General features: G+C 37.9%; 5 protein-coding genes and 6 long non-coding RNA genes across 12 annotated transcripts; 8 read left to right on the top strand and 3 right to left on the bottom strand.

Annotated features, from left to right (window-relative positions):
* The first annotated feature begins 3,715 nt into the window (after nucleotides 1–3,715).
* On the top strand, nucleotides 3,716–4,348 carry LOC129737808 (uncharacterized). The gene has a single exon (XM_055728971.1). The coding sequence runs from the start codon at nucleotides 3,716–3,718 to the stop codon at nucleotides 4,346–4,348; it is 633 nt and encodes a 210-aa protein (XP_055584946.1).
* A 42,593-nt stretch (nucleotides 4,349–46,941) lies between these two features.
* On the bottom strand, nucleotides 46,942–47,537 carry LOC129739394 (uncharacterized). Its single transcript, XR_008735848.1, has 3 exons — nucleotides 47,317–47,537; nucleotides 47,129–47,236; nucleotides 46,942–47,071 (listed from the first exon to the last, which is right to left on the bottom strand). It is a non-coding gene; the product is annotated as an uncharacterized LOC129739394 (long non-coding RNA).
* A 677-nt stretch (nucleotides 47,538–48,214) lies between these two features.
* LOC129739393 (nucleolar protein 58) lies at nucleotides 48,215–52,207 on the bottom strand. Its single transcript, XM_055730832.1, has 8 exons — nucleotides 52,019–52,207; nucleotides 51,706–51,782; nucleotides 50,908–51,345; nucleotides 50,285–50,685; nucleotides 49,604–50,100; nucleotides 49,063–49,539; nucleotides 48,798–48,876; nucleotides 48,215–48,326 (listed from the first exon to the last, which is right to left on the bottom strand). Exons 1-6 carry the CDS (start codon nucleotides 52,061–52,063, stop codon nucleotides 49,273–49,275), a joined length of 1,725 nt encoding a protein of 574 aa, XP_055586807.1. The 5' UTR covers nucleotides 52,064–52,207; the 3' UTR covers nucleotides 48,215–48,326; nucleotides 48,798–48,876; nucleotides 49,063–49,272.
* Nucleotides 52,208–52,834: 627 nt separating this feature from the next.
* LOC129739395 (uncharacterized) lies at nucleotides 52,835–54,319 on the top strand. Its single transcript, XR_008735849.1, has 3 exons — nucleotides 52,835–53,779; nucleotides 53,844–54,036; nucleotides 54,229–54,319. It is a non-coding gene; the product is annotated as an uncharacterized LOC129739395 (long non-coding RNA).
* A 516-nt stretch (nucleotides 54,320–54,835) lies between these two features.
* On the top strand, nucleotides 54,836–56,134 carry LOC129739841 (uncharacterized). Its single transcript, XR_008735988.1, has 4 exons — nucleotides 54,836–55,084; nucleotides 55,145–55,339; nucleotides 55,401–55,604; nucleotides 55,886–56,134. It is a non-coding gene; the product is annotated as an uncharacterized LOC129739841 (long non-coding RNA).
* Nucleotides 56,135–61,751: 5,617 nt separating this feature from the next.
* Nucleotides 61,752–62,685, top strand: LOC129738712 (uncharacterized). The gene is made up of 5 exons (XR_008735609.1): nucleotides 61,752–61,967; nucleotides 62,030–62,135; nucleotides 62,193–62,260; nucleotides 62,316–62,380; nucleotides 62,437–62,685. It is a non-coding gene; the product is annotated as an uncharacterized LOC129738712 (long non-coding RNA).
* A 2,226-nt stretch (nucleotides 62,686–64,911) lies between these two features.
* Nucleotides 64,912–65,806, top strand: LOC129738713 (uncharacterized). The gene is made up of 5 exons (XR_008735610.1): nucleotides 64,912–65,127; nucleotides 65,190–65,295; nucleotides 65,353–65,420; nucleotides 65,476–65,540; nucleotides 65,597–65,806. It is a non-coding gene; the product is annotated as an uncharacterized LOC129738713 (long non-coding RNA).
* A 17,500-nt stretch (nucleotides 65,807–83,306) lies between these two features.
* Nucleotides 83,307–129,013, top strand: LOC129738706 (NADH dehydrogenase [ubiquinone] flavoprotein 2, mitochondrial). Of its 2 annotated transcripts, none has more exons than XM_055729961.1 (4): nucleotides 83,307–83,443; nucleotides 83,591–83,707; nucleotides 83,770–84,045; nucleotides 128,661–129,013. In XM_055729961.1, exons 1-4 carry the CDS (start codon nucleotides 83,408–83,410, stop codon nucleotides 128,949–128,951), a joined length of 720 nt encoding a protein of 239 aa, XP_055585936.1. In that variant the 5' UTR covers nucleotides 83,307–83,407; the 3' UTR covers nucleotides 128,952–129,013. The 2 variants fall into 2 exon arrangements, with proteins under 2 accessions (XP_055585936.1, XP_055585935.1); XM_055729960.1 differs by having other exon boundaries at nucleotides 83,585–83,707.
* Nucleotides 99,892–100,657, top strand: LOC129738709 (uncharacterized). The gene is made up of 2 exons (XM_055729964.1): nucleotides 99,892–100,138; nucleotides 100,196–100,657. Exons 1-2 carry the CDS (start codon nucleotides 99,985–99,987, stop codon nucleotides 100,573–100,575), a joined length of 534 nt encoding a protein of 177 aa, XP_055585939.1. The 5' UTR covers nucleotides 99,892–99,984; the 3' UTR covers nucleotides 100,576–100,657.
* Nucleotides 101,451–102,216, top strand: LOC129738708 (uncharacterized). The gene is made up of 2 exons (XM_055729963.1): nucleotides 101,451–101,697; nucleotides 101,755–102,216. Exons 1-2 carry the CDS (start codon nucleotides 101,544–101,546, stop codon nucleotides 102,132–102,134), a joined length of 534 nt encoding a protein of 177 aa, XP_055585938.1. The 5' UTR covers nucleotides 101,451–101,543; the 3' UTR covers nucleotides 102,135–102,216.
* Nucleotides 127,165–127,710, bottom strand: LOC129738718 (uncharacterized). Its single transcript, XR_008735616.1, has 3 exons — nucleotides 127,556–127,710; nucleotides 127,381–127,464; nucleotides 127,165–127,197 (listed from the first exon to the last, which is right to left on the bottom strand). It is a non-coding gene; the product is annotated as an uncharacterized LOC129738718 (long non-coding RNA).
* Nucleotides 129,014–144,179: the final 15,166 nt, after the last annotated feature.

Below are 144,179 nucleotides of genomic sequence, written 5' to 3'. Positions count from 1 at the left end.
ATCATAGCACTGTTTTTTAAAAGCCTTATCAGTAAAACTGGATGCGATAGACAAAATCTGACCAAAAATTCGAGTTCAGGACGCCAAAATCATTTAAAAACAAGTTATAAACATTCCATCCTTGTAGCTCGCACAGTGCGGGCGTATTCTCGTTTACTGCAGTGCCGGGGTGTGTTTTTTTATCTCGCCAAGTTAAGTGAGTTTTTTTTCACACGGATTGATTTATCGTTGCTGGTTCGGTCGTCAATTTCCGGACACAAGGACAATTGGCAAGAGTTCAATCGAAAAGTTGAGAGCAGAATTTTGTCACCATCACCATCCTGGCCATAATCGTTAGTAAGTGCGTTTCAGTTCGCCCTACATATCCGGATTTACCACACCGTCAGGGCGGTAAGTCGCTTGTTTTTCGTCGTAGCCGAGTGAATTCAAGCGGCCAAGCATTAGTTTCGTTGGGCTCTCCGGTTGACGTCGCCATCTTGGAGGATCGACGGAGGACCACGTGGTTGGAGCAATCAATATACACTCGAGAAAACAAACCATTGAAGAAGTGCAAAAAAAAAAATGAGTTCTTTTTTTTTCAACAAGCTGCGCGTTGTTGTGGCTAACTGGAAAGCCGCAAATGAGATTGTGGCCAGCAAATTCGTAAACCTAGAGTATCACGTCTATATCCCGTCTCGAAACGTAGAGATCGAGGGCGTGATCACTGAGATGAGCCTAGAGGCGGAGTACGTTAAATCCAACGGCGTTGGTAAGTTTAGGAGCCTTGATTCAACTTCGGTCGATATCATGGATTGTAGCCAACTCCAAACTGCCACCGTCGTTAATGGAGTTAAAAAGTACTCCCCTTTGGCATCATTTCGTGTGACCTTTGCGGGTACCGACCTCCCTCACTACGTTTTGATTGACGGAGTTTTAAGGCTACCCGTGCGACTCTTTGTGCCTCGCCCAATGGATTGCAAAAGTTGCATTAAGTTGGGGCACACTGCGTCGCACTGCTGCAACAAGCGGCGGTGCCCCAAATGCGGGGAGAATCATGGGGATGGAGCGTGCTCAGCAATAGAACAGAAATGTGTCTATTGCGGGGGCTCACCTCATGAAATCTCCTCGTGCGAGGCATTCAAGAGTCGCTGGGATAATTAAAAGCGCTCTTTAAAGGAACGCTCAAAACGGTCCTATGCCGCCATATTAAAGAGCGCAGAGCCTCCGATCCAACCTCAAACAAGTAATATTTTTTCTGCGTTGCCAGTAGACAATGTAGACACGGACACAGCTGACGAAGAACAACCAGTGATATTCAAAGCTAACTCGCGTAAACGTCCAAAACCATCACCAGAATCCCAAACAAAATTCCAACATTCAGCCCTGCAGTCGCCGTTAGGCAAAAACCGCCAAGTGTACAGAAAGGAAAAACATCTCCTCCTGGATTCCAAATTAATTTTACATCACAGAATAAAATCGAAGTACCGGGAACTTCTAGTAGCTTCATCCCCAACCCAGAATCAAACTCCTAATCTGGACTTTTCAAGTTGTCGGATATTCTGAATGGAGTTTTTACGTTCTTCAACGTATCAGAATCAATAAGAGGCATTGTAATCCCAATGCTTCCTAAAGTGAAGAAATTTTTAAAGCAATTGATGCAAACTTGGCCCCTCATTTCAGTGTTTATCTCTCTCGATGGCTAATTTACGCCCAGAGGTCGGAGATATCACTGTTTTACAGTGGAATTGTCGTAGTCTCATTCCTAAACTGGATCCGTTCAAATTTCTTCTTCATGAAACTAGTTGCGATATTTTTGCCCTTTCTGAAACATGGCTTTCTTCTCAATCAAACATCTCCTTCCACGATTTTAATATTATCCGTTTGGATCGCAACGATTCTTATGGAGAATTGAAGCTGTTGCATGTCATACAACTATAAGAGGTAAGGACTTATGTGCTGTCAGTTTGTACTGGCTTCATAGAGTTGCAGTGGATCGAAGTAACCTAGAGGACCTGTGCTCAGTGCTCCCTGAGCCAAGGTTGATCCTGGGTGACTTCAATTCACATGGAACTGTCTGGGGAGAACAAATTGACGATAGTCGTTCTAGTCTTATTTATGACATTTGTGACAGTTTCAATTTAACAATTTTGAACACGGGTGAAAAAACACGAGTACCTAAACCTCCTGCAAGACCAAGTGCAATTGACCTCTCACTCTGCTCAAATTCACTTTCATTGGATTGCCAGTGGAAGGTAATCCGTTATCCCAATGGTAGTGACCACTTACCAATCAAAACGAAACCCATCCCAGATTCATCTGTACGTCGAAAGTCTCCTAATCCATGGTGGGACAACCAGTGTTCCAAGCTTTATAAGGACAAATCAAAAGCATTCAAAGATTTTCGAAAATATGGAACCCTCGATCATTTTCAAGCATATCTGTCCCTTGAAAATCAATTCAAAAAATTGATTAAAGGGAAAAAACTAGCACATTGGCGTACATTCGTGGAGGGTTTATCACGAGGAACGTCCTTGAATACCTTGTGGAAAGTGGCACAAAGCATGCGTAATCGATCTTCAATAAATGAAAGCGAGGAACATTCACATAGACGGATATTCAACTTTGCACGGAAAGTCTGTCCCGATTCCACACCGAACCAAAAAAATTGTCCGGAATGCGTCTCTAGACAGGTGCGATCTGGATTCCAGCTTTTCGATGGTCGAATTCTCAGTTGCTCTCCTCTCTTGCAACAATTCAGCTCCAGGAATTGATAAAATCAAGTGTTCAAGCCAATAGGCTTGAATAATCTCTGTTAAATTCTAGCGTAATAGAACTTATTAGAACGATCTAGAAGATTCTCAAATGATCCAGAAAATACGTTATTATTTTTGTTAGATCTCATTTGGTAGGTTCTAGAATTTTCTGCCGTTTATTCCATGCGCACACACGGAAGATTCCAGAACTATTCCGGCGCGCAAACCATCGTGTGTATGGAAATGTTCTAGAATTTTCTGATTAATTTAAATAGAAGCGCGCGTTGTGATGCGGATTAGTTTTAGTTTTGAATCGAATCCGCGTGTTTAAGCATCACTATCCGTCGCGAAGTAACCTGAATTGAACAGTAGAGAAAAAATTGAGAAGAATAAAGTGAATAATTGTAGTGTTAATTAAGCCAGTTTTTTATGTCGCCAAAAAATACAGTCCATTGCCAAAACATTGGTCCAATCGCACCGGATAGAATTGTAGTGTTGTCAATCCGGAAGTTCCGGAGCAGTGCAGTAAGACTGAAGTGATTGTTTGAAAAGACGTTAAAAGTGTAAAAAAAACAGTAGTGTGAACTGTTGTGAACAAACTGTAACTGAAAGTATAGTGAAAAGTTCTGTTGTTCCTTTGTTGCTTATCCGGAATGGCTAGTAACAGCGCTACCCCAAAAACAAGAGGACCAAAGAAAAAGCCAATGAAATTGGAAGAAGCCGCAACATAAATGGATCGAGCAGATGTTCTAAAAGTAAAACGCTGCAGAAATTTGGAGCAAGGAAAAGTGATTCGCCTGTTCAACGTTTTGTATCCGCAGGATGGTGGAATGGTGGAGTTGTCCCAAGGGCAGATAAAGGCTTACCAGTTAATGCTGGAAAGAGCCTACGCAGAGTACCAAAATCTCCACAGACAAGTATAAGAACTAGTCTCATCAGAAGCACGGGATGCCCATGACGAACATTTTGAGGAGTTCGACGTTATGTATGCCCAGGTGGTCGTTGCTCTGGAGGAACAATCCAACAGAATATCTGCTAGCGCAGTAGGTACCACTACAACTTCTACCACGCCGTCAACCATGATCGTCCATCAGCCCTTGCAAATGCCCATCCCTACTTTCGATGGTCGTTACGAAAGTTGGCCAAAATTCAAATCGATGTTCAAGGATTTAGTTGACAAATCTCCTGATTCTCCGGCTGTTAAACTTTACCATCTTGAGAAGGCACTGGTTGGGAGCGCAGCCGGTTTGATTGATGCAAGAACGATTCACGAGGGAAATTATGTTCACGCCTGGGAAATCCTAGAAGAAAGATTTGAAAACAAGCGACACACTGTAGATACCCACATCGTCGGCTTGTTTAACTTGAAGAAAATGGTGAAGGAGAACCATCTCGAATTACGGGCTCTTATTGATGAATGTACCAGACATGTGGAAGGACTTAAGTTCCTGGACCAGGAGTTCACTGGAGTTTCGGAATTGATGTTGATCCATCTATTGACATCAGCTTTGGATAAGGATACCCGCCGTCATTGGGAAGGTACGGTAAAGCATGGCAGCTTGCCAAGTTATTCCGATACACTGAAGTTCTTGAAGGAACAGTGTTTCATACTGTGAAACGTCTACAACAAAGGTCAGCCAACTACAACCGACTTCCTTTGGGTTGAAGTCAACCATGACGAAGGTCACATCAGCAGTTATTCTCAGCAACCCTGCATTAAAGTGCGATTTTTGTGCGAAGAGTCATAAGAATTTCACATGTCCCGAATTCAAAACTCTTTCCATCAAAAGTCGGTTGTCTAAAGTGAAGAAAAGACGAATGTGTTTTAATTGCTTGCGACGTGGTCATCAGAATAAGAATTGTCGTTCAGAGAAAAACTGCAAAAAATGTGGAAGACGTCACCACACCCTACTACATGCCCAAAAAGTATCTACCAAAATTGAATCACCCTTTTGCTCTAAGTCACACCAACTACCAAAGCAACCCAATAAGCCAATGGAGACCAAAGAACGAAAGAAAAGGATTACCGATACTCCACAATCAATCCTGGAGTATAAACCTCATCATCAAGTTTTACTTCCCACAGCTGTTGTGTATGTACTGGATGCAAATAATAATCCACGCCCCTGTCGTGTTTTATTGGATAGTGGTTCTCAAGTTAACTTGATGAGCGAGAAAATGGCTGATGATTCAGGATTGAAGAAGTTTCGATCACAATTAGAATTTACAGGAGTCAATGGCACCAAAACTAGTTCATCAAGCATGGTTGTGGTACAGCTTCGTTCTAGATACGGCAGCTTCTGTGCCGACATTCATTGTTTGCTGACAAATCAAGTAACCGATAATCTACCAGTAACGGATATGGACATAAGCTCTTTTGAAATTCCTCCAGACTTGGATTTGGCAGATCCTTACTTTCATAAGTCCAACAAGATCGATATGCTCATGGGAATTCAGTGGTTCATGAAGTTACTTATGCCATGAAACAATTTTTCTGCTGATCGTTTTCCAATATACAAAGAGACTCTGCTTGGATGGGTTGTGAGCGGTGAAAGTGAATCTGGTTTCTCGCCTGATTCAGCCGTCCAAGCCAATATCGCCATCACCAATGTAAATAAGGAGAACTGAAAACATTTATTTCCAACGGTCTTAATGCCAGACTTTCCACTCTAGGTGTCGTAAAAAATCTCTTTCTTGCGGGCGGGAGTATGTTCAAGCCAATAGGCTTGAATAATCTTTGTTAAATTCTAGCGTAATAGAACTTATTAGAACGATCTAGAAGATTCTCAAATGATCCAGAAAATACGTTATTATTTTTGTTAGATCTCATTTGGAAGGTTCTAGAATTTTCTGCCGTTTATTCCATGCGCACGCACGGAAGATTCCAGAACTATTCTGGCGCGCAAACCATCGTGTGTATGGAAATGTTCTAGAATTTTCTGATTAATTTAAATAGAAGCGCGCGTTTTGATGCGAGTTAGTTTTAGTTTTGAATCGAATCCGCGTGTTTAAGCATCACTATCCGTCGCGAAGTAACCTACCAAAGAGTGACCTTCCAAATTGAACAGTAGAGAAAAAATTGAGAAGAATAAAGTGAATAATTGTAGTGGTAATTAAACCAGTTTTTTAATTCGCCAAAAAATACAGTCCATTGCCAAAACATCAAGTTTAACTTGTTGAAAAACCTTCCGGATGCCGCAGAATTTCGCTTGTTAAATTTATTTAATCAATTCTTGGAGCACAACATTGTTCCCCAAGAGTGGAGACAAGTGAGAGTCATTGCTATCCAAAAGCCCGGAATACCAGCGTCTGATCCCAACTGTACCGTCCAATAGCGATGTTGTCTTGTGTACGAAAATTGATGGAGAAAATGATCTTCTTTCGTTTGGACAAATGGATGGAAACAAATGGTCTCCTTTCAGATACTCAATTTGGGTTTCGAAGGGGCAAAGAAACAAACGATTGTCTTGCTTTGCTGTCCTCAGAGATACAAATGGCGTACGCAAAACGTGAGCAAATGTCTTCAGCGTTTCTAGACATAAAGGGAGCTTTTGATGCAGTCTCAATAGAGGTTTTGTCAGACAAGTTGCACTCCCGGGGTATGCCTCCTTTATTGAACAACATGATCGACATCTGCTGATTGGATCCTCGGGGTGCACCGAATTTTGCTTTTTGGAAGCCCCTGAGCCTTTCGTCACAGTCGCGCAGATTCCAGCCAGCGTCAGCAGTCGCCCCGGCCCTGTGTTCGAAGAAGGCAAAGGGGCTTTCCAACCGCCGAAGTCAGGCAAGTATCCTTGTTTAGTTTTCGATTCGTGCAGTGACTGCCCATCATTTTGAAGACCTCATCATCACAATCTTCACCTGAAATGTACCGAAAAAGAGCCGAGTAATGCACGTGGATCAAAGCAACATGCTGAACGTATATCTATTGGATCACCGGGACGCACCGCACTTAGCACAAAGGACGCCCCGAGCCCTTCGTCACAGTCGCGCAGTTTCCCGCCAGCGTCAACAGCCGTCCCTGTCCTGTGTTCGAAGAAGGCAACGGGGCTGTCCAGCCTGTGCCGACTCAGTCACGTTGATTCCAGCCATCGCACAGTGGTCCGAAATGACTAAAAGTGGAACTTTTTTCCTAGCGTCTCTGTCTTTCATCTAATCTCTTAAGTGGCTTCAGAACATTTGCTTCTTCAAACATATTACATAATTTGAAAGTATCAAAAGTTAGTCAAAGTCCATTATAAAAAAATTGAAAATTCTTACTTTTTTATTTCAATAGATGGAGCTTTACTTTATACTACAAAGTTGTAGAATACGTTAAATTATGAAACTTTGTTGAATACATCAAAACTCTATCTCTTTTAAGAGCAGAGTTATAAAGGTTTTCCTTTAAAAGTTATTTAAAAGTTAGTTTTCTAAACTTAACTATAGTTAGATGAGGATTTAAATGAACGAGATCTTCTGAACATTTGTTGGGGCATTCAAATCATATGTTTTGCACAAGATTCCAACATTTCACGACGTTTCCTAGCCAACTTATTGCAACTTCAAGTTTTATTTTTACTCAACTTCACGAGCGTTTTTTGCGAAAACGTGCAATTGGATTTTTAAAACTAATAAACCACATTGAAGCTTGAACTAAGTGCAACAAATTGGTGTTGGCGCCATTTGTCTCCACGAGCTCATATTTGAACACAACAAGCATACGTTTGATGTGTTTTGCGTGTTTCCATACAAAAATTATTTTCAACTGCCTTCTGCCTTCGTTCTGCGTAGAATCTGCGTAGCCTGGAATTCAATCTTTCCATTTATTGTAAGTTTTGATGTATTCAACAATGTTTCATATTGTCACGTATTCTACAACTTTGTAGTATAAGGTATAGCTCCATCTATTGAAATAAAAAAGTTAGAATTTTCAATTTTTTTATAGTGGACTTTGACTAACTTTTGATACTTTCAAGTTATGAAGCATGTTTGAAGGAGTAAATGTTTTGAAGACACTTAAGACATAAGATGAAAGACAGAGGCGCTAGGAAAAAAGTTCCACTTTTAGCCATTTCGGACCACTGTGCATCGTCAGCAGTCGTCCCGGCCCTGAGATCGATAGCTGCGACGGGGTTCTCCAGCCTGCACCCGCAGGCAAGTACACAGCTCCAAATGGTTCTTCTCTTGCCCTTGGTGATGAAATTTTACCTTCTAGTGTGCAACTTCCCAGTTTGCTTTCTGGGCGTCGCGACGATATGAGCATTTTTTACCAGAACGTCGGAGGCATTAACTCTTGCGTAAACGAGTATCTGCTGGCCACCTCTTGCTGCTGCTACGATGTTATTGCCCTTACCGAAACATGGCTGAACGACAAGACTTTTACTAGTCAGGCTTTTAGCTCTGACTATGTTGTGTTTCGTTTCGCTGCGATCGTAGTCCCTGCAACAGTCGGAAGTCAACTGGAGGCGGTGTTTTACTGGCCGTGAAATCTACACTGCAAGCCGTGTCTATCGACGACAATTCCTGGGATGATTTGGAAATAGTGTGGGTCCGCATCGATATCGGTAACCGGAAGCTATTTGTGTGTGTGGTATATTTTACTCCAGATCGCACACGAGATGTGACTCACATCATGTGAGTATTGCCGATTCTTTCTCCAGGTGCCTGATCAAAGTTATGTCGCTTGCCTCACCTGAAGACGACATGTTAATCATCGGTGATTTCAATTTGCCGAATATCAAATGGTCTCCCGCCCAAGGCGTATTTTTATATCCTGACACAGCTCGTTCCTCGTTCTCGGTACCTTCCGAAATTATTCTTGATTCCTTGAGCACAGCTACTCTCCGGCAGATCAACAGCGTTGAAAATAAGAACGGTCGTATGCTCGATTTATGTTTTGTGAATGAAGGAATTAGTATGCCGACGATAGAACTAGTTCCTGCGCCGTTGGTCAAATTAGTTCGTCATCATCCTGCGTTACTTATCTCGATTGAGGTTTCCGGTTCGGTTTTTTCTTCCGAGAAACCAGCTGCATTCTTTCACGATTATAAAAACGCTGATTTTCACGCTATTTCTGTTGTATTAGACTCCATCGACTGGGAATCTGAGCTCGTACTTTCGGACCCCAACGCCGCTGCAGAAACTTTTTCTCACATCATCAATTACATTATTGATCGTCACGTTCCGAAACGTTTGATAACTGGAAACTTAAGAGCTCCATGGATTACCAAAGAATTACGCCAGATGAAAACTTTGAAAGGCAAAGCCTTTCGCAATTTTAATAGGAACAAATCACAAAGAACTAAAGACCACTACCGAATACTTAATTCAGCGTACAAAAAAGCTAGCTCTCGATGCTACAAGAACTATTTGACACGATTGCAACGGAGCTTCAAGAAAAATCCTAAATCATTTTGGAAACATGTCAAGAATCAACGAAGAGAATCGGGATTACCAACTCGCATGTTCTTGGACGACGAGATGGGAAATTCGGATGCAGACATATGTAATTTGACTGCAAACAAATTTTCTAGTGTTTTCACTTCTGGACCTATTTCTGCCGATCAAATAACTAACGCTGCACGGAACGTCCCTTCCCTGAACTCATCTCTAAACAACATTGCAATAGAAGAGGAAACCATTTTGAAGGCAACTGCTAAGATGAAAAACTCTCTTTCCTCTGGCCCGGACGGAATAAAAGCCACTTTTTTGAAACGCTTCATGATTCATTTATTGTTTCCTATCAATCGAATATTTCAAGCATCGCTGGACAGAGCTGTTTTCCCTTCGCTGTGGAAGGATGCTTATATGTTCCCCGTTCACAAAAAAGGGGACAAAAGGGACATAAATAACTACAGAGGAATTTCCGCCTTATGTGCTATTGCAAAATTGTTCGAACTGGTAATCCTGGATCCTATTTTTTATTTTTCCAAGCAATATTTTTCCAATGATCAACATGGTTTTATGCCCAAGCGCTCAACGAGTACGAACTTATTAACATTTACATCTTTTGTGCAAGACAGCTTTACAGCGGGTATCTAAACCGATGCAATCTATACAGACCTGTCCGCTGCCTTTGACGAGGTCATTCATGAAATTGCTATTGCAAAACTCGGACGTCTAGGTATCTGTGGTTCCTTATTAGATTGGTTCCGTAGTTACCTTACTGGAAGAAAGCTAACCGTTAAATCTGCGGATTCGTTATCCAGACAGTTCCCTGCCACATCCGGAGTTCCGCAAGGGAGCCACCTGGGACCGATTATTTTTCTCATTTATTTCAATGACACTCTCCTATTGCTTGATGGACCAAAACTCGCCTACGCCGATGATTTGAAATTGTTTAACGCAATCAAAGGTCCTGAAGACACTGTTTCTCTGCAAAGACAATTAAACCTTTTTGCTACCTGGTGCAATAACAACTGCCTGGCGTTGAACCGCAGTAAATGTTCTATCATAACATTTTCGCGCAAACGGCATCCCATCCTCGCCGATTATTTCCTTTCGGACCATTTAATCGCTCGTGTGGACCACATAAAAGATTCAGGTGTGGTTCTTGACCAGAAACTTGACTTCAAGACGCACACTAACTACATAGTTGATAAAGCTTCCCGATGTTTGGGCTTTATATTCCGCGTGACGAAGGATTTTAGAGACGTGTACTGCCTGAAAAGCCTCTACTGCAGCTCCATTCTGGAGTACGCGTCGGCTGTTTGGACCCCTTCTATTAGAATGGCGCTGATCGGATCGAAGCTTTGCAACGACGGTTTATGCGATATGCTCTACGCCATTTGAACTGGTCTGACCCGTTCCACCTTCCAAGCTACGAGAACCGCTGCAACCTCATTAGCCTAGACACGCTACAAGCCCGCCGAGCAGCTACACGGGCCTTACTTATCTCTGATATCCTGGCCTCGAGAATTGACTGTCCTTCGCTTTAGGAATCAGTTTCGACCCCAAGGACTACGAAACCGGAATCTACTGCTCTACACTCCTCTTCGCCAGAACAACTACGGCACTAATAGTGCACTGATCGCCGTTATCAGGACGTTCAACCGATTTTCTGAACACTTTGAATTCGATGCATCGAGGGATTTATTCAGAAGAAAAATTTTAATTACGTTTAGAACAGTGTAGTTTGTGTAGTGTTTTTATATTTAATTTTTTTTTTTTTTTTTTTTTGTCTTTATTTAAGAGGTTTTCAGCCGCAGGCTGGTTCGCCTCTGTAAAAGTTGTATTATATACTTAAGAATTACAGGTCATTATACAAACTTGATTCTTTGAGAAATTCTAGCAATTTTTCTTCATTCACTGGGTCATTGGAAAGTGCGTTGCGGATAGATTGGTCAATATCGTATGTTTCTCTGGTGCCATGGAAACCGGGACATTCTGTGATGATGTGTTCTACCGTAAGTCTCGTGCTGCACTGCTCGCAAATCGGTGTGGATCCTCCTTCTAAAGTGTGTCGATGAGTAAGCCTTGTGTGTCCAACGCGTAATCGTGATAATATTGTTTGGTCTTTTCTGTTTTTCTGATCAGTCCAGATGTTAGGGTTCCCCTTGATTTTAGCCAAAAAAAGATTTCTATTGGAAGACCAGATGTTCGTCCAAGCTCGCCAGATCGTGTTTTTGACCCACAAATGAAGGTCTGAGGCTGGGATATTCATAGGATTCGGTTGTTCATCTCTGCCAAGTGATGCAAGTCTATCTGCTTCCTCGTTGCCATGAATTCCGGTATGGCCTGGTATCCAGCAGAAGGTGATGTTTGGTGGTTGAAGTTTTTGTATCCTTTGAATCCAAGGGTGCCGATTTTTTGGGTTTTCCAAGGCACTCAAAGCGCTAGCGGAGTCTGTGAAAACGACGGTATTCCCAGAAGATGTATCTTGGTGACTGATTGCAAGTAATAGGGCCGCAACTTCAGCAGAGAAAACAGATACTTGTCCAGGTAAGTTATGTGCTATTGCCACAGAGGGGCCGTAAAGGCCTGCTCCTACTTTATCTGATGATTTTGAGCCATCGGTGAATAATTTGTCAAAAAAGAAAAAATTTTGCTCTACAATCGAATTGTAATGGGCAATTACTTTTCTGCAAGGGTCTCCAGCACGAACGTTTTTTTTAATTTCACAGTTAATCTTTATTTTGCTTGCATTCCACCTTAGATCTCCTAGCCGTTCTAGGCGTTCTGTGCTTGGCAGTTCTAAGTCCGTGTATTTTTGGAAAATTTCTTTGGCATGGTTGTAAAAAATTAGTTCATCTTGGCTCAATGACTTTTCGGATATACTTATGGCTTTTTTAACAGCATGAAGGGCCACAATCAAATAGAAAGGCAAAACCCCAGCTTCTGCACAAGCAGAAAGGATATTTAATTTTAATAGACTTGTTTTATACACTTTTAATCATTGGGATCAACATGTGATCCGTTGATTTGTTACCAAATAAATATTTCATGAGTGCTAAACATCTTATACAGCTTGCTTTGTGAGAAACATCTGAACTTTGCTCACGGAGATATTGCAGTTAGAAGAATCTCTTACATGGGCCTCCCGCAGGGTTCATGTTTGAGTCCACTTTTGTACAACTTTTACGTAAGTGACATCGACAGTTGTCTCTCTGAAGGCTGCACTCTAAGACAACTTGCAGATGACGGCGTAGTGTCTGTCACAGGATACTCCGAGTCTCATCTGCACAGACCATTACAAGATACTTTAGACAGATTCTTCCTGGGCTTTATGCCTTGGGATTGAGTTTTCCCCTCAGAAAACGGAGATGGTTGTTTTCTCTAAAAAACATAGACTTGCTCAACCTAAGCTTCAACTCCTAGGCAGACCGATCACTCAATCGAGGTGTTTTAAGTACCTTGGGGTTTGGTTTGATTCCAAGTGTACCTCGAGGGCCCATATTGAGTATCTGAAAGGATTCGTACGTCTCGGTGGTCGAGTGGTTAGCGTGGTAAGACGGTAATCGCTGGTCCACTGATGGCATGGGTTCGATTCCCATCTCGGTACTGGGTGTTTAATGTTAATCTTAAGTTGTCCATGTCATTTATTCAGTCTGTTAAGCCTAAATCGGCTAAGACGGTGTATGTCTTTTGAAAATGCCAACAAAGAATCAATTTTCTCCGATCCGACTGGCACCTGGTGGGGTGCCCATCCAGAAGATCTTCTAAAATTGTATCGAACAACCATTCTCTCAGTGATGGAATATGGTAGCTTCTGTTTCCAGTCAGCTGCCAAATCTCACCTCATCAAACTCGAGCGTATCCAATACCGTTGGCGCCGCATTTCTCAACGCATAACATGAGTCTCGAAGTTTTGGCAGGAATACTTCCTCTTGAAGATCGATTCAATTTACTATCACTCCGGTTCCTCATCAAGTGTGAGGTCATGAACCCACTGGTGATTGTGAATTTTGAAAGGTTACTTGAGCAAAATCTTCAAACTAGATTTATGTCTAAAAACCATGTCCTCATGTAAATGCAGGTAAACTCTTCTTCGTATTCTCCAACTCGTGTTTGTAGCCCAGACTACGATCATTCTTCTGTCCAGTTTGATTTATCTATGCAGCAGGAAATTCGTGGAATCCCGGTCTCGAATCGCCTTCTTCTGATTCCAAGAATTTTCGAAGCTAAATCACAGAGAACAGACGTACAAGCTAGCCCACGAAACTTGTGTAAAATTTCCAGCGGCATTAGTTTAATTATTAGTTCATATATACGATTACGCCTTTTCGAAAACTGTACACTTGAGAATTTGATTTGTAACTTTTGAACGGCGCAATAGGTGCCACTGTTTAAAGTCAATTTTCAACATATTTTTTGGATGTCTGCATTTGAAATTTTACACACTTTTTTGAAGATTTTTTGTTCGAGCTTGTACGTCTGTTCTCTGTGGCTAAATATAGACACGTCGATGCTGATAAAATGTACTTTATTGAGGGACTCGCAAAGGTGATATCTATCACTGGAATGCCAGACCGAACGTCAGTGATAGATATCACTTTTGCGAGCCCATCACTAAAAACTGACATGAATTGGAGAGTGTGTGACGATTATACGCACAGCGACCACCAGGCGCTACGTTATAGCGTAGAAGACCGAAATTCGGTGTCAGTAAGGCAACTGCCAGTCCATGAACGAAGATGGAAGACCAAAGTTTTCGATAAGGAAGTGTGCACCGAAGCTATTAACATGCAGGAAGCATCGCAGGTCCGTAATGCTGAGCAGCTAACGAAAATGATGGTAGCGGTGTGCGACATGACCATGCCCAGAAGGCTTACTGGTGGACCTCAGAAATAGCTGAGCTTCGTACTAGCTGTCTAAAAGCCAGGCGACGACTGCTACAGAGCGCTATGCCAGAGCGTAGATGATAACCCATGGGGCCAAGCCTATAGAGTTGCACTGGTGAGATTCGGTGGCCCAATGTCGCCGACCGAAAAGTGTCCGGAAAAACTGAGAGAGATCGTTGCACATCTTTTCCCGCAGCATGGCCCGACGCAGTGGCCACTTACCCCATACGACGAGGGTGCCCACGACATCGAGCCAGTAACGAACGAAGAACTTGTGGCTTTCGCTAAGAAACTTGCGGTGAATAAGGCCCCTGGTCCGGACGGAATCCCAAATGCAGTGCTGAAGGTGGCGGTACAGACCATTCCGGATACCTTCAGAGTGGTGCTAGAAAAGTGTCTCGACAAGGGATCTTTTCCCAATTCGTGGAAAACGGCGAAGTTGGTGCTATTACCGAAACCTGGGAAACCCCCAGGGCATCCATCATCATACAGACCCATTTGTCTGCTGCTAAGGCAGACCTGTCCGCTGCCCAATTACCGTTTCCAGACGGAATTCTGTATGGTTCTGATAAAAGTGACACATCACACATCTTTTCGCCTACCGTTTTCTCCAGCAGAAGCTGTGCAATCTCACTATGGTTGAGGTTTAGCTGGATTATTTCCAGTTTTACTGGCTTGCCTTTGCCTTTATGTATACCGGACAGTCCAAGCCACCAGTTTCGTGGACATTACCATCTGCCTGCTTGCATAGCATACATTTCGGCTGTTTTTTGCATTCTCGAGCAAAGTGTCCCTCTTCACCGCATTTTCGACAGCATCGTGACCGGTCAGGTCCGTTACAGCTTCGGGATAGATGACCAAAATCCCAGCAATTGAAGCAGTAGACTGAGTCGATTTGGGGTCATTTTTGAATCCAAAGATGGGTTTCGTCAGTTCCGTTTGCGTAATCCATTTCCGTAGCATGCGTCTTTATAAAAGGGTTTTCTATCAGTTCCGTTTGCATAATCCATTTCCGTTGTATATATTGTCGTTAGAAGGGGGATGGTTCCGATTTATTCCGAGTGCATAATCCGAGTTCGTTTTCGAGGGTCATTAATGGGGGGCGTTTTGCTGTATTTAGTCGTCTCTTACGACATGAGTCGACGACCCCGGAATATGGGAGAAAATGAGTATTCTCCTTTGTATGCACATTTAGCTCTCCTTTTATATGCCATGACAATTTGTTGTAATTTCATGCTCGAAAATCACTCGAAATCATATTGCTTAAAATTCCAGTAAAAAATAGGAAAAACCTTAATATTCTGAAAAATTTTAATACACCCACAATTCAGCCTCTGTGCCAATGGCGGCATCATTGGTACAAGGCATCATTGGTACAAGAAGATAACGCGACCGGTGCTGATTCGATTTGCTCCCACCGGCATTAACCTCCCAAGTTAACCGAATTGCGTATGTCTGAAAGAAACAAAATAAAAACGAATTCACGTCCCTCCCTATCGCATCACAAGACGAAGAAGGATAGAAATAAATACCGGCCAACACCAGGCAGCCAGCGAACCGAGTACTGTGCGTGTGTAGCAAAAGCAACAACAAAAATATTCCTTCAATCCAATCCACCAGCAAACAACCACGGCTAAGCTGTGCGTGTGTATGTAGCAAAAGCAACAACAAAAACATTACTTCAATTCACCGGCAAACAAACACCGGTCAAGCTGCCCGACTTTAGCAGCTGTGTATATGTAGCGTGTGTATGTAATAGCAGGCAGTAAGCGAAGCACAGTTCTCATTCAATGGGTTTCACTCCCGTTCCCTTTCCCTTTCCCGTTTCCATCACAAGACAAAAGAATACCTTGAAAGGAGGCCAAACTCCGGGAAGCCACCGTTGTGCGTTTTATTTTTGTGATTGATCGGTGGCAGAAAGCCTATGACAAATATCCCTCGTTCAGCATGAAGCTCAAATAGTACACTGGTTAATATGTCGGACTGACAAGACGATGTAATTTGATGACTTGAGTTCGATTCCCATACGGCGCCGTGGTTTTTTTTTATGTTCTTGTTTCTGGGATGAATTATCCAATAGGAAAGAAATGCCATAAAATGTTTTTCTGGTTTCGCTTGAATGTAGTGGTCATGCATTATTTTGGTTGGGAGCCGAGTGAGTCCTTATGCCAGTTACGTTTTTCCAAACATTACGTTTTCGGCCAGTGCACATTTCAGCGCATTATCGGCACAGAGATTTGCTCAATAGGCATTGGATTTTTGCAACCTCTTCTATCGGTGTACAAATGTCAACTTCTCTCTCAATTTTTTTTTCATATCAAATTAAAATAAATATTTTTTTTTCTCAAATGCTTGTCTCAACTGAACAATTGAAAACTCTGTTCAGCTGTTAAAGCTAAGTAGAAATCTTCAAATTCTACGAAGACTTTTGAAATGTTTGACGTCATTTTGAAGATGGGTAATAAAATAAAATAAAAAATTTAACATGTAGATTGCAAAGCGAAATTTCCTATACAAAAATTGAACATAAACAAAGTCAAATCTTTGAATAGAAATACTTAATTACATATTTTGCTGTATTACAAATACACGAACATGATTGTAAGAAAATCAAATTGATTTCTTCAATGATTTTATCGGTCTTATCGGTGAGAGTTAAGTGTTCTTTTATAAAAAAAAACATTCCCTCACCGTTATCGGTGAGGCCAATAAAACTGTGAACAAACGGTGACTAAACTTCAATCAAATTGGTTTCGTTTGTTTTTTTTTAAATTATATCTTTGGTTGATTTAAAAAGATAAATTTGCAAGGTTTTTGAATTATTGTTTCTAGCTTTCCAAAAAGCTTGATATTCAGTCCTGTATCTTGCATAAATACAGGATTTAAATTCTTGTTAAACATGTTTTAATATGTAAAAGTGTGAATTCAAAATAACATCGCCCCCTCCTCCTCCTCTTACCTGAGCCCTCTCAACGACCCCTACCCCTTAATTCCAAACAGCACACACCGCCTCCCTGGAAGCCCTCAACTCCCCCTGGGGGAGGTAGGAACCACTTTGAAAACTATTACTCAACCTTTGCATTTTCTTATCTTCCATTATGATTTTAGTCTCTGAGCTCTTTCTTAACATTAAAATAAAAATATACATTTATTTGTACTATTGAAATCACTACTAAAGGAAGAAAAAAACAGTTTAATTTATCCAACACCATTGATTCGTAGCTTTCTTACACCCCGCACGGGCCGTTTTCTTGGGAATGAAGAAAACAACACATATTTATGATACCATATTGGCGATAAATTAAAACTCCCCCATTCAAAATTTTATTTCCACATAGTTCCGCTTCGAGTAGGTATGAATGTTGCAAGAAATAATACCTTTGATTTACACTGGCCAACAAACCATTTCACTCGGATGAAGTACATTAGAATGAAATTTTAATACATTCTCCGATTGTTCGTTCGTAAGGATTTTTTTTTCGTTTATTTTTTTTTCTCCGAAGGCAACTCGAAGATTGTAGGTAGCCAGCGAAATCTTCACCTTCTGAGGCAGTAATCATTTATGGTTGGAGGGTTCCTTGGGTTTCGTTTTGGGCCGATACAGAAACAATAAATATTTTTTATTGATCACATAATTTACTAAAATGTACCATTCTGCGCTTCTCGTTCCAATCCGATCTACCGAATTCCTATTAGATGAAATTACAATTGTTTTTCGAATATGCCATTTCTTTTATATTCAATCTGATAAAAACGCATCGAGATATCATTTTACAAAAAAAAAAACTCAGCCAAGAAATTCCACTCTGTCCCTTTGAAATGTAGTAGGAAGTAGAAATCTGGCATCGTACGAAGAATTGAATTAAACCGTTAGAAGGTTTTTGCTCAACCTAAGATGAGTCATAACGGTCATAACCCGAAAAAACGATGAATTTTCAGAGGTTGCTTAAATATGTAAGTATGCATGTATGAGAACCCACATGCTGTTAAATTCCTTGAAAAAAATATGAGAACCCACCGGTAGCTGATAGGTCTTTCGACCCGAGCCGGTACGGGAAGTCTCGATCACATGTTCAAATATTGTCCACCCAAATAACAAAATATGGTTTTTTTTTACCTTTAAGTTGCCCGCCACACTCCCCCACACCAAAAAACTCATTTGAGTTCCCTGGAAATGGACGCTTCTGTTCCCAGCATGTCGACAGCACATAAACAATAACAAACGCGAACAAAACTCTACTCATGCTGGGAACCAATGATTTTTTTTAAACTAGTTGCGAGAGAATGGACGAGAATAAATACGATAATTACGTTACATGTGAATCTCAGTGGATGAAATATCCTTTTAAGAGATTCACTACAAAACAAATATTTACTAGATTAAAAAAGTTAAAAAAAGGTTATACTAAATTAAACTAAGGCTGTCTTAAAAATAGATAAAGGTAAAAACAAAAAAAAATTAAAAATAACAAAAACTAATATGATGGTTGATGGTTATCAAACTTGAGTTTCTTTGAGATAGAGTATTAATTTGGATTTGAAGGCAAGTCGATTGTTTATAATTTTTATATGGTTTGGCAATGTATTGTATTTAGTAGGTCCAATAAACGATATTCTACATTGACCTAGAGTTGTTGTTGAAATACTGCGTTGAAGGTGACGTGATTGACGAGTGTTATGCAATCGTTCTCCGATGGTAAAGCTAATATTTCTATTCGTTTCTGAATGTAAACTATCAAAAACAAATAATAGGGTTTGCAGATCACACATTTTATTTAGTGGTAGAATATTATGCGATAAATTAGAATAAAGCTGGTTTGTTGGAAATAGTAAAGGAAGACCAAAAATGATTTTCAAGCAACGATTTTGCAATGTTTGAAGGCGTGCAAGTAGAGAAATCGATGCTCGTCCCCATAAAGAAATAAGATAATTAAATATAGAATGAATGAAGGCGTAGTAAAATCTTAATAGAATATGACTCGGTACAAATTGTTTGATTCTCCAGAGGATTCCGCAAAGTGATGAGACCTTACTTTCTAAATACGTAATATGGTTTTTCCAAGATAAGGTTTCATCTATCAAAAGTCCAAGGTATTTGAAATTTGAGACTTTTTCGATTACATATCTATCGACTACTGGATCATCGTGAAAAGGTACGATTTTACGAGAGGAATGTAAAATCATATATTTAGTCTTTGGAAAGTTTAAGGTGAGGAGATTCGCATTGAAATACTTCAAAAGGACCCTAAGATCGTCTTCGATTTGTTTGACAATGTTTCTTGGACATTTTCCTGGATAAAAAAGTGCTGTATCATCAGCAAAAAGCCTCGGAACGCCATGTAGAGGAAGTTTTTGGATGTCGTTTACATAAAGTAGAAACAGCAATGGTCCAATATTACTCCCTTGGGGAACTCCCGTATCTATGTTTTGTAACGAACTATATGTTTTATTAATGGAAACATATTGTTTCCTACCTGTTAGGTAGCTGCGAATTACATCATTCGCGATTCCGCGTATCCCATAAGAGTCTAGTTTGCGCAACAGGATTTCGTGATTTAGTGTATCAAACGCTTTCTTTAGGTCTAAAAACAAAGCTCCTACCAAATTTTTAGAGTCGATGTTCCCAATAATTGTATCCACTAGTTCAAACGTAGCTATTAATGTGCTAGAGCCTGCTCTGAATCCATATTGTAGATTGTATATTATGTCATTTTCGTTTAAAAATTTGTTTATTCTGTTGATCAGCATTTTCTCGAAAACCTTATTAAACACACTTAATGTGGAAATTGGGCGATAGTTATTAACATCGAAGCTGTCTCCTGATTTGAAAATAGGTACTACTCTGGCTACTTTTAAGCTATCAGGATACCGTCCTGTATCTATTATTTTGTTAAAACATTGGCAAAGGATCCTAGCAAAATCATCACAATTATCTTTAAGAAGAGAAGCTGAAATATTATCATGACCGCTGCATTTTTTGTTTTTGAGTGAGTTAATTATTACAATCACTTCGTTTGGAGTTGCCGGGTGTAAGAAAATAGAGTTTTGAACACGATTTGTGGAGGACAGCGGGTCCGAACCTGCTTCTATAGGAATGTCCTTAGCAAGAACATTACCGATATTCGAAAAGTGTTGATTGAACGCTTCGCATACTTCGTTGTTTGTTTCCAGCAACACATTGTCAACATTGAGTTTTATTTGAGTGTTGTTCTTACTTTTCCCTAATATTGTATTAATATTTTTCCACACTTTCGAATTGGTCGTGTTATTGAGCATATTTTCATAATAAGTTAACTTGCTCTTTTATTTGCACAGTTCCACTTTTTTAGAAATATGTTTAACCATGTCTTTCAAATGGCAATCATTGGGATGCTTTATTAATCGTTTTAGATAGTTATTTTTAATTTTGATTAAAGAACATAAATCAAAGGACATCCAAGGACAAGGTCTTCCTTTTAACTTCATTTCTCGGGTTACTTTTTTTGTACATTCCGATAACAATCTATTGTAAACAGAAGTAATTTCTAGTATGCAATTTTCGGCATTTTCAACAAGTTCTATACTCTTAAGGTAATCAGAGAAAAGACGATTCAATTTTGAGTGGTCAATTATATTTTTGTCTAAAACAATTTTAGACTTATTGATAGGCAGTTTAAGGGTTGTTATTATTTGAGAGTGATCACTTACATTGTTATTTATTGTATCATTTCTTATTGAAGACAAATTATTAATTTTACAAACGACATGATCCAGCAAGTTTTTACTTTTTGGTCTTGTGTAGAAAGTGTTCGAACATACAAGACTGTAAGACTCTAACAGTGACATGTATTGTTTCACATTACTATTGTTTGTTAAGTTGACAGGAATATTGATATCGCCAACTAAGAAAAACGAATGGTTATGAGGAACAGATGACAAAATATTTTCGAGAGTTATGAAGAAACTATTTACAGGAAACGAGGGCGGTCTGTAAATACCATGTACATCGAAAGTTTGTTCTTTTATTTTGATTTCTATCCCAATGTGATGAAAACCTTCAAGGCTTATATTTTTAGTTATTCTACAATTTAAATTATTTTTAACGTAAACTGCTAGACCTCCATAAGACTGTTCTCTACATGAAAAAAATGAATTATATCCAGGTATATTATACAACGAACAATGTTCTTGCTTCAACCAAGTTTCACTTATAACAATTACATCAATACATACATTAATATATTCAATAGTTTGCAGAATGCTATCAAATTTTTCAAGGTCATTCATACTACAAATATTCCATTGAAAAATACACAAATTTTTATGTTCATTTATATAATGGGAAGAATTAAAATCTTCGACAGTTAAATGGCATAGATTTTTTGCTAGTTCCATTTTAAATTAAATACAATAATACTGAGGGAATTTGAAATATAATAAATTAAATTAAATTAGAATTAAGTTCTTTTACGTTTAGGTGACGGAGTTACGTGTTGAGAAAGAGACATATTAAGATCTGAGTTGACCAAGTATTTGCTTTTTATCCGAGCTAGATCATCTCTGTCTTTTACTAAGTCTGGTTTAGAGTTGGCATCTTTCTTAACAAGGATTGCTCCTCCCCTGCCTGGCCAGACGTATTGCAAACCTAATACTTGTTGTGATTCTCGTAGATCATTCAAAAGTTCCATAGAGAATGGAGTTAGTTCATCCCGAAGGGTAATATTAAAGCTTTTACCGTCGATTACTAAGCTTGGATCAACAACGGAAGAGCTCAATTTTCCAAAAGCCTTTTTCTTAAGAAATAAAGCTTCTTTAGCGGCAATGTCTTTGAATACTAATTTGATAGGGGCCAAGCGGTCGGCGACTTTTTTAGAGGAATATAGTCTTGTGATGTTTTCAAGCTGCTCGAGTTTTAGATCATACCCAATTGTATTGCAAATTTTGCTAACTAGTTCGCTAGTATTTTCACTATTGTAAGAGGGAACTCCGAAAAACATAGCATTTTTTGAAATTGATTCTTTATTGATTTTGTTCAGATTTGATTCCAATTTATGTACTTTATTAGTGAGAGATACCTGAGAAGTTTTCAAATCAGATACTTCACTTTTGAGACTCTCATTCTCGACCTTCAAATCCTTGAAATCAGTTTGAATTTCTTCAAACTTCGAGGATAGAAAGTCTTGAGAAGCCTCAATTGCAGCAGTAACCGATTTGAATTCGTTTTTTATAGTTTGCATCTCCTTTGCAACGGCGTTTTGCACAGTTTCTTTGAGCTCAGCGCTTATAGCTGATATTATAGTTGAGCTGGACGACAGTTGATTAATTCCTATAATTTTTGCATAAATATCAGAACAATTTGGGCTACAAAAGTAAAGACTGTCCCTTAATTTCCGAGCAGCACTTCCTACAATGTTACGGCATCGGAAATGTACACATGAAAAGCAATAAGCACAGGTCAGAAGTGCGTTTGGATTCTTTTCAATTTTCTCACAGTCAATACAGATTGAATCGGTGTTATCAGTCATGTTTGCCATTTACAAATACCAAAAAATAATCACAATATCAAAAAGTAAAATCAAATTTAAAACCAAAGTAGTTAAATAAGACTCCAATACAGTCAGACTAAACGCAAAAAAAAAATAAAATTAAAATTAAAAAAGAAAATAATAAATAAGAAATTAAAAATATTAAAATTAATTAAAATTAAAATTAAATCACTGAAATTCCAAAATACTGTTGATATAGGTTTAATTAAGATAGAGATCAAGGGTCGGTTTTTTTTATTGTGTACGGTTATTTGAAAGGAACAAATCAGGACAAAAAGATGCGAAACAGAGTGCTCATGTAGCCAGGTCACGAAAACAAATAAGTTATAATACCATGCACACTTTCACCCAAAAAAACAAATCATTCATTCAATCTACGCGGGATTCAAGAATCCATTCAGCGTCAGATACTCAATCATACAAATTGCACTCCTATGCGAGATATAGAATACCCATTCAGCGTCAGAGTAATGTGTCTACGCGGGGTAAACTCTATCCATTCAGCATCAGAAGTACAACTCAGCAAGCATACGTTCTCATAATTTTACTGTTCTACGGGAAACAGAAGAAATATTTTTTGTAATTTATTTATTTGCGACGGCTGGAAGAATTATCGTGGTCGAAAATATTGCAGTAAGTGCGCTACTTGATTATGTTCCAGTTGCGTTCCATTTACTAGCAACAGACACAGAATCTTTCGCTAAGTCAGAACGTATTGAGAATCAAAACTTTAGCCGTATGTACGTTGCTTAGAGGGGCCAGAACCAACAACTGTTTGCCCACGATAGAGTGTGTGCTCGCAATCGTGTGCTTCTTTTCAGAACGCTTAATCTACACCAGCACGCACCAGCAAGCGAGTCACAACAGCGGTTCCGAGACACTTACGTAGTTCGATTTTGCTGCCGTTGTTTTTGTTGTTGTTGTCGTTTACGTTGAATATTCTCGTTCGGAACAGAATCAGCGGAGAACTATCTTTTTCAAGGGAAGCAAATTTCTTTGGTTGAGGGTATCGGATTAGCATCAGAACGTATTTAGTGAGTCGTGAGTGGTTACACTTGTGAGAACAACTGAGACTCACCTGATTTCCAGGACTCACTGACCAGAGCTGTTCGAAACAGCGAGTATTTTTATTCACGGCTTACCTTGGCACACCATATAACAATACAAACCACAACAGCAAGGAATTTTTGTAAGAATTTTTAGCGATTTAAGAATACACGGAAAAAGATTCGACGTGCATTTGAATAAGTTTTCACTAGATTCACTTAGTAGTTACTTTAGCCTGATTAAACAAGATTAATATGAACGAAAAACAAGTAAATTTATATAATTTCACTAGGAGCTTATGAAACCACAACCAATCACGCATATCAGTGATGCCAGAAGTGATGCCAGGTTACCCAACAGTTACTATAATAGTTAAAAAACTATTTGAAACAGCGTAAAAAAAACTTTTAGAAAACGATAAGTGACATCGTAAAAAACATTCCACTTATTGTGAATTCCAAAACGACGGTCTGTGGAATATGGCGTTAAGTTATGTTACTGTTTAAAACTGTTAAAACATTTATATGGAAGAACTGTTTTGTAAAAGGTAGAAATAATGTCCAAACAAGGCTCGCGGAAAACGTATTCGGGTTATAAAACTGTTTTCGTTACAGTTTTTTTAAAAGTTCTCTTGTAACCGAACATTTCCAATAATAGGTATAACACGATTTGACTAAACGTTTCTTCCGAAGGTATGCCTACGTTTAATGGAATCATAAGGGAATGTGGAACGCACACATGCGCCAATTTTTATAAAGGGGATTCGGATTTTTTTTATTAAGCCAGTTTTGTTTGCTGAAATATATTTATTTATAACTAAAATTTCTCACTTACATTTTTATCGGCTACAATTTCATCTTTCCGGAATTTGTAATTGATTGCAAATGATCGCCTACAACAACCGTACCTGCCGACAATAGGTGCCAAATTTCCGTCTGGATCGATGGAGTTGCCGAAATGAAGAGCGAATCATAATTTCCCCCATGCAGAGAGGGTCCGAAAAGTCGATTATGTAGCTGAAGCAATCCATAGGTTCTCTGTGTCCATTGTACGGAGGTAAATTGTGTGGGTTCCGGTAGCACAACCTGAAACAAAAGTGTTTGGTAATCGGATGTTTTTGAATAGATTTCTAATTTTACATACCTGCATATTGCGTTCATTTGCCCTGGCTAGCTAATTGAACCTGTTCCAACAGCTTCAGTTCTGAATTCCACGCAAATTCGGAACAAGATAAAAAATATCCCCCCGGCGCAACAAAACAAACAACTGCTTGCATCAGTGGTGCCAGTTTCAATGTTTTATAAATATTTGTATACAAATATGTATTAAGATGCAAAATTAAAATCTTTTTAGATGTGCAGAATGATAATTTGTAATAATTCGGAATGTTATGTACATATAATTAGCTATTACTCTATTATCAAATTTTGTTCAATTCAAATCGAAGTTATGAATCGAGAATTGTATACGCAATGCATACCCAACTTAAGTGCGCTTGTTTGCATCTATGCTAGACGACATACGATACATCTCGCAAATAACTTTTGAAAACGATTATTGTCGAAAACAGCAACAAGAACAACAAACACCAATGATACTCCGAGCTGTACCCCCAACTATAGAGAAAAACATGGCCTTCAGATGTGAATAATGTAATGACTGAAACTTGCGATGAGACAATTACAACGCTTGCTTCTATGATTTTCATGATGCCATGATTAATTTTGTTTTGTTTGTTTTGTATTAATTAAATGAAATGTATAATAATGTGCATTTTTAAGGAAAGATATTTTCATAAATGTGTTCTAATTTTTGTTCAAAATCATCTGGCATCTCTGATCGGCGTTTGTTCATTTTTGACGTAAGTATGCAGAAGTTTTGAACGGTATGGGTAACGGTTTGAGATCATTCTGACGATTATAGAAAAATATGAAGGAAACCGTTCATACCATTCTTTTACTTTTCCTGATATCAGTTCAGTTTTTCACACGAACGTTCATTTTCCGTTCTTATCGTTGTCGAGGTAAAGTCTTACAGAACAGCTACGTTTTCGGAGACAATCACTATTTCTGAAGCCGTAGATGTTTCTTAAGGACTGTTAGAGATATAGTTTTTTAGTATGCGGGCATGCTTAACTCACCAACAATATTTGGAGTGCAACCAAGGGGTCTGTTACCACTGGTTTGGGATAGGTTTGACTCACCAAACTCTCTTCAACTATTCGAAACAAATTTAGATTTATGAAAAGGAACCATAGTATCTTCTCATGATTCCATATTTGCCGAGATAATCCGGCTGACTTGAACCCACAATCCATTGTATATCAGTCTTTCGTTCGCTTGATGACCTATCCAACCCCTCACGATCCCCTTTGATACAGCCCAGCAAGAAAAAAATAATGAATTCCGCCTCCAAATGAATAAATGAGTGATTTTCCGAAGGCGAAGCGGCTTTGAGATTCCGAACTTAGAATATTGTCGGTCTTTTTTGTGCCGAGGTCCCTCTTCACGCACCAACACAGTTTTAAAGTTCATGTTTCCTATGGTTGGATGCAATTGCTTTTGAATGTGTTGGCTCTGGGCGACCTGCTTGTTCAACGCTTTAGCCGGATGGCTGTTATTGTTGATATTGTTTGGAAGGAGTTCAGTTTCATTCGTGCTTCGAATCCCTGCAGACGTGGCGGGTGTGCGTGCTAGATTTTTTTTAAAAAAAAGTGTGAGTTCAAGTTGTTTTTTTTTCGGTTGTGAAAGTGTGACAGTGAATTAGTGAAATTAGTGAAATCAGAATTTTAAAAGACATCATTATCGAAGATGGATTTTCAATGTAAGTAACTCCTGAATCTTTTATCTGATTTTTGTACTGTCAAAAATGAATTCCGAATTCCGAATGTGAAATAAAATCATAATGCAACCAGAATTCGGTTTTTATTCTCCTGTTTTCCAAACAAAAATATTACAAAATAACAGCAGCTTTAATTTACAAAAATCTATGTTTAGTTCAGAGTTTAATGTGGCTATTCATTTCTGAACTAAGACTTTGACTCCGAATATCAAGAGTTTAATCCAGTAAATCCAGAAAATCTGAAATTTTCATCCTTTATTTTCAATTTGACATTCTCAAATCAAGGAAATGTGTTAGGGTTAGTTTAACCTTTTGGAACTCTTTCTATTTTTAAAGTTGATTTTATTTTGTAAATTTTTTCTCGATAATTAACTTATTTCAATTTAAGCAATGCAATGTAAACGAGGTAAAATAAAATCAGTTATGGCTCCTTGAACACATTGGACTTCAACTAATCGAATTGAACAATAATTTAAATTTTATATTAATAGAAAATTTTTGAGAAGAATGCCAGAAATAAGAAATATTTGGTTCAGAATTTCTTAACTAGGCATTTTCTAACAAAACAATATATAAGCACTAACCATTTAAAAAAATGAAATACAGGTTCCGTTATTTAGGATTCCTTAATACTTAATAGTTGAAATTCTGATCCCTAGAAACCATGTTATGAATTTAGTACTGTTAACTGCTCTTTAATTTTGTATTCCCAACTTTCATTTTTTCAAATTTAATTCCTTAATTATCAATTTGAGTTCTTAAAACAAAATCGTAAGTTTAAACCACTGAGCTATGATTTGGAAGCCACATAGTTATTATTCAAAATTAATCCGGCATTTGAAAACCTGTATTCTGTATTAAGTATTCGGCTTTCTGAAATTTGACATCTAATTCTTTATTTTGATCTCAAATCTGAATTCAAAGTATAACTTTGAACTCTGATTCTAAAATCTTAATCTAAATCTGAATCTAAATCAGAAATCTGAATCTAAATCTGAATCTGAAATCTGAGTCTGAAATCTGAACCTGAATCTGATATCTGATCTAAAATCTGAATCTGAATCTGAAATCTGAATCTGAAATCTGAATCTGAAATTTGAATTTGAAATCTGAAATCTTAATCTGAAATCGGAATCTGAAATCTGAATTGTAGGGAATAAGCTGGTAGAATAATATAAATTGAATATCTAATAGAAAATAGATGAAGATTTATTCGTTCTGTGAGAACTTTGTACTGTCGAATAGAAGAGCGGGTCATCAAAGCAAGACAGATATAGAGAGAGAGAAAAAACGACTAACTTGACGAATCGAGAGAATTGAAAAAATGCGACACGACACAATGCTGCTGCTACGCAGCGCATTGAGATCAGTTTTAGAAGTGACGTGTTTGAGAGATGTTAAGGAACGAGTTGTCTGCCGTTTCCGAAAATTTGAGGTTGTTGGATACGACATGAATCTGAAATCTGAATCTGAAATCTGAATCTGAATCTGAAATCTGAATCTGAAATCTGTATCTGAAATCTGAATCTGTAATCTGAATCTGAAATCTGAATCTGAAATCTGAATCTGAAATCTGAATCTGAATCTGAATCTGAAATCTGAATCTGAAATCTGAAATCTGAATTTGAAATCTGAATCTGAAATCTGAATCTGAAATCTGAATCTGAAATCTGAATCTGAAATCTGAATCGAAATCTGAATCTGAAATCTGAATCTGAAATCTGAAATCTGAATCTGAATTCTGAATCTGAAATCTGAATCTGAAAATCTGAATCTGAAATCTGAATCTGAAATCTGAGTCTGAAATCTGAATCTGAAATCTGAATCTGAAATCTGAAATCTGAATCTGAAATCTGAATCTGAAATCTGAATCTGAAAATCTGAATCTGAAATCTGAATCTGAAATCTGAATCTGAAATCTGAATCTGAAATCTGAATCTGAAATCTGAATCTGAATCTGAAATCAGAATCTGAAATCTGGATCTGAAATCTGGATCTGAAATCTGAATCTGAAATCTGAATTTGAAATCTGAATCTGAATTCAGAAACTGAAATCTGAATCGGAAATCTGAATCTGAAATCTGAATCTGAAATTTGAATCTGAATCTAAAGTTTCAATTCAACATTGGAATCTAAATTCTTTATTCCTTATTTTTTTATTTTGTTTTTTTTTCCTTTTTCATAGAGAATTTTGACCTAATAAGCAGAGTTCCGAATCTCCGCCAATAGAAGTAGTTTAGAAAACTTTTTGAAATTGTATTTGTGCTTTTTTTTGGATTCACATATGTATGCCATTTCATCACAATTTTGTTCTAATAAATACTTCGAATATTTAGCAATCGCTTAATTATTTTTTAAATCCGAAATTCCTTCTTAAAACTTGTGGAGGGATTGATTAGAAAAAAAATCATCATACGTATACAAATCATCAGCAGCCCAAGCGAAATTAACGGACGCACATCGGGAAGGATAAACCGAATATCCCACCATCCCATGCTCTTCGGGTATCGTGCTTTGCGGTACGATGTCCGAGGGGCGTTTCTTCCGCTTTCGGAGCTTTCAGATGAATCACAAGACACTCACTCGAAGGTCGCGTTCACTTTCGGCGACTCCGGCTGCAATTTTTGTTTCAACTGCTATTTCGCAGTTGCGCTCCGGATTTATTTCGCTGCGAAGCGGAAAATTCATTTCAAAAATCACTGGGAGTGAGCGAAATAAGAATAGTACCACTATGTGTTTTGCTTGTTAAAATATGAATGATTGAAAATTACGAAAATTTTCTTCCACAGTTTGTTCTGAATTGCTTAACGGACAAATCAAGCATAAGTTTACTTTTTTTGGACGTAGCAAGGCGTTGAGGTCCAAAAATGTGAAAAAGGGGTGCGAAATAAGAATAGCACCACTTGAGTTTTTTTAACAAAAACAAGATTATTTATAAATTTACTGAGTAAAAGTGAATAATAATGCTTCTACGAATGATTTGAATAGATAACTGCATTTTGAGGAGTTTTCCAGAATTCCAAAGGTTTTAAAAAGGGGTTTTAACCCTCATCCGCATTAGAGTGTCAGTTCGACACTATTGCAAGTTTGAAGGCTTGTAACTTTTTTCAGAAGCTTCAAAAAACAAAAATTTCTTCGGGTGCCCTAAATGAATTCAAAAGTTCTTTAATATTGCATCTTTACTTTATTTATGGACGAACCCTGGAAGCCTGGATAAAAAAAACCTCCCTTTTCCGACTTAGAGTGTCATTTTGACACTCCAAAAGTAAAATCTATTTAAGTCGTTTGAATTATTATGAATCTATATATATATAAATGAATTTCTGTCTGTCTGTCTGTTCCCTGTAGACTCGGAAACTACTGAACCGATTTGCGTGAAACTTGGCAGGTGGGGGCATTGGAGGTAGGGGAAGGTTCCTATTATGGTTTGAGACCCCTCCCTCTCTCATGAAGGGGGAGAGGGGCCTCCCAAACAAAAGACAATTTTTTGCATAACTCGAGAACCCATCAAGCAAATGGTATCAAATTTGGCATGGGGTGGTATTTGGGAACGAGGAATATTTCTATGAATATAAGATACCCCTCCCTCCTCTCAGTGGGGTGATAGAAATGGGGGAGGCGGGCTACCTTACAATTTTTCATATAACTCGAAATCTAATCAAGAAATTGGAACCAAATTTTGCACGGGAAGGTATTTGGATACGAAAAATATTTCAATGATTATTTGAGACCCCTCCCTCTTTCCAGTATAAAGAAGGAGGGTCCTCTTTCATATTTTTTTACATAACTCAAAAACTTTTAAAGCAAATGGAACCAAATTTGGCATGGGAGGGTAGTTGGATACGAAATATATTTCTATGATTATTTGAGACCCCTCTCTCTTTCCAGTAGGGATATATAAAGGGGAGAGGGGCCTCTTTTATAATTTTTTACATAACTCAAAAACTAATTAAGCAAATGGAACCAAATTTAGCATGGGAGGGTATTTGAGAACGTGACGTGTTCTAATGATTGTTTGAGACCCCTTCCTTCTTCCAGCGGGGAGAAAGGAAAGAAGGAGGGGAGTTTCATACAATTTTTACTGCATAACTCAATAACTACAATAGCAAATGGAACCAAATTTGGCATGGAACGATAATTGGGTACGAGAAATGCTTCTATGATTATTTGGAATCCCTCACTCCTTCAAAGAGGTGGATGAAAAGGGGGAGGAGAGGTCTCTCTTACAGTTTTCAGTATAACTGGAGAGTTGATCGAGCAAATTGAACCATATTTGGCATGTGAGGGTTTTTGGATACGAGAAATGTTTCTATTATAAATTTAAGCCCCAACTTTTTTTTTCAGCGGAAAGATATAAAGGGGGAAAGAGGGCTTCCATACAATTTTTTTTGCATAACTCGAGAATTAATTGAGCAAATGAAACTAAATTTGGCATCAAAAAGTATTTGAGTACGAAAAATACTTTTTCTTTGTGAAGCAATTCCTTTCTTGCAGTAGGATGATAGAATTGGGAATATAGGAAGGGAAGAGAAGGCTTACATTCAACTTTTTTTTTATAAAATCCGAGAAATGGACAAAACTGAACATGGAAAATCATTTTGCTATGATTCTATGAATATCTGACACACCATCCTCCTTTCAGTGAGTAGGTACATAGGAGGAGGGAGATGAGCCCAATACACTTTTGTTAGCATAAGTTCTCAATTTATGCAAACAAAACCAACAAATGGAAATTAATATGGCATGGGAAGGTACTTGGTTACGAGATATGTTTCTACGAATGTTATAGACCCTTACACTTTACAGTGTAGAGAGGGGAAGAAAGAAGGGGGCTCCTTTTAAATTATGTTGTAAAGCTTAAAAACTTATCAACCAATGAAGTTACAATTGATATAAGAGGATTTTTGGACACAAAAAAATGGTTATGATTATTAAAGACAACGATCTCCATTCAGCAGGGGGTGAAGGGAAGGAGAGGGGAGGCTCTCTTATCAGTTTTTAGCATAAATCCAGAGAATATCAAGCAAAATCAACCATATTTTATAAGTTAGATTGTTTGCGTACGATAATTTGAGACCCTCCGGACAGATCAAAATTATCAGATCTTTTACACAAATTTATAGAGCAAGATTCAAAATATTAGTTTAAGTTATCTTTGTGTTGCAATTCGAAACTCCAGCTGCAGCTCTCATTTTATAGCGGTTGATTATGAATTATGTTATAATGCCAATAAAACAATAAAAATTTGAATAATTTTTGAAAATATCATTTGATTTTGGAAGGTGTAGCAAAGCACACCGGGTCAGCTAGTTTCATATAAATAGAAACCTTGTAATGTCAGTAAAATATGTTTAGAACATTATATATAGCTATAGCTTTTAGTTTTTTCGTTATTCAGCATGAAAGAAAAAAAATCCGAAAAAACATGCCTCAGAAAAAGTGCTGTAGTTCATATATTACACGTCCAAAAAATATTTGCCTTATGCATATGAAAGCTGAAGTTAATGTCTACATCATGAAGCCAAGAAATATTTTTTAAATTTTTTTTTTGATGAAATGGTCACAAAAAGTTCAAAAAAGTGATCTGAAAAACCTACTTTTCATTAGATTGCTAGTAAAAACTGTTTGAGCGGTGGTAGAGCTTTTGTAAAAATATCATTACAAATTTTATTCTAATTCTGACATATTGCTGTCTTTAGATTTTTGATGCAACAATAACTGAATTTACTGGAATTTTGCAAAGTTGACTACTTTGCGCGATTTTTTTTAACAAGTTGAAATTTCATCTGTTTTTGTGGTCCACCGTCAGGTTGTACCCGGATTTTCAGTGCTTTTACTATGCTTGGACCAATAAAAAGATATTCATTGGAAAGCAAATTTAATCTACATTCTAGTGAGGTGCAACAATTCACGCTGTGAGATTTCACAAAGATATGAAAATTATAAACGTAAAATCATTCCTGAATTTCTAGAACCACAAGCAGCACGTCCAGCAAAACGTGTTTGTTTGCTCTCCGAGTAGGTACGGTGGGTGGTGATTTGGGCAGAGAGCCAAGCCGAGAGTCGAAATATTGATGCGTGTCGTGACAAGCAAACGTGAACTACTATCAATCAGTGTTGCCACATCAAAATCTGTACCGCTCATCGATAAAATCTTTTTTATCTGTACCAAAAACTCAAAAATCTGTACCAAAATCTGTACCGAAGAAAACAAAATTCAGCATGCATTGTGTTGATATGTGAAGATTTTGTTTCCTTATTTTTAATCTTAAAAAAGATAGATACCTTATTGCACGTAGTACAGTTTTTTAGTAAACTCATTTAATCATTTTTATTTTCTCCCTTTAAAAAACTAACATCAAAATATATTTTTTATAACAAACACTTCCTTATGTTCATGATGTTTATACATAGTTTTATTAAAACGATTTTTGTGCGTCATATTTAATACGACATTTTCCGATCCGCCGTTTAATCTTAAACAACTTTTCGTTCTAAGGATAGCGTCCAATGTGTCAATACTCTCACGATTACGAACATAGGTTTTAACGGCATTTACTTGCGAGAAAATGCGCTCAACCGCTGCTGACGAGTGGGAGATTATAATCAAATATTTATTTATTTGTAGCAAATTTGGAAATCTTATGGTTTCATTACTCCTATCGTCCGAATAATAAAGGCTAACTTTTGACTTATTTTCTATAAAGTTTTCAATAAACTGGATTAAAGCAAACTATAGAAACTTTTTTCAGTTTTTAAAAGTCAAAAATCTGTACAAATCAGTACCAAATTTTGAAAATCTGTCATCTGTACGTACAGATTCTGTACCAAAAATGAGCTCAAAAATCTGTACCTGTCTAGATAAATCTGTACATGTGGCAACCATGCTATCAATAGAAACAACCGCCAACAATTCGCCCACCGCAAGTTGCTATTTCGGTCGGTATTTTAGATGTTTTGATTGGTAGCGTTTTTATCTACTAACTTATTTTCGCACCCATTGTTGCGATCCAGGTAGGTATTTGTGTTTGTTTATTTTCTAATAGCAACTACCGGCTGCGTTGCTACCGGGTTGCTACATAAACGCATCCTGTTCCAACCTACTGCTCGAATGCTATTTCTCGAATCAAGTTAGCGACTGTTGGTGATGGGTTGATAAATATGTTGCTGAATGTACTCGATTCGAGGTTTAGAAACCATTGGTGGGCCTGGTCTTAACTAACTCTATCTGTAGGAATTGAACTACTGTTGAATAATGGTTTCGCTTCCAAAAAAAAAGAAAAAAAAGTGACTTTTTAAAAATTTGAAAAATTGATAAAATATATGTTAAAAATCAATAAATATATAAAAATGTATCTGCTTTAAAAATGTATGCATGTAATGGAAATTTATTAACCAAAAAAATCTTAATGTAGAATGTTTATTGGATTTTCTTGCAACAAAACTTTAAATAACGTCTGATAATTTATGGTATTGAGTTAAAAAGTAATGATTTCATGAATATATATTTTTTGTTTATGCTATTATTAATTAATTTTTTATGAGTCATTTTATGGATCAACTTTTTAGAAAAAAATGATAGCTTCAAAAATCACTAGGAATTACGTGATTTTTTTTTTTCAAAACTAAACTAAGTGAAGAAAAATACTTTAATTTGAATCACTTAAATCAAAATAAACAATCTTCAATCCATTTCATACAAAGCACGAAATTATATTAAGTTTTGTGTTTAATTTTCAATTTAACATGAAAATTTGTGCCAGTACAAAGCAAAACTCAACCATTTTATTTTTCTAACAATTCTTGCTCAGTTTGATGAAACTTCTACCATTTCTTCTACTTTCTTAAAGAACCAAATTCAATTAAAGATCATTCTAAAGAAATAATATGTGAACGAATAGAGAAAGTATGCATTTGATTTTTTTTTCTACTTCTAGGCAGGCCCGTGCGAACGACTCTTTTTAGTGGGGGGGGGGGTTTCGAAATTAAGCCAAAAACAATAACAATACCAAAAATACGCACGAAATAAGGAAATTGATTTCTAAACCATTTTCTTACTTATAATTATCATACAAACACATCACAAAAATAATTAATTTTACTAATAAAATTTATCAACATTTTCAAAACGAATACGAAAAATGTTTCAAATCAATGCTATTTTCGGTAAGTCATTGAAAAATCATTCAAAATGATGTTCCATACTCTTAACTAGAAATTTACTTGAAAATAAATTCCAAGTAGTCTAGATTTCAAATTTGAAATCAATATTCCTGAATCAATTTTTATTGCACAGATGTAGAATACATAAAATATAACATCAGATTTGAAAAATAAATCTGAATTCTCAAATAAATGTCAGATCACGTTAAAAATAACCATGGTTAAAAATTGTTAGAGGAATTATAATGATTGTTATTTATTATTCATCTTATTTCACACTTCTTTCCTTAATTTTCAATGGAATGATTGATTAAAAAAAAATCAGCTGTAGTATCTTGAATTTGTAAAAAATTATCACGATAAGAAATGTGAATTCTCGATTGCTTATGCTTATGCTTATGATACGTACACAGCCAGATCTTGTCAGCATCCCGGTGAATAGTAAAAATACATTCACTATTCATCTTATCAAGGCCGGGCCCACTGTGCAGTATTGGACGCAGAGACGACTGGAGCCAGGGGAGGAAGAAACGTGGACAACAGTACCATACGTTCCCATGTTTATTTAATATTAATTCGTTGGGAGCATAGATGCTAAGATATTTCTATGCTCCTTGGTGTTGGGCCTTGCGATTCTTCCTTCAGGGGATGGAAATGAGGTTTTTCTACATAAAGTCCAAAATTTAACAATACAATTATTAAAGAAACTCTTCTTTAACCATCATACACTGTTTTAATTTTGGATCCCTGTACCTTCATCTCAGGTCATCGACCATGGTTATAGCGCCATTTCTCGCTTTTGAAAAGATTTGAAAGAGCAGAGAAATAATGAATACAGCCCCGAAATCCTTAGAATTTTTTCATTCTAAAAGATTTAAGCGCCAAAAAGAATACATACACGTATGAACACACATTGATATGAAACAAATATTTTTCTCCCTACATTTGTCATCATTAACAAAAAGAGTTAAGGAGAAACATTAACATTAGTAGAACATAAAACCTTTCAAAGTCTGTTTAGAACTCGAAGGTTTTTCAAAAATTTACCCCTATAATAGAATTTTGCTAATCTAGAAAGTTGTCCACCAATAAAAAGGGTTAATATTTTTTATGTAATTGTACTTATTTAAATTTTTAACTCTAGACCATTGTAATCTATAACGTTTGCTTCTGTTGATCAATTTAAAGTGGAATTGCAAGATATGATTAACAAAATGCAGTTAACGTCAATAAAATTTTTAAAAAAGTAAGTTTTGATTAATTAGAAAAACACATTTACTTTTCAAAAAGACCTCACCGCACGAGTAAAAATAATTTTAAAAAAAATTGAATAACCGTAAAAATACAAAAGAAAATGAAAGGATACTTATCATTAAGCCATCATAAGGCTTCAGCAATTTCTTGGCGGTCCGCAAAAAAACTGAAATAAACTTTTTCTATCGTAGCATGCCAAGATCATCACGGCTTTTGTCCGAATCGGGAAATCTACTTTCATCACACTTGCATGAAACGACCATCTATTTCCAATCGCAATCGGAACACCAATTCGAATTTTTATGCTCGAAATTGATTGTGGCAGTTCTTCATTAAAATAAACTCTTTTGCTAGTTATTCAATCAACACACGTTTATAACTAAATATGACAAACTACAGCCACAGGACACAGTTTTCGAAGTGAAATAACTTCCCTCCCTGATGCCACAAACTCCCTTTTAATTCTCAAACAAACGATAGAAACCACCTGCTCACGGCAAATTTCGGTACAGCCATAAACGAGTTTGATACTCATCCACAAGCCTATCCACAAGCCGGTTGAAAACACCTCCGCCGATCAGTGTTTCTATCCACACCCGCAACTCGTTTAAGACTTATCACAAAAACTATATTCAAAACAATGAAATAAATAACAATTTTCACGGACAACGGAAAGAACTCGAGGCGATCCCCAGGTTCTGCTTCTTTTGAAAACTGATATTCCCTTTTCGGCGAAAGCTTGTGAGCATATCAACACTAAATTCACTTAACACCTTTTTAAATATATGAATTCAAATGTTTCGGAAGCTAAACCGCATAAAAATTAATAATTTCGAAAAATTTTCGCGCACGTGACAAAAAAACGCGTGCTCTCCAAACCAGTCGTAGCCTACTTCTCGATAAGAAATGTGAATTCTCGATTAGAAAAAAAAACAATTTGAACTTAAGAAAATCTATTTTGTCGTGAATATTCAAAGCACAAAGATAACACAAACTTAGTTAACATTGCGCATTAAAACTTAACTTTAAAGTTGCTACTTCAGATAAGATAAATAAAAAATCATGATCGATTTAAAAACATTATTTAATTTATTGAAAATTAGACAAACTTTTATTAATCTTCAATCGAAGGTTTGAAAGTTTAAAGTTTCAAGATCTGAATGTTCTGTCGCTATCAATTGGAATATTGGGTCCTGAAAAGGACATAAGGTGAAAATTATGTTTTTCTTATTAAAAATTTAGTTTCAAAGGCAGAAGAATATGTTTTTATTTCAAAAGTAAAACAAAATATTAAGATGAACCAGTTTAGTTTTTTATAAAATTCTAGAAGGTTTTTTTTTTTCAATTAACTCGTATTTATAATAGTTAAAAAAAAAATAAAAAAAGAATTAAATTGATAACTTATAGGAACAGCATTTTGGTACCTATGATTGAATGATTGATTTAGTAGATTTAAGTGTCCTGAACTGGAATCCTTTGTCAAATTTTGTCTATCACCTTGGGTTCTGGTGGTATGGATTATAAGCTTTAATCAATCATTGATAACTGATGCAGTAGTCATTCTGTTCCAATCGTTCGATCAGTTCGGATGTGTTTCCTCACCGCAGTGTCGAAGTTTGGTTTTTACCAAAGCGAAAGTGCAGTTTTATTCGCCCGGAGTGATTTTCCTGCTCATCCCGCTCGGTCGTCAATTGCCGAGACTCGCGAGCAACAATAATTGGCAAAAATTTGCCATCGCCAAATTGGTTCGCTACCGCAAGTGTTTGCCATCACCATCTACAATCGTCAGATAGCGCCCCCCTGTTCACCTATGAATCCGGCGTTTCTGCCGTCGGAGTGTTGACTTGGAGAGTTCAAACGTAATTACCGTGACCGAGTTGCAGAGCTACGCCACGAGTCGATTCGGTGTTTGGTTGGTCGTGCTCCCCGTTTGACGTCGCCATCTTTTTCCAACGGAGGACCACGTGATCGAGACAATCAACGGACACTCAGGAAAAAATTGAAGCAAAGTGATAAAATACAATTGTGAGTTCTTTTTTTATTCTTTTTCCCTTTACTTTTTATATTTTTATTTCCCTAATTTTATTTCGATAATTGATTGCTTCGTTCATATTTCTAACACGGAAGGCATTCGTGTCCCTGTGCAGAAATATGAACGAAGGCGGGGGGTTAAACCCCTCAACTGATAATGATGAGAATATGACCTACGAGAATGAGGAGCATCTGGAGGATCCAGATGCTGCTGGTCCCTCAAATGCTCACATTTCTCAGACGGACAGTAATTCCTCAGTTGAGAGTAGAACAACCCGGCTCCGAAAATATGCGGAAGGTTCATCTTCCTCTGGATCTTGGATGGTTTTTATCCGGCCCAAAAAGAACGACAAGCCTCTCAATGTGGTACAGATCACCAAAGATCTGGCGAGGTGGACCTCTGTAACCAGTGTTACAAAATTGCGTGCAAACAAGCTGCGCGTTGTTGTGGGTAACTCGAAAGCTGCTAACGAGATTGTAGCCAGCAACTTTCTGAATTTAGAGTATCACGTTTACATCCCGTCTCGAGACGTAGAGATTGAGGGCGTGATCACAGAAATGAGTCTGGATGCGAAATACGTTAAATCCAACGGCGTTGGTAAGTTCAAGAGCCTCGATTCGACTTCTGTCGAAATCGTGGATTGCCGTCAACTCAATACTGCCAACGTCGTAAATGGAGTTACAAAGTACTCGCCTTCAGCTTCATTTCGTGTGACCTTCGCGGGTACCGCCCTCCCTCACTACGTCTTGATTGACGGAGTTTTAAGGCTTCCCGTGCGACTCTCCGTGCCTCGACCCATGCATTGTCAAAATTGCATCAAGTTGGGGCACACAGCGTCGCACTGTTGCAATAAACCACGCTGTCTCCAATGCGGGGAGAATCATGGGGCTGGAGCATGCTCAGCAATAGAGCAGAAATGTGTCTATTGCGAGGGCTCACCCCATGAAATCTCTTCGTGCGAGGCATTCAAGAGTTGCTGGGATAAACAGAAGCGCTCTTTAAAAGAACGATCGAGACGTTCTTATGCCTCTATCTTAAAGAGCGCTTCTCCACTGGCCCAACCTCATTCGAGTAACATCTTTTCTGTGTTGCCAGTTGACAACGAAGAGACGACTGACGAGGAGAACCCTTTTGTTTTCGTTGCGAACTCCCGAAAACGTGCTAAAACAACTCCCAAGACACCCAAAATTCCCAGAAAGATCCCTACAATAAGCCCTCATATCAGCGCCACAAAAAAGCCGAAAGCTGTAGAACCGCAAAAACAAACTCCCCCTGGATTCCGCACGATATTTTCACCACAGAATAATCCAACACCAGCAGGGACCTCAAAGGCCCCCATGACAAATGCAGCTTTGCCAGAATCCACTTCCCAGCCGGGATTGTTTAAGTTGACTGACATTCTAAATGGAGTGTTTTCGTTTTTCAACGTTTCTGATTCCATCAGAAGCATTGTAACAACAATGCTTCCTGTATTAAAGACATTTTTGAAGCAATTGATGCAAACTTGGCTCCTCATTTCAGTGTTTATCTCTCTCGATGGCTAATTTACGCCGAGAGGTCGGAGATATCACTGTTTTACAGTGGAATTGTCGTAGTCTCATACCTAAACTGGATCCGTTCAAATTTCTTCTTCATGAAACTAGTTGCGATATTTTTGCCCTTTCCGAAACATGGCTTTCTTCTGAATCAAACATCTCCTTCCACGATTTTAACATTATCCGTCTGGATCACAACGATTCTTATGGAGGGGTGCTTTTGGGGATCAATAATCGCCACTCCTTTTATAGAATCCACCTCCCTTTATCAGGAGGAATTGAAGCTGTTGCATGTCATACAACTATAAGAGGACTTATGCGTTGTCAGTTTGTACTGGGCTCATAGAGTTGCAGTGGATCGAAGTCACCTAGAGAACCTGTGCTCTGTACTTCCTGAGCCAAGGTTGATCCTGGGTGACTTCAATGCACATGGAACTGTCTGGGGAGAACAAATTGACGATAGTCGTTCTACTCTTATCTATGACATTTGTGACAGTTTCAATTTAACAATTTTGAACACGGGTGAAAAAACACGGGTACCTAAACCTCCTGTAAGACCAAGTGCAATTGACCTCTCACTCTGCTCAAATTCCCTATCATTGGATTGCCAGTGGAAGGTAATCCCTGATCCCAATGGTAGTGATCACTTACCAATCAAAATCACAATCACCAATGGGGCCAGCACTTCGAATCAAACAAATATGGCATATGACCTTACGAGACACATCGACTGGAAAAAATATGCGGACACGATTATAACAGCCATCAATTCTATGAATGTTCTTCCTCCTTTGGAAGAGTATAACTTTCTAGCTTGTTTGATACATGATAGCGCAGTTTGTGCTCAAACGAAACCCATCCCAGATTCATCTGTACGCCGAAGGCCTCCTAACCAGGGGTTGAAAATCGAGTCGCCAGCTAGATGCCCGAATCGATCAAAACGCAAACCATTCCGAATCATGCTTGAGCTGAATGATTCCATTTTGTAACATTATGGAATGGAATGGATTGCCAAACAAATTATCCCGAGCCATCGCGTGGACGAATGAAATTATTTCGACCTATTTGATATCAACCAAGTTCAATTCGGAGGCCAGTGAAAATGAAAGGTATTCATAACTTGTTGTAGCGAATTGATATTACTAAACAATAATTGGTTGCACTAAACCTCCACATGATGGATATTGGGTATAAGGACTCAACGGGTGGAAATCAAATTTTACTTTCCGACGCCATCTTGAAATCCAAGATGGCGGCTTCCGCTCAACTTAAAAATGCTTTAAATGACTAGAAATCGAGTGAACCACCCACAATATGGGTATCAGGTGAAAGGGCTCAGCGAGTAGAAGTCGAATTTCGTCATCCGACGCCATCTTGAAATCCAAGATGGCGGCTTCCGCTCAACTTAAAAATGCTGTAAATGACTGAAAATCGAATGAACCACCCACAATATGGGTATCAGGTGAAAGGGCTCAGCGAGCAGAAGTCAAATTTCGTCATCCGACGCCATCTTGAAATCCAAGATGGCGGCTTCCGTTAACTTAAAAATGCTGTAAATGACTGAAAAATTTATGAAACCCCCACAATATGGGTATCAGGTGAAAGGGCTCAGCGAGTAGAAGTCGAATTTCGTCATCCGACGCCATCTTGAAATCCAAGATGGCGGCTTCCGCTCAACTTAAAAATGCTGTAAATGATTGAAAATCGAATGAACCACCCACAATATGGGTATCAGGTGAAAGGGCTCAGCGAGTAGAAGTCGAATTTCGTCGTCCGACGCCATCTTGAAATCCAAGATGGCGGCTTCCACTCAACTTAAAAATGCTGTCAATGACTGAAAATCGAATGAACCACCCACAATATGGGTATCAGGTGAAAGGGCTCAGCGAGTAGAAGTCGAATTTCATCATCCGACGCCTTCTTGAAATCCAAGATGGCGGCTTCTTTTTAACTTAATAAATTACTGAAAATCAATTGAACAACCCACAATATGGGTATCAGGTGAAAGGGCTCAGCGAGTAGAAGTCGAATTTCGTCATCCGACGCCATCTTGAAATCAAAGATGGCGGCTTTCGCTTAACTTAATAAATAACTGAAAATCAATTGAACAACCCACAATATGGGTATCAGGTGAAAGGGCTCAGCGAGTAGAAGTCGAATTTCGTCATCCGACGCCATCTTGAAATCCAAGATGGCGGCTTCCGCTTAACTTAATAAATTACTGAAAATCAATTGAGCCATCTGTCGGTGCATCGTAAAACCATTGTACTTCATCAATAAAATTATACAAATGATAATAAACAAGCCAAATGAAAACTTTTACTTTGGTCTTCGCCTAAAATGTGAAATTGTTTATTTTAATTTACTGTATTATAGATAAATGTTGGACAATCAATTGGCTTTTGATTGATTTTGATTTACAAAAATATACAACCCTATCGTGCCGTTTGTGAGTTGGGTACCAATTTATTGTGGGATACTCTATATTTTGAAACTGATTCGGCTTCATTGCAGTGTGGAGATTATAATGTTCGTAATAAACAATTAATTGTGTTTTGAATTATTCATGGTTAACATTTAAATAAATAGTTAACTACAAAAAAAAAAGTAAATAAACCACCATGAAAAACTTAACTTGGTTGAGTTTGGTGGCAAAATTAATAACAAATCCCAAAATTCAATGCTTTTCAATACCATCAATACAAATTCAAAAAGATACAAGAACATTGCTATCTTGATGCCAACAAAGGTTAATTTTTGTTCTTGCCATTGATGGGGGTTTGAGTGAATTCGTTTATTTGTTTTGATTTGGATGTGGAAGCGCGCGAAGAATTCACGCTCAAGAATTGAATTAAAATTTAGCCAACAAATAAGGAAAATCGTGTAAAAAGTAAAACGGTTAGGGTAACGATAGATCGAGAAGTACAACAGAAGTAAAGGATGGATTTCAAAATGGCGTTGCATGGAGAAATTAGACTTCTACTCGTTGAACCCTTTCACCCAATACCCATATTGTGTGGGTTTCATAAATTTTTCAGTCATTTACAGCACTTTGAACTTAAACGGAAGCCGTCATCTTGGATTTCAAGATGGCGTCGGATGACGATATTCGACTTCTACGCGTTGAGCCCTTTACCCCAATACCCATATTGTGTGAGTTTCATACATTTTTCAGACATTTACAGCATTTTGAACTTAAACGGAAGCCGCCATCTTGGATTTCAAGATGGCGTGGGATGACGATATTCGACTTCTACGCGTTGAGCCCTTTTCCCCAATACCCATATGTGTGGGTTTCATACATTTTTTAGTCATTTACAGCATTTTGAACTTAAACGGAAGCCGCCATCTTGGATTTAAAGATGGCGTGGGATGACGATATTCGACTTCTACGCGTTGAGCCCTTTTCCCCAATACCCATATTGTGTGGGTTTCATACATTTTTCAGACATTTACAGCATTTTGAACTTAAACGGAAGCCGCCATCTTGGATTTCAAGATGGCGTCGGATGACGATATTCGACTTCTACGTGTTGAGCCCTTTTCCCCAATACCCATATTCTGTGGGTTTCATACATTTTTCAGACATTTACAGCATTTTGAACTTAAACGGAAGCCGCCATCTTGGATTTCAAGATGGCGTCGGATGACGAAATTCGACTTCTACTCGCTGAGCCCTTTCACCTGATACCCATATTGTGTGGGTTTCATACATTTTTCAGTCATTTACAGCATTTTGAACTTAAACGGAAGCCGCCATCTTGGATTTCAAGATAGCGTCGGATGACGATATCCGACTTCTACGCGTTGAGCCCTTTTCCCCAATACCCATATTGTGTGTGTTTCATAAATTTTTCAGTCATTTACTGCAATTTTTAGTTAAGCAGAAACTGCCATCCCCAGCCATCTCCATTTGAGAAAGAATAAAATAGAAATGATCATCATTCATTTTTTTTTTTTTTTTTTTTTTTTGTGGCGTTTAAATAGCTGTGGGAAGCTGACGCTGAAAGGGAAATGTGGGTAGAGGGGTCGGGGAAATAAAAGTTTAGAGTAGGCAGCTTAGAATAGTAAGCGATCTTGAGACGTTGGTTATACCATCCTGCACTTCCTTAAGTCCACTTCGGATGAATATGAACTGAAAGCAGAACAAGATAGTGAACTAACCCCTCATGATACCAGTTGGAGGAAATACGTTGGCGGTTTGAGACAGGTCGCTTAATTAATCCCAACGAAACTAACTACAGTATTTATATATAATTTAAAACAATAAAATAAATTGGAACGCTCTCACCATGTTATAGAACTCTATGTTCAGCTGTTGATAAAATCCTTGGGATGAGAGCCATATGTTGCGAAACCATCTTAGGGGTCCTTTGATGTTAGGTGATGGCTTGAGGTTTACTCGAGTTATTTCAAACTCGACGTCCCGGGTCATCGTATAACCAATTGATTTGGCGGTAGTGGCGGTAATGCATGCATACATGAAAAACAAAAGAAAAGAGAAAAAAAGAAAGAAAGAAAAAAAAAGGATTTTAGTTCATATAATCTTTAAATATATAAAAAAGAAGCCCAGTTCAAACTAATAGCTCGAATGAATAGGAGAAGTAATCTACATTATTCCTATCACATAATCACACATCACAGAATCATGCAAATTCATCAAAATATGGATACAAGGGCCTATTTTGTCGTTTGAGCACCGCCCTACCCTACCCGCCTCACACAGTTGCCTACGTTTGAATAAGATTTTAAAATGATTAGGACCGTTTGTTTTGAACTTGAACTAAAACACTATAAAAACAACACAGGAGACAGATATGTTTCACAAACATAAAAACACGAAATATCATTTCCATCCAATTAGCCCCCAGTGATTGAAAAAAGCTAGATTTAAGAATAATCCCTCGTAATTCATAAACCGCAAATACACATCCACTGGAGCATTGGGGAGGAGAATGGTATTTAAATGTGTTAACCCACTCCTTTTCTACTGTTTGAATATATCTGAAAAAAAAGAACCCAACCTCCGAATGATCAGAAAAAAAAAGAAATAAAAAAGAACAAACACAGAGCAAATTTATAATACACGAAACTTACTAAATAACAATAAAGATAAATTCAAAAATGAATAAATAAACAAAACAAACAAAGAAAAACACTTATAACATAGTAAATGAATGATAAAAATTAAAAAAAAATCAAATTTTGAAAAAGAAAAAATAATGAAAAAAAAACTAATGACAAAAAAACTAAATTGAAAGAGAAAGAAAACAACAACAAAAATACATGAATAAATAAAAATGAAAAAAAAATAAAAAAAAATAAAAATAGATAAATAAAAAAAAAATCTAAAAAAAAATGAAAATAAAAAAAAAAATAAAAAAAAAATGTCTCATCCTTTTTCCGGGCTTGACACCGGCAGCAACGGCTCTCAGTATTTCTTTGTTTTCCTATTCTTCACTCAAAGAATATAAAAATAGAATTCCAAAATGTGTAAAATAACAATCGATCTATTAATCTTCAATAAATTATACTGACAAACTACACTACGGAAAACAAGTCAGCTAAGAACCATTCCAGGCGGATTTGAAATGATCATCATTCAATTTTGTAACATAAACGAATGACGCCGATTCGAAGAAAAGTTCGATCCTGACGAAAACCAAACAGAATGCCTTGGAGCTTCTCCTATGTCTGAATATTCCACTGCGCGCTGGTTTGAAAGTAGGCAACACAGATAACACAGAAGCACGTTGTTCACAGAGCAGATCGAAGCACGTTCATTTCTGTAGGGCTTCACTAAGGGGGTGAACGTGAATTTTGATTCAATTTTCAAACCCTGATAGATAGAAAATGTACGTTGTTTGGGGTAAGTTATAATATTATATTTTTTGCCATGTTTTGCTGTAGCCAACGGTAATTTTTTGTGATTTTTCCATAATGAAGTGTGTTTTGAAAATCAATCCGAAGATGGCAGATGCACTAGCAAGGTAGGTTCATTTTAGATTTTTTCTGAAGATCATAACTTTATTTGCAGTTTATCATGCGAAAAAAATTATTACGCAGTCATTTGGATTCAATTGTGGACAAATGCTATGCAGAATGTTGCCATATGCGATTTTCTTTTATGTTTGATTTTTTTTTTCATTTTTAGGCGTATGTTTGACATGAAAATCACCAAAATGCATTTTGGCATGCCAATATAAGAAGCATGCCAAGTTAAGGCTCACTTACCCTAACTGTTGGGAATTTTGAAATCGATAACTGTCTAACTCAAATCTCTTACCAATCAATCCCTCTAAAACAAAAGCTATGTTCATCGGAAAACAACAATCATTCTCTAGCTATCCACAACTTACTTTAAATGATGACGTTATTCAATTTGTAGATTACGCCGAAAACCTTGGTATTATTTTCGATCGTGATCTCGCTTGGAATCGACATGTGAACGCTCAATGCGGCAAAATTTATGGTGCTGTTAAAAGACTAAACCTAACAACCAGACATCTAGATGTTAATACCAAACTAAAATTATTCAAAGCTTATGTTTTTCCTTTGTTTATTTATAGTGATTTTATCTACTTGAACGCTTCAGAAAGATCTTTAAGTAAACTACAAGTAGCCCTCAATTCCTGTGTAAGATAAACCTTCAATTTATCACGGTTTTCTCGAGTTTCCCATCTACAGAAACTTCTCATTGGCTGTTCTTTTGATAACTTTTACAAGTATCGATCATGCATGATAATGCATAAAATTCTCAGCTCAAGAAAGCCAGTTTACCTAAAAACATTGCTCTCTTCTCTAAGAAATTCACGCACTCGAAATATTTTAATTCCTCCGCATAGTTGTTGAAGTTCTTTACCTTCACTCCCGGCTAGCAATGGGGGAGGAAACACAAATAACCAAAACATACAAAAAACTACGCCACAAAACGAAACCAAAACAAATTTGTTGCTTATTTTCTATTTCTAATCATTGTTTTCTTATTTTTTCAGACCGCATACTTTCTTTCGATCTTCTTCTTCTTCTTCTTCCGCTCCTCATCATCATCCTCTTCTTCTTCTTCTTCCATTCTGCTTCTACTGTTCTTCTTCCATTCTGCTTCTACTGTTCTTCTTCCATTCTGCTTCTACTGTTCTTCTTCCATTCTGCTTCTACTGTTCTTCTTCCATTCTGCTTCTACTCTTCTTCTTCTTCTATTCCGCGCTTGTTCTTCTTTTTCCTTTACTGCTGCTTCTTCTTCCTGCTTGCCTGCTTCTTATTTTTTCTTCTTACTTTGCTGCAGCTTCTTCTTTTTCTTCTGACTAGCGCTAGTACTTACATGTTTCTTTTCTTCTTCACCTTTTCCTAACAGCGACCCATGTTGTCATCAGATGACCAGCTACCGTTGAGCACCACTGGCAGCAGGCGTGACATCCAGCATAAGCTTGCGGAAGGAGTCGGCACCAGTTCTCGGGCGATACAATTTTCAGCTCCGGAAAAAGACCCTTTAATAAAACACTGATCATATACTTTGCCTTTTTTCATTCTCGCTGCATTACTCACCCTATTGGGGTCTGAGCGCGCTTGACATTATGCTCATCCGGCTGCTTTGTATCACCTCCCAACCACTATTTGCACTGTGGCTATCTGAACGGTTTGGCTTGAGGCAACAAACCGTTTTCCACTGGATGTCGGCTCTCTAGAAAAAGGGCTCGCATGAGTAATGATATTGCTTGGCTTATCAGTTGATAATTACCCGATCCAAAAACGTTCGGCAGATCTAATCGACGGATGTTGCTCACTTGCTTCCTCCGGGCTTAGTGCTGCTTCTTCCGACGGGTTTTCCGGATGAACTACAACGGCACTATTTGGGAACAGAAACAATGTTGGGCTGTTAGTTGATCAACAACATTCTTCCGTGCAGCGTGTGTTTATGCTACTAACCTTCGTACAGAACGGTTACCGATGGCTTTTTGTCCCGCCCTGGGAAACACGGTTCAATTTTCCAGCCCAGGAAACAGCAGCACACTCGAGGCAACGGCAACAAACACGACGGCAATGATGTAGCAGTTTTCCTTTTTCTCTTTGCACACTTCTTCGGTTTGTTTACTTTCAATTTTACAGTTGTAAACAGAGCCGGACGATGATGACTGGTACACGCAACGAATATTTTAGCCATCAATTGCATAAATTACTCAAATGATGATTATGACAGGTACACGCAAATAATAAGTTAGCAACAAATACGTAAAACTACACTCAAATGCTACATAGTTCTGCTTATTACGGTAAATCATTCTTCGTTCGGGGTATTGTTAATTGGAACAATCTTCCCACAAGTTTAAAATTAATTACAAGGAAATCAGAGCTCAAAAGATGTTTGCTGGAAGAATACATGGAGTAACAACGACATAGATAAAATTAGGAGCAGAAATGGAACGATTAGTATTAGTAGATCCAACAGAATCAACCAAATTGTAACAACTTAAAAGATGTGTATCTTACGTTACATGAATTAATAAATAAATAAATAAATAAAACAGCAATTTACGCCACCGGTGCCGGACGGACTGTTTTAGCGTGGTCGAAAACCGTGTTTTGCATACACCGTTGGGACAGCCCTTAGTGAGTTTTTTTTTAAATCAGAACGTGTCGCGGTCTCAAGATTCTTAAGAGCCAGTCGTATACCAGTTCGTAGCTTTATATTAAACTAAGATATCCTCAATTTTACAAATCATTATCATAAGCACTTATCGTTTCACAGACATAAACCTAACACATTTTTTCTGAACTACTTTACAGTAAAGCTAACGTGATGTGATATGAAAAAAGTAAGTCCAGGTTATTGTAATGGTAGTTTATTTTCTGAAGCTCATAGTTAGGGAAACCAACCGACCAGATGCTAGCAACATGTGTTTTCACTTTCTGATAATTCCGCTGTGATATAAAAGTACCTGGTTTGGAAAATAGAACCTTAGTGAATTGTACAGAAAGCAAGCTATACAGTAGACATGATCAACACAAACCATCAGACAGCCAAGGAAGTTAAAATCATCTTAGTTTCATGCATTAGTCGCGAAACCATGTCCTATGTATATCATCAAGGTAAAAAATGTCAATACAGTGTGCCAATAAAAGTGGTTTTGAAACTACAGTAGTTTTTCGATTTTATCACTGTTCGATTTTCCAATACTTGCTAAGCTGACGCTCTATTTTATGAAGGTTATTGTTTCGATTTTATCATGTTGTGTTTGGAAATCATTCAGAAACCATTTGCCGTTTTTCTATTTTAGTTTCAAGTTTCGCCAAATTCACAGTTTTACCATTATCACGGTGAAGTAAGCGTGATAAAATCGAAAAACTACTGTATTTCAAATTTATATATTGTTATAGCACACCATTTAGAAAAAAGGAAGTAAACTTACCATGACCAAAAAATATCCAACTGCGATCAAATGCTCAAAATACATAAGTATTCGATAGTTTTAAACTACATGATTTTATCTGAAAAATAAAAGCATTAATTAGAACGTTGTTGAAAAAGAATTTTAGCTGAATAGAAATTTGTAATTAAATCAGACAGCCAAGGAAGATTGAATCATATTGAATCATTTACTAGTCGCGAAACCATGTCCTTCTATATCATCATAAAAATAATGTTAAAGTTATCTTGAAGAAAACTTGTCTTACCTTTGATAATTGAAACGTTGATAAAATCTAGTTTGTGAAATTAACGATTTTATTTAAATCCACGAAATATAGGTTTCGTGGTATCTGGTACATTCAACGCAAATGTTTACGTTATAATCTTTTTTTTGAAATTGAATCCCATAGAACAGGGATTCCATATATAATATCTTAATTCAAAAATTTCAACGGAACTCGAAAAAAACTGCCAATTTAACTATCATTGCTTTCTTCCTTATTTTTCTTCTTCTTTTTCTTCTTTTCTGACTTAGGTGTCTGACTTTCTAGGGTTTCCTGTGAAAGCTCCTCCATTGTTTCTTCAGCTTGCATAGCTTCACTGTCCCGTTTCTTTTTCTTTTTCTTTTTTTTCTCGCAAGTCGACTGTGATTCCTCCTCTGGAGGTGTTTCTTCGTCTTCCGTTTTTATTTTTTTCGGAACATGACCGACAGTCCCTTCGTCAGCTACACTTTCGTCGAGATCCTGTAAAAATAAAGTTAAATTTTCAATTATTTTTCTCAAACGCATTCAACGCCTAGGTACTAACCTTCTGCTTCTTCTTTTTCTTTTTCTTGGAAGATTCACCTCCTACGGGAACTGAATCTTCTTCGGATTCCTCTTTGATCTCCTGTTTTACTTCGATTTCCTCTATCTTGATGTTGCCCTCGGAATGCTTTCGCTTCTTGCCGATAGGTAGCGTACTGTCCTCGCCACTTTTGAAAACCTTGATTTCGCTCTTAGCGTGATACTTTTCCAATTTGGCTTTCGCTTTTCCTGTACCAGAGAGGCGAGAGAGGTTGCCTTCCTCCAACAGCCTTAGTCGCATTTCAAGCTTAGCACGATGTTCAGTTCCAAGTTCCATAGTAACATCTTCACCGAAAGCGTCAACTCGAGTTGCTAACGAAGCTTTGGCTGCCAGGGATCGAGAAATTTTTCCCTTATTTTTAGTACTGGCAGATCCGATTAAACTGGCATGGAAGATCAAACCATATTTGGGTGTATCTTTTTTGGTTTTCAGTGCTCGGAAAAGAGCTTTTTCGGCACCTGAAAAACAATCAAATATTTTTATTTTTTGGTGGTTATGAGCCGATTGATCGAATGATGAATGAAATATTCAGACAGCCAAGGAAGATAAAATCATTTTAAGTCGTACAGTAGTCGCGAAACCATGTCCTTCATATCATCATATCCAGTACAGTTACAGTCAAAATTACTATGAATTACTTACCAAGTATTTGAACGGTCGAAGCAGGATGCTTAGCTAGATTGACCAACGAGCCAGCGTGGGCGATAAGCCTGGCACCAATTGTTTCTCCTACAAGAACAGTTAAATTCGGAGCCATAGCCATCATTCTTGTTTTCAAATAATCGTACAGATGCGTACGATATTCGTTGATTGACAAGATTTCATCGCACAAGTTCTGGATGTTCATGATGTCCTCCTCGGAAATTTCTGTTCCCATCGAAATTTCGGCCGCTTCCTTGACCTTCTCCTCTATCTCTTCTGGCAAAATATCGGACAGATCGGTAGTGGCCATGTTATCTCGGGTACCGACTAGCTTTATTGTTTTAATGAAAGCTATGTTGTCGGTAAGAATTTTACCCAACTCTGGAAAATGCCAACCATACCTGAAAAAAATGTGGAAAAATACTATTTCAATTGCGACGTAAGAAAACGTTCTTTTCAGTAATTGAGTACCACATCAGATGCTCAAATCAAAAGAGACCCATTAAATTATAGGACATTTTGTTGAGCGATTACATCATTTGAACGTACTCATATTTGAATAGTTATCGAATAAAAATATACCTACATGTCTAGAAAATTATTTAAGAAGAAAACATAATTACCATTCTCTAGCTCTCATCATATAGTTGTTCAGTTCCTTGTCCAAATCATCGAGCAGACACTGAGCCTGCACGATCATAGTATCAATCTTGTCGGGTGAAAACTTCAGTTTGTAACGCGACAGGGAATGTGCTAAACCCAGTGCCATGGCCGTCATCTCTTTCTTGGGCAGACCAGAAAGCAGACTTTCCGACTGTGACCGGATGCAGCGCATCAACTCCTGAACAGAGGTATTCGAAACACATTGGAGTGAAAGTTTGTCCTTAATGGCACTGCCAAGCTTGGCGTCCGCAACCAACAACTGGTTCTGTACATCTTCAGAAACTAGTTTCTTGAGAGTTTTCTTCAGCGGTTTTGATACTTTTCCTTCGACGGCTGCTGTGGCCGCTGATAGCGCCTCCGTGGTGTCCGAGAATTTTTCGAAATGCTTGAGTTTGACTCTGGTGGGGAAAAAAACATGTTATTCATAAATATTTCGCTGGGATAAACAAGAGCGCAATGTTACACGTGTTTGCACTTGGGAATGAGAATGTGTTATAGACGTCGGAATGGTGCATATACTCAACAATTTTATTTTTTTTTTTTTGGAAATGTCCATAAAACAAAATCAACAATCGCTTGAGCTTGGACGAGTGTGTTGAGTGAAGAGTTTATGATTACTGTTCGACGTCTTAAGAAAGCTTTGCCCATTTTATTTTACATGGAAAAGCGGAACGAGGCGTCGAAAGTTGGATTCATGGATACGCTTTTTTATCAGTAGGAATCGCATCCTAAATTTACTAATATTGAAAACTACTTACATTCTGTTGGCTTTTTCCGGCGTTTCGAATTCTAAATAGAGATTATCGATTTCCTGTAGCTTTTTTTCATCGAGGAGCTGAAAATGCATTAAAGAAGGTAGGAAAGTTTAAACATCTTTAAAAAAAAAAAAATCCCTGCCAATGAATGCCAATCCACGTGTTAAAAACAATAACATAACCTTTCAACAAAGGAATAACATTCGTATGGTAAAAATCGGCCTTTTTAACAGTTCAGCGTTCGATATTCTTAATTAACTATTAAACTAAACTAAAACATTCTTGAAATTCAATTAAATATTAAATGGGACTATACCTTGAAAATGGCATACCCTGCCGGCGTTTCGTACAATACAAACATAGCTGAAAAGCGAAATGTTTCACTTACAACTTTATTTCGGAACGAACCTCAGCAAATCAATGATTTGCGATGAAGTGACACTCCTAGTTAAGAAAATATATCTGAATTAAAGCTCTCTTAACTACCGCGAGGCATGAAAACGACCTGCTATCAGGGTTGCCAACATATATTTTCAAAAATCAGGGAACTGGTGAAATAAAAATCAGGCAAAATCAGGCTACATAAGTAACGGAAATTCCTCTAAAAGTGATGACCTTTTTTTTTTTTTTTTGGTCATTACTCTACATTTTTACTGTGTTGTGGGCCTACTTGGTTGCATAATTCTACTGAATCAAAGCCGAAAGATTCCTTTTCATTCCCTTTTTAAGATATGAATTAATGGGAATCTTTCGATTGGTTTCATTCAGCCACATTTTCGCTTTTTAACTTCAGTAATGGTACCTAATTTAGTTCCTTACTACCCATTTTTCATCACATTCGCAAAAATCAGGCAAAATCAGGCATTTTTTGAAAAATCAGGGAAATTCAATGGCTTTTCAGGTTGTCAGGCAGAGCCTCGAAAAATCAGGCAATCCCTGAAAAATCAGGCATATTGGCATCTCTGCCTGCTATTCTTCACCGAAACGACAACTGTTTGAAGGCATGTTTGAAACGCACCGGATGTTGATAATCGAATACATTGAAGCGACGCCTCGACTTGCTAACAAGACGAGGCGTTGCTTCAATCACTGACAAATCATGGGCCCGTTCAATAGCCAATTCAAGGTTCTTAGATACACTACACGGAAAAATTGAGTTATGCATAAAATGTATTGCAATTACACTTTCATTTTATCTAATCCGTTGTTGTTCAAAATTTGTATAACCCCGATTCAAATCTGAGTAGTTTTAGGTAGTCAATATGCAGATGTGAACTAAAATTCAATTATTCATCTCTGTATAAAATGTTGTTGTTGTTGGAATCCATTCAAAGGGATGTCAAAGCGAAAAAAAGAAAAAATATTTAAACTTTTGGATGGTTACGGAGGAACAATCCAACCATTTTTTCCTCAAAGAAACTGTAAATTGATAACAAGTTAAACAAAATTTATTTTTGTTAGCTGGATATGTAGCTTCTCTTCATCTAAGCTTCGGAAACTGGTGAGTAGATGTATAATTTCTTCGAACACTTTCATTTTCTTTATTATTTTCATGTAGTGCTCAGATGTTATTGATTTGGAAGAAGAAAAATCTCTACCCCGGAGCTGTTCCATATGCATAAGAAAACAAGAAAGGGAGTGCAAGATAAGGTTATCCCGTTTTACTTGAGCTGCAGCTAGACGGCTGCTCCCGATGATTCAGTGAGATAAATAAAAATATTGAATGCAATAATTGAATTACTCAAAGCTATCCGTTATGTTTTTAGTGCATCCACTGGAAGAACCTGGGTGTTCAAGGACATTGAAAAATATGCGACGGTCCGAGGTCGCAGTGAAAAAGTGGACGGCCGAAACCGTACAGAAAAAGTCCTGAAATAGGTGGTTCGAGTCGAACTCTACAATCTAGAGGAATACATCCAGGAGGAATCAGTCAGAAACATCCCGGTTCGAGTAAACATGACAAGGAGCTGCTAAAAAAGAGAGTCCTGTGAGGACAGCAGAAAACAGCATTGGAATCTGCTGACAGCGGAAGCTTGTAGGACAGGAAAAGAGGCTTTCAATAGAAATTTTTCAAAAGGTAATTATTATGCTTTTTTTTACTACAATAGATTCTCCTCATTGGTTTTTTTTTTAAACTTTAGCACGAATGTTTGAAAGTGCGAACCAGTGCTGAGGAAGCGCAGACACTGCAGAACATGCTGGGGAACTACCTGGACCATGAGATAGTGGGTCTGAATGGAAAAATTCTCGGAGCCTATCCAGTTGAACCTTCGGTAGATGTGCATCAAAAAGTCCTACCAAAAGCTTGAGGGAACAGCCGTTTAATTCTAAAAGGTATCTCAAGAAACTTAAGTGGATAATTTTGATTTTCAATAAGACATAACTTAAGATTCCAGTGTAACAAAATTTTAGAATTTTTGTTAAAATTTCAATTCAAATAGCACTGTTTTTTTTAAATAATTAGTTCGTTACAATTCTAACTAATTTGTGTGCTTTGACAAAAATTTAATTAAATTCTCTTTACAGATTCTTCGTTCCCCTCTGGGATGGGCAGCATAGACGTAATCAGTACCGGATGTTGGATGTTCCATGTTGGTTGAGCCATGATAGTTATTCAGTAAAATTAAAAAAAAAAATATTCCGACCTCTAGCCGGTGTCAGTGATGACCATGCAGTCATGAATATTCAATAAAGATTTGAATGCGACGCAAATAAATTTATTTTTGTGTTTTTTTGGCGAAATTTCATTTATTTTGACTTTTCTGAAGAGATCTTGAAAATGCATGGGCATCCCCATGTCAAAATATACAGAATTGACTAACTGGCTGAAAGCTTTCAAATGTGTAAAAGCTTTTTGCTCACGCTATGTGTAAAGCGCCCAAACATAAAACTAAGTGGAGACACTTTTCTCGAATCTGTATGGATTTTTATACAGAACAGAGTAACTTTGTTTACCGTGTAGGTTCTCCGACTTTCACAGTAAGTAGGCGAGAAGTGAGCGGGGCTCTCAATGAGTTTGTTTATTTTTTGCACAGCTTTTCTGGGGTTTGTTGGTAAACAAACTTCATGAGTTCCGTATAGTTGCACGGAAAAATTGACTTATTCATAAAATGTGTTGCGATTACACCATCACTATAACTAATCGGTTGTTGCTCAAAATTTGTATTTCCCCAATTCAATTTTGAGTAGTTTTGGGTTGCCAATATACAAAAGCGAACTAAATGTCGATTATTCATGCTCTGTATAAAAAGTTTGCTGTTGTTGGAATGCTTTAGGCGGGGATGTCAAAGCAAAACATTTTTTAAGACACTCATAGTGTGTCACGATGATTTCAATTTTTCATCTTTTTTACGTCGAAATCATCATAAATAGCTTACAAAAGGTATGTATTATCATAATTTAACCATTTTACTTTTTTTTTGACCTTACTATGTTATTTCAGGAATATTGTCCACACAGTTGTTTCCCATAATCGACCTTTACCGCACCCGGAAGAGGCCATCGAGTGTGTTCAAAGCTTGGAAAATGGACAGTTGCGCGATGGCTGGGGAAAGTTGATAGAGTGCATCGGGAGGTCCGAGGTTTTTTTTAATTATTGCGGACCACAGCCGTACGTTCATTTTTTCTTTCGAAAATTGTAAGTAACTAAATTTTCTATAGGGAAATTATGATGGTTAACCTAAATTTGTTTATTTAAGTACCTCAAAATGAGCGCAGAAAGTCTCCGAATAGGAAGAAGGGAACCAAACGAGATGTGCTTATCATCTAATCGGAGCAGCCACTACTAAAGCACTTGGGAATGGATCCCGCAGAAAATCCCTTACAGCGACGGAAACCATCATCTGGGAGACAGTTTTCTGGAAGGCCAAAACAAAAAAATATCAACTGGCATGATGAAACAGGTTAGTTTTATTTGATATATTTTTACATGAATTAATTCATTCTAATCCTGCTCTCTGCATGATGTTTCCTATTTGGTTGAAAATCTAAATTTTTGGTTTACAGTTCAGCACCCTATATGGTTTAAGTTTTGAGACTAGTGTTTAATTTCATTTCGAGTTTAACTATCTTAGATTTTTTTTAACATCATTCAGCAATTTTAAATTTGATTACATAACTGATTATTTTGTTTTGAAAAATATTGCAATTTCAATCCCTTTTCCATGTATACTACATATTCTAGGTGGCTGCATCGAACGGAAGCAAATCCGTACCGGAAGCTGGAGACTGTGAGGTCCATAACAGAACCGAGCCGGCTTCGAAAAAAGCCCTGAAAGATAATAATCTTCGGTAACGATCGCCCCCAAGGAACTGCAACTGACAACCAAAGAGAAGGAAGCCTTTTAATATCGCCCGTCACTTGCAGACACCGTAAAGTTATTGATTTATTGTGATTAAATCGTTCCAATTATTACATTGATCGATATGAATAAAAAGTTAAATGTTGAAAACATTTTTTTTTTTGAAGAAATTCCTTCCAACTCTACTTTTGCAGTGAAATTTCCAAAATGCATGGGCATCCCCATGTCAAAATATACAGAATTGACTAACTGGCTGAAAGCTTTCGAATGTATAAAAGCTTTTTGCTCACGCTCTGCGTAAAGCGCCCAAACTTAAAACTAAGTGGAGACACTTTTCTCGAATCTGTATGGATTTTTATACAGAACAGAGTAACTTTGTTTACCGTGTGCATAGCCTACATAGCCAAAATGGCTGAATCGGGAATTCGTTATTCGGGAACACCTCCTGAATATATACCCACCTTGAGCCAATTGAAATTGGTTTCAATCAAGGTGGGTATATATTCAGGAGGTGTTCCCGAATAACGAATTCCCGATTCAGCCATTTTAGCTATGTAGGCTCTCGCTAACTTTCAGCTACTCAGTTCAGAGTGACGGCTACTCAGTTGTCGCCAAAACCGCACCTACTCAGTTCTGACTAAACGGCTTTTACTCAGAACTGACTAACAGCCCTTTTCGCGACAACTGAGCCATGCCCAAGCAACCAGAATTCCCTTAAAAAGGTTCCATAGAAGCTTAATCAGCTCTCGTTTGTGTCTGAAGAGAATGCTAATCAGCCCAAAATTTAAGTTCTTAAAGCTACTTTCAAGTTCGTTTTGGTGGCTGTAGAGAACGCTTCTAAGAGAATGTCAAGTAACTTCTACGCGCCGAAAAAAAAATCCAGTTGACAGATTGCTCTGACAACCAGATGACAGATTGCTAGATTGCTGGTCTATCATGGTCTATCTCATTGATTTCAATTTTAATTAACTTTTTTTTTATTACAAAAGCTACTTACCCTTACGAGAATTGAACCGCTGCTCTCTTGATTGCCATGAAACTTACCAGCCTCTCGACCATTCCAGCAATAGTTCATTGCCACTGTAATAATTAGTATTTAAACTTAATGTCATTTGAGATCGCGTATTGGCGATGATGGAATCGGTTGGTCGATAGATTGTACTTTATTTAATTTAAGGACTTTCGGTACACTTAGTAAATAATAACAAAAATATTCATCATGACAAATTTATTTGAACCCTAAACATCACACAAAAGGCTAACTAAATATATGGACTGAAACTACTACCTACCACAGCAGCCTTGTCCTCCAGCAGAAAGTGGATGTTGTCCGTAACGACGGCACCGGATTCAGGCCGTTCCCAGCTGGATGTTGTCATATGCAAATAATGAGATGCCGTCCTGGAGAAAGGTTTTTCCGGAGCTGCCAGAATGCTGATTTTTATCCAAATCGCCAAAGGAAAGCAGATGCTCTCTTCGCAATCATGCGGATGGAAAAGATCTGAAAATAAAATCACAACGATAGTGAAAATCCGAAAAACCCTTGTTAAACTTGTTATTTCAACCTTCGACGAATTTTTCTTTTCGCGTTGAACTCCATTGTAAATATCGTATTGATATAAACAAAACAAATACCATGACAAGAAATTGACAGACATTTTTGACATGTCGCTTAAAATTCCCATACAGGTTCTTCAAAAAACCTAGAAGTATCTTAACGGTGCGTTAGAAAGTGTCAAGCGAACGTTATGGACCTTCTTGAAAGAAGTTCCATTAAAAGCGCTTAGAAGTTCCGTTATCGATAGTTTAACCTTTCAAAGGGCGATGGAAGGTCCTGAGTAACTTTTACGCGACAAGAGCCACCTGAAGCTCCCGTAAAACATTTTTTCAGCCAAATATGAACTTCGGAGTTCCATCTTTAAGTAAAAATGCGACTTTTGGTTGCTTGGGTGGTTACTCAGAATGCGCGAATAATTCTGAAGCGGTTTTTGGCCGCTTTTTCCATGCTAGAATAGTTAAAACCTATATTATTTTTTAGACAAATGATGGATTTGTTGATTTGCTGAATAACAAAAGTCCAAATGTTGTGCATACATATTTTATTTTAAAAAAAAATATTTTTTTTTCGCCCGTCGGGTTTCGTCTCCCGGGACCCATTATGCCGTAATATTATGCCGTTATGCCAATTGTATTTGGACCACCTTCGTCACCAAACCCTGTAATAAAAATAATAACGGATTAATAGCTAGAAATAACCTTTAGAATGAATATTCACAATGTACATTTTTTAGTTTTCGCTGCACGAAAACAACCAAGTCCGACCGCCTCGCACAAACTGATCATCATTTACTCAGTTGTCGCCTTCCAGCACTCGAGTTCTCTGAGTGCCGAATTTTCTGACGTCTGAGTAAATTTTCCGCTGATATTTGAGTTAATTAAGATCAGCCGTCGGCTGCTTCATACATGTGGCGACGTCTGAGTAAAAGGTAGCCGGGCTCTGAGTATTTCAAATTTAGCGAGCTATGCAACTATACGGAACTCATGAAGTTTGTTTACCAACAAACCCCAGAAAAGCTGAGCAAAAAATAAACAAACTCATTGAGAGCCCCGCTCACTTCTCGCCTACTTACTGTGAAAGTCGGAGAACCTAGTGTATCTAAGAACCTTGGTTTCAATCGTTTTCGATTGGTAAATGGTTGTTCTCTGCAATAACTCTGTATGGTCTACTACAGTGAGCGAAATAAGAATAGCACCACTATGTTTTTTACTTGTTAAAATTTGAATGATTGAAAATTACGTAAATTTTCTTCCACAGATTGTTCTGAATTGCTTAACGGATATTATCATTGAAGTTGAAATCCGAAGTTTTCGCGCTGGTGATCGGCAACCTTGCCAACTAGCGACGTTGTGAAATATCATTACTGGCAACGCTTTTGTAAAGTAATAACCAGCGTGCCTATACAGCTACGGGTGGTTGCATATTGAGCAACAGTAGACAAGAAGTACCAAAAGTTTCTCATTGGTGGGGGGTGGAGACGGAGCGCTTTTTGACAGCGAATTGTTCGCCTACCATGCCTATGATTACGATTGCCTGTCTCAAGATGGACGATTCCGTGTATTCACGCAGAGTAAACTTGAATTTTGGAACGAATTAAATCTGACTTTGATTCAAAACATTCTTTTTTTTGAATCCAGCTCCTGTTTTCTTTGAATCAATGAATTATAGTTTTGATTGAAAAGAATAATTTTTGAAAGAAAGAATAAATTTTTTGAATTGAATAACTTTGGACTTTGATTTCAAACAAATTCTTTGATTCAAAAGAAATTTGTTCAATTGCATATTTCTTTAGAAACAAAGTAAATTTTCTTTCAACCGAAGAAAAATGTTTTAAACTAAAAAGAATAATTTTTTGAAACAAAAACTTCAAACTTAGAAGATATTTTGCATTGACTTGCAAGAAGAACAGAAAACCGAAAAATCGAATAAAGTTCGGACGCTCGTTTTAAAAATCAAACCAGTGAATCGGAGTAAGCTATAAATAAGGAGGATTCAGGATGCAAAATGGTAAGTGTAAGTTAATAAATACTGAATATTTTAGTGAATTCAAGATTTTCTAAAACGCTTGTATAGTTACAGGACCACGGCTGACGGATAGATGTCCAAGTCTCTCGAACATGGAAAAAGCTGCGCAAAGTAACACCTCCCCAAATCCCGCGGTCGTATTTTTTCGGCCCAATCTTCAACGGCAATCACCAGTCGGACCAGCCAGCAGCTGGAGTGGCTTTCGGAAGAATGCGAAACTTTGTCAACGATATCAAGGACCCTACTCGGTTATAGTGAACCAGTGTTTTATGTGTTTGTGAATAAAAAAGAATTTAAGAACTAAAATTGTATCTTTTTATTATTCAAACTCCTAATAGGAACTTCGAAACAACAGGGTAAAAATCTTCCAATTGGATTAAATGGAAAATGGTTCAATGAATAAATGCTTTTAAATCTATATCTAAATTACCTTTGAGTAAAGATAATAACTTTAAATCAAATGAAACTGGTTTTTGTATCAAAGCATTAATATTTTGAATCTAAGATTTTTCAAAAGAAAAAATCTTTGAAACAGAGGAAAATGCATTTGAACCAAAGGATTTTTTATTTATACCAAAACCAAAGGAAAAAATCTTTTGTTTTTGCGGCACTTTCCTTTGAAATAAAAAATCTTTGGTATAAGAACACACCCGAAGTTGTACACGTCCTGATAATAACTTGTCGCCAGTGAGTGTCGCCAGTAAATGTCGCCAGCGCTCATTGACGATAACTCCGGTTTGGGGATTCAGCGACAATATATTTTGTTGGATTGAAGGAGCGTTCACTTTAGAGCTTGAACATTGAGCCAGAAAACAGTGCTGGGAATTTTTTTGTCCAAGATTTCTGCGATGTTGCCACATATTTCATTTTAAGAGGGATCAGATGTCGCTTCTCTTAATATTTTGTTGGATTGAAGGAGCGTTCACTTTAGAGCTTGAACATTGAGCCAGAAAACAGTGCTGGGAATTTTTTTGTCCAAGATTTCTGCGATGTTGCCACATATTTCATTTTAAGAGGGATCAGATGTCGCTTCTCTTAATATTTTGTTGGATTGAAGGAGCGTTCACTTTAGAGCTTGAACATTGAGCCAGAAAACAGTGCTGGGAATTTTTTTGTCCAATATTTCTGCGATGTTGCCACATATTTCATTTTAAGAGGGATCAGATGTCGCTTCTCTTATATGAAGGATCACTATAGTTTAGGTCGAAACTAATCCAATTGACGTTCAATGAAGCCAATCGAAATCGAACGAAACCAATCGAAATGGATCAAGCCCGAGAGCAGGATTCGTTTCTATCGGTTTCCATCGCACTAACATAAATGCAGTTGTTTACTGTCAAAAAACAGCTGATTCGGTTTGTTTTTGATTAACTGCAGTGCAAATGAAAGGGTACACCCAAAATAATCTGCACGTTGCTGCTACGTGAAAAACTACATAGTTTTTATCCAATTGATTTTCACGTAATTTGTACGAGAAAAAAAAAGCAAACGCTTCCCTAATAGGATTTTTTTTCAATGAACGTCAAGTGCAACTTACGTGAATTTTTATATCGAGATCGCATTGGCCGCGTTCGCCAATTTGCATCGCATCGCTCTCACTATGTCATCGGCCTTAGGAAATGCCACCCAACTTAAAAATAAAACACGCTATTTCCTATACGATAAAATCGGGCTAAACAGGACCGTTTTTCCTACAGGGCATTTTTTGTCAAATTTTTCAGGTTCGCCACCTGCCGTCGGTATTGCGAACCTGCAAAATCTGACAACAAAAAATTAGACAGAAAATCTAGCGTAACATTTCAAAAGGGCGAAACTGTCAAATGTAAACAAATCGAGTTAACGGTCATTCCGGATTCACGTGGTTGCACTTTACCTATCAAACGCGGTTTCATCTTAAAATTACTTAAAACTTTCAAAAAATTGATAAAATTCAATTGGGCGAAACTTCCTCACGCAGAAAAATTTATTTTGGAAACAATAAGATTTCGAACGGAAATAATAAAATTTTTGGTTGGGAAAAGGCACAAATATATTCCTGGTAACACTGACTAGAAGTTTGTAGCATTTGAGTTTGTTTAACGTATTTGTTGTTAAATTATTATCTGCGTGTACCTGTCATCTTCATCATTTGAGCAAACTTTACAATTGATGGCTAAAATATTCGTTGCGTGTACCTGTCATCATCGTCCAGCAGCTGAAAATAATAACAAGACGAAATTAACAATTAGTCATCATCCTGGTCGCCATCGCATTTTTCCGTCGATTTTGCGCGAGTGTGCTGCTATTTCCCGTGAGTTCGGCTGTTCCCCGGAAGATATAAACGGTGCAGTTTTCCAGAGCGAGGCCAAACCTTGTGGCACAGGAAGCCGTTCCCTTGGAAGGTTAGTTGTTGTTGCTGTTGATCAACGGACACGATCCAACTTTGCCATTCTAATCCCAATAGCACTGCAAAGATTCTTCGGGAGTTAAAGTTGGATGAACCAGCAGAAGAACCAGCGATCGAAGGAATCCACAGGGCCAAAAGGATCGTGCGAAAGGGTCGGATTGTGGTAAATACTAGTTAATTAGCCTGTAAACAACATACCACATACGAGCCACTTTTCCAGAGAGCCGACATAATTAGATGACTGTTATTGGGTGAAGCCACACCTTTCGGACGAGCAAATAGAAACTGGTAAGATTGGAGTTCCAGCATAGTAGTGCACAGGCTAAAACTTTGTTTACCATAGGCATACGAGCGTGAGCATACCAGCCTGAAGAGCAAAGCCTCAACCACTCCCAGGCCCCAAATAGGGTGAGTACGACAGATGATTAAAAGAAGGCAAAGTTGGTGATGAATGTTTATTTAAGGGTCTTTTTCCGGAGCTGAAAATTGTGTCGTCCGAGGACTAGTGCCGTCTTCTCCCGGAAGCTGAAGCTGCTGCCGGTGGTGCTCAACTCCTGGTCATCTGATGACATTGAGGTCGCTGCAAGTAAGAAAAGGTGAAGAAGAATAAGAAACATGTAAGTACTAGCGCTAGTCAGAAGAAAAAAAGAAGAAGCTGTAGCAAAGTGAGAAGAAGTAATAAGAAGCAGCCAAGCAAGAAGAAGAAGCAGCAGTAAAGAAAGAAGAAGAACGAGAGCGGAAGGAAGAAGAAGAAGAAGAGTAGAAGCAGAATGGAAGAAGCAGAATGGAAGAAGAAGAAGAGAATGACGATGAGCAGGAGAAGAAGAAGGAGAAAGAGAAGGCGATAACATGTGGTCTGAGAAAATAAGCAGAATTAAGCAATGATGAAAATAGATGATAAGCAACAAATTTGTTTTGGTTTTGTTTTGTGGCGTAATTTTATGAATGTTAGTGATTTGTGTTTCCTCCCCCATTGCTAGCCGGGAGAGAAGCAAAAAGAACTTCAACATTGGCGCCCAACTAAAAAACCCATGAAATTATGCTACCGCAAAATTATTTTAAGATTTTTCTATTGTTGATTTTAGTCTAGTCTTAAGATTTATGTTTTGTTTTGGTGATTTATGCTAAGTTTCGTTATTTGTGGATTTGATATTATTTGTTTTCGCTCATCAATACCCACAAAAAGTTAACTGTTTTAGATTTAGCATTTATTTTTAATTTTAAAAGGAAAATTAACTCATTTTTGATGAAAAATTTTCCTAGAAGGCTCTCTTAAAAATCAAAATGATTCGACTCGAAGAAATTGGTTAATATCATCGAGTAACAGTTCCAGCTATGACACAGAACATAATCTACCTGTGTACTACAACGCTCAACGCGCCCAAAACACCGTTTGCCGATCGGGAAAAATCGTGCCACCTACGAGTGCAGTTAGCAAGTTCATTTCTTGCCATCGCCTCGTATCACTCTAGCTATGACCATTACCACAGGTAGTCAACAAAGGTAGTACGTTATCATCAACACACGCATCGCGGAAACCTAAAACGACACCGAACCGGATTAGAGCTGATATGCGTCTTCGCCGAAGGGATGAGGCCTCCCCGTCGCGGAAGCACGTAACATTCGCTGCTCAACATCTCCACGAGTCACTGCAGCATGAGAACTCTGACAACGTAGGAGAAAACCGGAAGCAGAATAGTGGTGAGACAGAATTTACTCGACATGCTCCTCAGTAAAAGGAGGTCAACGTTTGGACAACGCAAACCACACTACCGATCAAGTCCATTTCGGCGATTTCTAGCCAATTTTCGTCTGAGCGTCAATATGTGCACTGTTGTACACTCAACGACCACGAATTGCGACAACAATGCCACCATAGGCCTACTTGAAGGCTTGCCGTTAGTAAGATCGAGAGAAACTTACCGTGCTAAAGCGCGCTTGCACGCCGTTACTGGATCGTGACAAACCAGACACCTACCGTTACAGCCCACAGGCTCTCCCGTTTGCCAGAGCGAGAGAAACTGGTCGTATTATGCCGCGCGCTGATACGCCGTTGCCAGAACGAGACAAACTGTGCAAAACAGCTATGAACAACCAGTGAAACTACCATCCTGTTGACAATTCCCACAAATCGAGCAATATCCGTTAGCCGATCGTGACAAATCGAGCGCAGCTGGTGAGCATACCGTACTAGTGTCATCGTATCCAATCATGTCATTTTAGTCTCAAATTAATGTCGTTTCGTCAATATGTTACAGTGTAATCTGAGGATCGCCATGAAATCACCGATCAAAAGTAACGCGAATTGGGAGCGCGGTAAAACTCCTCTTCTGGGCTCATGGCGAGGTTGGTTGGTAATGCTTCCTTACTCAGCACACTGTAACTATTTTAACCATCACCAAAACAGTCTGATTTTAATTCGTTCAATGTTAGCAATAAGTTGAACGTTTTTTCTGTTAATTTATTTTAATTTGTTAGATCTAAGCCTTTTGTTTTTAACGGTTTGTGATCTGATGTTAATGTACCATTGTCACGTGAATTAGACTTAGAGATAAAACGCACATAGGGACCTGTTTTTTGCCAAACCTGGTTGGCGTATAGCTAGGTTTTGTTGTGAAATGTTAGGGTAATATAACATTTGAGATCTGGCGGGCTATAGGCCTGCGTTATTTGTGATTTGTGGTGCACGTTGTTGTCCGTGCGGAGGTCTGCTCCATCTTGGTTGCCTTGTGCGTCTCTAGTCAGCTTCCTGTGATATAAGAAGTTTTTATAAATTTTTAATGAGCTCCTAGCCGTCGCTCATGAAAAATTTTTCCGTGACAATGGGGTTGTGTAGCATTTGAGTTTGTTTAACGTATTTGTTGTTAAATTATTATCTGCGTGTACCTGTCATCTTCATCATTTGAGCAAACTTTACAATTGATGGCTAAAATATTCGTTGCGTGTACCTGTCATCATCGTCCAGCAGCTGAAAATAATAACAAGACGAAATTAACAATTAGTCATCATCCTGGTCGCCATCGCATTTTTCCGTCGATTTTGCGCGAGTGTGCTGCTATTTCCCGTGAGTTCGGCTGTTCCCCGGAAGATATAAACGGTGCAGTTTTCCAGAGCGAGGCCAAACCTTGTGGCACAGGAAGCCGTTCCCTTGGAAGGTTAGTTGTTGTTGCTGTTGATCAACGGACACGATCCAACTTTGCCATTCTAATCCCAATAGCACTGCAAAGATTCTTCGGGAGTTAAAGTTGGATGAACCAGCAGAAGAACCAGCGATCGAAGGAATCCACAGGGCCAAAAGGATCGTGCGAAAGGGTCGGATTGTGGTAAATACTAGTTAATTAGCCTGTAAACAACATACCACATACGAGCCACTTTTCCAGAGAGCCGACATAATTAGATGACTGTTATTGGGTGAAGCCACACCTTTCGGACGAGCAAATAGAAACTGGTAAGATTGGAGTTCCAGCATAGTAGTGCACAGGCTAAAACTTTGTTTACCATAGGCATACGAGCGTGAGCATACCAGCCTGAAGAGCAAAGCCTCAACCACTCCCAGGCCCCAAATAGGGTGAGTACGACAGATGATTAAAAGAAGGCAAAGTTGGTGATGAATGTTTATTTAAGGGTCTTTTTCCGGAGCTGAAAATTGTGTCGTCCGAGGACTAGTGCCGTCTTCTCCCGGAAGCTGAAGCTGCTGCCGGTGGTGCTCAACTCCTGGTCATCTGATGACATTGAGGTCGCTGCAAGTAAGAAAAGGTGAAGAAGAATAAGAAACATGTAAGTACTAGCGCTAGTCAGAAGAAAAAAAGAAGAAGCTGTAGCAAAGTGAGAAGAAGTAATAAGAAGCAGCCAAGCAAGAAGAAGAAGCAGCAGTAAAGAAAGAAGAAGAACGAGAGCGGAAGGAAGAAGAAGAAGAAGAGTAGAAGCAGAATGGAAGAAGAAGAAGAGAATGACGATGAGCAGGAGAAGAAGAAGGAGAAAGAGAAGGCGATAACATGTGGTCTGAGCACAGATGAACAGATGTACAAGCTCGAACAAAAAATCTTCAGAAACTTGTGTAAAATTTCCAGTGCTCTATTTTAAAGAAGCCGTTAAAAAATGACGAAAAACAATGCCATCTATTGATAGATTTCTATTTTTTGAACGGCGCAATAGATGGCACTGTATCTAGATAGCTCTTTTAAATGTAACAATTTCTCGGAAGGACGCAATGGTGTTTGAATTCAAAAATGAAAATTTAAATACAATAAGAACAATTATTCTTTAAAATTAGATCAACCACGAATAATTTTAAGCTGAGGAAAATAGCATCATCATATTTTTTTAACTTCAGAGACTGCCGAAATAACAAAGAGATGTATAAGCTTGAATTATAATATTCCAGAAACCAGTGCAAAATTTCAAATGCTATCATTTAAACAAGCTGAATAAACTTTTGAAGTTCCTCATTCTTGAAAGAACACAATCGTATATAATCTCAAAAATAAATAAATTAACATCGTAGTAGAATGGACGGCTTCAATATATTCACAAAAAGGTAAATTTGCCTGTTTCATTTTGCTTCATTATTTTTACTAAAAATAGACTAATCAAGAACTTCGGACAAGCCAGACGAACCAGTTATTTTATCCAGTTGAGCTTAAAATTAACAACTCAACGAAGAAATACCGATTCTAGGCTTCTCTGAGCGGGCATTTTCACGCATCATATCTGTTTATATTAAGAGCTTCATGCTAGTTTGAAGCAATTAGAAAAAAAGCTTTGCTAAAAATTTTGATAATGCAAATCATAAATGTGTAACGAATCTTCAACACCAATTTGCTCGCAACTCGTCAAATAGTAATACGACCTTTTCATAATTGACTAAAAGTTTGATATTTTGTTTTGTTTACATTTAATTTTCTTCTTGACAGTTCTCTCTAGTGTCCTTGGAGACATCTGGTGGCTCAACCAAAACACATAAAATTGATTGAAAACGGTCGTTGGAACTTTACACACGTTTCAAGGCTTAGCTTGTACATCAGTTCATCAGTGGTCTGAGAAAATAAGCAGAATTAAGCAATGATGAAAATAGATGATAAGCAACAAATTTGTTTTGGTTTTGTTTTGTGGCGTAATTTTATGAATGTTAGTGATTTGTGTTTCCTCCCCCATTGCTAGCCGGGAGAGAAGCAAAAAGAACTTCAACAAGTTATTTAAAGGTGTTATCATGTTTCAGCTTGTGGGTTGAACGGGACAGATTTTCTGGTTTGCAGCAGGGAAGATTTAGAAGTCGCACTATCCGCAGTAACCGCCCGCATACGAAAAAACCATAACTTTAATAGTCAACACGTTAACTCAACTGATCCAGAAACAGCCCAACAAACATTTTTGCTGATTAAAAACGCCAATTCTCTGATCGTATGCTGTTTTGAGGTGCTGATTGCTGTTTCAGCTTTCTTGCTGAAGAAAGAAATATTTCAGCGCTGTTTCAGCGTATAAGGAAGTTTTATTTCAGCCAATAGAAAGTAGGGGAAAATTGGCTGAAGAATAACTCGTTCAGCTTTTGTCCAACCATTTTTGACACCTTCAAATTTGACAGCCGTCAGCTGTACAAGGGTAGCTTCGAAAGCGTTTTTCAGCAATATCAAACTTTTTGTTATTCATGACGAATCAAAATAATTATCTTGTGAATCGTCTAATGATTCGAAATTTCTCATTTTGCATGATAAAATGGCCTTGCCGGAAAATTTACATTTTAATTCTAGTAGCAATTTCAATTTATTCATATGAAATTGACCTTGGTTGAGAAATATTTTGGTCGCTTAAGAGCGACACTTTTCTGTTCCTTCGCAGAATGCATGGTTGGTTCTGCCTTCTGCGGCATGAGACCAACAAGTCGTAGGTTCAAAGTTCGAGACAAGTTCAAATGAAGAAAAAATAACACGGGAGGGGAAAATCAGCTGGCAAACATTGGACATACAATCGGTCAACATTCTTTTTTTTTTTTTTTTGTTGCTCCGTCAATTGACGTTTCATGCGGTTTCATGTCATCTTCGCTGATTAATTTCTCCAGATCTCGATGTTTAAGGGCTGAACAGCAGCTTCTCTCTGAATTTGGGTTGCCTTCTTTCAGCAAGATAGCTGATTTAAAATTAGAACTAAACAATGTTTCAGCGGTTGTTCAGCAAAAAATGTTTGTTGGGAGTGACTGCTAATGTTATCGTAGAAATTTGGTTAAACCTTGTTTGCCACATTTCCAAAGAGCGATCAAAACGAAACATATACGTTAATTTAAAAGGTGATGTTCATGTGAAAAGTATAAACAAACTCAAACTGTGACCTAAAGCGTTCCCCGCATAAATAAGGATTGTATCCAAACGATTTCTTAAATAGTCAACGACTATTGAATGAAGCGTAAAAAAACTTTAAGCTAACGATTATTCAAACTGTGAAATACTTTAGTTGAACCGTGAAATCTGAATTCACAGTATTTTTAATATGTCGTTAGGTTATGTAATTGTTGATGACGTGAGCCTGAGTTCGGAAGAACTCAAAACCAACTTATATAATTGTTAAAAACGGTTAAAACACTTATATGGAGGAACTGTTTCACAAACATGTAGAACCTCGTGGTACGCAGTTGTAGCCAAACACGTCCGTCCTGCTTCGTGGTTGCCGTCAAAGAGAGCGATTATCATTCGGCTTGGTTGGTAGCAAGGTTCTTAGATACACTAGGTTCTCCGACTTTCACAGTAAGTAGGCGAGAAGTGAGCGGGGCTCTCAATGAGTTTGTTTATTTTTTGCTCAGCTTTTCTGGGGTTTGTTGGTAAACAAACTTCATGAGTTCCGCATAGTTGCATAGCCTACATAGCCAAAATGGCTGAATCGGGAATTCGTTATTCGGGAACACCTCCTGAATATATACCCACCTTGGTTGGTAGTTGGTCGTCCCCGCAAATCGATGGGCGATGGGCGCGCTCGCGGTCCCGGTATACGATTTCTCGTGTGCTAAACAGAGAGAGAAATAGCCTTCACTCCAATTTCACTCCGATTAGCTGTCATTCTTATGGAAATCTGTGTAAGAGTAAAGAGCAGGCTTTATTCTTTTTAGCAGGCCCAATCCCAATTACACATACAGAGAAACACTTTGACAACCGAGGGGTTTCCTAATGGATCATTACAAGTGTTGTACACTGAGATGAATCGCAACAACTTTTACAACTGCAAGACTCTACAAAACAGTACACACAAAACTTTCGGGGCTCTACTTAGCAAAATTTCACTGTTACTTTTCGTTAGAGCAAACGCACCAATAAGTGAGTATATGCGGCCCGGTTTTGCTCATTTCAGCGGACCGGTTTTGGGATACACACTCTTTCGTGCACCGGGCGGTATAAGGAGCCAGACACCTTTTTTTTATTACAATTGTGTGCTTACATCTAGTTCACTTTAAAAGAAACAAGAAGATAGATAGGGAAATATGAAAATAAAAAAGAATTATAGACGAAGATCAATAGCTTTTAGGAAAAGGTTTATTTCGAACATGTAGTCCAAGTCCACGACAGCCAGCAAATCTCTCACTGGAACATAGGGTGGTTTTCCTCGCCCGCATAAATGAGGATTGTTACCAAACGATTTTCTGAATAGTCAAACGACGATTTGACGAAGCGTAAAAAAACTTTTAGCAAACGATAGTCGAAATCGTAAAATACATAACTTGAATCGTGAATTCCGAATTGACTTTATTTTAAATATGTTGTTAGGTTATGTAACTGTTAAAAACTGTTAAAATCGTTGTATGGAAAAACTATTCTACTTACAGTTAGGTTAAGATCCAAAATCTGCTTATTGAAAACGTATCCCATTCATCGAACTATAACTGTTATAGTTTTTCTTAATGTTCTGCTATAACGAAATGTTTACAGAAATGGTTTTTAACGATCTGTCATAGCGTTCTTCCAACTATATTCAGACTTTCCTCTAAACCGTACGTCTAATAAAGCACGCATACATGCATAAATTTTTTGTTTTCCTTTTGCTAAATGAAAACACGGAATCTAAGGTTTTGAAAACAACACTTTTTATTGATTTTTTCGTTGTGTTTTCACAATTTCAAACATCACATACAATATTAATACCATATCCTCGTGAAAAGGCAATTGGCAATGTAGGGCCATTTAATACACTCCCGGTGCGAGAAATGCGATGATGGTTGAGATCCGATTGGTTCCATTGCAAAGTTCCTTTTCTTTTGGAATATTCTGCACGCGAGGCCAACGGGGCTGATCGAAGGAGCTTTAAACACCACCAGCCAGGCTGGACCGGCCGGACGCACTTGATTGATTCGTTGCTGGAATGCAAAATTTCCCCCCAGCGGGGCGAGTTTCCAGCCGCCATTTCCTCGAGGTGTAGTCGATGGGTTTCTGAAAATGAAATAGGTACGCGAGATACGGTGAAAACAACTGAAAATAATGGAAATTTATACAACTCACCTAATGTTTTGCAATTTATGTTTCGCGGTTTATAGATTTTACACCATACTTTTGGGGATGAATTTATCAAATCGAGCAAAACCGGACGGCTAAAATGCATCGCGATCCGGATTCCCGAGCGTAAACTTTTCGTCTGTGGACAGTGGTGCCAGGCAAGTCGATTCTTTCAGAACAAAGTTTTTTAATGTGTTCGCTAATTTCATCGACATGTTATATCTCTATGATCATATAAGAACCATAAAAAAATTATTACTCCAGATATTGAGATCATGTTCTTACATATGATTCATGCTAACATATTTAATTAGATCTATCTCTTTTGAATATAAAATAATATACATATTGTGGCAGCCTTAACGACCAGCCCCTCGAAGGTTAACTTGATAGCGATAATGACCCAAGTAACCAATAAGCCCTGATAAATGGCTCTTAGTTGGCATTATAGTTGGATATAGAAAAGGCCTGACAGAGCTAAAGAGCTCTCAATTCCACTCAAGGGCTGATTAAAAGCCAGGTTTGGCCTGCAATTCGACCGATTTACGACCTATGAGGAAATGTCAAAATATTTTGCCAGTGGGTACAACCCACTGGAATGAAAAAAAAAACAAAAATTAAAAGTTGTTTACGTTTTCTGTCTTTTTCCCACCTTGAGCTTTTTCCATTTTCTATCTTTCCCTCCTCTCCCTTCTCAGCTGTTTTTTTTTAGAACGAAATACTGCTGTTGGAATGGGGAATCGAACTCCTGATATCGCTTTTGTCAACGTCTTTGCTTCATGAACCATCCCAGCCATGTATCAAACTTGAAAAATTTACCATACTTAAGCTGAAGCTTAAGCATGATGCTTCTAAATGCCAACGGAGAAAGAAAAAACCGGCAGTTGTTGTTTTGAAATTTTTATTATTTTACACAGAATATGAACATGGTTTACACAGAACATGCATTTTAAAGCTTAAAATAATCACAATTCGACAACTATGGTATAACAGGTCATAACGAAAATTTCACTTTGAAAACAAAAAATCACTCAGAAAACTATCTGCGCTTCTTCAAGGCAAATTGCGCGGTACTCTCAGAGACAGGGTCCAGGGTCCAGGGTCCAAACACTGCAGATTTCCTTCGAGCGGATCCAATTGTACCTTCCTTGTGCTTGCTTCAAGGTCCCCGCGAATTTTCCACAACTTCAAGGGCGATTCACCGGTCGTCCGCCGGAGGCAGCAGATAGAGGAGCTCGCAATCATCTCAAACCGTTTATTAGAAGGTATTTTTTTCCTTCGTTCTTCGAAAATAATTTTCAACCGGCACAAACTTATCACTGACTGAATAGACAGCTGGATAGAAGATCGTTGTTATTTTTTTTTGCATTCATCATTTTTTGTTTACATTTTTTCGGAAATGCCACCCACAAAGCCCGTTAAAGGCATTTTCACCGGCCTTCTTAGCTTATATCAGGCTTGTTTGACATTCGAGTGTGACATGGCCTATTGGCATTTGTAAACATTATTTACATCTGATTGGCACTGGAATGCTGTTATTCGTCTCTTCTGAGGCTTATAACAGTGCTTAATGGTTTGCTGGGGAGTGATTCCCAATCACCGTGTAAGTCGGGAGCAGTGACAGAGAGTGAAGAATAATAAAACTACGCAGGTGGATTGCCACGTATCGTTACTGGTGCACAAGTGGAAATATAAGTTGTAATTCGTTCTATGAATAAACGTTGTGAATATATATCCGAGATTTCCTGTGGGTACTACAAATTGGCGACGAGGTTTGGATCCTCACGGTGCAGTTAATTCACATTCGGGTAAGTGAAATGTTTAGGGAGGAAAATGTATCGTAATTGAGGTTATGCTTTGTTTACATGCTACAGGAGAAGTGAACGCAGTTAAACTGCGGTGGCTTACGAAGCCGAAACTACGAACACAGTTCACTGTGGTGGCCCCGGGGGCTTTACGTCGAGCACAGCACGGCTGTGAAGGCTTTCGAAGCCGGAAATCGTTGAACACAGGTAGCTTGTGGTGGTTTTCGAAACCGTACGGAAAAACGAACACGGTGAAAACTGTGGTGGCTCTGGAAGCCGTGAGACGAAAACGAAAACGGGTGTGGAGGTCATTTAAACCAAAACCAATTGAACGGTTCGTATGGGGTTGATGATGTGGTTGAGCAGAAGCATCATAAAACTTTTTTATTGCAGTCGATCAGAATGGATAGATTTAACGTGCCACCGTTCAATTTCAAGAGTCTACAAGGTAGCCGAGTTCGTGACGAATGGCTTAAGTACAAGAGGAATTTTCAATACATCGCTCTGGCAAACGAGGAAAAGAATCAAACAAAATTGAAGTACATTTTTCTGGCCAAGGCCGGTCCAGATGTGCAGGAGGTGTTTGGGACTTTGCCGGGAGCAGATGTAGAGGAGGACGCCGAGAAGAGCATAAAACCATTTGACGTGGCTATCAGCAAACTGGATGATTACTTCGCCCCACAACATCATGAAACTTTCGAGCGGTACATGTTTTGGACGCTTAACCCTAACGAAGGGGAATCGCTTGAAAAGTTTTTGTTGAGAGTAGGCTTGCAATTTCTCTTACGAGAATCACCCACGTGCTCGGTTTTCGATTCTCGGTAGAGATTCTCTGAAACGCACCGCAGAGATTTTTAGCCGAACCTCTGTAGAGAATCTGTAAATCAACACGACAGAGCTAACGCACACTACAGTGAAAAAATGTTTTCACCACGGAGAGCGACAGCGACGGCAGCTGGCTTGGCTTGTTGCGTTTACCAACACATACGAAGCTGAACCACTCGCCCGAAACATTCGTCGTTGTTGATGCTATTATTATGCACACCGTCGTGTTTGTTTTTGTCTTTGCTTTTTGGTGGCTTCAACTAGTCGGTTCTGTGTTTTCACCGGGGTGCTCTACAGTGACAAATCCTCACACGCCGGAGCTATTGAACTAAGGTGTGTGTGGCTTTCGAAACCGGGGTGCGAATAATGTGTGGAGAGGATCGAAAAATCTCACCCGGGTGATTTGCAACTATCGCACGGGGGTGTTTTTTTCTCCGTTCTCCGTTTTTCTCGGTAGAGAATGGCATCTCTGGTTGAGAGCAACCGAACAGGCTACAAAGTGCAACTTCGGAAGCACTAAGGAAGAAAGCACACAAATCAGCGTCATTGATAAGCTTATTCTTCTGGCTCCTTCCGAGCTGAAGGAGAAATTACTCCAGAAGGAAAACTTGACTCTTTCGGAACTCACAAAGATGGTAAATTCATATTCCTCGGTGAAATATCAAGCAACGCAAATGTCATCCACCGCCTCCACAGTGAACGAAAACGTTAATAAGCTGCAAGTTTCATCACAATCCGGATCAACTACTTTCTTGGAGTGCTCTCGTTGCGGGTGGAGAGGACATTTCGCAAATGATGCGGCCTGTCCTGCAAGAAAAAAAACGTGTGACAAATGCGGAAAAGAAGGTCATTTCGCAAAGCGCTGCAGATCGGTGACGAGTCACGGTAAACGGCATGCCGGAACACCAAACAACGAGCCAAAAAGGCGGCGTGTTAATGCCATCGATCATTCGGGCGGAAGTTACTCTCAAGCGGAGGGTTGCCAAAGCTTCATTTATACCATCGGCGATAGAGAGGAGATAATCCCGGTTCGATTGGGCGGAATCTTGGTCGAGATGATGATCGACTCGGGTTCAGCGAAAAATCTGATCGACGAACATACATGGCAGCGATTGCTTCGTCAAGGATTGGAGATGAACAATCCGCGTGATAAGTGTCATCTGACTTTCCGGCCGTATGGACAAAATGCCGATCCACTCAAAGTGATTATGGTATTTGAGGCTGCAGTATCGGTTAATGACTCCGGGAAAGAGCTGAAAACGGATGCGACGTTCTACGTCGTGGAAGCGGGATCACAGGCGATTTTGGGCAAAGAGAGTGCGAAAGCACTAGGAGTGTTGATTATCGGACTTCCCAGCACTCACTCCTCGGTTGTCAACTTAATTGAAGGGAATATTAGAACGTTCCCTAAGATAAAAGGAGTCAAGTTGGTTATTCCGATCAACAAGCATGTTTCGCCGATCGCACAACACGCGCGCCGCCCGCCGTTAGCACTGCTAACTAAAATCGAGGAAAAACTTGACGGTCTGCTGAAGTCAGATATTATAGAGATGGTTAATGAATACAGCCAATGGGTGTCACCTCTCGTGGCCATTGTTAAAGACAACGGCGATCTACGCCTATGCGTTGACATGCGACGCGCGAACGAAGCAATTCAACGAGAGAATCACCTCATGCCGACATTTGAAGACTTCTTGCCACGGCTGAAGAAGGCAAAGTTTTTCAGTCGGCTCGATGTTAAAGATGCTTTCCATCAAGTGGAGCTTGATGAGTCCTGCAGGTACTACTCTATTCTATTTTGTTTATTTTTAGAGGGTTTTAACCAATATGGTCATGGTCTCCTCCCTGCAGGTACATTACCACCTTTATCACCCACAAAGGAGTCTACCGATATAAGCGATTGATGTTTGGCATCTCATGTGCGCCAGAGATGTTCCAAAAAATCATGGAGCAGATTTTGGCGGACTGCGGAAACACTGTCAACTACATTGATGATGTTTTGGTGTTCGGGGAGGACGAACAAACCCACGACGAAGCACCAGACAAAGTACTGAAGGCTTTGAAATCGCGGGGGGTCTTGCTAAACCAAAGCAAATGCGTGTTTAAAGTCACAGAGATAATGTTCATTGGATATCACCTCTCCAGTTCAGGAGTTCGGCCGGATGAAGGGAAAACGGAAGTTCTTAAATCGTTCAGGACTCCGGTCAACGCTGAGGAACGTCGTAGCTTCCTGGGTATGGTCACCTATGTCGGTCGATTCCTACCTGATCTGGCAACCGTAACAGCTCCTCTTCGAGAATTGATACGTAAGGACGTTTCTTTCGAATGGCGGGACAAGCATTGTGAGGCTTTTGAAAAGATAAAGACGATGATATCGGAAATAAAACATCTTCACTATTTTGACAATAACCTACCAACTCGTGTGATCGCGGACGCCTCACCAGTGGCTTTGGGGGCTGTGCTTCTTCAGTTTTCGGACACGGGCGAAAGACTACACCTCATCAGCTACGCGAGCAAGAGCCTCAGCGCTACCGAAAAGCGTTATTGCCAGACGGAGAAGGAGGCCCTGGCACTCGTCTGGGCGGTGGAGAGATTTGCTGTGTACCTGATAGGCCGGAAATTCGAGTTAGAAACCGACCACAAGCCTTTGGAGGCGATATTCGCACCAACATCGAAACCTTGCGCGAGGATCGAGAGATGGGTGTTGCGGTTACAATCGTTCAGATTTGTCGTGAAATACCGCAAAGGCTCATCGAATATCGCAGATCCTTTTTCGAGATTGGCTACCACTAGCAGATCGGAAGACTTCGACAAGGACAATCAATTTATGATACTTGCGGTACTCGAATCAGTTGCTATGGACATTAGTGAAATTGAAGCAGCATCATCCGAAGATGCCGAACTGATAACCCTTCGCGAATGCATTATGTCTGGAAAGTGGGATAAGCCAGAAATGAAACCCTTTGAGTTATTCCGAGGTGAGCTGGGTATGGTGGGTAACATTCTGGTTAGGGGTAACAAGATGATTGTACCCTCTAAGTTGCGAAGCCGCATACTTAAGCTGGCACACGAAGGCCATCCGGGGGAATCTGTTATGAAGCGTCGATTGCGAGAACGAGTTTGGTGGCCTCTGATGGACAAAGACGCCGTAAGACTAGTGACCAACTGCGAAGGGTGCCGTCTAGTTGGTTTGCCGTCTCATCCTGAGCCAATGCAACGCCGCCCACTTCCATCAAGACCATGGATTGACGTCGCGCTCGACTTCCTGGGGCCACTGCCAACGGGCGAATATCTGCTGGTTATCATCGATTATTATAGTCGATATAAGGAGATCGAAATTATGAACAGGATCACTGCGAAGGATACCATCGACCGCCTTCATAAGATCTTTACACGCCTCGGATTTCCGGTAACTTTGACATTGGACAACGCACGGCAGTTTATCAGCGGAGAGTTTGACAGATACTGTTCGGCTAATGGTATCCACTTGAACAACACGACACCGTATTGGCCGCAAGAAAACGGTCTAGTGGAGCGGCAAAATAGATCGGTCTTGAAGCGTCTTCAAATAAGCCATGCTTTAAAACGAGATTGGAAGGCGGATCTCCATGACTATCTGATGATGTATTACACGACACCGCATAGCGTGACCGGGAAGACGCCATCGGAGATGTGTTTCGGTCGCACAATCAGATCGAAACTGCCATATCTATCTGAGGTTGAAGTAGCTCCCGCACACACGGAAGTAGCGGACAGAGATCAAATAGCAAAACAAAAGGGAAAGGAACAATCGGATGCTAGCCGCCGGGCAATAATATCGGATATTACTCCTGGAGACACGGTTCTACTCAAAAATCTGTTGCCACAGAATAAGCTGGCGACAACATTCGGCCCTACGGAATATGTGGTGCTGGACAAAACAGGGTCTCGAGTGACGGTTCAAAACACTGAAAATGACAAGGTTTTTCAACGGAATTCAGCTCATGTAAAGCGGGTTTCGAAGGACAGTGCAGATGACGGAGTTGGCATCGAGATAGGCGAGTCTGCTGAGTCAAGCGCAGGAGTTGAAGACAACCTAGGTTTTGGTGACGAGAGCTCCAGAGTTCGTCGGAATATTCGTCTCCCACAAAGGTATCAGGATTTTGTGATGCGCGATAAGACTCCACGTCTTCAAGAAAAAGGGAGATGTGGCAGCCTTAACGACCAGCCCCTCGAAGGTTAACTTGATAGCGATAATGAGTGATTCCCAATCACCGTGTAAGTCGGGAGCACTGACAGAGAGTGAAGAATAATAAAACTACGCAGGTGGATTGCCACGTATCGTTACTGGTGCACAAGTGGAAATATAAGTTGTAATTCGTTCTATGAATAAACGTTGTGAATATATATCCGAGATTTCCTGTGGGTACTACACATATATTTACAATTTATTATTATCAAATTCAAACTTGAGTTTTATGATATCAAATCATTTCATGATAAATTTATGAAATAAAAACAAACAAGCAAACATGATCTTTGCCTTTTTTCTGAAATATTTTCATACATTTCAAAAGTAGCTTGGTCCGTTCACGCATAACCTTGGGCGGGATTATGGAACTCGGAACAATCGGTAATATCGATTCTAATTCGATTCGAGTAAAACTCGAATCGAAAAAGATTCATAATTTCACCCCTTATTTTAATCAGAGGTAGGAGGTAGTTATCAAAATATACATATTTTACATAAAAAGAAATGAAAAAAAGAAATGTTTTTTAACTTAAGTCTGTAGGGTTTAAAAGACCGCTTGACATCTCTATATAATTTATTGATAAATGTAATACGTTAAACTCAATTCATAGGACGTTGAATCAGCTGAGCTAAAACTTGAAATTTGGATTCATTGGACCGTCTTGAACTTATAATGCTGCTTGGTATTTATATTCTTAATTTAATGAAAATGTTTTATATAGATATTCTCATAAATGTATGCTGATTTTGGGCAAAATCACCTGGCAGCTCTGATCTGCATTTCGGCAAATTTTTGACGTAAGTTATGGACGCTATGGGTAACGGTTCGAGATCAATTTTACATTATAGAGAAATTGAAGTAAATCGTTCATATTATTTATCCACCGTACAAGATACCATCACTTTTCCACATGAACGTTCATGTTTCGTTCTTATCGTTGTCGATCTAAGGTTTAATTTAATAGCTACGTTTACAAAGACAGTCACTTTTTCTGAAGATGTTGATGTATCGTAAATACTGTTTGAGATATAGTTTTTTAGTATGCGGGCGGGCCCGAAGGGAGTCTATGAAATTCGTTCTAGCGACAAGATGGACCTCGCACGACCAAACAATATTCTCGATGTCGTGGTAACCTTGGCCGCAACTACACAAATTGCTGCCAGCAATACCCGCATACTAAAAAACTATATCTCAAACAGTCTATACAATTCATCTACGGCTCCAGGAATAGTGATTGTCTCTGTAAACGTAGCTTTTACATTAAACTTTAGTTCGACATCGATAAGAACGAAATATGAACTTCATGTGGAAAGTTGATGGTATTTGGAACGGTTGATAAATGATATGAACGGTCGACTTCAAATTTTCTTTAATGTAAAAATGATCGCGAACCGTTACCCATAGCATCCATGACTTATGTCAAACTCTCGTCAAAAATGTCAAAAATTGACCGAAACGCGGATCAGAGGTGCCAGATGGTTTTGCAAAAAAGTCAGCACCCATTTATGAAAATATTCATATATTTAAAACATTTTCATTAAATCTCGCGTGAGCTTTCATTACGTCGAATGAAACAAAATTTGAAAAACTGAGATATTCACTAAAAAAGCTTCATTATAACATTATCTACCTATGTGATTGATAAAACAATCAATTTAAACCCTTTTAACATATAAAATTTAAGACTTTCAAAATGACGAATGAAACAATACCACAGAGAAACAATACCTTGATTGCCAATTTCAATGTTGCTTACGTCCCTTCTTCCAAACGGCGAATGTGCAGAGGAAGAAAAACCTAGCACATTCGCTATGGATTCCATGAGCAAACAAGTGTATACAGATAGAGGTTATCAGAATATCAACCTGGCAATGAACATTATTTCAGATTCTTGTTTTCAAGCTTTTTTAAATCGATACTTAAGCAGCAAACCTAACAACTAACAGCAGCAGGCTGATCGGCAGCAGCCTGCTGCTGTTAGTCACCCACACACAAAACTTTCGAGGCCGAAATTTAGCAAAATTTTGCTCAAATTTGACCAGCTAGAAAGTTAGCAATCAATTTAGCAATATTTTTTAACTATATTTTTAGCAAACGAGAAAAAAGTTAGCCGCCGCAATTTTTACTCAATTTTTTAGCATAAACCGGAGAAAAAGATTGCCCGGATCTGAAATTTCAAAATTTATGGTTTTTTCTCTGGAGAATCAGGGAGGATGATTGCCTATGAAATAGAACACACAAATTTCCTTTACTTTCAATTTATTTTGCACTTTTTTTTTAATTTAATTTCACGCTTTTTGTACAACGGACGGAAGTTTCGATCCTGAGAACGCATCTTCCGGCGAGCGGAATGCCAAGCCATCTTCCTCAACGAATGCGCCGGAGTGTGCCGGCTAGCAGCTCGTTCAAATTCCAGTTGTGGTTCCCTTCATTTCCGGTCTGTTATGGGTTTCTTGTTTCAGTTGTAACCTGGTAGAAAGAAAAACAAACATATTTTTGAATTTAAAAATCTATAAATCTGTACAATTCATAATCGGCCCTTACCTTTACGCATCCGATGTAGATTTGGCTAGTATTTTGTTTTTGACTTAGCCACCACTAGAACGACTAGCATCGAACTTTCGGAAACGCGCACAATCGTGTCAGTTTGTTATTTTTCTTCCAACCGGAGCGGCGGCTGCTGTCTGTGCACAAAGCGGCTAGAAAACCTTCATTTTACTCAAATCAAGCAAAATGAACTTTCTTATTGCTAAAATCAAGTAAATTTAGCTTTTTGCTAACTCAACAGTAAAAAAATATTTTTGCTAACGGAAAGTAACAGCGAAATTTTGCTAAGTGGAGCCCCGAAAGTTTTGTGTGCAATCACCCGATTCACACTTTTATTACGCATTCACTAATAAATTTACCGCTACACTCGACAACTCACCAAGTCAACATTCACTATGCCGAGAAAATTGAAAATTTTATTTACCGATAACTGCCTCAGAAACATTTGGGCGTAAGTGCAAGTTGAACGAATCAAAGGACGAATGAGACAAATTTCCCCTCCAGCTGATCGGCAACAGAAAGTTGATCAGCAGCAGCAAGCTAGTTTGACCAATGGCGCACCTGATTCACACATTCCATTATGCATTTACTCACCAATTTTCCGCTACACTAGATATTTCACTTATTAAACAGCCACTACGCCGAGAAAATTGAAAATTTCCCATAGTATTTGCATCAGAAACATTTGGGCGTAAGTGCAAGTTGAACGAATCAAAGGACGAAAGAAAAGAGACGAATGAAACAAATTTCCCCTCCAAACGACGAATGTGTTCAGACGTATGAACGATTTATGTTTGAATATGTCGTATGTTCCTATATGATTGAAAAATAGCTCTAAAAATTGCAAAAAATTAAATTCATAATGTGGAATATCTGAAACAATTAGTTTCCATTAATATTGCGTATTTTTTGAAGGGTTAGGCCGATGACATAGTGAATACACAGTAAATTTTTGCCTCGGTTTCCAGCAAAAAAAATTGCTGGAAACGTTCAGCAATCCAAATGTTTGCTGGAAACCAGCAATCGGTTTTCAAATTGCTGGATTTTTCAGCAATCGGTTGTGTTCTTGTCATTTTTGCTGAAAAATCAGCAATCGGTTTTCAAATTGCTGGACTTTCCAGCAATTGATCTGGTTTGCTGGAAAATCAGCAATCGAGTTGTCACATTGGAGTTTGTTTGTTTTCGTACGCTGAAGCAAGGTGAGACTCTATTTTACGAATTTTGGTTAGATTAATATAATTATTTTTATTTTCCTCTACATTCTAGAAATAAGACATAAGTCAAAGGTGAGTTTTTATTGGACAGATTTCATAAAAGATACTAATCAGAACTCTTTTCTCAGGTGGCAAATGATCAACACTTTGGCACAAAGCTGCCACTCCAGAGCCCGTATTGAAAAATTATAAAAATAAGTTCTTGGAAATAAATGCAAACACAATTTAAAAATAAGAGAAACAAATTCTTTTTCATTGCTCATTATATGCACAGGCAGTAATCAATATCTAATTTAGAATTGAAATATAAATTTGGTACTATATAAATACAGCCGGTTGTTTTGAAAGAAATTGCTGGCTTCCAGCAATCTGATTGCTGATTTTCCAGCAATTTGAATTGCTGGAAACCAGCAATAACGTTTGCTGTTTTTTTTTTCCAGCAATTTAAATTGCTGGAAATTTTGCTGGAAAGTCAGCGGGACAAAACCCAGCAAAATTTTGCTGGTTTCCAGCAAAAAAAAAATTTGCTGTGTACGATGCGATGCGATGCGGTGAATGCGATTCAATGCGGTGAACCACATTTGATGAAAATGTATGTGAATCGCTTAAACCTGACATACTCAACGCGGCGAAGCATATGTCAATTTGTTCCGCCGCTCGAGTTCGCGTAGGCTGCGTCCGTAAATTTTCCGCCAATTCGCATCGCATCGCACTCACTATGTCATCGGCCTTATCGGCGCAGGAATAAAAATACACTCAGAAAAATACTATTATGTATGCCATAAGATTCTCTTATGAAGTGGCGCCATAAGAAAAATCATTGAAATTCATAAGATTGTCTTATGACGCGAATGAATTCTGAAGATGAACGCCTATTGCAATGAGAGGTTGTTGCTTTTCATAAGAGGTTCTTATGGAAACAGTAAATCACTTTCTAATAAGAATAATCTAAGATATTTCATGCTGAAAACATTCTCTTTATTGTTTGCCAATTTTGTTTGAAATCAAATCATTTATGGTCATCATCAGCAGTGCATCAACAGACGCTTCCATCAAAGTTTTTTTTGCCGCATCCCAATCTTCGACTTTGTTAGATCAGATAGCTGAAAAGTAAACAAAAATGTATTTTAAATTACTAATATGTCGCTCACATCAGAAACAACAAATGGGACTTACCATTCCGGAAATGACAATATAATTTATCTTTGAAGTAAAACTAGTAACTATGAACTGGCGATTGCTTCGTTCTGTTAGATGATGAAAAAACTGTTGAAATGAACGAATGTGTTCATTACTTTCACACAATGCCGTTTCTTCTATTTTTCATAAGTACTTCGTATGAAAATTGAAAGAATTTCATAAGACTCTTATGAAAAATTATTTTACACTCTAAAAAGCGGTTCATAAGATGCATCTTATAAAAATTATAATAAGAATTTGCCTGAGTGTAGGATTTGAAAAACACTCTTCAAATTTCAGAAGCGTTTTTCTCGGTTCGGTGTTTCTGTTTCATTCGACGTAATGAAAGCTCACGCGAGAAATTAAGAATATTAAAACCGAGCAGCCAGGTTGAAGATGGTCCAATGAATTTAAATTTCAAGCAAGGGAGCCTGCAAAATTTATCTTTGTTATTTTTTTCTCAGCTGACTAAACGCCTTAAGTGGTTTTGTTTCACATCATTAATCTTAAGTTGTGTCACATGCATTAATAAATTATATTGATGTCACGGATCTGTCAAACACCTCCAAACATAAGTTAAAAAAAAACATAGTTTCGTTTAAAGTATAAGTAAAATATATTTTGCTCCCATAATCACCATACCCTTCCCCCCCCCCCCATACTCCCCCTCTCCCACACCTTTCAATATCTACAATTATTATTAAGTGTTTTCACATATTACTGTCAAAGAATTTAGCAAACACATTTGAAAAACTTTTGTTCTGAACATCCCTGGCTGTGTTGGCAGTTCTGAAGGAAAAACCAAGGTTCTTAGATACACTAGGTTCTCCGACTTTCACAGTAAGTAGGCGAGGAGTGAGCGGGGCTCTCAATGAGTTTGTTTATTTTTTGCTCAGCTTTTCTGGGGTTTGTTGGTAAACAAACTTCATGAGTTCCATATAGTTGCATAGCCTACATAGCCAAAATGGCTGAATCGGGAATTCCTTATTCGGGAACACCTCCTGAATATATACCACCCTTGGGAAAAACCAAAAAATGGTTATTTTGGAACCATAAATGGTTGAATAAAAATGAGCGTGTAGTTTTCTGACGTTTACTTGTGGACGACTCCGGTTGTGAAGAGAAATTTGTGTCTGGCGGAGGATTCAATTTTCAATTTCCCAAAATGTTGAAACCTTCACGAATGCTGTTCCGTTCGACGGTAAGTGACTATTATTCAAAAGCCTTTGGAACGCTCTGCAACCAATCGGTAGTTTTTAAATTGAATTGAAATCAAAGCCAATACTTAAAAGTTATATAAGAATGCGAAAACGCGAAGCTTGTTAATTTAGCTTGTTTGCAGGTACAGTGTATCCGCGGAATATGTGGTACTTCCGCAAGGCTGAGCGACAACTTGTTCGTACACCGGGACACGCCTGAAGATAACCCGGGTATACCGTTTGAGTTTAGCGAGGAAAACAAAAAGGTTTGGATAGAAAATCAGACACAATTGTTTACTTCTCATATAACTGCAATGTTCGTTTACAGAGGGTGAAAGCCATTCTAAACATATACCCAGATGGCCACAAACGAGGTGCCATGATCCCTCTGTTGGATCTGGCTCAACGTCAACATGGTTGGCTTCCAATTTCTGCAATGCATAAAGTAGCCGATATTTTGGGTTTGCCCAATATGAGAGTCTACGAAGTTGCCACATTTTATACTATGTTTATGAGAAAACCAACGGGAACGTACCATATTCAGGTGTGCACTACTACACCATGCTGGCTGCGCGGATCCGACGATGTACTGAACACGTGTAAAGTAAGTAAACGTTTGTTCCAGTTTTATAACCAAATGCTCTTGAGCCTTCATAGATTTTTTAAAAGTAATACGTAGTCTATATTCTGTTGTTGGAAGCATTTAGGTAGTGTCTTTGTCTGCTCTTGTCGGTAGAAACTGGAATAACTTTATTTCGACCGTATCGGTCTATTTATAGGGAAACTATTCACATAGTTACATTTATTTCTTGGTTATTTCTTATTATGTGTAGGTACGTTGATATTAGTCCCATCGATACTGCCGTTCCAAGCAAAACTGTGCCATGTGGCTTTTGGATCATTTTTGCTGTTATCAGTCTCTTTCTGTGTTAACTTTCGAATAAAAACACAAATAACTATTCTTTGTTCTGAACTTATACGAAATTTTCATCAACGTGGTGTCTTTATTTTGTTATTTCTACGCAAGAATGTCACGCTAGAGAAAATTCTTTGAATGCAAATTTCATAAAAAAAAATGCTCTTAAGATGAGTTTAATCTGTTGAATATAATGCTATTCACCGAAAAGAACACTAAAATAGAGGGTGGGGGAGTGATTTATTCAGATAAATTTTCACCAACACTTTTCGATTGATACTCCTATCAATACATACTCAACTATACATTTTTATAAGCAAAAAGGAACACAAATTACCTTGTTGTGGTATGAGCCTACTTGGTTGAATGATTCAACTGAATCAAAGCAATCGAAAGATTCCTTTTAATTCAACCATGGTAAATGAAAAGTTCATATACCAGTATCTCGATAGCGACTTACTACCTTCATCAGTGAACGTTTTCAATTGATGAATGTGTATCGTTTCCCTCCCTTATATTGTCCGGGTTAGGTAAGCTACCTAGTAGTAGCTTTGTGATTCAATTCAATTTATTATTATTTTTTTTTTTTTTTTGTAGCGTTTAAATAGCTGTGGGAAGCTGACGCTGAAAATGAAATGTGGGTAGAGGGGTCAGGGAAGTAAAAGTTTAGAGTAGGCAGCTTAGAATAGTAAGCGATCTTGAGAAGTTGGTTATACCACCCTGTACTTCCTTAAGTCCACTTCAGATGAAGATGAACTTAAAGCAGAGCAAGATAGTGAACTAACCCCTCATGATACCAGTTGGAGGAAGTACGTTGGCGGTTTGAGAAAGGTCGCTCAATTAATCCCAACGAAACTATCTACTATGCATTAAAAATTAAATGATAATAAGAACGTCCTCACCCGAAACTTTCACCTCCTTGTCGGTCATCTTGCTGGGTTTGGCTGCTTGGAGTGCTTGCTCTGTTTGGGGTGCCCTTGCTGGACTTGGTTACTTGGGTTGTTGGTTTGATCCGGGGAGATCCTTTCGTGTTGCCCATCGCTTCCCCGTCTTTGAAATATTGTATCCTTCGTCCCTCGGGCTCTCCAATCCTCCTCTTGTCATCCTACGACTTTAGCTCCGCATGCGATTAAAAAATAAAGAGAGAAAAAAAAGAGAAGAAAAAGAGAAAAAGGAAGCAAAAGGAGAGGAAACACAAAAAAAAAACAAAAAAAAACGTATTAGTTTGATCAATTAATTTAAAACTGTAAGATTTCATATCTAAAAAGAAGCCTAACTCAAACTAATAATAAATCGAGCTCAAATAAATAGAAGAAGTAATCTACATTATTCCTGTCATATCACAGAATCATACAATTTTACCAAAATATGGATGTGAGAGCCTTCTGGGCAACCCTATTTAAAACTTATAAAAATTTCTAGCTCAAATTAATAGTAGAAGTCTTATCCCAACATCACAAAACCATGCAAATTTACCAAAATATGGATATAAGAGCCTATCTTACTGTTTGAGCATCGCCCTATCCTATCTGCCTCACAAAGTTGAATGCCTACTTTTGAATGAGATTTAAAAATTATCAAAACTGTTTGCTTTGAACTATAATACTATCACAACAACACAGGAGACAGATGCATTTCACAAACCTAAAACCACAAAATATCATTTCCATCCAATTAGCCCCCAGTGATTGAAAAAAGCTAGATTTAAGAATAAACCATCGTAATTCATAAACCGCAAATACACATCCACTGGAGCATTGGGGAGGAGAATGGTATTTACATATGTTAACCTACTCCTTTCTAATTTTCTAACTGTTTGAATATATTTGAAAAAAAAAAATGAAAAAAATTCCACTTCCGAATGACCTGAAAAATAAAAAAGAGCATTAAAGAAGGCACATAAAATTACAATAAAAGGTCAAACAATCATTTCTGATCGGACCAGATTGACCATGTGATTGAGCTTTAGTTAAAAGCCGTGGGACCGACATCTAGGGGTTCCGTTTCACTTATGGTCGGAAGTGATCCGTTGATGCCTATAGCAACACTGAACTGTGATACTCTCACTATTCTATATTTAATGTTGCTATACGTCAAGGTATACCCGTTTATATCAAAGTGATATAAATGAGCACTCAATCACGCCCACGGTGATTCAATTCAATTTATTATTGAAATAAAAAATGGAAAAATATCAGTTTCTTGCAACTAATTTATTGGGTCCAAATAAATGTTCCGACTTGAAAAACCCCATCAGTTTTCCACTCAAACAGGAAATTTTTGTTGTTGTTTTCTGTAAATAATAATAAATAAATTTAGTATTTTTTGAGTATTCACTTGATTTTATACTTACTTTTATTTTTGTTGAGCTTAAAAATTCCCAAAAAACATAATTGGATATTGTCTTCAGGACTTGATGGCTTGAAAAAGTAGAAATAAAAGAAAAATATAATTTAATATTTTGGTTACGGTTTATTCATCACAATTTACCTTTTATAACAAACAACCATCATGGCAATACTTTCATCGAGCTCTGGAATTGTTTTCATACTAATAAATAGCTTCTTTTCTGCGTCTACTAGCGCAAACACAACTCGTTTGAGTTTCCCTTCCAAACCACAATAAATACATTCAATCTCAACATTGTTGACATGCGCTATTCGTAGATTCATTTGAATTTTAAGTGATCGGTCAAGTGAGCGGAAAAAAAAGTGGACGTCCAGTAGAATTCAAGTGCCAGTCACTTAAAACTCAAGTGATGAGTAAGTGAATATTGACTCGCTCACTTTAAATTTAAGTGAGGGGTAAGTGAAATCTAGAGTTTTTTTTTGATTAAGTCGTATGAACCACCTGGCATGTTTTGAGAAAATCGATGTTAAAGTTCAGAAACACCTTTTTAATTCTCACTTTGTTATTACTGGTCAAATTCATCTGCAAATTCGAAATATAATGTAAAACTGAACGCAGAACATGATGATGTACTTGAAACTTGCATTAAATGAGTTCTTATCAATGAAGATGTACTTACGACATACTGCATTTCTCTTCTGGCGCAAAAGCCATTTTGATCATTTGATAATTCTGGTTACAAAAACTGATTTCATTGGCCAAAATCCTCAGTTATTCGTTCGGAGATGTTTGAAGAAAAGTTTTGAATGGTAATCCTATCCAATTAGTATGTGAAAATCATTGAGCGATGGCATTTGTAATTATTGCATTGTGGGACTTGCCATTGGGAGTCCACCCGGACATTTCCGACCACTACCATTGGCGCTACTGGCCGTTAAAGAAGTGTAAAAAAGCATCACACATCTGTTTTGATTATTTCGTTTGCCTCTGTAATGAAAAAAATAATACTCATTCACACAGTGAAAAGTGAAGCTGATGGTACTCACCCAACACAAATTTGGAGCCATTTATTTTATCAGGACAGCTAAGAACACTCCCGGACACAGTTTTCGTTGAAATTTACACGAATTTTCATAACTCGACAAAGAAAATTTCGCGACGAAGCATTACGTCGTAAAAACCAACCTGACGAATTGTTTTTAGCGACCTTTTGCATCCCGGCAAATACACGGCAACGCAAAATGACGCAAAACCAAATTGCACTGAAAAATGAAAAAGTTAACATACGTCCTAAATTCAAATCATTGTGTAAAAGTTATTTTATGATAAAATGAAACCAATTTTTTACCAATGATAAAGTACATGCTTATCAATCGTTTGCAGCAAATAACTCAATTTTGTTTATATTGGTTCATACGACCTAATCAAAACAAACTCTAGAAATGTACATTAGTCACATGAAATGAAGAAATCCACTGAATTCTTACTTTTAAGTGAATCTTCAAGTGTATTTTAAGTGTGATTTTGGGTTCAGTGTGCACAATCGAAATTCGGTCGGGCTCGGCCTGCCCGCTGCCGAGCAGCGATGCCACGAAAATCTGTACCATCAGTGTTTTTAATTCTGTTCAATTGGGACACGAATGGACCAAGATCAGACTCATTTTTTATACAGATTTTTTTTTTGTGGCAACGGTGTTCGGCAGCCGGCAGGCCGAGCCCGCCCAAATTTCAGCTGTGTTGTTGCAGTTGCTTGTTTTTTGGGAAAGAATTCGCTTTCGTTTGTTGAATTCAGCGTTGTGGTGGTAGGTACACTGGTACACATTGTGCAGCTCAATGAGCTGAGGGCTACCGCTGCGTAGCTCAGTGATTTGCTTCGATGTGGCACTTTGATGGACAGTTAGCTCAGGCAGTGCTCGGTTTTGCTCTCTCAATGTGCTATGGAAAAAATGCACATTGAGCTCATTGTGTGAGCGACACCCCTGGTACTACATATTAATTTTCTTCCCATTGGAAATAAAAAGAAATCAATTATGGTTTAAAACATTTTATTTATTTAGATCACATTATCACATTCACGTTATCGATTTTCTCTATAATTAGAGTTTTGAATCGGTACATCTGTAAATAAAGAGGAGAACAAAATGTACACATGAGATTTTTATATAGCGTACATAATACAAAGTTATGACAAAAATGCTTCTCTTGTTATGAAGCTCACAAAAAACGATATTTAGCAAAATAATGCTAACAGTAAAAATTCAAAATTGCATGGAAAGTACTTACTGAACGATGTTTGTTGGCGACAGTTCCTTTCGAACAACTTATGAAGGGTTTCGGCGCCAGATGTCTCTCTGTTGTGTTGTGAGCCTACTTGGTTGAATGATTCAACTGAATCAAAGCAATTGAAAGATTCCTTTTAATTCAACCACTGTGAATGAAAAGTTCATATACCAGTATTTCGATAGCAACTTACTACCTTCTTCAGTGAACGTTTTCGATTGATGAATGTGTATCGTTTCCCTCCCTTATATTATCCGAGTTAGGTAAGCTTCGATTGCTTTGATTCAGCCAGATGTCTCCTTGAACCGGATCGGAAGGGATTAGTTGGATGAATGGTTGCCCTGAAAAAGTTTATTAGGTTTGTTTATTTGAAATTAAATTGATTTTGAAAGACCTACCTAGGAGTCCACTATCGTCTGCCCTCTAAAGCTGTCAAAACTTTCCTACGCCGGATCTTGTGATTCCTGTGCTGTCTGGCTGTTGCGCGGCAAAGCTTCTTGTCGTCCCGTTCACCAAGCAGAAGCTAATGAAGATGTGTTGACTGTTCGACGAAAAAATACTTTGGTTCAAAAAAAAAATTCATCTAAATCAATGATTTTTCACATTGATTCTGAGTCAAAAAAATTCTTTGAATTCAAATTAAATACTTTGATTCAAAAATTTGGAACATTGGTTTAATGGAAAAAAAATTCGGTTCAATATAAAATTTACTTGAATCAAGGAAATTGGATTTTGTTTCAATGTACACGAGGTTTTTGAATCAAAGATGTATTTTTTTTTTATCTCAATGGTACTACTTTTCGCTGCGTAATCATACGTCCTAAATTCAAATCATATTGATAAAGTTATTCATTGATCAAATGAAACCAAGTTTTTACCAAACATAGAATACAACTTTTTCAATCATTTTCAGTAAATAACTCAAGTTTGTTTATATTGGTTCATACGACCTAATCAAAACAAACTCTAGATTTCATTAATGCCAGCTACGTCGAAAGCTTTCGACATGTCAGTGGTATTATAAATATACAGTCTACTTGGAATCCCTTTACCATCCAATCAAGAACACGGGTAGTGAATTCACGTAGATTAGTAACGACTGATCTTTTTCTGAAAAAACCGTTTTGACATGGTGAAATTTTGCTTTCTAATACGGGATATAGCTGTTGGTAGATTAACTTTTCAAAAAGTTTTGACAAAGCTGACAGTATGGCGACTCCTCTGTAATTTTCTGCCAAATTTTTATTTTTATTTAACAAACTAAATGGTCTCTTGTTTCCATATTTTGACCAAGCTTGGTGTTAACTTATTTAGCATTAAATATCAATTTTCGCCTTGTCGATGAAATTAGCTAATGCTTGGAATATTTTGATATTTTTCTTTTTGAGCATTAAATATAAATCGGGGAAGGCCCTTTCTTCCACGATACTTCTCCAAAGTTCTCTTCTATGGTTTTCATACTGCGTGCATGAAAATATCACATGATTAGGTGTAGCGGCTGCCAACCCACATCCGCAAGTGTCGTCTTCCAAAATGTTGTTTCTATACAGATGCGATGGAAGTCTGGAATGGTTGCTTATCAGCTTCAAAAGTGTTACGACGGTTTTTCGGTTGAATCCTAAGTTTTGAAACCATAGGCCAAGAGAAACTCTGGGGAGAATTTGATAACAGTATCTTCCCATTGTTCCTCGGTTCCAATCGATTTGCCATGACGTTATAGCTCGTTGCTTAGCAGGAAACGGGATGTCCATACTGTGAAATTGATGCGGTGCAGGATCTCTATTGGAACACGCCTCCTTAGCAGATTGGTCCGCAGATTCGTTCAGTGGGATGTTTATATGGGATGGAACCCACAGGAACGTTAGAGATGAGCCGTTATTTTCCGCTTCTTGGACAATACGCTTCATTTCGAACCAGATACGTGGTAGACGGTTGTGTATAGATGGGTTGTGTAAACTCTTCAGACAGCTTAGACTGTCTGTCATGACCAAATAATGAGCAGCAGGTAAGGATTTGATCACCTCTACAGCATCGTATAAAGCCAAAAATTCAGCTAGGTATATTGATGTTTCCGGTGGCTGCCAAATTTTTAGAACCTTTCTTGTGAGTTGGCGTCACTCGCGATATCTTCCAAATTGATGGGAAAGATCCGGTACGTAGCGATGAATTGAACATTAGAAACAAGGGTTGTAACAATTCGTTGCTGCAAGCTTTCAGTAATGTGTTTGGTATTCCGTCGGGACCTGGTGATTTTTTCGAATCTAACTCTTCAATGCCTTTTTCAATATCAGATATTGTCAAATGGATGTGATTCATAAGTGGAATTTCTGGCATATCTAATGAACCCCAAGCAACATTTTAAACTCCTGATGGTTTTATAAGAAAATATGGAGGTTTTATAAAGAAATTGCAATAGTCTTGATAGCCGTGAAACGTATTTCGACAAGACCTTAACCAGAACTATCTTCAGGATATCTACACAACGATTATAAAACCTGTTTAGAAAACCTCAATCAATTTCAAGAATATTTTATTTTCCGTGTATATAGCGGATTTGAAAGCCGCTATAAAGCAATTTCAAAACCTTGCTACACACTCATCTGGCGCAACCCCTTATAGTGTAGTTTTGACCCGTTATCGGAAAAGACTGGGTTAACTCCTTTTTCATGTAAAGTCCTTGTACCCCTTATAGTGTACACAGCATGTACGTCAAAGCAGAGGTGAAAATTAGTAATGTAAGCATGTAAAATCTACACATTATTTTGGAAGCCCGCTCTGCGATGTCAGCCCTTTGATGTTAGCCCTTAAAATGTCAGAAGGATGGAAAGAAAATAATAAAAACAAATCAGTTAGTTTTGAATTTCTGTATTCGGCAAGGTATAATTTTCATGCTCTTGTTATAGAATAGGAAAATATTCAATCAACTCAATCAATTGAACTGATCTTTCAGCATTAACCGATTCATTGAATCGTCGAACGAGATCGGTTACGGCAGAAAGAGTTCTATATTCTGAATGACAAGTTAAAAAACTACCTTTTATTTAGTAAGCCAGCTTTTCTAAATAATGTGTAAAATAGACTCGAGGAAACGACACTTTTTTGACAGATCTCGGCTGTTCGCAATAATGGGTCAATTTTACAAGTTTAAGGTGTTGCGCCAAATGAGTGTGTATAAAACTCTCATGAAACGTCAAATGTCAACAAACAGCTGATCGGATTGATTGTGATGAAAACAACAAAGCCAGCGAGAAGAATTGCAAATGGCACAAACAAAATTATTTTTCTTTCATACGCCAGCAGCAATGATGAAGGTAACATTCTAATTTTTTGGCCATATGATTACAGTTTTATTATATTTATTTTAATTTCTGTAGGCACGGGTCATCCGGATATCCAGAATAAGGCAAGAAAGTGTCACTTGCCTTACGCTGACTGCTGCAATTGGACGACTATTTTCAGGTAAAATATTACTCCATCCGGATGTTTACCCTGATCGAAATGACGGTAACGGAGGATGATTTGTGCCAGTAACTATCCGTAAGAATCGCCAATAAAATACCTTGTTGGGTGTCGGAGCCGTATTTGTAGCAGTACCGTTATTGTGGCAAGAGAATTGGATCAAACGGAACAGTATACGCTAGAGGATATCGGAGTTCGGAAGAAATTTTATAGTCCGTGAATCAAAATGCTTTGGAACAGAAGATGAGTTCTTGTTTGTGATTGTTAGTGAAATCTGTATAAATAAGTTCGAAAATTCTAAAAAATAAATAAATAATGGAATGTTAAACCAATTTAATGTTTTTTATTTATTTGTTTAATTGAATCAAAAGAAAAATAAGCTCTGCTTTCTGCGTGTTTTCAAGTCAGCTGTTCTTCAGAGCTGATGAATTGGGGACATAAAAATGGTTTAAAAAACTAATATTTGTACCGATTGAAACGCCATTTTTAACAGAATAATGCGATTTCAAATATTTGTTTTCTATGGATATTAAAAAAAAAATCATTATTTTCCGTAAATGGTATAATTTGACGTTACTCTCAACTATACTTTATCGAATCCTGACACATCTTACTCATAAAATAGATTTTCTCAAAAACCAGTATGATTTGGTTTAGAAATATTTGTATTAAATTGATCTAATTCGTAAAATTATGGAGGGGCGTATTTTATTCACCACTTTTTCAAAAAAAATAATCGAAAAAATTTTCTGCGCACCATTTTTAGGGATACACTATTGCGAAAACCAAACATATTTTTCCGGTTTATTGATTATATTACTATAGTACGAGTTTTGTTGAGCGGAGAGAGCGATGATATTTTATTGTGTCATCATATTGTTATGCCAAATGCAATTTCAAGACCGAAACGAAAAAAAAAAATAAAGAATGACAGAAGATTTTTTCTGCAACGATTTTTTTATCTTGAATCACCCCTCAGCAAAGATCTGTCAAGCCCTTCAGGTTTTATAAGCTACTTGTAATCTTCTCTTCAGAACCTCCTGTAGGTGGGCCTTTTTACTCTTATAGGTGTTTTAATAGTGTTTTAATGGGGTTTATATAACTAAACATTGTTTTATAACTAAGTTTTGAAGTGCCCTTCCAGATTCTTATAGAACTTAAATTGCTACTTGGGAACTACTACTGATGTTTGATAACTTGTCTTGAAGAAGTCTGCAAAAAGCTGAGCAGTACTTTTCGAATCTGTGGATGCACTGTCTTTATACTTTATAGTAACCAGCTTCCGTTTGTTTTTCTTTTTTGAATTCACGAATTTCCAGAATAGCATTGGATTTGACTTAATATCTCGTTCTACTTTGGAAACATGAACTGAGTAAGCTTCACGGTGTGCTTCTTTAAAGATTCCATGGATCTCTTTGTACAAATCTTTGTCCTCAACCGAGCGACTTTTTTCATACGATTGTACGCCTTCTTTTTCTTTCGATACAAAGTAATAAGAGGCCGGTCAAACCACTCAGGTAATTCACTGTCCGAAGAAGATTGCAATTAGGATAGGGGAAAAGTTCATATAACGCCCCATGTGGCTAATACGCGCCACTCTTGTTCTGAAGAATCTGAAACATTTTAAGCCTGCAAAATATTACCAATTTGTTTTAAATGCTGTGATTGGTCATGGCAAGTATGAATTTTTCCTTAAAATGCCCCTGTGTCGTGATAATTTCACAATTTAGGTTTTTCTTCATTTCGATCTAAATTTTAAAACACTTTTAATAAGGTGTCACCAAGCAGAAAAACACGAATAAGACAATATTTTCTGACACATCGATAGAGGAGAATCTAAATTATGATTTTATGCTAAAAAATCATACTGAACTCGCTAAGGTATGCTTTTCATGGGTATATTCTATCACGGCCCATGCGCTCTTTATAACGCGCCAATCGTAGTAGGCTGAAAATAGCATTGATTTTTCAAAAAGGCCAATTTTCATTGAAAATGAACAAAAAGTCTAAAACCATATGTTGAGCGTTAATTCAGCCCAAAAAACCTATTTTTCATTTTTTGTTAAATTTCTATTAGTCCATTTTGATTTTCTTTTCAGTCAAAGTGTCTGTAAGTATTGGTGTGTTTTCGGTCTTCGGCTGCTTTCGGGTGTGTTCGGCTGCTAGGCGCGTATTGAATACACAGCGGCGCGTATTCGCAACACAGTTTTGTTCTGTGGCTTTGAACATGGTTTTTGAAAATCACGTTTTTGAAGAAACTATGGTAATTTGAGTAATGAAAAATCATAGGAATTTGTAGAAAACACTTTTCTTCAACGATTACACCCATTTTAAACACAATTTGTACGTGGAATACATAGAAAATCAGCGATTCGCTTAGGTGGCGCATAATAGGGCATGTTCCCCTATATTGACAGTTTTGTACGAACACCACCTTAGCAGGAGGCCTCAGCCCTAACCTCAAACCATGCGAGAACAGAATCAATTTTTAAGAAGGGCGCATGATAAACGCGATTTTGCGGTACTAATATCGACAAATTCGCCCCGTGGAAAAGCGACATGGGTCGATTCACGATGACGTATTCTCCCTTTTGTGGTGACAGTTCGCGCGTCCTGTTTACAAAATTTTACGAACGAGAAATGGGGTGCGGCGAAATTTTTCGTGTAGCTGACCGGTCAAGAAATTTAACGCAAAACTCAGTTTAAGGATAGCAAAACATCAAGTTCCATTTTGTGAATTTAATTTAGCACTTTTTTTAGTTTCTCACGTTTATCTCTCCGGAAAAGAACAGAAAGTTGGAAAAATAGGAAGAGAGGAAATACTTTAGTAGAGAGAGAAAGAGAGGGGCAGTTATAGAAGAGAAGAAATGAGTGCAGTTGAGAAATAAAGAGCCAGTCGTATGAATAGCTTTGACAAGGTCAGACGGCAGCATAATTCATTTAAACAAAAAAAAAAAAAAAAAGATACAAAATGGCTATGCCACGACGGCCGGGACACGACAAACTGTTCTGAATTTTTACGATATGATATTCCGAGGCAAAAAAAATAAGGTCAGATAGTTTAACTTTTAAGTTTAAATCCATTTATCCCTGTATTTCTGTTTTCAGCTGGATTAACAAACCAATTGATTGATTTCTCATTATTTGATAAGCTAAAAATATTCAATTTCTTAACAACTAACTTCCTTTTTAAATTTATTTTTATCCCAAAATTGAGCTGAGAACTATTGCTAAAAACTTGTGGTTGAGAATTTAATGAGGACCCAAATATTTGCTTTGTTTCCTCAGCGTGTAGAATTGGAAAATAAGGAATCAAAACAGGAATCGCGAAGTGTCAAAAACAGTGAGGCCAGGCAGTGCGTGAATCGACTGGTCCTGGGGGAGGAAGACTGAATAAAAAAAGCAAAAAATCTTTCAAACGTCAAATTTCTCTCATCAATCTACCGATCAGTGCGGAGATTCAAAATTTTACTTTCTTATTTAGTGATTTTTAATAGAACTTGTTTGATGCTGAAAAGCACTTGTATTGCATAAAACAATAATTTAATTAGGTTTTGTTTTGCTCTGGAAAATTCTTGTATGATATGGCGTATTAAGTCGCTCAAATTTCGTCAAAGTTTTGAAGCTGATAAATAAAAATGGTTTGATTAATTGTTGTTCTAAAAATTTAGCTAAATCTAAATTAAGCACCCAAACAACTGAGTTGCATGACTCGCAACACGAAACTGATCATCTAAAGTTAAAATTTGAACGATTACAAATCTTTTCAACAATTGCTGACTTTTTGCCGAACAGTAAAAAAACGATGCAGAAAACGATGCAGAAAACGATGCAGAAAATTTCAGTCTTCCTCCCCCAGGACTGGTCGATTCACGATGACGTATTCTCCCTTTTGTGGTGACAGTTCGCACGTCCTGTTTACAAAATTTTACGAACGAGAAATGGGGTGCGACGAAATTTTTCGTGCAGCTGCACGGTCAAGAAATTTAACTCAACACTCAGTTTAAGGATAGCAAAAAACCAAGTTCTATTTTGTGAATTAAATTTAGCGCATTTTTTAGTTTCTCATGTTTATCTCTTTGGAAATGAACAGAAGTTGAAAATTCGTAAAAAATTTCGAAAAGGAGGTTTGTTTATTAAAATGTTTCAACATGTTTTCAAACCCCTTCTTCAACAAATTTGTTCTGGACCAACCCACTTTGCATTGAATATTCTGGGAAAACGCGTCTACTTGAAATAAAAAAATCCATCAAATGTCCAAATGTGGAAACTTCTAAAGAATTCGAATGTGCCGAATTGATTGTCCGGAAATTTTTCGTGTTATTTGTAAAACAAATGCATATACTTATACGACAACACTATTCAGGGACAGAAGAATCTAATAAAGGAAAATTCTGCGGAAAAAATTTCGAAAGAAAAGGCTTAACTATTATAAATTTTTACGATATGATATTTTCGAGGAATAAAAATAACGTCAGTTTAACCACTAAGCACACTGACATGAGACGTATAGACAAAATTCCTCTCAGTTTTTGGCTAGAAGCCTCTTATCGTCGACATTGCGCGGCAGTAATTCGAGCATGAAAATTTTACTGGTATCGACATTTTCGTTCATTTTCGAGCAGCGCCGAAAACCGAAATCGACTGTCCAGTCAGTGGTCAGTGGTTTAACTTTTAAGTTTAAGTCCATCTATTCCAGCTGGATTAACAAACAAAATGATTGATTTTTCATTATTTGATACTGAAAACATCGTATTTTCTTTTTCATTTTTTTTATCCAAAAATTGAGCTGAGTACTTTTGCTAAAAACGTGTGAATGAGAATTAAATGAGGACCGAAATGTTTGCTTTGCTTCCTCAGCGTGCAGAATTGGAAAATAAGGAATCAAAACAGGAATCGCGAAATGTCAAAAACAGTGAGGCCAGGCAGTGCGTGAATCGACCTATTCATAAAATCAATTTTATACAACTAAATGTGCGATTTGTGTTGTTTAGTTGATATAATGAATGCGGATTAGTGCCATTTGTAATAATTACATATGTGTATAACTGTTAAACATGATTTTCAGCGTAGATTTAAATCTCGATCAAGATTTTTAAATAGATAAAATCCCAGGGGTGGAAAACAGAAGAAAAAAAACAAAAAAGCGCTCAAATGCAAATTGATCTGATTAAATCATCGACTAGTGAGCAGACATCAAATTTTGTTTCATTAGAATGACCATTCTTTAAACTTTTTTTTTAAGACGTTGAGAGAGTTTTGCATTGGATAAGTTTACAAGCTTCACCAAGAACATCATGCCTCATCTATGAAACAACAGCTTTGTTGATTTTGTTTGTCCGGCACGAATTTTTATCATAAACGATTACAAATCTTTTAAAAACGTGCTCATTTTTATGTCGAAGGTAAAAAATGCTGCAGAAAAATTTCGATTTGCCTGACCTAGATAAAACCTAATCGTAGTTTTAATCACCTAATCGTGAAATTCATAGTTAGTTTCAAACTCACTTTCCAATGAATAATTAAGTTACAATACACATCATGGTCCATCTGAAAATTAAATTTAAAAATTAAAATCTTTAGGAGTACTGACATTTTATTTAATAAGGGACACCTGACATTTCTGCTCGGCGTTTTGATCATCAGGTGTCAACATGCATGAACGCATTTTCGTAGATGACGGGAAAGAATTAAAGAAACATAAGCTATCAAAGAACGAAAGAACATAAGCCGTAAATATCATGAATTTTTCGAAAATGATACAACGGCTCACCGGCAGGACTTGAACCTGCAATCTCCGCTTCAGTACAACGGCGCGTTAGCCAATTTCACCACGGTGAACGTGATGAAACCGGCGAACCCGAGCAATCGAGCTCTGCCGATCAACTGCTGGACCTTCTATCGAAAACACAATGTATATCCAGAGATGCCAATGTGCCTGATTTTTCAGGTATTGCCTGATTTTTTGAGGCTCTGCCTGACAACCTGATAAGCCCTTGAATTTGCCTGATTTTTTAAAATATGCCTGATTTTGCCTGATTTTTGCGAATATGATGAAAAATGGGTGGTAAGGAACTGGATTAGGTACCATTGCTGAAGAGAAAAAGTGGAAATGTGGCTGAATCAAAGCAAAAGAAAAATTCCCTTGAGTTCTTATTTGAAAAAGGGAATTAAAGTGAATTTTTCGATTGCTTTGATGCTTTGATTCAGTAGAATTATTCAAACAAGTATGCTCACAACACATATTAGGAGAGAAAATGTGGAGCGAGGACCAAAAAAAAAAGGTCATCACTTTTAGCGGAATTTCCGTTACTCTATCGTAGCCTGATTTTGCCTGATTTTTATTTCGTCAGCTCCCTGATTTTAGAAAAAAAATGTTGGCAACCCTGTGTATATCCCGCATGTGATCTTTCCCGCTATTGATCTCTCTTGTTTCTCTAACCCCACCCACCGACTCGGGATTTAAGCCGAGCGAGCACATGGTCGATTGCTTCGGGTTTGCCGCAACTTACGGTCAGATGTAGAAGCAATCAGTGCTGCTCAAGGTTCCGAGCAGACCAGTTACACAGGGAGGTGTTGCTCTGTTGAAATCAATACTGATGTTATGAAATCGTTTGGTACATCTTTGTACCTGAAAATAATCACATTTTCGTAGATGACGGGAAAGAATTAAAGACACATAAGCTATCAAAGAACGAAAGAACATAAGCCGTAAATATCATGAATTTTTCGAAAAAGATACAACGGCTCACCGGCAGGACTTGAACCTGCAATCTCCGCTTCAGTACAACGGCGCGTTAGCCAATTTCACCACGGTGAACGTGATGAAACCGGCGAACCCGAGCAATCGAGCTCTGCCGATCAACTGCTGGACCTTCTATCGAAAACACAATGTATATCCCGCATGTGATCTTTCCCGCTATTGATCTCTCTTGTTTCTCTAACCCCACCCACCTACTCGGGATTTAAGCCGAGCGAGCACATGGTCGATTGCTTCGGGTTTACCGCAACTTACGGTCAGATGTAGAAGCAATCAGTGCTGCTCAAGGTTCCGATCATCTTTTTCGAAAAATTCATGATATTTACGGCTTATGTTCTTTCGTTCTTTGATAGCTTATGTTTCTTTAATTCCTTCCCGTCATCTACGAAAATGTGATTATTTTCAGGTACAAAGATGTACCAAACGATTTCATAACATCAGTATTGATTTCAACAGAGCAACACCTCCCTGTGTAACTGGTCTGCTCGGAACCTTGAGCAGCACTGATTGCTTCTACATCTGACCGTAAGTTGCGGCAAACCCGAAGCAATCGACCATGTGCTCGCTCGGCTTAAATCCCGAGTCGGTGGGTGGGGTTAGAGAAACAATAGATCAATACATTGTGTTTTCGATACACGCTCATTTTCTTATAACCATTTATAGTTCTTAAATAACCATTTTATGATGTTTACTTCAAAATCGCCAATATGGTTATTTTTCAATAATTTTTCTAGCAAGAATTTTAACCATTTTGGTAGTTTTCGAGTATAAACCATAAAATGGTTGAATTATTTGATATCGCCATTTTGAAAGCGGTTCAAACTGCAGCCGGACGCCCAAGCAAATTTTTTCTTCCGCGGAACAGCATCCAGTTTCCCGAAAAATCGGTTCTGGAAATCGTACAAACTTCGGATTTGTCGAAGATGGAGAAAGGTAAGTGATTTATTCCAATTATTTGTCGATCCCATCATGAACAAAGAAAAATTTCAGGGTGCCGATTGGATGATGCCGATTCGATTCCGTTTGATAAACCAACAACATCCAATAGGACGAGGACTCACTCACCGATCCATCGTTACCAGCCACTGCTAATGGAATACAGGAATTGTTTTTCAAACCGCCCGGAAGGAGTTGGAGCACCACCCGGAAGGAGACCAAAATGTTTGAAAAACATCACCAGCGAGTCAAAGATTATTAGCCAGACCCGCCTCCTCCACCCTCACCCCGTTAAAGATAGCAAACTAGGGATAATGGTATTGGCCATCCCGCAAGAGCTCGCTTTCTTATCAGGTTTCGGTAGTGCTCGTAGGGGAATTTTACTCCTGCTACCAGGTTATTCGGCTGCTGTTGGCGTTTGCTTAAAACTATAAGGTGGCAGTCATAATATACAAACAAGCTTTCAAATTACTATAATGGGGCATAGTTTATAAGTTTTAAGTACAAAAACAATAAAATTAATGTTCTGATAACTCTTATTTTATCAATTCCTTCAACAATTGTAATCTAATCGCACAAAACAGCCCTTACGGTTGAAAAATAACCATTTTTGAATTTCTACGGTAATCTCCCATGCGGTTAAAAAACAACCATATTTCTACTTCTCCCCGAAAAGTCATTTTATGGGTTCTCATGGAGAACTCATAAAATGACATTTCCCGGGAAAAGGTCAAAAATGGTTATTTTTGAATAATAAATGGTTTAATAGTTTCTAGCGTGTAGAAGGTCCAGCAGTTGATCGGCAGAGCTCGATTGTTCGGGTTCGCCGGTTTCATCACGTTCACCGTGGTGAAATTGGCTAACGCGCCGTTGTACTGAAGCGGAGATTGCAGGTTCAAGTCCTGCCGGTGAGCCGTTGTATCTTTTTCGAAAAATTCATGATATTTACGGCTTATGTTCTTTCGTTCTTTGATAGCTTATGTTTCTTTAATTGTTTCCCGTCATCGACGAAAATGTGATTATTTTCAGGTACAAAGATGTACCAAACGATTTCATAACATCAGTATTGATTTCAACAGAGCAACTCCTCCCTGTGTAACTGGTCTGCTCGGAACCTTGAGCAGCACTGATTGCTTCTACATCTGACCGTAAGTTGCGGCAAACCCGAAGCAATCGACCATGTGCTCGCTCGGCTTAAATCCCGAGTCGGTGGGTGGGGTTAGAGAAACAATAGATCAATACATTGTGTTTTCGATACACGCTCATTTTCTTATAACCATTTATAGTTCTTAAATAACCATTTTATGATGTTTACTTCAAAATCGCCAATATGGTTATTTTTCAATAATTTTTCTAGCAAGAATTTTAACCATTTTGGTAGTTTTCGAGTATAAACCATAAAATGGTTGAATTATTTGATATCGCCATTTTGAAAGCGGTTCAAACTGCAGCCGGACGCCCAAGCAAATTTTTTCTTCCGCGGAACAGCATCCAGTTTCCCGAAAAATCGGTTCTGGAAATCGTACAAACTTCGGATTTGTCGAAGATGGAGAAAGGTAAGTGATTTATTCCAATTATTTGTCGATCCCATCATGAACAAAGAAAAATTTCAGGGTGCCGATTGGATGATGCCGATTCGATTCCGTTTGATAAACCAACAACATCCAATAGGACGAGGACTCACTCACCGATCCATCGTTACCAGCCACTGCTAATGGAATACAGGAATTGTTTTTCAAACCGCCCGGAAGGAGTTGGAGCACCACCCGGAAGGAGACCAAAATGTTTGAAAAACATCACCAGCGAGTCAAAGATTATTAGCCAGACCCGCCTCCTCCACCCTCACCCCGTTAAAGATAGCAAACTAGGGATAATGGTATTGGCCATCCCGCAAGAGCTCGCTTTCTTATCAGGTTTCGGTAGTGCTCGTAGGGGAATTTTACTCCTGCTACCAGGTTATTCGGCTGCTGTTGGCGTTTGCTTAAAACTATAAGGTGGCAGTCATAATATACAAACAAGCTTTCAAATTACTATAATGGGGCATAGTTTATAAGTTTTAAGTACAAAAACAATAAAATTAATGTTCTGATAACTCTTATTTTATCAATTCCTTCAACAATTGTAATCTAATCGCACAAAACAGCCCTTACGGTTGAAAAATAACCATTTTTGAATTTCTACGGTAATCTCCCATGCGGTTAAAAAACAACCATATTTCTACTTCTCCCCGAAAAGTCATTTTATGGGTTCTCATGGAGAACTCATAAAATGACATTTCCCGGGAAAAGGTCAAAAATGGTTATTTTTGAATAATAAATGGTTTAATAGTTTCTAGCGTGTAGAAGGTCCAGCAGTTGATCGGCAGAGCTCGATTGCTCGGGTTCGCCGGTTTCATCACGTTCACCGTGGTGAAATTGGCTAACGCGCCGTTGTACTGAAGCGGAGATTGCAGGTTCAAGTCCTGCCGGTGAGCCGTTGTATCTTTTTCGAAAAATTCATGATATTTACGGCTTATGTTCTTTCGTTCTTTGATAGCTTATGTTTCTTTAATTCTTTCCCGTCATCTACGAAAATGTGATTATTTTCAGGTACAAAGATGTACCAAACGATTTCATAACATCAGTATTGATGCATAAACGCTTTTGGTAACGGTTTGAGATCAATTTTACGCTTAAAAAATGAAAACGAATCGTTCATATCCATTATTCACATTATCTTATAACGTAATTTTTAACATGAACGTGAGAGTATAGTTTTAATCGTTTTCGAGCCAAAGTAAGAAGAAATAGTAACGTTTACAGATAACTTCACTTTTTTAACAACCGTTGATGTATCGTGATGACTATTTTAGATATGGTTTTTTCGTATGCGGGATATTATTTTGTTCAAATAAACGCTTTGTGATTTGTGCGTTTGAGTTCCAGCTAAACGGGTATGAACACGTGCTAGATTCTTCAGTAGCAAAACGCCCCTAAACTTGCTTGCATGTAGATTTCATTCTCTTTAAATATTTAACTGGATCATATTTAAAAAGGATGGACTCAATTGCAGCAAGTAATATTACAAAGGAAATACAGATGTTTTTTATGTTACGGTCAATAATCCACATTGACCATAGAACATGTCAGAAAATCAAACGATTTTCGTTTGCTTTTTCTGTTTATTTCTGCTTTAAGCGTTTGCCTTTACGTCCCAGCTCAAACTTTTTTTTTCTGACCATCAGATGTCGCTTCCATAACCAATTCTCCATCCCAATGCATAAATTTTAATCGCACACCCAAAATAATCTGCACGTAGCGGCTACGTGAAAAACTACATAATTTTCACGTAAATGCCACGAAAAAAATGCGTAAACGCGTCCCTATAACAATTCGTGCTTCATGGAACTCACCCACAGTTTACGTGAATTTTTAGTACGTTCAACGCCGTGTATTTGTAAAAGCTACTTGGAATATTTTTAGTATAGGAATGAAATTAATGTTGTTTTTACTTCGTATTTTCATTTTGTTTATTATGATAAAAAATAAAACCAAATTTAATTGAGAACACGGAAAAAAAAGTATAGTATTTTAAACAATAATCCACTTATATTCAATCATATTTCTGATTAATTCTCGGCTAACTATAAATATCAAACTTTTAACTATATATACAATAGATTATCGGATTGTTTTTGTGTGTCTAAAATAGATTCAATTATATCGATATGATTGATTTTGCGTACTCAACTATAAATATCATAGATTCTACTACATATGTATGATTGAATTTCTTCATTCTACCACAAATATAATAGATTGAATTATAATTGTATAATTGATTCAATTATATGTATAATTAATTTAATTATACAAAAAAGTTGATTTAATTATATTTATAATTGATTCAATTATTGTGTGTTATAGAATTAAAAGTTGATTTTATTTGATATTATTCAAATATTAAGGAAAAAAATGTACTTTCAGAAGTTTTCTAGGTTTTTACTATTTCAGATGGCTCCAGAACCTTCAATTTAGGTTTCGAAATGAAAGCTAACTAAAGAGTAAGAACATTTTATTTTTTTTTTAAATAATTTTTTTTTTTCATGTTCAAACAAACTTAAACCTTCATAACATAACACAACTAGAAGGTTGGAAATCTCGACCTGCTTTTCGGATCCTTGAAGCAACGTTGCACGGCGCTTCCTGGTGGCCTCCACGGATTCGACCTTGATGATCTGAATTGAATGCACACAAAACTTTCGAGGCCGGAATTTAGCAAAATTTTGCTCAAATTTGACCAGCTAGAAATTTAGCAATCAAATTAACAATTTTTTTAAACTCAAATTTTAGCAAACGAAAGAAAAAGTTAGTCGCCGAAATTTTTGCTCACCTTTTAGCAAAAATCGGTGGAAAATACCGCGGGGAATTTTGTTTGTTATTGTTTTATTTGAAATTCATGGGGAATATCCAATAACCGAATAAAATACACGGATTTTTTATAGATACTTCTATTTATTATTAGGAAATCTTCACGAATTTCACGTCATCACTACTAACTTATTTTCACTTGCATTTTGACTGGGTTGTGGAATTCCATTCGATCTTTCCGGGTTGTTCCGAAGTGGTGGCCGTCGGGCTGATTTCAGTTCCTGGTGGGTTTCCGAACATGTCGTGCTAAATTCAATGCCAGCACTAGACATCTTCTCCGGCGATCATTCTTACATTGTTATGTTTGCCGGCAGCAAAAATCTGGTTGAAAAAATACAAAAAAAATAACACAACATTAACCGGAAATTCTACGTGTTGAGATCGATCCTCACCAGTGTCGATTTGTCCACCATTTGGAAGTCGATTTGGCCACAAAAGCCAACGTTAGCCGCGAACTCCGCAACCACACTACACTTCCGTTAGTTGAATTTGTTTGGAAACGGTTGACGGCAGCAAAACGGCGTTTATCAAAGAGCAGGCGGCTACCAAACTTCGGTTTTACTCAAAAACAAGCTAATTCAGCATTTTGCTAAGTCGATAGCGAAATTTTTTTTTTTTTGCTAACTGGAAGTAACCGACTATTTTTGCTAAGTGAAGGCCCAGAAATTTTGTGTGTGGGCTCGGGCACGATGGCGGGAAGCCATGTCGCTGTAGCACTGGATCACGATGAAAAAAGCATGCCGGTTCGGTCAGACTTCAGTGATGGAAGTGTTGCCACTCGGGAGAAATGCTGTTCGGAGACCCTCCGGAAGCTTTTAGTGCAGAACCAGTAAGCAGTTCTCCTTACCCTGCCCTGGGATCCTGGCGATGGGAAATAAGAAAACAAAATGATTAAACAGTGGAGCTTCATTATGAAGCAAATAAATTTAAAAATTTCAGCCGTCGTGCTGCTCAGGGCACACTATTTGTCGTAGTTGGCGCGACAACCAGCGCCTTCGCTCCCTGGTGTCCAACGGGGACCATTTCGAGCCTGACAACGACAATCAGTGCCACCCAGCCGGGATGACCAACAATTCCTCCAGCGGCATCGATTTTTTTTCTTGTAGGGGAGAGCCCACTGCGACCTACTGGTTGATCTATTGTGGTAATTACCCCGCGTTACTGTATGCTATCAGGCTCACCTGCACTATGGGTTGAAGTGACAGTTGATTGCTGACTAAGCATTTTATCCCAATCGGGTATGATATCAAAGATGTATGATATAACCTTCTTAGGGCTGACATGCAACCATATGTCTTGTGCGCTTATTAACTTTGCCCCAAGAACACGCTCTCTCCTCTTAAGGAGGGCGCAGCAGTTACATAAGAGATGCTCTGCAGTTTCTTTTTCGAACCCGCAGAACCGACAGTCGTCGTTTTGAATAATGTTTATCCTTTTGAGATGCTGTTTTGTTGGACAGTGTCCTGTTAATAGACCAGTGTAAGTACTTAACTCGTGCTTACTTAAGTTCAACATGTTTTTGGAGAGTGGTGCGCTTGGTTCAATGAATCTTTTCGCCTGAGTTGCTCCCTCTGCTGTTCTCCAGTTGGAGACAATAGTGGTGCTTTCCCAGTTCTTGAGTTCCATATTCAAGGCACTCCTAGATACTCCGCAGAAAGGTTCAGGTCCAATGAACAGGCCCTGAGATCCTTCCCTAGCTAGCTGGTCTGCTTCTTCGTTCCCTAGGATACCGCAGTGGCCTGGAACCCAGAATAAAAATACTCTGTTCCGTATGGCCAGGTTTCTTAGTGCAACAATACACTCCCATACTAGCTTGGAGTAACATGTGAAGGTACTTAGTGCTCGAAGAGCGGCCTGACTATCAGAGAATATATAGATACTTGTGTACCTGTATCCTCTTTTCAAACAGGCTAAAGAGCATTCTAAAATTGCTTGAACTTCTGCTTGGAACATTGTTGACCAGTTTCCCATAGGAATTGAGATCCTGAGTCTAGGTCCGAAGACCCCTGCCCCAGTTCTATTATCCATTTTTGACCCATCAGTAAAGAATTTTATTGATCCGGAAGGAACCGCAGGTCCACCTGACTCCCACACGTCCCTATCATTAATAGTTACATTGTATGGTATGTCTAGATTGAAAACGGGTTCCATCCAGTCATAGTTCTTTACAATAAGTGAGTTTATTTTAAATATCTTTAGGATTTTTAGGTGTCCTGTAAGATCCCCCTCATAGAGTTTTGTTTTTGGGAGTCTCAAGGCACTACGTTCTGCCTCTAACTCAATAAATTGATGTAGTGGCAGGATGTTTAGTAGTGCATTCAGAGCCTCGTTTGATGTGCTTCGCATAGCGCCACTTATAGCTAGGGTTGCTATTCTTTGGAGCTTCACTAGTTTCTTCCGGGCCGTAGCTTGCACAGTTTTGGTCCACCACACTAAAAAAGCATACGAGATTTTGGGTCTTATTATAGCTGTAAATATCCAATGGATAATTTTCGGCCTTAGTCCCCATTTTTTCCCTACTCCTTTGAGGCAAACCCATAGAGCCATTGTAGCCTTCGCTATCTATCTATGGATTCCATGATAGCTGAATCGCAGACACCAGATACCCAGACTAACCACTTAAGGATAATTTTGGCGCTTGTTCCGCAGCGCTATCTACGGGTTATCGTGAAACTAACGGCCACATACACAAAAGGAAAAATCTCAATATATCACACAAACATCTGCATTGTGCTATTTGTTTTTTCTACATCTAGCGATGAACACGGTCGTTTTTGATTACCTACTTTTGATAGAAAAAAATAATACGATATATTTTGAAAACCACTAAAGAACCGTTTTTGATTTGGAGCGTATTAACCAAATGTGGTTAGAATTCATAAAGCTTATAAAAAATACATCGACTTCGACAAAAATGAAAATTGAATGAAAACTTGAGATTTTCTGCACCGCTTCCTTATTGCGTTGTGGTTGAAAAATAACCATTTTATGACATCTTTGGCTTCATTTGTGAAGATCACTTTCAACTGCAAAATTTCGTTAACCCCGAAACCTCCGTCAAGGGTAAGTTCAAGTTTACCGAGTAGAAAAATATTGTGACAAACTCAATAATTTGTAAATAGTTATAAAACGATCTAGGACTTGTTGAGAAAACGACAAATGACATCGTAGAAACATTTCACTAATTGTATATTGCAAAACTACAGTATATTGAATGTAGCTTTAAATTATATTACTGTTTAGAACTCTTAAATCAGTTGACGAGATTCTTAAAAAAATTTATTGAACAATCTGTTTCAGTTAGAGTTTCTCAAAACCCTTCACCTAGCCGAATTGCCGCATTTATAGAGGTTTACAAAAACTGAATATAACAAAAGTAGAGGTGGTATTTACAAAATTTGTAAAGCAATGTTCTGTTAACAGAAGAAGCTTAATGAAAATCGCATCAAAGAAATATACCATTAAGTCACCATCTACAACAAAAAACTGGTGTCAGATTTTTATTAACTTTATTCTCCAATAAATCCTAAAACTTCCCTTTCTATGAAAAATTTAGTCACATTCGAGAAATGTCTTCTTTTCGAAATATCTTACTAAACTTGGATATTAAACTAGCCCTTTTACCGCCCACTGGAAGAGGCAGTTGAGGAAAAAATATTTTTGGCTTCGAGATGATGCATTTTCCTGCAAATTTAGTACAATTTCTAACAAAGAGTGTTGATTGACATAATGATGATTCTTGACAAACGATCTCAATTATTCGAGTCTGTTTAGTAAGAATAGCTTAGCTTTTGCTGTTCTGTTGTTAAGTTATTTTTTTGTTATTATTTTTTTTTGCTATATTTCGAACCATTTTTTGAATATCGCACGTGTAATTGATTTTATCCATGGGTAAAATAAAACAAACGTGAATTCGTCACATCAAAATCAAAACATTAAATGAATTCACTAACACAGACATACGATATTTTACATTCCATAAAACGTTCTTTTACCATTCAAAATTAGTTTTGGTGGTGTGGAAAAGCATCGAAATCGATATATAAGTTTAGTTACTGCGAAATTATTTCTTATTTACTGGGCATCGGTTAAGGAACATTAAAATGACCCTTATTCAAAATTCTAGTTTTTTGAAGAATGGGTCCATTTAGTAAACTAATTACTTTCGAAATATGATTTTAACAAAACTTTGAGTCAAAGAATTTGTTTGAATGTCAAAGGTGAAAAAATTTCGGAAGCAAAGAGAAATGGATTTGAAACATACATTTTGAAATATTCCAAATTCAGTGCATTTTTTCAACATTTTTTTTTCGCATAAAAGATTTTTAAGTTGACATTTCTCACGCGCACTTGCTCTCGTGTACGGATTAAGATGGAGAAAAAAGTCTAAAAACATGGTCGCTTTTAAGGTTAATTTTCCAGTCCAGTACAGAATTATGCCAAAATCTCGCGTGAGCTTTCATTACGTCGTATGAAACAAAATGTAAACAAACAGTTTTATTACGAAAAAAAAAACAAAAATTGACTTAAACTAGCAGCAACTTCTTTCCAATTAGAATATTTGTAGCCTGGACAACATATTCTATATGTGAAATACAAATTTCAAAGTTGTTTTAATAACTTTTGAAGTAATTTTCTGTGAATTTTCAAGATGTTTCATACGACGTAATGGAAGCTCACGCGAAATGGTCATTACAGTTGTTTTTTTGGCATTTCTCACGCACATTTGAGCAGGGAAAAATACCCCGTCGACAAACACGGTCGTTTCAGAGTTTATTTTTCCAAAAATTTATAAATTTTAGTGAAATTACCAGCATTATATCACGAACACTTCCAACGGCAAATAGGATTTAAGAAGTTATCAATACATTTATCACATTTAAATATTCTTCAATATATGTTAATAACTTATTTCACTCCTCAAACCTATCTAGGTACGACCCAAGAAACAGTTAAAATAAATTAGAATTCAAGTTTTTCATGGAGTTATATACAGTTTGTCTTTTTGGTCGCAGTCAACCTTTCAGGTTAAGACGAACAATTCTGAACTCAATGAATTATTTATAGCAGACATTATAATTTTCATACTGTTACTCAGCCTGATAAATAAATTTTGAAATCAAAACTGAATCTTTAAATTAATTGGCTCGGAACTAAGGACCGCTATAACGTTGTGTTTGTATTTTTTTTCATCTCAATCGATCAACAGTCATTGTTTGTATAACATTCATCTCTTATTATGATACAGTAAATTAAAGTAAACAATTAATATTGAAGACAAAAACGATAATGAAAATATTTGAGATAGAATTTCAAATACTAATAGGTGATTCAATCAAGACGGTTTTTGTTTGGCTTGTTAATTATCCAGTATAATTTTTTTTCTTGATGAAGCACAGTAGTTTCACGATGCCCCGACAGATGGCGTATGATTCTGGGCGACTTGTAGTTGTATGGATTCAAGCGCCACTGATCAGTCTGGGTATCTGGTGTCTGCGTTTGAATCTAGTAGGGTTAAGTGGGGTTATTATGAACAAGGGATAATTCCGAACAAACGCCGTAAGCACCGTTAGGGCATCTGTATTCGTGGTCTATTCTTGGGTCTAATTGAGTTGTTTTTGACATTTCTTACACACACTTGCTGAGCGTGTACAGATGAGACGGGACAATTAACCTCAAAAACTCTCGGTACAAAAAAACGAACAGCCGGTCGACACACATGATCGTTTTTGAAGTTAATTGTTCCAAAACTGAAATGGCTTGGTGAAACTTTCAGCATAATATCACGAATACTACCAGCGACAAATAGGACTATTTATACAAGAATTGAACCAAAGAAATTAGATCCGACCCAATAGAAAAACTGGCAACTGCACTCGTGTTCCATTAACTGTCAAACGGTTTAGAACTGCGTCAAATTGGATCCAAATCTCATCAGTTTTGGATCAATCCTTATACCAGCTCTAAAAAAAGTTGAGTTGAAACTGGTATAATGGATCACCAATGCGGCTGCTCGGGTCGGAATTTGGGTTTAAACCGGCTGTTTGGACCACGGATACAGGTGCTCTTAGGGTCATAGTAGGGTCTCAAAATGTCGTGTTCCCAGTAGAATGAAAAGCAGAGACTAAACTATAAAGATATGTTTATTCAAGCAAGTGCGACAACTGAATGACTGAGCTTTCACACAGGTAGTGGTATTTATACCAGCAGGTATTCCTAGCGTGATGACAGCATGCTGCGACATTCTAGTAGCTTCTGATTGGTCGTGTGGTCGTGGCCTACCACATCTCCCTATTTTTTTAAGAAAGATCGTGTACGACCTCAATCGCTTGGGCAGACAGCGATTTCGGGTTGGTCTTGTCCGTGGTGGTGGAACTTCAGGTGACTGCAGCGGTGAGCCATACTCGGAACAATCCGAATCGTCTACATTTCGCAAGGAGTCTGTTTGATCAGCTGCGGAGACTGGAACAACGAAATCATCCAACAACACCGACAATGGAAGATTTGGTGTTGGAACCGGTGTTGCTGTTTCGATGAACCAGGCCTTCAGTTGATTGGCGTGGGATCTGATGAGTCGACCGTTATCCAGGAGTACGGTGTACTTCCCTCCGTTTTTCCAGTAGAATGAAAAGCAGAGACTAAACTATAAAGATATGTTTATTCAAGCAAGTGCGACAACTGAATGACTGAGCTTTCACACAGGTAGTGGTATTTATACCAGCAGGTACTCCTAGCGTGATGATAATAGCATGCTGCGACATTCTAGTAGCTTCTGATTGGTCGTGTGGTCGTGGCCTTCCACACAAAACTGATCAAATCTGATAGTCTGCCATTCTATTGATAAGTTACAGTGATAACTTGCAAATCTAACTATGTAAATTTTGTAGTTACAGTTTTTAACAAAATTCATGTCTCTTAGAAACGAAAATCGTTTTGAGACGTGTCTTATCAATTGACTCCCTCGTCAATGTGAATGGAGATAAAATGTTGTTTTTAAAAAAGTTTTAAGTTTTGTAATTGATGCTTGATGTGATGTGATAATATTTTCTGATTAAAAAAAAGTCCACCCACGCACAAATAAGTGTTCATATTTACCCCATACTATGCGGGGTAATAACTAATTATGAACACGTTTTTTCTGAGCATTGGTTGATGATTGAAAGTTACTTTCTACCGTTAAAATCACGATAACCATTCTTATCTTGAAAATAAGCCAAAAACATTAATTTGTAAGTTTTTTAAGAATTGTGGGTCTGTGATAATATGAAAAAATGCCTCCCACCTATGTAAAACTGAAAATAGCCCATAACTTTTCAACAGCAAATTTTTAAAATCAACAAATCTCACTTCAATGCACTGTTTAGAGGTGGTTTCTATCTGGGAATATAGCCAATATCAAAAGTCATCACATAACAAAAATCGTAACAGTGTTCATAATTACCCCATAGACAAGGGGGTAGTTATGAACAAACGGGGTAATTATGAACAAACATTTTACGCCCACGATCTGCAACTTAAAAATAAGAAAAAAAATCATTAAATGAAGAAGGGAACCAGTAATTCATTTTCGGCTACTTTCCAGAATTTTATCATTAAAGAGCTACTTGTTTGAGCTGATAGTATAGAAAACTGAGTAATTTTGTTCATAATTACCCCACCTAGCCCTATGATGCCTAAATATTTCACCTGTGATTCAAAGTTTAGCACTTCCCCGTCTAATGTTAGTGGTTTTAGTGCAGTTTTTCGTCTCGTAGTGAATGCTATCACAGTAGTTTTGGAAGGGTTAATGTTCAGTCCCTCTTCCCTGCACTAGAATAGTGCGTAGTTAAGTGCAGATTGCATTCTGTTTGACAACACATTCTCATATTTTCCCCGAACTATTATTACTACGTCGTCTGCAAAGCCAATAACTTCGAAACCCATAGATACATGTTACGGCATCGATTCCTTCGTTTTGAATAGAACTGCTGCCGCATCTGAATAGAATTGACCTAAAGGGAGTGAAAACGTTTTGTCACAAGTTTCATTAGTATGCACCTTTGCTAGTTACCTACAACCTACCTAAATGACCACACGAATAGTATGCCCGAATAGGTCAGAATGAACTGGTCAATTGCCATGGATTTGTGTCATTTATTAAACATGCTCAAACTCCGGCAAACAAAAGAATTTTGAGCAAAAAAAGTCAAGACAAAATTGAACACAGCTCACCGCTTACTTTTGGGTATTTGCATCCAGCGGATGATGCTGATTCCTTCGTGTCAATGGGCCGTTACTATCGGGTGATCCGGATTGGGTATAGTTAGCGCCGGAAGAGTACGACGGTTTTTTCTAACCCCCGAGTATTCTGAGAAAAAAAAATCCATGATTAATACAATGGAACGTAATTGAATATGGCTAGGACAGATGAAAAAAGAAAACCATAAAAAGTTTTCACTTTTTCACAATATCATAAAATACCAATAACAATTTACTTACATAAATTTGGGCCGATAGCGATTTACCACCAATAGGAACAGGAACAGCTGGCTGAGCACCAGCAACAGCATTTAGACCACTGCCGCAGGAATACATCAAGAAATAGTTTCGCTGATTCAAACTATTTAGCAGCTGGAGAACGGTTGCGTTTTTCCACCGATACCAGTGGCCGAGCACCATAACTTGAACCGCTGCCAGAAAAGTGCAGGAATATTGATTCCCCCGTCGAGATTCCGATTACCGAAAACGCATAGAAAAACTGGTTCCGCCGATGCCGTCTTGAATTTGCCGAGATTTTTTTTTCTTGCCATGGCAGATGTACACTACACACTAATGCACGTTTTCCCAAATGTTGATTATTTTGCGGTTTATCCACTCTGATTGCCTAAGGTCAATCAGCTGTTTGTGATTTTATCTATTTTATTTATATTTGAATGCCCAACATCAATCATAGATATTAGTTGCATCTATCATATTGACAATTGAATCAATTATACCATTACAGTTGAATCTATTATATTTACAGTTGGTTGCGTAAGGTCAATCAGCAGTTTATAGTTGAATCTATTATATTTATAGTTGAATGGCTAAAATCAATCATACAGTTTCAGTTGAATCTATCGAAGTTACAGTTGAATCCATCATACTCATAGTTGATCGGTTAAGGTCAATCAGCAGTTTGTAGTTTAACCTATTATATTTATAGTCAAATACGAAAAAATCAACTGCAGTTTGATGATTGGTGTAATTAGCTGAAATAATTGGAACAACTTTCGTCTTTTTTCTCCGTGAAAAAACTTTATTTTCACACCAATTTTATCACTTTTCCTTCAATTCCTGCAGCTCGCTTGGTTTTTGGAATCCTGCAAAAATTTAAAAGTATGATTTAATTAAAAAAATGTTTATTGAAATAAAAAATAAATCACCTTTGTTGCGTTCATATGTTCTGTTGAACATCTTTGGATTGGATTGTACAACTAAAAAACGAGCGATCGTCACCAGGTTCAACGAAAGATGAGTTGTGTCCATTGCTAAAAGGGGATGAAAAACGAAAATAAATTTATGATTATCATAAGCATCATTATTACTTTCCAAAAAGACAAAGCTGAATCCACAGTTCCATTAGACACAAAAATTTTACAACAGCTAACGAAATCAGTTGGCTGACAATTCCCTTTTCTAATAAGAATTAACAACCACACGCTTAAGACAAACGCACAAAACTGATTAAAATCATTCACTTAGACTTTACGTGAAATTCATGCAACAATTAGGGTAACGGACCAATTTTGGACCGCTTTGGGAAATGGCTATACTATTTTCTGAATCAAAAATATACATGAAACAATTTTTGACGGCTTTATCCGTCAATTACAACGATCGAGATTTTGTCCATCGAAACATTTCGTCGTTTGTTGGAATATAAGGGCATCCGCAGCAATCGCGAGCAAAGTGAAAATGCTCGCGAGTTTAATCACTTCTATACCGCACCGGGGGTTAGTATCAAGGTGAGCAAAATAGGGCCGTTGCCGTCGGGACCGACAAAATCACCAAATTTGCTCACTAGAAAGGGGCGAGAGCAAACATGCACTGAAAAAATTCTACCGTTTTAAGCAGAATTAAACAAACTACGTTGTTTACTCGATTCTGAATCAATGCGAAGTGGCCAGCAATATGGCTCGGTATGACGGAAGCGAACCACTTTGACATACATACACGAGCCGAGGGCTTCAACGGAGTTGTTAAAAATCGCATCTTGGGCAGAAACTTTTTTTTATTGCACAAAAACTAATTCCATGAAATATTTCCGAAAAGCCCTTCAAGTCCGACGATTGCTTGCTGAGGATTTAATGGAGTAATAATAATCGAGACCAGTGCGCTGTGCAGGATTTTTGTATCCAACCGGCCAATATGGGTGGCATTCCAGTACTGTCCCTACCGATTCGGCTTTCGAAACGAGGTCTCTCAATAAGTTTACAACTAATGGGACCCAGTTTTTCGGAGCAGCAACTATTTCAGTCAGCACGTTGGATAGAAAAAAGTTGGTGGTTTTTTTTAGAAAAGTATGATTTTAATAGAAATATAATAAATAAATAAAGTTGAATTTTAGTTGAACTGTTTAGTTTGTTGAATTTTGTTTTTCGGGTCCATGTGTTAGGAAATATAAGTGCCCGGCGTTTTGAAAGCAAAATCGAGCTTAATTCGAAAATACATTCTTATCTGAATTTATTTTATTCAATCAAGTCGTCCTACAATTCAATAAGTTTTTAATCACAATCCAGCAAACGGGTGACACGGAATTTGAAACACCGTAAGGGAAACTCAACGCTTTGCCGAAAGGATCAAAGTTGAATCGGTCGCCGAAAACAACCACCACCGGTTGAAAGCGGTGTCCTATAGATATGATGACGAGGCCAAGCGAAGCAAACATCTTGCTAACTGCTAAGAAGTTCTTGCTGTATCCGTCATCGGACCCGATTGCTGGTCGTCTAAGCTGCTTGGCCTTAAGGCATTTGCTGCTGCTGTACGGCATGTTCAACCAGGATGTAGAGCAAAAAAAACTGACGACTCTGAAAATTTACTCGGTCAGTATTAATTTAAGATTAAGATTTTCTTCAAAAGTTTTCTCAGTGCAATGCTAAATTTGAAAATATAATTATGCTACCGCCCGGTGCGCGAAAGAGTGTGTATCCTAAAACCGGTCCGCTGAAATGAGCAAAACCGGGCCGCGTATACTCACTTATTGGTGCGTTTGCTCTAACAAGATTTAAGCCTAAAAACTCATTTTTTCGATCATTACTCTGATCGTTATTTTGGACCATCAGGTTTCTATTTTGGACCACCTTTTGGACCTATTTTGGACCACCCTTAAACGAAATCTAAATTTTGCTATATTAACGACAGCGATTGATGCGCAATAATGCGAATAATGCAGCAACTCTTTTCCTTTGTCGTTCTTGTGGACAAGTTTGATTTGTTCACGTTAATTGGTTCCTGAACTAACTTTCTCCAACTTTTCCCCAGTCTCTATTTGGGTACACTTGTTTGTTATACCGGTTACAAAAATTAAACTCGTTACATATTTGCTGATTTATTATTGGTTTTTCCTCGGTTTTCCCCTCCTTTAGATGGGGTTTATATTTCGTCTCTTCTACCTAACCAAGTATAATTTTCTTCTCGTAAATCATCGGTTGTAATCGAATGGTTGTAACTAGAGATGTACCGAATATTCGGCGCCGAATATCGCCGAAAAACCGTTAAGCCGAATATTCGGTTTACCGAATAGTTGAGCTAATTATTCGGCCGAATAGGCCGAATATCTACTACAGACTTGTAAATTTTTTGAATTATTTTTGATAATTTATTTAATATCCAAAAGATATGTTGTTAAAGCTACATAATCATCCACGTATCTTTCACTGTAGATCGTACAGTAGAATGCTGAATGGTATCGCTTTATATTTTGATTATAGTTCATTCCAGATTTTCTGGATTTATTCGGGCTTGCCCATAAATCAAGTAAAGTATCAAGATAAGTCAAACTGGACGGGATGTTCAGATGTTGTTTAATACTTCCCGAGTTTTGTTCGGATTTATTCAGATTATTTGCTGAGTCAAATAAAGAACTCAAATTCTTCTTTAATTTTTTTTAGATTTTGTGTTCAATTTTCAAAAATTTAAAATTCAAAATTTTTTGAGATATGTTGCTCAAATTCGAAACTGATCTTTTTAAATATCAGAGAAGCCATTTCAAATAGCTTGACACCTGTTTCGACATGTTTTATCTCAGATTTCACAGGAACGCAATCTCTTTGGCGATAAACGCCCTAGGATCGACTAGTCATCTGATGTCTTTTCAGTTATTGGTGACATTTTAAAAATCAGAAAGACCTCTTCTTAAAAAATATCTTGTAATAAATCATCCGATTATATCATCTGGTTGGAAGTACTTGACTGAAAAACGTGGGGGGCATTAATATGGAAAAATAGAAAGCATTGAAATAATCGCTTAAGGTTTTTTCATTGAAAATTCAATAGAATATTCGACCGAATATTCGGCCGAATATTCGGTCGAATATTCGTTTGGCCGAATAGTTGGAAGGGTCAATATTCGGTGTTCGGCCGTTCGCCGAATACCACTATTCGGTACATCTCTAGTTGTAACCTTTAGACTAAACTGTCAATAATTGATTATGAAGCATAGAAAATAATGACTTAATTAAAAATCGTGCATGTTCACCTTTTTCATGTTTTAAAGCTTCTTTAGCCTGTTGCTTTTAACAAATGCTTATCAAACAGTTGCGATTAATGCGGATTGTAAGATCATCAAGGTTTAAAGTTCCAAAAGTAAGTAAAAACAATCATTGGCTTGGTTTTACGCCGATTGAAATAAACCCCGTTTAAAGGGGTTTGGGCCCTAGCTAGTTAATTGTATAAAATAATGCCAAAATTCCAAACTATATTTTTAGTAAGCGTTTAAAATAGTGTTCCAAATTCTTTTCATATCGTTGTTCAACGTCTTATTACATTCATGAACATTTAACATCAAGTGTAATACCCAGGTTATGTTGAGTGGTCCAAAATAAGTCTCTAAGGAATTTAGTAGGACCTATTTTCGACATGGGTAAAATTGTTATTAAAACCAGTTTTTTTGGGTCTTCGAGTTTGCAAACTAGTTTTCAAGTGTTTTTTCATAGCTTTGAACATGTTTGTAGTTGTTAAATTCATCACAGCTAGGCAGAAAACTTCTTGAAAGTTGACTTCAATAATGGCACGTCCTCCTGAAATGGGCTTGATTCGGCTCAACTGTGAAAACTCAAAACTTTATTTTCAATTTCCTCTCCCTTATCATCTTATTTAAATTGAATGTTAGACACGATTAGAATCATAAGAAGTAGCTTTAACTATAATTGTTAAAATTACGATCAAAATGTTTTATGAGGGAAATATTGGAAAAAAGCTGAAAGGTGGTCCAAAATATGTACCCGGTCCAAAATAAGTCCGTTACCCTATGTGGAAGTAAAGTCGTTACTACCAGGGCTTCCGTTACACACTGTGTTTACTAAAAACACACGTACAATCGATATTATGCAGCAAAATCATAGTTTACGTGAAAAATTCCGTAGAAAAAATTTCTTTATTCTTTTGGGTGCAGAAATATTTCTCACTGAGAAATATCCCAGTAATTACACCATGAGAAATATCTTAGGCGTAAAGAGGGAGAAAATTGAAATTACCTAAATAATTGTTTGATAGTTCATTTATTTCTGAGTGTAGGACCGAAGAATTTTTAAGGTACATAACTGTTTATTAGATTAATCATTATGTTATAAAAGGTTTCTACTGTTGTATCAACATTTCCTTCATGCTTCAATGCACTTGACCACTATATATTAATGAGTTCTAGTTTCAAAAGTCCGAAGTTCGAATTCTGATAGTCTGGCATCTCCTCGTATTCCCAGTCGCGAGGTTTGGCACAGTTATGGATAAAAAGCGAGTATTCGATCGCTTTCTAAAATGCTTCATTTTTCCATAGTGGATCAACCGATTCGTTTACGCAAAAATCTTCTGTGCAGTTAGCAAACAGTAGAGTAAGATAATTATTGCTACTATTCTTAACATGATTCACTTGATTTAAGCCTAAAATAGAAGCTTAGCCGAAGATTAATTCTAACGTTTCGTTCTCGCCTACGACTGGAAGTAGAATAGCTTCAAAGTCAGCGTTGCGTTGATTGAGATCGCCATAAATGTGCATTTTTGCTTCCGGTTGTTCAGCTAATATATTTTCAAGAATTTGGAAAAATAATTCAAGATAATGTGAAGTGACAAATTCAGGTGGAAAGTATACGGAAGCAAAAATGTGCACTTCCTTTGCCAATGATGCTTTTACAAAGATAGAATCGAATTCAGTATATGTTTACGTTGTAATTTCTTCTGAGGGAAAAATAGAATCCAAAGCTACAGGAACGCCGCCACCTGACTTTTTTTGGACAATGCTAAATTTCTATCGCTGCGGAATACATTAAACCTCGAACCGAAAACTTCTTCACTATTTACGCTACCGTCCCAGCTAGTTTCAGTGAAAAGAACAATTTGAAATGAGGAGGCTAAGTGTTTCAAATTAATTTCCTTCATTTTTACCGCGCTTTTCATACGGTTTACATTGTGGCAATAAGTTAGAATTTCTATCGAGGAAGATCTAGTACCTATACCTACATCGGCACACGGCGTTGGGGCAAAAAATTATATTGCCCATACATTACCGGGAAATCAATGCCGTGGGAACTGTAGAACCGCGATGCCAGCATGGAGCAGCAAACGCGGTGTGTCGTACGGAGTGGGAAGCGGATAGGTGAACGTCGCCTGCGGAGAAATATGTGGCTCTGAAGCATCCGGTTACTGTTTTGATTCGTTGACAAATTTGTAGATACGGTGGGTAATGGAATCGTCGGACGTCTATTACGACGCGGTGACACATAAGGCGATGTTGAAATTGGCCCGGTGTTTGAGGTTGATCGAGCGTTGTCTTTTTCCGGGTTTAATGTTTCCCATCTTAAAAACTGGATCCTTCGTTTGGCTCTACGTTTACTAGGGCTGGCTGGCGTACGTGATAGAGGTTTTTGACCGCAGCAAGAAGTTCTCGATCAGGCGGTAGTGGGTCAATAATGTTGTGATTTTGGGTAGAACGGCTATTGATGTGGGGATCATATTGTTGTTAACATTACGCGCCTTTCGTTGCCGTATTTTTTTTTTTGCTTTATCGGCTTTTACTTGCTGCTTCTTGCGGCGCAACTGTCGATTGTCATACTCCGTCCAATCAGCTTTCCACACCTTACTGGTACCCAGAAGGCGCCAACCTGAGACAATTTTTTGACTTATTTTTTTATTCAATTCGGTCAAGCACGTTCCTGGGTCAGGCAAAGGTTTAATTAAGTTCCAAGGCAATGGACTGGAGCGAAGGGGTAAGCTCCTGATACAACGCTACAAAGCAAAGTTTTAAAAAAGAAGCATTTTTTTCGGAAATTCCAGGCTAGCGGCCAAAACTTCCATATGATCCCCAATTTTTATATATGTTTGAAAAGATTTTTTTTCATAATTTCAAAACTTATAAAATAATTCAATACGCCAAAGCGATCAGAAGATATGGGAATTCTAAAATGACATCATTTTTGGGGGTTTTCCGTTCGGAGCAAAATCCAGACGTTCGGATTAAGTTACATCAACTGAAATTTTATAGATTCAGAAACTAGAATAAATTTCCTAACTAGTGAATCTAAAATCATGAAAATCGGCAAACATATGTCATCAGGAGAACGAGCGCAGTCTTTCGGGTCATATCGACCCGAACGGCAAATGTGTTAATTTTTTTTTCAACATGTCAGTTGGGGCACTTCCGGTGGTTACCGGAAGTTGCTTTTTCTGCAGATTATGTATCTCGTGATTTTAGTAATATGTTCCAAATTTCATATTTTTCCGATTTTTTTTTAAATAGTATGGCGATATTAAAGTTCGCTTCGGGTCATATCGATCCGAACGGCATGGGAAGGCTAACAGGAGAGTCAGTTGTTTCAAAACAAAGTGTTCAAAGGAACTCTTTGGATGACGTCAAGACAAACAGTTCTCCAGGAAATAATTTGGTCATGCTACTCGATGGTTCGGTGTTATTGATGGGTACATTAAGACCAATTTTAAGGACACTGTAGCGGATCGCAGTATTTTTGCCTAGCAGTGGCCGAGCATTTTGAATTACATAAAATTTCTCCAAAAAGCTTGGCCGATCATCGGAAATGTGTAATTCGGCCACAAACGTTGCGATCACAGGTATTTCACCAGGACTAGCATATGCTCTAAGTGGTTTGTCTGTGCCATTCGTAACAGAAAATATCTGTTCCTTAGTCGTATGATTGCTCATGAGTACTTTGAAAATATCATCACCTACTGTATTTACTTCGGCTCCTGAATCCACCAGGAACGTCACATTTACGCCTGCAATTATACCAAGAACCGTTCCATCGTTTGTATTGTCTGCAGGCCATGGCTTAGAACAATGACTCATTGTAAAAACTGTGAGAGTTTTATTCTGTAAAAAGGGTATCTGTTAAACAAAATCTTCTGGTTAGGATTTAATTTTTATAGGACTAGTTCGTCTTAGAAATAAAATATCAAACATTGTTCAAAGTTCATTTCAAATTTATTGATGAAAAGATAAATTCAACGAGTTCAGTAAGAAAACAAAATAGAAATCGACCAAATGGGAATGAAAACATTATTCACTTACGGGGTTTTTTACATCCTCCTGATCTTCATCGTCCTTAATGATCGCCGCGATCTTTTTCGGTCTTGAAGTACATTCGATGTCTTCGCTGATACGTCGTTTAGGTTGGGCTGGACCCGGAATATTAGGACAAGCACGTTCAATGTGTCCCAATCTTTTGCAGTTACGGCAGATTTTCTCTATAGCACTGCATTTTGATGGTGGATGGAATGTGCTGGAGCATCTCCAGCACGGACTCATTCGTGTTGTAGTATTTCTTCCCATTCCACGGTTCCGGAAGGTTCCTCTTGGATTTGACCAGTTTCGGTTTTGTCCTGAGTATCCAGAGTTACCTTGAGATATAAGCTGCGAATTCATTCGATTAGGGTAGCTTGATCTTCTTTGGTCTACAGAGATCGCGGCAACTTCCGAAAACTTCGGCGTTGGGGGATGGTTTAGCGCAAACACTTCTTCGTTAGCTTTGTCCAATTCGTATGAGCGCACACGATCGAGGAGGTTATTCAACGTTCCCCCTTTACGCAGTATTTTTCTTCCAGCTTCACGAACTTTCACATTGAGTGCGTGCTGTTTGACCACATCTGCCACATTTTCCGCAACCTGCTGTTCCTCAAAGCTACAGAGTTTTGCTGCTCCAATCACTTTTTTACGAACTTAACGTCGGATTCACCGGGTTTTTGTGTCATCGAACGAAGCTTTTGTCGTTGCATTAAATTGTATTCACGGGATCCGAAATGACATTGTAAGCGATGTACGGCGTTCGAAAACGGGGCGGTAACAGCATCCGGAGAATCGGCGGAAGATGAAGTTCCTTCCAAGACTTCCAAAAGCTTAGGACCTGCCTTCACCCTGAAGATATTCATCTTGGTCATTTCGTCTGTAACACCGGCTAGCTGCAGTGATGCATCCAATAGCTGCTTCCAAACTTCGTAGGTTCTTTTGTCAATCTCGTCGTCATTTTCGCCAGGCTTGCACTCTGGTATGTTTAAAGAAGCAATTGACAAAGTGTTTACAGTCGCCACCAGCGATGATTCGGCAACATTAATTCGCTGGTCGTCCCGCATCGTAGAATTTCTCCGCATAAAACTTGTGCCAGCTTCGCCAAGAATGAAGGAATTCTCCAGTTCACGTTTTTCCTTTCGCGTTTTTTCTAACTTCGAAGCAAGACTAGCACTTCGCTTCTTTTCAGAAATCAAGGCTTTACCCAGGCTTCCGTATCCTTTTTGGAAGAGTGACCTATAAGCGGTTAAGTTAAGAAGGTTAGCGTCATATATCGTTACGACTAAATAACATTATTTGCCTTAAAAACCATTTAAGAAATCCATGATCATCGGAAGACGCCATTTCTAATAATGCAACTGAGTTAGACTTTAAGATCATGGACATACTAAAAGCAAAGCAAGACGGAAAATGCGAACCAACGTGGTGATATCAATTATCAGAAGCAGTTCCATTAGCATAACAAAGCTGATATTGTCCTACTTGAAGGACTTAATTTGATTAAAACAACGCTTCCACACGGAGAAGCCATTCTCATAAGCCACCCAGTGCTGATGCTGTTCCACGGACCTCAATTGATTAACAACGGTGGAACCGTTTCAATCAGCATAAAACTTCTTATTTTTCAATATTAACTGTTCCAAGCTGGTTTCTGGTTTCTGAAGGAACCTTTGGCGTCTTAATGGCCACACAGTGCCTTAATTTTTTTTTATTACAGCTCTCCCACACAGAGGAGCAGCTTTTTTTTTAAGCCACCATGAGCTGATTGTGTCCCACTCGGAGGACTTCATTTTGATAACAGCTCTCCACGCAGAGGAACAGCTTCCATCAGCCACCCAGAGCTGATGGTGTCCCACTCGGAGGACTTAACTTTCATTAACAGCTCTCCCACGCAGAAGAGCAGCTTCTATCAACCACCCAGAGCTGATGGTGTCCCACTCGGAGGACCTCATTTTGATTAACAGCTCTCCCACACAGAGGAGCAGCTTCCATCAGCCACCCAGAGCTGATGGTGTCCCACTCGGAGGACTTAATTTTGATTAACAACTTTCCCACGCAGAGGAGCAGCTTCCATCAGCCACCTAGAGCTGATGGTGTCCCACACGGAGGACTTAATTTTGATTATCAGCTCTCCCACGCAGAGGAGCAGCTTCCATCAACCATCCAGAGCTGATGGTGTCCCACTCGGAGGACTTAATTTTGATTAACAGCTCTCCCACACAGAGGAGCAGCTTCCATCAGCCACCCAGAGCTGATGGTGTCCCACTCGGAGGACTTAATTTTGATTATCAGCTCTCCCACGCAGAGGAGCAGCTTCCATCAACCACCCAGAGCTGATGGTGTCCCACTCGGAGGACTTAATTCTGATTAACAACTTTCCCACGCAGAGGAGCAGCTTCCATAAGCCACCTAGGGCTGATGGTGTCCCACACGGAGGACTTAATTTTGATTATCAGCTCTCCCACGCAGAGGAGCAGCTTCCATCAACCACCCAGAGCTGATGGTGTCCCACTCGGAGGACTTAATTTTCATTAACAGCTCTCCCACGCAGAGGAGCAGCTTCCATCAACCACCCAGAGCTGATGGTGTCCCACTCGGGGGACTTAATTTTAATATCAGCTCTCCCACGCAGAGGAGCAGCTTCCATCAGCCACCCAGAGCTGATGGTGTCCCACTCGGAGGACTTAATTTTGATTAACAGCTCTCCCACGCAGAGGAGCAGCTTTCATCAGCCAACCGGGGCTGATGGTGTCCCACTCGGAGGACCTCAATTTTGATTATCAGCTCTCCCACGCAGAGGAGCAGCTTCCATCAACCACCTAGAGCTGATGGTGTCCCACACGGAGGACTTAATTTTGATTATCAGCTCTCCCACGCAGAGGAGCAGCTTCCATCAACCACCCAGAGCTGATGGTGTCCCACTCGGAGGACTTAATTTTGATTAACAGCTCTCTCACACAGAGGAGCAGCTTCCATCAGCCACCCAGAGCTGATGGTGTCCCACTCGGAGGACTTAATTTTGATTATCAGCTCTCCCACGCAGAGGAGCAGCTTCCATCAACCACCCAGAGCTGATGGTGTCCCACTCGGAGGACTTAATTTTCATTAACAGCTCTCCCACGCAGAGGAGCAGCTTCCATCAACCACCCAGAGCTGATGGTGTCCCACTCGGGGGACTTAATTTTAATATCAGCTCTCCCACGCAGAGGAGCAGCTTCTATCAGCCACCCAGAGCTGATGGTGTCCCACTCGGAGGACTTAATTTTGATTAACAGCTCTCCCACGCAGAGGAGCAGCTTTCATCAGCCAACCGGGGCTGATGGTGTCCCACTCGGAGGACCTCAATTTTGATTATCAGCTCTCCCACGCAGAGGAGCAGCTTCCATCAACCACCTAGAGCTGATGGTGTCCCACACGGAGGACTTAATTTTGATTATCAGCTCTCCCACGCAGAGGAGCAGCTTCCATCAACCACCCAGAGCTGATGGTGTCCCACTCGGAGGACTTAATTTTGATTAACAGCTCTCTCACACAGAGGAGCAGCTTCCATCAGCCACCCAGAGCTGATGGTGTCCCACTCGGAGGACTTAATTTTGATTATCAGCTCTCCCACGCAGAGGAGCAGCTTCCATCAACCACCCAGAGCTGATGGTGTCCCACTCGGAGGACTTAATTTTCATTAACAGCTCTCCCACGCAGAGGAGCAGCTTCCATCAACCACCCAGAGCTGATGGTGTCCCACTCGGGGGACTTAATTTTAATATCAGCTCTCCCACGCAGAGGAGCAGCTTCCATCAGCCACCCAGAGCTGATGGTGTCCCACTCGGAGGACTTAATTTTGATTAACAGCTCTCCCACGCAGAGGAGCAGCTTTCATCAGCCACCCGGGGCTGATGGTGTCCCACTCGGAGGACCTCAATTGTTCAACAACATCGCTTCCGCCCGGAGGAGCCGATCCCATCAGCCACCCAGTGCTGATGGTGTCCCACGGGTCGTAATTGATTAATAATCGTGGAACTGGTTCCATCAGCCTAAAATTGTTATTTTTCACTTTTAACGTACAAAGCTAAAATCTTGAATGAACTATTTGGCCGCACCGCGCCGCTTTTTGGTTTTATTCATGAAAATACAAAATGGCGTCCTGAAAGCCATGCAAAATTTTCAAACAAATCACACCGAGCAAAATCTAAATCAGCAGCAAATCAAAACATAACAAGTTCGAATTTCCTCTACTTTTTTATCCAAGTAATAAATTGAACTTACTTTTTGGGAGCACCTTTGTTTGCGCCATTGTCGCATCCAACATTTTTTCCAGCGTCCATCCTTCGATTTGTCGAAAAACCGCAAAACACTAAACACTTTTTCCAACTCCAACTGGTCAGAACAACGTTACTTCTAAAACTGAAGATGTTCGTGTCAAGCAGATTTCTCGTCGTTGAACTAGAGCGAGAGCCACTGTTGCTCTCCGTTTTTTCGCAATGCAAACGACGTTTGAGTTTATGTGTGTTCAATGGAAGTTAGTCGAAACAGGTTGAAATAGGTCGAAACAAGTAGAAATGGATTTTGACAGTTGGTATTCTGTCTCTTTCCAATTGACTTCGACCGATTTCAACCAGGTCGTCCGTTGAACATACGTTCACCAATACTAATGCGTGTTTTGTGCGTAGTACACACGAATTTCCAGACAGACCGTTTTCATTCAAAAATTTTTTGAACTTGCGAAACGATTACATTTACGCTTTTTTAAAATTCAATTTGGTTTAAAATTTCTTTCAAAATTCATTAAATGAGCAAAAGTCATCAAATAGAAAACTTCTATAGCTTTTTTCGCAGAACGCAAAATTATTTGAAGTATTAAGGAAAGTTTGATAATTGATTCGAAACTTTTTTTTCTAGAATGTCACGTTTTTGTTTTCAATTGTTGTCAAAAAGCGTTAAATAATTTTAACTTATTTAGAAAAGTTATTTCAACATCAAGAGCTAGCAGAAAAATTGCATAATCAAATTCAGGGCACATAAATATCATCAGAACATTTTCAATTACATAAATGAACTTCTGTTACATGGTTTCCAATTTGTCGATGTATTTAACAAGTATTCGATAAATAAATTTTGAAGTTAATATGGTTCGTTTCAAACTATGTTCTTATTCAGTCACACTTCTTAATTAAAACCCATTCAAATGACGAGCTAGTGTTTTTATATGTCTTATTTAGAGTTTCAATTAAAACAAAAGGTTAATTGAATTGCAATTTAAAATTTACAATTAAACATTATATTTTCAATTATAGTGTTGTCAAATGATATTAGGTTGATTAAAGTGTTAATTGTCAACACTTATTATTAAACACCTTTTAAGGTTAAGCAATATGTATTCCGGAACTCTACGAAAATTTTACTTGGAAAAAATCTGCATGGGGGGCGGTTTCGCACGGCTTTGGTTGGTACCTAAAAAGTTCAAAAGTACCTCCGGCAAGCACCACATCAAACCGTTTGATTGCGGTGCCAGCAGAGATCATGCATGTATGAAAAATTAATTGCAGGCAGCACAGCGACAATCCCGACACGAAACACACACACTCTAAGCCATCCTAACCCAAAACTAAGTTGTAATGCCGCAAAAACGGATGAAACTGGCTCCCGACGAAAATAAGTTTGGAGGTGTTTTCCCAAACTTGAGAATCGAGCTCTTTCTCACACCCCAAAATCGAGAAAGCCATTCTGACGAGAAAACGATATTTGTTTTATGTTCATAGCATTTAGAATGGACATATCATAATTAAAAAAAGTCAAAGGCGACGTTTGAAAAGTTTTTATTATTATTTAAATAAGTTTTAGAGTTGATTTTTTTTTATACGATTGATGTTCATTATACTCATGGTGCCTCAATTCAAGCTCTGTAATGAGAAAGAGAAACAAAAAAAAAAGTTCATATTCGAACAGATTCGAGCGTAAAAGAAGACAATATTATATATGATTCATGCATTAAAATAATGTAATAAAATTTTGGAAATAATTTAAAACGATCCTATTGAAATTTGAAAAATTCAGCCAAAAAAATATTTTCAAAAGAATCATACTCGCTTTCTATTTATGTGGTTCCCCTTATTATTTGTTGATCCAGTCCTCCAATTTTAATGATCAAATTTTCGCAATTGATAATGCTAAAAATAAAATAAAAATGTTTTGATTAACACACATGACTCATAAAATGATTAAATTTAATTAATATTTAATGTTTTAAGAACTACTTACGATTTTTCGTACGATTTTCCTTGAAAAAAATAGACTTGCACCAAATACAAACGGCATGGCGCCAACAAACGAAACAAATTCCGAACGATAAAATTTTGGGTCTGTCAGTTCAGGCTGCGAACTTTTTTTTTGGGGTGTTGACAGCAACCCAAAATTAAGAACGTCAGACGAACTATGTTTTGCTGCCCTGCCGTTCTTAATTTTGGGTTGTTTTGTTTCTGAGTGCAGGACCGACCGCCGACTGAATGGGCGATGGGCGCGCTCGCAATCCCGGTATACGATTTCTCGTGTGTTAAACAGAGAGAGCAATGGCCTTCACTCCAATTTCACTCCGATTAGCTGTCATTCTTATGGAAATCTGTGTAAGAGTGAAGAGCAGGCTTTTTTCTTTTTAGCAGGCCCAAGCCCAATCCAAACATCCAAAGCACGAAAATGAAATGGCGAAAACGAAACAAAAACATGCTCTCTGTCTAACACACACGCTGCATGTGTGTTAGTGTGGTAGAAACGAATCCTGCTTTCGAGCTGGATCGGTTTCGACTAGTTTCGATCGATTTCAACTTGCTCCGTTGAACAACGACCAGACCTGTTTCGACCAAAACATCAGTCGATTGAACAACGACCACTTGACAGAAACTAGTCGAAACCAATCGTTACTTACGATTGAACGCAGCTTTTGTTACGAGTCGCTGCTTCCATTCGATCGAAACGATTCGGCTTTGTCTAGCTTTACAATGTGTGTGAACGGTTTCGCAAATGAAAGTTCGCGTATTTTAGATTCCCTCTCTCTCATACCCGATTGGCAGTCGTTACTGCGACATTCAATATAGAAAGGAAAGCGTTACTGCACTGAAACAATTTATCATTTATTTCTAACTGTAATTATTTTATTCGTTCGCCTTATACTCTACAGTCTGTAGACATTAAACTATAAATTCAGAGTCCAAACAACACAAAATCTTAAACAAAGCCAGAAATCGTCGCGAAACATTTTGTGGAAACATTCCCAGCAATTTTTACTTCGATTTTCCAATTGCGGAACAAGGCTTTGCATTTTATGTTTTTAATTAATTTTGAATACCAATTTTTTTGTTCCAATTCACAGAGCAAACTTGGCATTGGAGTAGGAGAAACAACCAAGGACGGTAAATTCACGATTTCTGAAGTTGAATGCCTAGGAGCTTGTGTTAATGCACCAATGATGGCGGTCAATGATGATTACTATGAAGATCTTACCGCTAAAGACACGGAGGAAATTCTGAACGATTTGAAGCAAGGTAAGGTACCTCGTGCGGGACCACGGAACGGTCGTTTTGCTTCGGAACCAGTTGGTGGGCTGACATCGCTAACCGAAGAGCCAACTGGACCTGGTTTCGGCCTTCAGGCTGGATTGTGAGCCCTTTAATAGCAAATGGGTTCGATAGCTATTGCAGAAATAAAGCTCTTAATCAACAGTTATTCATATATATATATATTGTTTATTTCAATATCACAAAAATGGGGGATGAGTAAGGGGTTGAAATCAATGAACATCACAAACCAAATTGCACAATGAAATATGTTTACAGATATAAACCAGCTAAATTCAAGCACAGAGAACAGACGTACAAGCTAGCCCACGAAACTTGTGTAAAAATCCTAACACCCTTTTTGAACTAATTTTTGGTTTTTGGCTACGATTACGCCTTTTCGAAAACTGGGCGATTTAAAGTTGATTTGTAACTCTTGAACGGCGCAATAGATGACACTGTTGGCAGTCAGTTTCTAACGTATTTTTTTTGGTGATAGCATTTGGTATTTTACACACTTTTTGACGGTTTTTTGTTCGAGCTTGTACGTCTGTTTTCTGTGATTCAAGACCAATTCGAGCGAAAGCTTTTATTACCCCGTATGAAACAAAATGTAACCAAACAGTTTTATTACAAATAAACAGTTTTATCGTAAAAACTGAACAAAACTGACAAATTAGTCGTAACCTTTTCCTGTTTAGAATATTTGTAGCCTGGGCAACGAATTCTATATGTGTAAACAAATTTTAAAGTTGTTTTGATAACATTTCTAACTTAAGTGTAAAGATGTTTCATACGACGTAATGAAAACTCACGCGAGAATAACTCATTGAGGTGATTAGCAGAGTATTTTAATTATATATTGGGTACGTGCATCGAGCGTGAAATTAGATCACGCCGGACATGATGACGTAATTATTATGAGATTCTTCATACATTCCATAGATAAAAAATCAAATCTACATTTTTTGTCATTTGCATACAAAAGTTCACTAATTAGTGTTAAGGAACTAAAGTTAGTGTCAAAACAATTGATTTCAGTTGATCGGTACTGCAACGGTCATGAATAATGTTCTTGTTGTTTAATATGTGTCTTAATCTATGTTCACTTGACACTTTAATCCATTTGCTCGTAAACACCATTATTTGTGATCGTACCTTAGCATAAGATCAACTCTCTCTCGCAACATAGCGAACATCGCGGAGAGAGTTCACACAATAGTATGTAAGCCATTTTAATTAGTTTAGGATAGATCAGAACGTTGAATTACAATCACGAATTTTCACTTCTCCGCAATAAATCAATTCAAGTTAAGTCCAATCAAGCGACTTTTTACTATCTCCGAAATCGGGAATAATCAGTTGGTACAACCAAAACGGTTAATTAAGTGTTCGCAATCGAATCGCGCAGTGGCATTCTGTACAACAAACGTCGAAAGTGCAAACAAAATTTCTCCCCCAACGGGTGTGATCAGCTGCTGTGCCAATAAGTATCGGCGACTTACCTTATTCCTGCTGTTGGTGGATGCCGTCGACTGGAGACGGGAAGAAATCCCTCGAATCCCGAACCCCCCATCGGCCGTGCCCGAACATCAGTAATGAAATATATTGAATAAAAAGCTTAGAATCATTCCAAAATTCGAATTAGAAAATAGTTACGAGAAAAGATGATTTATCAATTTAATATTTTACTGTTAACGAACTCAAAATTTGCGATAAATTCGCATTTTATGCAGAACCACAAAACAAGTCGTATTTTTTTAAGAAGCTCATAAATTTAGGCGAATTCTATCGATTTAGAGGGAGGCTTTCAGATTGATAGAAAGTGGTGTGCTCCGTTTGGATAGTAGCCTAAAACTAAACTCTCTTCTTACATACAAACTACTTTGGATACAATGTGTGTTTCTATTGTTTGTTTTTGCATGTGTATTGATTTACAAATCATTATTTTAATCGGGTGCCCAAGTGTGACAACGATGACGATTGTGATGATGATTGTAGCAATAGTGATGATGTGCTACATAGCTCCCCTCCTAGACGATTAACATCCGTTTAGCGATAGCGAAGAGGAATAACAACTCTTCGACCAGAACGTGTAACCCTAGTCGGAGAATTTGAGGCGGTTGAAGTAGTTGATGGAACAGGATTACTCGGTGATTGTTGCTCATCCGCGGAGTAAGCGGGTTTCAGTCGATCCACGGAAACATTCACAATCCGCCCTTTGAGGTTCACCTTGAAAAACTTTTCGTTTCTGTCCAACACCTCAAATGGTCCCTCGTACGGAGGCGATAACGATGGTCGCACAGAATCGTTACGCACGAACACGTTTTTGCACGTTTGCAGGTCTTGATGACCAAAGACTTTCCGTTCACCATGCCAGGCAGGCTCCTTCGGGCGCAAGTTACGCATCGCTTTGCGAAGATTAGCGACGAATTCCGCTTCGTTCGATTTATCCGAATTGTCGACGAAAAACTCAGATGGTATTCGCAGAGTCGTACCGTAAACCATCTCTGCCGGCGACGCTTTGATGTCTTCTTTGTAGGCCGTCCGCAGCCCAAGGAGGATCATCGGTAGGTGTTCGTTCCAGTGATCGGGAGCGTGGCATAGAATTGAGGCTTTCAAAGTTCTGTGCCACCGTTCTATGATACCATTCGATTGGGGATGGTAAGCTGTTGTGCGGAGATGTGTGGTTCCAAGCAAACGAGTTAGCTCGGAAAACAAAGAAGACTCGAATTGCCGACTTGATCAGTTGTGATGCAGATGGGAACACCGAAACGAGCAATCCACCCGGTTACTAGGGCTTCGGCTATCGTTGGAGCTGTCATATCTGGGATAGGGAAAGCTTCGGGCCAGCGACTGAACCGATCGATGACAGTTAGGCAATATCGGTTCCCTTTACTCGGTGGAAAAGGTCCAACAATGTCGATGTTGAGATGCGAAAAACGGCAGTCTGGCAGTGAGTAGCGAGTTACAGGTGATTGTGTGTGGCGATTGACCTTCGACTGTTGACATTTCAAACAGTTTCTGGCAAAAGCAATACTTTCCTTGCGGATGCTTGGCCAAACAAATCTCTCCGTCATTAACTTGGCCGTTGCGCGAGTTCCTGGGTGAGACAGTTGGTGCGTTGCTTGAAGTGCTGCCTTGCGGAAACTTTTTGTTACAAATGGGCGAATGCGTTCGCCGAAGCAATCACAAAATAACTGTTTTGCGCTGCCTGGAACGGTAAAAAGTTTTAGCTGAAGAGAAGATTTTGATTTACCTTTCAATATATTTTGAAGTTCCTCATCGGTTTTTTGGTCATCGGCAAGAGCGTCAAAATCGAGCGGCTGAATACCTTCGATGGAAGCGATGCGAGAGAGCAAATCAGCCACAATATTTTCCCTGCCAACAATGTGCCGAATATCAGTCGTTATTTGACCAATAAAATCCAAGTGACGAGCTTGTCGATTGGAAGCTTTATCGAGCTTTTGACGGAAAGCAAAAATGATCGGTTTGTGATCGGTATAGATGTGGCAGCGCCTTCCTTCTAACATAAACTTGAAGTGACGAACTGCGAGGTAGATCGCGGTCAGCTCACGATCATAAGTGCTGTAACGGAGCTGAGCTTTATCGAACTTTTTCGAGAAAAATCCCAGCGGTTGAATTTCCCCATCGACAATTTGGTGTAGGACAGCACCTGCGGCAATGTCAGAAGCGTCAACCCATAGGGAAAGTTCAGCTGTTTTCGCGGGATGTGCTAGAAGAGCGGCCTGGGCAAGTAGTTGCTTACACCAGTGGTCGGCAACCTTTTCAGTCGGAAGAGCCAAAAACCTCAAATTTTCAAAATTTTGGAGTTTAAAAGAGCCACATTAAAGATTTATCGTTTTTTAATAAAAAAAAAATCAAAATAAATGAATGATCAATGAACATTAGTTTTACGAAAATAACTTCAAATGCGTTAAAGTTTTTTTTTCTAACTCTTGGATTTTTCTTTTCATTCTGTTTCTGATTATATTTAAGATCATGGATTCTCTTCTGGATCGTCGATTCTTCTTATATAGTTTGAATGTATATCATTTTTAATACTTTGGCAAAATCGAGTCAAGAAAGTTCAAAGTGCATATTGAACTTATTTACAAAAGCAGAATGTTTATAATTTCTTCGGCAAAAACTAGCTTTTAAAATAACGAAGTAAAGAGAAATATTTTTTTTTATTGAAAAGCTTTTTTAAGGCACTTACCTACCAGATTTATTAAATTCTTTCCAACTAAAATTTATTTAGTCGAAAATTTTAATCTTGAAAAATTTTGCTTCTGACTGCTGGAAGAATTTTAAAAATTCATGAAATCAAGCGAACGAGTCTTCAGAATTTTATGCATCTGGAAAATTAAAAAATCTCATTCCATGTCACATGTGATTTTTTCGTATAGTGCGTCCAATTCGATGAAAAATACAATTTGATACATTGTATATTATTCATCAATGCTTGTCAAAGCTTAGTTTGTTGGAGTAAAGTGTTGATTGACCAGTATAAATTTCTAAAAATGAAATTATGTAGCCTTCATGTAAAAACCGTGACAAATCATAAAGAAACAGTATACTTGAACTGGCAAAAATCAGTTTTAATCAATATTTTTAAAGTTTAAAAAAAAATAATGAAAATAAATCAACGATGATTAACTCTCAATCGCAAATGAAAAAAATATCCGTTACTGCAAATTTGTTCAAAATTTGTGTACTTTTTGTGCATATTAGCTGCACACATCACACTCTATTCCCTTTGTTTAATCCGTTATTTATTGAACAGGCATTCTAGAACTCTTCTGTAAGTATCCAGACCGGGCAAATCCGGGCATTGGGTTTCTAAATTTAAAACTCAAAACTGGTTAATATCCGGGCAAATCCAGCCAAGACCAACGTATTTTTCGAAAAAGACATGAAAAAAGCTGAATAATAAACACACGAAAAATGATTTTCTCTACCAAGGCACATAAGAGGCGTTCAAATCTTATTTAACAATTTTAAAAAATTTCATGCGAATTTGTTTTGTAAAATTAGTGGAAAATTTGGAATTTCATTAAAAAATAATGTGAATAATCCCGGAAAAATCGGGCCTTTTTCCTCGATATACGGCAACCAGACCGGGCCTGGCATAATCAATTTTTTTCTTTGAAAATCTGGGCCAGCCCTGGATTAAGCGGTAAATTCAAATTTACGGCAAATTTACGGCTAATATTAGAAACCGTTCTGAGTATTTGTTTTGCTTAAAGATTAAAAATTCTTGAACTTAATTCTTATGCTAAATTCAGGTATATCCAGATTCGCAAGTCGGATGAAAAAAACAATCTATAATTAAAGATTCATGCTTGAGGGCTCTTGAATATATTCACATCTCGGTTCATTTTTTGATTCTGAATTTGAATTAAGATTTAGAAAGCATAGGTATTGAAATTCGGAAACAGATTCAAAATTCAATTTTTGAATGCAGGTTCAGAATTTAGATTTAGAAATACTATTAAAAATTCAATTTCCGATTTAGAAAGTAAATTGAGTTTTATGACGTTGATTGAGAACGTAATTTTCAAATTTCAGCTGAAGATCACAAATATAAAACAAAACTTGATTATATTTGGAAGTTGGTTTTATGAAAATAAAGCCTGATTTATATTCATGAAAAATCATCCACAGGATTTTTGCTTTGGAATTGATTTTAAATGAAGAATGTTTGCTGATAAAGAAACATGTAATCTTGACGAGGAAAAATCTGCAGTTTCATATTCTCTCGAAGTTTTGATTCGTTTATTTTCAAATAGCTTTTTAGATAGTAAAATTTCGAACTCAAATATTGAATTTAGATTTGTACGAATCAGACGTGAAAAGCAAATTTTTTATATTTTACTTTAGCTTTAAATTTTTTATATTTTTTTCATCGATAATTGAATCGAAATGGTTGATAAATTCTAATAAAATTCTGGAAATTTCAATTGATCAATTTCCATAGAGAGCCAAAAGTTATAATGAGTGCTTGAAATATAAAAAGAAGATGATGATAATTTAATTCTGTTGTTTTAAAATAACAGTTATTCTTTGCATTTACAGTTAATGGTAAACTAATTCTTGATTTCTATGCTGATGCTTTAAAAACAGTTAAAAGCAAATAAATTGTAAAATTAGGCTTTTAAAAATGCTATTTTGTCATTTGGTCCTTTCCGCTTGTTACTACAGCGGATGCAATTTTAAAATTCTTCTCTGAACCTATGAAAATTCGTGTGCCAGGTCATAAGACTTACGATCAGCACGATCTTATACACATTTTATTCAAAAATTTATATAATATTAGCGCAGTAAACTAAAGAGCCGCAGCTTTACATCAAAAGAGCCGCATGCGGCTCGCGAGCCGCAGGTTGCCGACCTATGGCTTACACCGATCGAAAGCTTTAGTGCAGGGGTCGGGGAACTTTTTGAATCGTTACCCCAAAACATTTTTATTCAAATTGATATTACTCCATGACAAAGAGAAAAAAAACGAAATCGTATTTTTTCAGTATCTTCATATTACGCCCTCTATAACTGCCCATAATAATTTCGAAAAGAAAAAAATATCAAAAAAATTAATTCAAACATCGTTATTGATAAAAAAAACCTAGCAAAACATAACGATGACAATAGTAATATAAGACATATAACAAATTAAAATCAATTTAGGGTTTATAATATAGAGTACTGTAACAAGTAATCGATATATTATCATTTTAATAATAGTAGTAATAAAAATATCAATAATGGTTAAACAAACAAAAATTCTATAAAAAAAGGAAAAAAAATTAAAACAATCTTCTACGTTTTGGAGAAATGATGTTGTTTCATGTTCGAAATAACTGCTCCAACATTGGGAATTTTTGGTGTAAGGGCGATTTGTATACAGTCTTCGGCGTTTAATCGATTTCTGTTCTTCGTTTTTTATGTTAATTAGAGTGGAAAAGCCTTGTTCGCACAAATATGTTGTTCCAAAGGTCAGTAATTTTTTAAACGCCTCTTCATGTGCAATTTTGAAAGCCTTCGCAGCTTTTTAAAACCAAAAAGACGACAGATTTGGTTTGTTCTCAAATTGAATGCATACTTCCGTACTAGACCGAAGTTCGAGAATTGCTTCTGCCAAACTTGAAGGTTCTTCTGGTATCGTAGCAATTTCACAATTAATATGATCTGCAATCCAACTGACAGTACGTGTATCAGGATCTGGAAAGTAATCATAAAGCCGCTTTCAGAGTTCGACAAGATGTCTTACAATTGTATCCTTGATGTCTGCAATAGTAATATTTTCATCGTCTTCCAAAAACAAAGCTTATCTTGAAAAAGAAGCGATTTTGTTCTGTTCTACTTTCTCTTTCCAATAATGCAGTTTTAAATAAACCAAACGCTGACATCATTTCTACCGCTGAAATGCCGTTCGCTCCAAACACCGACACAGTTCAACGAATGATTGTATCCGTAAACACTGAGCGAGCTCTCATAGCGTGTTATTTGAATGCCTCCGGAGGAAATATTCACTTCTGCATATGTCACTAAATTCTTGGCTTTCGAAATAAAACCAACAAATTCATAAAATTGCAAAATGAAAATATACACTTTTCATTGGCAAAATATTCACTGTTACCCCCAAAAATTTCACTTTTACCCCATTTGGGGTAATTTACCCCGGTTCCCCGACCGCTGCTTTAGTGCATGGGTGGCCAACCTTTTTAACAGGCGGGCCAAATTTCAGAAATGAGATTGGTTCGCGGGCCAAAAAAACAAATGGTTGTGGCGTATTAAAAAACAGATTTCTGAAAACGCTTTAAAAACATTTGCCTAGTTCACATCGAGAAAAGAATAAGTTTGCAGATTGCCGGTTTTATCCGGGTTTGGGTAGTATGAATACTACGCAATACGAAATGAATTATCCCTCCCAACTTATGTATGTATGTACGTCAATCTTTCCAAGGCATTTAGAATCTCTTCGGTTTATTCATCCCAGAAATGTCAAATGGCGTGACTACAATAAACATAAAGTCAATTTTATGGTCTCCAAATATCTAAAAAATGATCGCCCATTTTCCAAAGTTTTTGATAGACAAATTTAAAAAAACGCAGAATGGTATTATTGAAAAAAAAATAGCGTTCAAAAGCTTTTGTATGTATGTATGTAGATAATCCACCATGGGTGCACGGATTCACCGCAGTTTCGCCAACGTATGCGCTAAATTGCATTCTTTAGATTATAAGTTCGGCCAATCTTCAATGCAAATTACCACATACCCGACACCATGGCTTCGTGTGAACTGTCATGTAATGAATGTATTTCGTGTATGTGTATGTCTTATTTGTAGAACGAGCAAACAGTTTCGCAACCGTATAAAATTCGTAACATTCTCAGTGTTATGAATCTACGACAGGTATTCCGCATGCGTGTAGATACCTGCCCAGCTGGCAACTGATTGAACGTTCATATATGATATTATCAATAAATGAAATAATTATACAACAGAATAATCTCACCTTTATACCCAACTTACCTCAAGACACACTAAGCTTACCTTTAGCTGTAGCCGACCTTAATCACCTTAACCATATTTATTTCCATCTGATCTAAAATAAACATTTTTGAAAGTATTAAAAAAAAGCGATGCAAAACATTTGAAACAAAATATCGAAAATGATAGATTCATTTTAAGTACAGAAAACTAAGAACAGTAAACATGACCGCGTCCTGCTAATAATATTCAAGGAAGATGTATTGTTATAATAAACGAATAAAAAAAATTGTTATAATAAATGTTCACATCATGTTGGCGATGTACATGCTGTAGGAAATAAACAATTTAATTACATGGAATTCAGACGTTAATTGCGATATAAATGAATAGTAAACAGTGAGATTCGAGGATAGAGAATCTGCACAAATTTTAAGTATACTAATAACTGAAACTGTACATTCCATGAATATCTGAAAATAAAAAAAAGTAAGTATCTTTCCACAAGTGCACCCTTATATTGATTGAAAGTTTATTCACTTTAAACACATTAATTTAAAAACTATTCCCTTTGACACTTACAACCTATTCCATATTAGGTAATGGTTGCACCATATTGTCATCTAAGTCGCATCGCATGTTGCCCTTCTGGCCACGACACGAAACTCGCCACCGTATCCTGAAAAGCCCATTATGGTCTAGAATTAATCGTCAAGTGTTCAAATTTTACATTCCAGGATAGTTTTTTTTTTATTTTGCAATTGGGCGAAAAGCATATAAATTTAAGTTTTATAAAAAACATGATTGTTATGCTCCATATTTAAGAAAAATATTATTGGAATGGCTCTTAGAGATAGCTATTTATAAACTTTTTGTTGGTTCCATCCCAAGGTTAAATTCTTGTATTTTTTTTCAAATGATAAGACGAAATGACTAAAATTAAGAATTGGTTCTCAGTTGCAATACTTTACGGTTTTGAATTATTTCAATGGAGAAATATTTCAAATCAGAGATTCATTCATCCCTCAGACGAAAGAAACGGGGAAGACGAGGAGCGAATGAATTAAAATGCTTTTGCCGTAATAGTAAGTTAGCCACGTAACCTTGGCAACGTATAGCTGTTCCCCCATTTTGTTGGATAAATTTGAGTCATGTCTTGGGTCACCCGAACAACATGCACGTAGACCCTCAGCGTTGCAGCAATCTGGAAAGCACAATCGTCGCCTACTTGATATGAATGAATTAACCTATTAGTGAAAACTACGAGAGAGTGGTTAGAGGAAAGGAAGAGGAGAAATAAATTTGAATTATGTATAAAATCCTATGGTATCAGCATCTCACTAGCACCTGTGGAAATGTATACATACATGAGTCGTGGAATAGCGACGGGTAAGAGAAGGATGGTATATATCTATATGGAATTTCCTTACCGGTTTTCTATCAGCTAGCTAGACTCAGCTTCACCCAGGGTAAAATGAACTGAAAATTATGATTGATTCTTCTATCGACGCAACCGTATTTTAACTCCACCCGCCCTAAATAAATTTTTTTGCACCAATCTTCCACCTGACCTTTATGCTCAGTTGATATTTAAACCAAGGTAGCACATCATCACTTTATTTGATTAATTAGAGTTTTTAATGGCCCCGCTAAGGCGCGCTAGGCCAGACTTGCTCAAAGCCCGCTCTCCCACGCATTTATCAATCATAGCCCTGCTTATAACATACTCTTTCTTCTTCGCCACATTGGACACTTCTTCTTAGTAGTTGTCACCAAAATTCATTGCGATCAATCGCAGCAAGCCGGTGGATTTTGCTCATGCATTAACACGTCGAGGAGGAAAAACTAAATGATGCACCCCATAATTCTTTGGCAATTTTCACTAGGCACAAATCTTAACACCAAATTTTATTAAAAGCCAACTGGCAGACACTCAAAACAGATATAAACATTGAAACCATCGCCTTGCAGACAAATATATCAGCGCATCACACTGAAAAATCATTTTCAACAAGATAACATCACTTTTTGAGATTTAAAAGCCCCTCCACAAGTATCAAAACCAGTTTTTCGAGGGTTCCTTTGCTGCAACAGATTAACTTTTAGCAAATCCCATTGTGGACAAAACACCAAATTCATCACTTTTATTTAACGTCGCTTTCACAATTCAACAATATCGAATCCTTTCCGCACGATTCTGGTTAAAATCCATCACATTCTCCACGTAACATTTACGAAATCGGCCCAGCGAGGGAAATGCGACCGCACCCGACGAAGGTTAATGCGAAAACTGAAGTAGCGTTCAAAAGCTTTTGACATTTAAATAAATATTTTTTTTCCATCGAACTCTAGTTATATCAATAAGTAATATTGATTTTTCAAAGTATGGACCTCAACCTCAATTCAATCCAACTCTTTCTAAGTTTTTCAATATCTCGATTTGACAAGTTAATTTGAAAGTCTTCTATGAACAGGGTGAATACGAATTCGAGTCTTTTTCAATAATTGCACCTTTTTCAAGTCAACATTTTGCTTGAAAAAAGTGGCTCTTCTGAGAGATTTGTCTATACCAAACCGGTTCTGGTTGAATTTTACTACTCAACTGCAAACTCTGTCTAGTTTTTCATTGTTGATTATCATAAATACAGAGCACGTTGCCAATTTAAATATATTTTGATTTGATTTAATTTTTGTAAATCTACCCTTTTCTGTGAAAGCTTTGCAAAAAATATCGAATTGAAAAAATTACAGAGCAGTCTTTTGATATTTTACATTAAATTTTGATGGACGAACAAAGTTATTGAAATAGAATTCAAGTTACAAATGGTTGAAGTTTTTGAAAAAGTATAGCACTAAACAATGACTTTTCGTAAACTATTGATTTGCCTTAGGAGCGCACGGAAAGAAGGATGCACCAACAGATAATTTGCAGATTTCGAACGATTTGTTGGCCGTTTGGTGGACTAAGACCGGAATTGATACTGTTGAGATCACATCAACGGAGAATTCGCTATCGGGTTGCGAAGATGAAATTATTTTCGGACGCCGTGGTGCCGCCAAATCCCGTAGTAGAAATTATTAAATTTCTGCTCGACAGATTTTGCCTGGGAGGAATCCAACTGAATGGATCCGGATTTTTATGTGATGGCCTCTGTTCCAGCAGTAGCGGTGAGTAGCAACATTTCTCAAGTGATTTGTAGAATAATAAAACTTAATTTGAATGATGATACTAATAAAAAATGTTTATTTTCCAGAAACTGACGTAATGCTGGACCAACTCCGTATGAGAATCGGAAGCAGCGGCACCCTGAGTGGCGTATGAAAAAAAAATTATTTCATAAAATGTGCGGAATTTTGAAAAGTGTAGTACAAAGTACTAATGTAGACTAATTTTGTGAATAATGAACGATTATAAAAGCAAACTTTTATTATTAATTTTGATCTTTTTATCAACACTATACGATATGCTGTATCATTATTTTTTCTTATGAGACGATCATTTAGTAAAGATTCTACGTATGGTACAGCTCGCTTCAGGGCGATTAGAAAAAAGCAAAAAAATGAATCGTTTATTTACTTAACAACCCGTTCCCTGTATCGTTATTTGTGTCTAAACGATTCCATTTGAAGAAAAAACGATTTGTCAAATCGTTAATTAATAATCCAAAACTATAAAGGGAATCTTTTGTGTGTCTTGGGAAGAAGATAATGAGAATCGTTATTGTATGATACTGCTCTATGCGGGACGTCGGCACCAGTGTCGATTAAAAACTGCATGGAAGTAGTAGTGTCCGAAATCTTTAGACGGTAGATTGCAGCTGTGTTGGAATGCTCGCCAGTTTCCACCACAGATTCAGCAGAGATATGTCATTGTTGGTTTGAAGAAACTTGGTGCTCACTTGAGCAAGGTTGAAGGCATCTTCGAGCATTGCTCCCGAACGTGCGATGATACCAACATAGCCCAATCGATGGCTCTCTTGAGTGACGAGAGTGCTGCTGTTCATTTCCCCGAGAACGAGAACGTGGACGGCTACGTGAATTCCGCTGGCTTGGTAGCACCTTCTCGAGCCTTCTGGATAGTTCAGCAATCTCTCGTTTAAGCTCTTGGATCGGATCGCTAGCTGATGTCTCTGCAAAATGTGGAGCCGCCATTGCTGAATTATGCCCATTGTATTCGACGGCGTGGATTTTACGTAGTCCCATCGAATCCACAATGGCATCGGCGATGGTGATTTTATCGTTCGTGTCACCTCTTGAGGCAATAACTGCGGCTTGAGAATGTGGAGGGAGTCGAGTTGCCCACAAGTCGATAAATACCGTGTCAGCTAGAGAATTACCCGCAACGCGTTTCATCTCATTGAAGAGTTGACTGGGCTTTAGATCCCCTAACGGCATGTCTGACAACACACGCTGGAGGGGCCGCTGTTGGCTGTCGGCGAAATACTCAATGAGCTTAGATTTGATGTAGGTGTACTTATCGTTGGGAGGAGTGGCCTCGATAATCGATCTCAGCTCGGTCAATTTATTCAGCGGCACCTGTGCCATAACAATGTTGAATTTACGGGTGTCATGCTGCGATCCGATTCCAGAGGCTGCGAACCAGAACTCCAACGACATGAAGTAGGTTTCGATATTCGCGTCGGTCATACTTGGAGGGTTTAGTCGCGGCGCGTGTATTGTTTCAACGACGGGCTGTAGGTTAGAAGTACTGCTGGATTTATTATCTTCCATTTCTCGCACGCGTTACCGGCCGTAAAACTACTTGAAGATTAGCGAAACGCGATACTGGTTTTTGTCTGGGGTCACCAATCTTTAGGGGAATTCTATCGATTTAGAGGGAGGCTTTCAGATTGATAGAAAGTGGTGTGCTCCGTTTGGATAGTAGCCTAAAACTAAACTCTCTTCTTTAATACAAACTACTTTGGATACAATGTGTGTTTCTATTGTTTGTTTTTGCATGTGTATTGATTTACAAATCATTATTTTAATCGGGTGCCCAAGTGTGACAACGATGACGATTGTGATGATGATTGTAGCGATAGTGATGATGTGCTACATAAATATAGGAATCGAATTTTTGCATTTGAGGACAGTGGCGTACACTGGCAAAAAATATATTTTTCTTGGAAAAACTGTAGAATTCAGTACAATGTTCGCTATTATTCATAACAACTACGTCATCATTCTGGAAATCTGCCAACCAATATGGTGGATGAGGTAACCTGTTATTTCGAAGAACTTTGGGTGATTAGAGCAAACGCAGCAGTGACGGAGCAGGGTAGCTAGATTACTTCCCGAATAGCCAAGACTATGATATTAATATAACAGAACAATGGTTTTCAATTTAACAATAAACTACATCCTAATATCAAAATCTTCATAAACCACTTTAAATTTTGAAATCACCATAGTTTTCTAGGTAACCGTAAAGCATATCCATAATTCATGGTATTTCTTAGTTGCCGATTTGAAGGGAATCATCGTATAATAGTAATCTTGTGATGTTTCACGTTACAATGTTTTTCATGGTAAAATGTAAATCTGAACATTGGTGAACTTAATCATTTTTTACACATATTCGATTTTTCGTGTAGAGAAATTTTTTTTATCCCATGTGCGCCATTTTGTCGGTCCGATATTGTCGCGTTTTTTGCGGACGAAAGAATCGGAATCGGAACCAATTAGCTCAGACAAGACTTCTGGTGGAAATAAAGCGGACCAAATCTGATCCGAAGGCGGTGCAACGAATTACGATGGTGGCGGTGAGTACTGTGAATGTAAATAAAACACCTTTAAAAACTAATTTGAAAATATTTTTTTCAGAGGCGGATGCAAAAGGCAGAGTATTGCAGGAGTTTCAGAAGTGGGCCGCATAGAATGCCTGACGTAGACCAGATAGAGGTCCGGAGCACATCCCGTACTAATGTATTTGAAAATCCGAGGCCTGCGTGGGGCTAGAGGTGTGCCGTAGACGTCCCTCAGAAAATGTTTCCCGGAAGAAAGCCCGTCTGTGCGCAGTGATGGATAAAAAATTAAAATAGTTTTTAGTGAGTGTATCAAATTGTATTTAGAAATAATATATAATGGCAAATAAATGTTTGAAAGCAAGTAAGAAAAGTTTTTTATCAATAATTTTTTCATAATAAAAACAAATTGCAACCATGAAATATCACGGTCATGCGGGCTCTTGAAATATTATGAATAAGTCATTGATATTCATCATCGTCTAAACAATATAAATACAATGAAAGACGAATTTTACGGTTTACTCTAGTAAGAATTGGAAGCTGTAATGAACGTAAACTTCATGGTTTTGCGTTCTGAAATGTATGGAAAAAAGTTCATTTTTTCATTGTTAAGTTGCTTAACAACCCCCTTTTTTCATGGTGAATTTTGCCAAAACAATAAACTTCACTGTCGAAAACTATGAATTTGAAAGTATATTCAAGGTTCCATAAACCACGATTCGCATAGTTTTAATCGTAAAACTCATGGTTGCGTGATAATGAAATTCACGGTCTTTTCACAATGTTTTTCTATTCGGGTTAATTATGCTACTCCGTTGCTTGCATATGTATTAGTAGGCCAACCAAAAAATAGTTGAAGAAATCCCACAGAAACGTATGGAATTTTTTTTTAAATATTAGTTTTCTAGAAAAACTACTGATTTTAAAATTCTGCAAAAAATATAAATATGTTAACCAAAGTATTTACAATGCATTAAGCTTTTGTGCGTATGAAAAAAGTTTTTTTAACGTAGATTTTTGATTGAGTTAAAAAAAATTGCGTTTTGCTAAATTCCTCATAAATGATTTTTTTTAATTTTGTAGTTTCTAAAATAAT

This window comes from Uranotaenia lowii, chromosome 1 (assembly GCF_029784155.1).
Source record: "Uranotaenia lowii strain MFRU-FL chromosome 1, ASM2978415v1, whole genome shotgun sequence".
Classification (NCBI taxonomy): Eukaryota; Metazoa; Arthropoda; class Insecta; order Diptera; family Culicidae; genus Uranotaenia; species Uranotaenia lowii.
The sequence above is the reverse complement of the archived record's forward strand: the minus strand, read 5'-3'. Positions and strand labels throughout refer to the sequence as shown.

What these genes read in the sequence shown, in the direction of transcription:
- LOC129737808 (XM_055728971.1), top strand. Translation starts at nt 3,716, where the DNA reads ATGTATGCCCAGGTGGTCGTTGCTCTGGAGGAACAATCCAACAGAATA.
- LOC129739393 (XM_055730832.1), bottom strand. Translation starts at nt 52,063, where the DNA reads ATGTTTGTATTGTACGAAACGCCGGCAGGGTATGCCATTTTCAAG. An exon ending in CCGGAAAAAGCCAACAGAAT is followed by an intron (nt 51,346 to 51,705) that starts GTAAGTAGTTTT and finishes TTTCCCCACCAG; the next exon opens with AGTCAAACTCAAGCATTTCG. An exon ending in TTCGACCGTTCAAATACTTG is followed by an intron (nt 50,101 to 50,284) that starts GTAAGTAATTCA and finishes ATTGTTTTTCAG; the next exon opens with GTGCCGAAAAAGCTCTTTTC.
- LOC129738706 (XM_055729960.1), top strand. Translation starts at nt 83,408, where the DNA reads ATGTTGAAACCTTCACGAATGCTGTTCCGTTCGACG. An exon ending in TTAGCGAGGAAAACAAAAAG is followed by an intron (nt 83,708 to 83,769) that starts GTTTGGATAGAA and finishes GTTCGTTTACAG; the next exon opens with AGGGTGAAAGCCATTCTAAA. An exon ending in ATGTACTGAACACGTGTAAA is followed by an intron (nt 84,046 to 128,660) that starts GTAAGTAAACGT and finishes TCCAATTCACAG; the next exon opens with AGCAAACTTGGCATTGGAGT.
- LOC129738709 (XM_055729964.1), top strand. Translation starts at nt 99,985, where the DNA reads ATGGTTGAATTATTTGATATCGCCATTTTGAAAGCGGTTCAAACTGCA. An exon ending in TTTGTCGAAGATGGAGAAAG is followed by an intron (nt 100,139 to 100,195) that starts GTAAGTGATTTA and finishes GAAAAATTTCAG; the next exon opens with GGTGCCGATTGGATGATGCC.
- LOC129738708 (XM_055729963.1), top strand. Translation starts at nt 101,544, where the DNA reads ATGGTTGAATTATTTGATATCGCCATTTTGAAAGCGGTTCAAACTGCA. An exon ending in TTTGTCGAAGATGGAGAAAG is followed by an intron (nt 101,698 to 101,754) that starts GTAAGTGATTTA and finishes GAAAAATTTCAG; the next exon opens with GGTGCCGATTGGATGATGCC.